General features: G+C 42.5%; 2 protein-coding genes across 7 annotated transcripts; one reads left to right on the forward strand and one right to left on the reverse strand.

The window, feature by feature from the left end:
- Positions 1-55,646: 55,646 nt before the first annotated feature.
- SETD4 (SET domain containing 4) lies at positions 55,647-119,166 on the reverse strand. Of its 6 annotated transcripts, none has more exons than XM_059392313.1 (13): positions 118,922-119,166; positions 117,144-117,312; positions 110,725-110,820; positions 106,858-106,895; positions 104,089-104,177; positions 101,900-102,329; positions 99,680-99,854; positions 97,914-97,995; positions 96,557-96,637; positions 93,904-94,027; positions 92,938-93,068; positions 58,276-58,327; positions 55,648-57,710 (listed from the first exon to the last, which is right to left on the reverse strand). In XM_059392313.1, the coding sequence occupies exons 2-12, from the start codon at positions 117,214-117,216 to the stop codon at positions 58,312-58,314; spliced, it is 1,335 nt and encodes a 444-aa protein (XP_059248296.1). In that variant the 5' UTR covers positions 117,217-117,312; positions 118,922-119,166; the 3' UTR covers positions 55,648-57,710; positions 58,276-58,311. The 6 variants fall into 6 exon arrangements, 5 of the variants coding, with proteins under 5 accessions (XP_059248298.1, XP_059248296.1, XP_059248297.1 ...); XM_059392314.1 differs by lacking the exon at positions 118,922-119,166 and adding an exon at positions 118,632-118,892; XM_059392315.1 differs by lacking the exons at positions 117,144-117,312; positions 118,922-119,166 and adding an exon at positions 110,123-110,279 and having other exon boundaries at positions 55,647-57,710; positions 110,725-110,809.
- Positions 119,167-124,820: 5,654 nt separating this feature from the next.
- Positions 124,821-129,308, forward strand: CBR1 (carbonyl reductase 1). The gene is made up of 3 exons (XM_059392318.1): positions 124,821-125,471; positions 126,051-126,158; positions 128,625-129,308. The coding sequence occupies exons 1-3, from the start codon at positions 125,183-125,185 to the stop codon at positions 129,059-129,061; spliced, it is 834 nt and encodes a 277-aa protein (XP_059248301.1). The 5' UTR covers positions 124,821-125,182; the 3' UTR covers positions 129,062-129,308.
- Positions 129,309-137,427: the final 8,119 nt, after the last annotated feature.

The following is a 137,427-nucleotide window of genomic DNA, read 5'->3' on the forward strand; positions in this document are numbered from 1 at the left end:
TAAGATGAGTGGATAAAGATGTGGTCCATATATACAATGGAATATTACTCAACCATCAGAAGGGATGAATACCTACCATTTGCATCAACATGGATGGAACTGGAGGGGATTATGCTAAGTGAAATAAGTCAAACAGAGGAAGACAATTATGATATGGTTTCGCTTACTTGTGGAACATAAGGAATAGCATGGAGGACAACAGGAGAAGGAAAGGAAAAATGAAGGGGGCGGGGAATCAAAGGGGGAGACGAACCATGAGAGATTATGGACTCCAGGAAATAAACTGAGGGCATCAGAGGGGAGCAGAGGAGGGTGGGGAGATGGGCTAGCCCTGTGATGGATATAAAGGAGGGCATGTATTGCAATGAACACTGGACGTTATATGCACACAATGAATCATGGAACACCACATCAAAAATTAACGAAGTACTATATGGTGACTAACATAATTTTAAAAAGCATTTAAAAAAAAAAAGTTAGACCATGAGAAATATAGCCCATAGGACACTGCCTTTCCCATCATTATCCCTCCCTTTCTCTCCTACTCCATTCAGCCTTGTGAGGTCTGTTTTTCTGGTCTGTTCAGCATAATAGAATGTCATTCTTAATGAACTTTCTAATAATGTATACTGTTTTTGCACATACCTTGCTGCTTTTTATCTCATTTGTGCTTTATGACACCTTTGAAAGATGGATGGAGGGGCGCCTGGGTGGCCCTGCCTTTGGCTTGGGTCATGATCCCACCTGGGATTGAGCCCCACATCAGGCTCTCTGCTCTTCGGGGAGCCTGCTTCCTCCTCTCTCTCTCTCTCTCTCTCTCTCTCTCTCTCTCTCCCTCTCTCTCTCTCTGTCTGCCTCTCTGCCTACTTGTGATCTCTGTCTGTCAAATTAAAAAAAAAGAAAATTGAAAGATGGATGGAGAAGAAATGTGATATGAGTTGAGACGTAGAATGTTCTAAAACCATGCAACTCAAGACCAAATCCCACTTTGACACTTTACTGCTTACTTCCATTGTCTGCTGGATGCTCTTCCCTCCTCCGCCCTAATCCCATTCCTGCTCATTCTCCAGCAGGGCACCAAAGGGCTCTTTCAAACATTCAAATCAGATCATGATACTCCCCTGCCTAATCCTCCCCAATGGGTCCATGTCACTGACACTGCTCAGTTAGTACGACAGGCCAGAGTTTCAGCCCCTCCAAAGCCTCCACATGTGCATTCCCCTCCCCATTGCTTTCACCCCACCTGGTCCCCAGAGGAGCAACTCCTACTCACCCTACAAGACTCACTGCGAGCATTCCACCTTCCACGAAATATGTATCTTTTTAAAAAGCTTGGTTTTTAATTAGGAAAGACGTTTAAATCAGTGCCTTCTTTGGAGGGGGAAGGGTAGACTTGACCCTGGAAAGAAAGTTATACCAAACCTCAGATAATTTGTGTCTCTGCTTGTTCTTCTATCCAGTACCCACAACTCCTTCAGAAGAGGAGTCGGTAAACCAAGATGGAAGCGATGTTGACTTTGCCATCATGGCCTCAGAAAAATGGACATGGAACCAATCAGAGCTGGCGAGGTCTCACAGGAAAATGCACACAGAATCAAGAACAATATACTTTAACATTCTCTGCCTTTGCAGAGGATAATTTCTGTGTAAGTGGATCTTCCCCTTTCATCACCATCTCCAAGAACTTTTGGGGAATAAGGCGGCCACACTACGATTTAATCTGTAAAACCATCAGATAATGAGCACAAAAGAGATTCAAGAGAAAGAATAGCTCCCAGACCAGTAAGGCCCTCCCAACCAGATGAACATCTGAAGACAACATGTGTCCTTTATAGAGGAGACGTGAACCACAGAAGCTGCCCAGCCCTGTGGCATTGGCCTTCCTTGACCTGAAATTTTGTAACTCTAATCTCTGTCTCATCTTTACAGAGCCATTTTTCTCTGTCTTCTCCTCTCCTTTTTTCTTATAAGGACACTTAAAATCTGTAATTTGTCTTTGGATTTAGGGTCCACCCTAATCTGATTTTGTCTTGAGAATGTTAAATTAATTGCGTCTGCAAAGACCGAGCAAGGTCACAGTCACAGGTTCCAGGTGAACCTCTGTTTTGAGGGGAGGTGAGGGCACCATTCAACCTAAAATAGGGAGCATGCATCCCTTTACCTGAAACCTTATCACAAACAACCCATTCTGAATCCTAGCTGACCACACTTCTCTCTGATTGTGAGTTCATGCTCCAAGTAGTATGACCTCTGTGAAGTTCTTGAGACTCCAGTCTCTCTGCTGTTATATTTTTTTGTGAGAAATCAATGGATCAGAATTCTAGTTTTACACTTGAGTGTCATGAGTCAAGTAATTGTGTATTTGTGCTGGAGAGCGAAGGTCCCAACTTTTAACATGTTGACCCAACGCTCTTCCTGAGGCTGTTACCTGAAGCCAAACACAAGTGTGGTAAATTCCCTTTGGTTAGCCATTCAGGGAGGCTTCAAGAGAGAATGCCTATTGGCCATTCTGCAGATGACCATCTCCTGTGCTTAGTTATGCAAGGAGAGACCAGAAAAGACCAGAGCTACTCAGTTAGCCAGGAGACATTCCAGATCCTTCCACACTATTTCCATACTGACCATGGTGGACCTTTGAGTCAGTATCCCAAAGACAAGTGTGCAGCTAGTCAGGGTAGCAGAGGAAGTGGTAGAGAAGACCATGCTGATCCCTAACAAACTGTCTCAGAGTGAGCAACGCCCACTGCAAACATAAGTGTAATTTTTGGCTGGATAGCCACTGCTTGGGAAGCACAGACCTTCTACACTGGTCCTTGACGGGCACCCTCTCCTCCTTTAATATGCTAGGCCATACGCCCCCTGAACTGAGATCACACTGCCAAAGCTCTCTCCTGGCTATTGTCCAAAGAAGCCAACAGAGATAGATCTTCACAGAATTTCTAACCTATTTTATGTTGCTGGTTTTGTTATTGCGCTTGATGTTTTTGCATGATTTCCAAAGGATCTGGCTTCTTGGAGGAACGGGTAAGTTAAGGATTTGAACTATTCTCTGTGATAGGAGAAGAATTTGAAATTAAGATTGTAAGTGTCACAATGACACTATGTGTGTGTTCTCAGGAAGATATTTCAGCTGAGAGATGAAAAGCTTCCAAACGCTTTTCTCTGTGAGCTGCTGGCAACTATCGGTATTCTCAGACAGGGGCTGTGCTCTTTACCAGCCCATGGACTCCAAAACAGGGAAGGATCAATGTGAAAGGATGAGCATGAGGGCAGGTTTGTGGAACCGGACCTGAAGACAAGGAACTCAACTGTACTCTAATGGAAATCATCCTGGTTTATGTTTCGGAAGTTAATTTAATCTAAAAGTATTTTCTTCTTTAAATATGAAGCATATGGCTCTAAAATGAGTGTCCTGCCTGCCTGGCTTTCCTTCATCTTCTACACCAAACTCAGCCTAAATGCTCACTGCCCAATCTCTAATGACTTCTGGCTAAGCAAGCAGGAATGCAATGCAAAGAGCTCCAGTACATTCCTGCCCGGGGCCCCTCCCCATCCCCTGTATCACCAGACATCCATGAGACATTGTCCAAAAGTGGCAGCAGTTTCTCGAGGGGGGGTGGGGGGGGATGACCTACTTGCAGAAAGGGCCCAAGGAGGGAGTGGTCATGTTTTGTGTTGCTTTTCAGGCCTAACCTCCCTGAATCTTTGCCTAACAGAAAAGAAAGAATGAAATATTCTGGGAAACATCAGCAGGGGAATCATTAACTCTTAGGCACAGTGTCCTAGGGACTCACCCTTAAAGCTCTTCAGACAGGAAATAACAATACCATTTCAGTAAATAGCAATGAACTTAATAACTTAACATTTCCTGTAAAGAGGGTAGAGAAAGAGAGAAATGACACGTTAAGTTTGCAAAACCTGTGGTGTCCCACATGTGCCAATTCTTACTTATCTGCAAACTTCAAAAGTCAACCCCAATGGGAATACAGAAATGTCACTGGTTGAGATGAATGTATTTATGAAATATACTTCTGTCACATTGACCCTGCCAGATATCATCCAAGTTTCCTACAAGGATTTTGGAATATACTGTATAAACCAAGAGTATCTTGACAGTAGATATTTTTGTTATGTTGAAGGGTTTCTCATTCAGGTAAGGATCAGACAAAAGCCTTAAACAACTACTTTTTTTAAACCTGTCTGCCTTTTTTAATGGAAATCTTCATTTACAAAGTTGAAGTATGCTGTTTTTCATGATGGCTTTGTTGCCACCAACAGAAATTCAAAGTAGAGCTCTGAAGGTGAGTCAGGTAGGATTACCTACATGCTGTTCTTGGAATTCAGCTCAGTTTATGGAAGAATTGCCAACTATTTTCATATTCTGGTTCCCAGGAAAACATAGTCTATGTTCAACAGAAGACCATGAAATTCCAAAGCAGCCATTCAACACAAGCAGACCCAGGACGCAGTTACATTTGAGTCAACATCTTAAAGAAATACATTATCATCGTGTAAACAGGAATAATTCCAGAAAGCAGTCCTTTGTATTCCTACCTTGCATTTCACTGAAACCAGGACATGGAGCTCATACTTCCAGACAAAATTCAAATCAGTTTTGACCCTCGCTTCTACTAAGTTCAATGATACTCCAGGAAGGCAGAGAGTTGCCTGGACAAAACCAAAGAACCTTCTAGCAACCCCCAAATCCTGCTCCTGATAGTGACCTATGCAAAGTGAGCCTGAGAAATGTAATTCATCTGAGGAATGCACCTGGAAAATAGCAATACTATATCTATCAGGGGAGAAGTATTCCTGGGGATTAGTGTGGGCTCTGAAACTTGATGCCCCTCGTGCTTTCATAATTGCTCTCCCAATTAATGTAACTGCAGATACCATTCTTCTGTTCCCAGGTACAATTGTGCCCTTTTTGTGTTCACAAATTGTGCCCAATTTGTGCTCCAAAGCTCACAAAGTCATTTGCTTCAACGCTTGCCTCTGAGTGGCAGTCTCAAGGCTGACAGTCCTTCATATAGACCTATCATATACCTACTGTACAAGTGCGTTTTCTTTACATTTTAGTCATATCCCTGACCTTGGAGGGGACAGTGTAAAGGGGAATGCCTAATTAACTTTCCATTTATAAACCAATTATTTTAGTATTGGCACCTTCGTTCTGAAGTCACTGACAGAAAATCTTTTACAAAACAAAATGTAATAAATGAGAAATCGATTGGATTTTTTAAAGTTTGCTTTGAACTCAGCCATTAATAAGAGATGTCCTTTAATAAGAAAGATCTCTGTGTAGAAGTTAGTCCACATCAGAGCCCAGCTGTGCCGCCTCTTCTGAGTGAGATGTGGCCACATACAGTCAAGGCATAGAACCTCTTTTTCATTCATTTGTAACTGAATTGACAAAGAAGCTATTTCCCTACCTGAAAAGGAGGAAAGGATACTTTCATGTGGATCTGCACAAGCTAAAATTGCACCAAAAGTTCATGCAAAGTCAATGAAGGACATTTTCTGCTCGCATCACAGACTTCTGGCCCTATGACCCTCCCAGGTACTCTTCCCTGAGGGCAGCTCAGCTGCCTCCTTTGTCTCCTGCAGGTCTTCATTCAAATGCCATCTCCTGCGTGAGGACTTCCCTAACCACCTTGTTGATAACTGTAAGGACCCTGCTCCACCACACCCAACCACTTTCTCTATTCAACTTTCCTTCACAACGCTTCCATACTTGACAATCTTTACCTTGTGTCTGGCCTTTTATTTTGCTTATTGCCTGTTTCCCTCTATGGGAATGGAAGTTCCAGGAGGACAGGGAGATAGTAATGACACCTAACCAGAAACCAGCACAGAGCAGTCACTCAGTAAATACAATGATGTAAAATGTTTAAAATGGAAAGTCAAAATAAAATCATCCACCATGAACAAGTAATCATCACCCTTCTCTCCACTAAGGAAGACAGTATGATGAAGCCACTGTGCAGGTGAACCAAGGACAAAAATAGGAGAAGAAAATTTGCTCATGCCCTTGCACACCAGACACAGAGCCTTGTGCCTTCCACTCCACTTTGGAGCCCTGACTCCAGCAACAACCATCATCTCTGTGCACACCTCCACCTGATAGACTCTAGAGAGAAGAGGGGAAATGTTCCCTCTGGTTTCCAGCTTGCTTATTGAGTCACTGGTCAGTTGTTGCCAGGGACAGATTCATAAGAGTGCCTTCAGAAGGGCTCCCATGTTTGGTTTAATTTTCTGCTGTCAAGATCTTATGATTCTGAATAATTCCATCTTTGAACTTGTGTTTTGTAAGTGAAGTCCAATGGGACAGTGGAGAGTACAGTGAACAGAGAAGATTCATGAAATGAAGGGAAAGGTTTCCTACTTTAGTGCCTTTAAAAGTTCTTTTAAGCCTGGTGGTGGGTATTAAGGAGGGCACGTATTGCATGGAGCACTGGGAGTGGTACATAAACAATGAATTTTGGAACACTGACAAAAAAAATTAAATTAAATTAGGGGAGCCTAGGTGGCTCAGTGGGTTAAAGCCTCTGCGTTTGGCTCAGGTCATGATTCCAGGGTCCTAGGCTCGAGCCCCATATCAGGCTCTCTGCTCAGCAGGGAGCCTGCTTCCCCCTCTTTCTCTGCCTGCCTCTCTGCCTACTTGTGATCTCTCTCTCTCTCTGTCAAATAAATAAATAAAATCTTTCCCCAAAAAATAAAGAACAGTGTGGAGATTCCTCAAGAAATTAAAAATAGAGCTCCCCTATGACCCTGCCATTGCAGTACTGGGTATTTACCCCAAAGATACAGATGTAGTGAAAAGAAGGGCCATCTATACCCCAATGTTTATAGCAGCAATGGCCACGGTCGCCAAACTGTGGAAAGAACCAAGATGCCCTTCAATGGACGAATGGATAAGGAAGATGTGGTCCTTATACACTATGGAGTATTATGCCTCCATCAGAAAGGATGAATACCCAACTTTTGTAGCAACATGGACGGGACTGGAAGAGATTGTGCCGAGTGAAATCAGTCAAGCAGAGAGAGTCAAGTATCATATGGTTTCACTTATTTGTGGAGCATAACAAATAGCATGGAGGACAAGGGGAGATGGAGAAGAGCAGGGGGTTGAGGTAAATTGGAAAGGGAGGTGAACCATGAGAGACTATGGACTCTGAAAAACAATCTGAGGGTTTTGAAGGGGCGGGAGGTGGGAGGTTGGGGGAACCAGATGGTGGGTATTGGAGAGGGCACAGATTGCATGGAGCACTGGGTGTGGTGCAAAAACAATGAATACTGTTACGCTGAAAATAAATTTAAAAAATAATAACAATAATAATTTTAAAAAGCTCTTTTTGTCTACCTTTTTCAATAAGCAGTGCACAGGACTCCAACAATTATGTAGTTGGCTCTGACTATATCCACGTTATTTCTGGAAGACAACAAAATATTTCTATTGTGGCAAAATACATTCTATCTTATCATGGGTTCTCCCAACTTGAAGGAAATATGGTCATCTTTTTGGCTAACAATCACCACCACCACAAAGCTCAGAGTCAAACCAGAAATTAAGGAGAGCAACGGAGGTAATGGGGTACTTTTAAAAGGAAAGGAAAAGTAGAGAAATTTATTTAATAAAAATAACTATTGGAAATGTTAATAATAGCAGCTTGGAAACTATTTGATTGTTTGGAAACTCTTCAAAAAGTTATTTACTTCAGAACCTCTCCAACATTTGCTGTTTCTTGCCTTGGCAATTTTTGCCATTCTAACTGGTATAAGGTGGTATCCCAATGAGGTTTTAATTTGAATTTCCCTGATGGCTAATGATGATAAACATTTTTCCATGTGTCTGTTAGCCATTTATATGTCTTCTTTGGAAAAGTGGCTGTTCATGTCTTCTGCCCATTTTTTGACTTATTTGTTTTTTGGGTGTTGAATTTTGAGAAGTTCTTTATTTTTTAAAGATTTTATTTATTTCTTTGATGGAGAGTACAAGTAGGCAGAGAGGCAGGCAGAGAGAGAGAGGAGGAAGTAGGCTCCCCGCCGAGTAGAGGGCTCGATGTGGAGCTCAATCCCAGGACCTTGGGATCATGACCTGAGCCAAAAGCAGAGGCTTTAACCCACTGAGCCACCCAGGCACCCCAAGAAGTTCTTTATAAATCTTGGATATCAGGCTTTATCTGTAGTATCATTTCCAAAAATCTTCCCCATTCTGTGGGTTGCCTTTTTGTTTTGTTGACTGTTTCCTTTACTGTGTGGGAACCCTCTTACACTGCTGGTAGGAGTGTAAGTTGGTTCAGCCACTTTGGAAAACAGTGTGGAAGTTCCTCAAAAGGTTAAAAACAGAGCTACTGTGACCCAGCAATTGTGCTACTGGGCATTTACTCCAAAGATACACATGTAGTAAAAAAGAAGGGGCACATGTACCCCAATGTTCACAGCAGCAATGCCCACAATAGCCAAACTGTAGAAGGAGCCAAGATGTCCTTCAAGAGATGAATAGATAAAGAAGATGTGGTTTATATATACAGTGGAATATTACTCAGTCACCAGAAAGGATGAATACCCAACTATTGCATCAGATGGATGGGACTAGAGGAGATTATGCTGAGTGAAATAAGTCAAGCAGAGAAAGTCAATTATCATATGGTTTCATTTATTTGTGGAGCATAAGGAATAGCATGGAGGACATAAGGAGAAGGAAGGGAAAAATGAAGGGAGCGGATATCAGAGGGGTAGACAAACCATGAGACACTACGGACTCTGGGAAACAAATTGAGGGTTTTAGAGGAGAGGGGATGGGAGGATGGGTTAGCCTGGTAATGAATATTTAAGGGGGCACATGTTGCACAGAGCACTGGGTGCTATACACAAACAATGAATCATGGAGCACTCTGTCAAAAACTAATATGTACTGTATGGTGACTAACATAACATTAAGATGGGATTGGGAAGGAGACAAACCATAAGTGACTCTTAATCTCACAAAACAAACTGAGGGTTGCTGGGTGGAGGGGGGTTGGGAGAAGGGGGGTGGGGTTATGGACATTGGGGAGGGAATGTGCTTTGGTGAGTGCTGTGAAGTGTGTAAACCTGGTGATTCACAGACCTGTACCCCTGGGGATAAAAATCTATGTTTATAAGAAATAAAAAATTTTTTTAAAAAAATTATTTACTGGGGCACCTGGGTGGCTCAGTGGGTTAATCCTCTGTCTTCAGCTCAGGTCATGATCTCGGGGTCCCAGGATTGAGCCCCACATCGGGCTCTCTGCTCAACGGGGAACCTGCTTCCCCCCCACCTCTTTGTCTACTTGTGATCTCTCTCTCTCTCTCTCTGTCAAATAAATAAATAAAACTTCTTTTAAAAGGTTATTTACTGAAATCATAGGACAATATCTACTGCAAGTGCACCAGGTACTAAAAAAAAACCAAAAAACTGTTTAATCCATCTCTTCCCCAGGGGAAGAGTGGGAACTAGTAAACATAACCCAAGACTTCTCAAATACTGAGAGAATTTGGCCATTCAACAATTATGCAAATTAATGAAAGGCAAAGTATATCTCTAATTCCACAACTTTCTAATTTTGAGAAAACTCTATGAACCCACAGGTTAAGTTAAAATAGAAAAAATTTAAATGAGCTGCTGAAAAAAAGTTAGATGGGTCATTCATAAATTAAGTTATCATGACATCCAGGTTTGGTAACTTCCAAGAAATCAAATAGTTTAACCCCATACTCTGAACAGTATAATATTTTCCTAATTTTCCAGATATCCCCTATTTCTTTAACTCCGCTATTCTATATAAGAGGATGTAAGATGTGGTATTTAATCCAAAGACATAGATGTAGTGAATAGAAGGGACACATGCACCCCAATGTCCATAGCAGCAAGGTCCACAACAGCCAAACTGTCGAAGGAGCTGAGATGCCTTCAATAGATGAATAAATAAAGAAGATGCGGTTCATATATACAATGGAATATTATTCAGCCATCAGAAAGGATGAATACCTACCATTTGCATCGACATGGATGGAACTGAAGGGGATTATGCTAAGTGAAATGAGTCAAGCAGACAAACACAATTATCATATGGTTTCACTCATATGTAGAATATAAGGAATAATGCAGAGGACAATGGGGGAAGGGAGGGAAAATGGAATGGGAAGAATTCAGAGAGGGAGACAAACCATGAGAGACTCTGGACTCTGGGAAACAAACTGAGGGTTGCAGAAGGGAGAGGAGTGAGGGGATGGGGCAACCAGGTGATGGGTATTAAGGGGGGCATGTGACAAGATGAGCACTAAGTGTTACATGTAAGTAGTAAATCATTAATATCAAAAACTAATGATGTACCATATGTTGGCTAAATGAACATAAAATAAGTAAATAAATAAACAAACAAATAAGATATAAGAACTGGGAAGTAAAACCAAACACCTCTAGGGGCCAGACACGTAACACCTATGTGTGAATTGGGCTGGAATCAAGATAGAAGGAAAGGTGGGCAAGTGGAGTTGCATGTCTCTCTTCTAAGGAGGATTTTTTTTTTTTTTTTTTAAAGCAGGGGCTTATGTTAGTCTGGGTCTTCTGAAAAGCAAAAACCAAGAGAGGATGACATGTACAGGCCATTTGTTAATAGAACTGCCTTAGGAGAGGCTATGGGAATGAGCCACAGGAGGCTAGAGATGCTGGATTATGATGCAGATCTGACCTGAAGGGAGGAAGGAAGTTTGAGGGGATATCGTCTGAACTGTAGAGAAATTCTACAGAAGGTTTGGCAATGCTACTGGGGAGGGCTGGAGCCACAGTCAGAGGCATCCCATCTCTCCCAGAAATAGAGTTGCCTCTCTATCCCATCTTGCTCAGTCATGGGAAGGATGGCCTCAGTCCCATCCAGTGATAGATTTCAAAGCACAACAGCTGGGATTGTATGTTAATTTCCAAACTTACCATTGGAGGTTTGAAGCCATAATCATGGCTGCCATAGTGCCTGCAAGATATACCTGAAGGCCAACAGTTAAAGACACTGCCTGAGCCTCACTAAAGTTCATTCTTCGTCTTCTTGACATTGTTCCCTTGATGAACCTCTGTCATCTTTCTATATGTCTCTACCAATAACACGAGAGTTTGGTCATCCACTACCCCATGCAGAGACACTGAAAAGATTTGTTAGCTGAAAAATGGGGCTTGCATTGCTAGAGCAAACACATTTTCAAAGCAAGCTGTCATAATAGATCTGTCAGATGTCAGTTATTGGAGTTGCCTTCAGGCCACAAAATTTGGCAGTTGTTCAGTTTGCTCCATTTCCCCAAAGTGGTCACTGTGCATTTTGCTGAATGGGATTCTATGGTCAGATAAGTTATGCAGAAATAAACGGCATTTTTTAACTAATCAGTTGTATACCCATTTCTGGGACATAAATGAATTTCTCACCTTCTCCTTTTTATACAGAAAAGTGTTCCCCTTGGGAAAGTCCCAGGGATCTCACTGGTCCTTCCATGAACATCAGAACCAGCATCAGTGTTACATTTTAAAAACTGGGAAGACCAAACTCCCAGCACCACCACACTCAAGGCCTGTGAAAACACCAGTGGCAATGTTGCCACACAGCAAGACCAAATATGCAATAGCTGTACTCCCCAAGGTAGTCTCAAGTTACCAAAATCATTCTGCTGAAGGCTGAAAGAAAAAAAGAAAAAGGTTACCTGTAAATACAGAAACAGTGATGAGAACAACAATGACAGGGTATCCTTTTAAAAACACAAATGGAAAATGAAACACAAGGGAAGGTTAACAGCTAAGCCCTCACAGGGGGAACCAAAAGAAAAAAGACAAGTTATTGTCGACTGTCCAAAATACCACCTGAGAAAGCAGACTACAATGGGCTCATCAGGGGGAAGGAAGTCTTCTTCAAGAGGTGGCAGAGATAGGATTTAATAAAACCATGCCCCCAAAAATACATGTATGTGTTTTTTGGAAGGAGATGTGTGGAGAAATACTTTGTCAAGAACTAATGTCATATGTAGAAAAATAAAGAACATCAGACTCAGGAATGAGCAACGCTTTACTGGTATTGTTAACCAAGTCTGTGGTCCTCTAAAAATGCAATTGTGACATAATGTGTGTACTGCCTCTCCAGATCATTAGTCACTTACCAGGAAGTCCAAGAACCCCCATGTTCAGTGTGTTCCCCAATGAACACCCTGCCCTAATGTTTTCTCTCAGGAAATGGCAGCCCATCTATTCAGTTGCAATGACCAGAAACCTATCTATTTGAACAACTTTTCTCCTTCCCCCTTATACAACCCATCATCAAGACACTTGGCCTCATTTTCTCCTGAATCTATTTACTTAACCCTAACTTCCACAATGGTCCAAAAGAAGGTCACTCTTTGCCTATTCTCCAGCAATAGCACTCCAACTGCCCAAGTTGACTCTTGCTGCACACCCCTATCATTCTCCAAAGAGCAGCCGCTGATCTTCTCAAGACAGAAATGGGATCATGTTGCTCCACTGTAGTCTAAACCTCTTCAGTGTCTTCCAGTTCTGCTTCAATTACAAAGACCCTCATCCTCAATATGCCCTTCAAGATCCTGCCTGTCTGCAACCCCTCCCTCTTTAACTTGTCCTCCCATGTCCTCAGCCCCTGACGTAGCAGCAGCACGCCTCTTCTCTGAGAGGTCACAGCGTAATCTCCTAGGCTGCAGAGATCAGCCTCTGCCAACCAGGAAGCTTCAGGCCATTAGAATCTAATATTCTCAGTCTCAAAAGGCAAATGTCACCATCCACATTCTCAGGGTCTCCTCTTTCTCCATCAAGGAATTTTCTCTGACACTGAAGAGACTTTAAGACTATACAGTCTTTTGTATTTCCTCCATCCTTCTTATCAGATCCTGACTTTTAGAACCTTCTGTCCTGCCCCTGTAGGAGATGAGAACCCCCCTTAAAGCTACCACAAGAATACCCTGGCTTTCAGAGAGAGCTGCAAGATAGCAATTAGCTGCCTTCCATCCATTCCTTTCTTTTTGCAAGGCTTCCAGTGCCTTCCAAAGTGATTATCCTACATCATGATTCTTAAAATCTTCATTGCCCCAAAGTGGATCGAGTGTCACAGTGAACTCATATCTCAACACTTCACCTCCACCTCCTCCTTGTCCCCATTAACTACAGATAAAAGCTTTGGTAGCTGTGATGTTCCACCAGATGCCAGGTGTAGTTGCCATGTGCTTACCACAGCCAAAGCCCACCATAAGGTCTGCTTCCTGGGGTCAATGTAAGTTCCAAATCTTTTGGCTGGCCCCAGTTCTCTAGACAAGAGACCCTGGAGCATACACTTATGGGCTAACACTTCACTGCAAAGTATGTTCCTAGAGAAGCAGGGTGGGGGGAGCAATGAGGCAGGGAAGAGGGAGCCTAAATGCAGAGGGGCAGGGTACCAAGCTGGCCAAAGCTCCCTAACAGCCTGGCTGGTTGTGTGACCTCATGTGATGTCTTTGGAAAGGTTGTAGGGACTAAGACAACTCAGAACAGTTGCTAGGAATAGCCTCTTCCTATCACCGTCCTCCCACTGGGTAAAGTCGGCCCATGGGGTTTTCATTTCTCCACACTTTCAAGTCATAGCCCCCAGCCCCTTCAAGTGCATCAACCTCTTCTTGCCAGTCAGGGCTGCATGGAGAGTGGCTTGCCCTGAAGCAGTGGTGGTGGCAGCAGCAGTGATCTGACTTTGTGACTTGACCAGCAGTCCAAGCCAGGCTGGACAGATGTGCAGAGTGCAGTGGGCAGATCTGGGTGGGTCCATAAGCTGAGTCTGGTATAATACCTAAAAATACTAACCTCACATTTGGGTATAAATAAAGTCAATGAGTTTGATGTAAGGAAGAAAATGAGCACAGGCATAAGATACATGATTTGCAAAATCATGTGAAATCTTTTCACATCCTTAGTTTTGTTTTTTTGTTTGTTTCCTAAAGAAAGAAAAATGTTCATCATCATTAGTCATCAGGGAAATTCAAATCAAAACCACATTGAGATACCACCTTACACCAGTTAGAATGGCAACGATTAACAAGGCAGGAAACAACATGTGTTGGAGAGGATGTGGAGAAAGGCGAACCCTCTTACACTGTTGTTGGGAATGCAAGTTGGTGCAGCCACTTTGGAAAACAGTGTGGAGATTCCTCAAAAAAATTAAAAATAGAACTTTCCTATGACCTGGCAATTGCCCTACTGGGTATTTACCCCAAGATACAGATTTAGTGAAAAGAAGGGCCATAGGCACCCCAACATTCATAGCAGCAAATGTCCACAGTCACCAAACTGTGGAAAGAACCAAGATGCCCTCCAAAAGACGAATGGATAAAGAAGATGTGTTTACAATGGAATATTACTCAGCCATCAGAAGGGATGAATACCCAACTTTTGTATCAACCTGGACAGGACTGGAGATTATGCTGAGTGAAATAAGTCAAGCAGAGAAAGTCAATTACCATGTGCTTTCACTTACTTGTGGAACATAAGGAATAACATGGAGGACATTAGGAGAAGGAAAGGAAGAGTGAATTGGGGGAAATCAGAGGGGGAGAAGAAACGATGAGAGACTGTGGACTCTGAGAAACAAACTGAGGGTTTTAGAGAGTTTTACAGGGTTTGGGTGAGCCTGGTGGTGGGTATTAAGGAGGTCACGTATTGTATGGAGCACTGGGTATGGTACATCAACAATAAATCTTGGAACACAGAAAAAATAAAATAAAAAAAAACAAAGTAAGGAAACTCTACTAAGCTTTAATTTAAAATTAAAAATAAAATAAAAAAGAAAGAAAACTATATAGCAAGTAAGATATTGATATTGTGTTTGTGCAGACATTGAACCTAAGAAAATAACCAGTTTTCAGGGAATTATTCCTGTTTAATGAATAAGGTGAATTCAGAAAACCAGAGTTGTTTTAAATTATTAATTCTATCCCATTGGGTACCTTCTTATAGCTCACTGCTACTATTCTATCCTCCCGAGTTTGCTTGAATTAGCTGGACAAATTGCATAAATTCTGCACTTCATTTGTACTTTAAAGCCAATTAAATTCCTTTAGCTTCTTACAGTCTCATTCACCTTGCAGCTGAGGGACACCTCTGACTGCAAAGTAGCTCTGCATATGCACTAGGAGCCAGAATTGACTTGTCTGAGACTACAACTGAGTAAAATGCAAGACAAAAGGATAGAGAGGAAAGAGTAAGAGTGCTTCCCATTTGCACTTAGTAGGATCCAAATTGAATTTGAGGGACTTGGGATATTTCGGTTGTAAAATATACTATGTGTGACTTCATTATAGATTCTCTTCTTAAAGTGGCATAAAATTTGACTACACCATATTTTTTTGGACTTTTTTTTTTATTTCTTTTCAGCGTAACAGTATTCATTGTTTTTGCACCACACCCAGTGTTCCATGCAATACATGCCCTCCCTAATACCCACCACCTTGTTCTCCCAACCCCCCCCCCCCCCCGCCCCTTCAAGACCCTCAGGGTTCTTTTCAGAGTCCATAGTCTCTCATGGTTCACCTCCCCTTCCAATTTCCCTCAACTCCCTTCTCCTCTCCATCTCCCCATGTCCTCCATGTTATTTGGAATGTGAAGTGAATAAATAAGTGAAACCACATGATAATTGACTCTCTCTGCTTGACTTATTTCACGCAGGATAATCTCTTCCAGCCCCATCCATGTTGCTACAAAAGTTGGGTATTCATCCTTTCTGATAGAGGCATAGTTCTCCATAGTGTATATGGACCACATCTTCCTTATCCATTCATCCGTTGAAGGGCATCTTGGTTCTTTCCTATGCCATATTTTATCTGAATTATGAAAATTAGTCTTTAAAGATACTGCATTGAATATTTCATTGCTGTATCATCTTGTGATATGAATAATCGCAATTTATTTTATCTGCTTTATATGTTTAAGTCTATCCAAAACACTTTTAGAAAATCTTTGTATTTCATACATCTGAATTTAGGACTTAATAGCCAAAACATGCTTCACCTTGGTATTAAGCAAATAACAGAAGGCAGTATAATTCAGTACAGGCCAAAAATAAGAGCAACATGTATTCAATGGCACATTTGCCATGCCTACAAAGTCTCCTATTACAACCCAAGATAATGTGCACTTATCATATCATTCTGGGTTTGCATTCAGTAAACCAACATTCCCGTGACATTTGAATGCCACAACTGGACAAAGTTCAAAAAGGAACCCTTCATTTTAGTTGTATCCAGCTATCTTTGGAGTACGTGACTTGAGTGCTGCCAAGAGCTTGAGGAGCAACAAGATTGACAGCTCAGAAGTAGAGACAGCCAATACAGTATCAACCCATAATATGAATATAGAAGGAACTTTTTTCCCCAATAAAAATATCCTCTCTTCCAACATGAATCTTTCAGACTGGATTAGAAAGGGGCTTCCTTAGGCATCCAAGCAAACAACTGATTGATGCTTCATTGTCAGCCTTGGCGGCGCCCACTGCCAGACGTACAAAAATGGCCCCTCACACGCATACTTCACTCTAGGTTCTTCACTGTTTTCCAAACTATTCACTTTTTGGAGTAAAATGAGAAATGATATTACACAGATGAGAGAGAGCCAGGTACCAAAAAAGAACCTCACATAGCAAAGGTATCCACCAGATACGTGATGAATGAATGAAGGAATGAAGGAATGACATGACACCCTATGCATTTGTCTGCATTTAAGATCCCATCTAAATAGTCAGAGCTTCGGTAAGACCAACCAAGCAGAGTCTTCTTCATCACTGTTTTAAAGTAACATAAACAATGAATCTTGGAACACTGAAAAAATAAAATAAAATCTAAAAATAAAGAAATAAAATCTTTTTAAAAATTGAAAAAAAAGTAACATAAACAAGTATCATCCTTATTTTGAAAATTATATTAAAGTGTGGGAAATAAGAAATGAAATTCTCCAAATCCTATTCTTTAGCTATTGCCTCCACTAACAGCTTCCTGTGCATTTTTCCAGGCTGCTTTCCCATGCATACATGGAACATACATGCATGTTTTTAACAAAATGAGATCCTATATTGCAAACTATCCTGTAAGTCACTTTTTTTTTTTTTTTTTTTTTTTTTTTTTTTAGGCAGGGAGGAAACGAGGGAGAAGGAGAGAGAGAATCTTAAGCAAGCTCCGCACCCAGCATGGAGCCTGATGTGGGGCTCGACCTTATGATCCCGAGATCATGACCTGAGCCGGTATCTAGAGTCGGATGCTTAGCCGACTAAGCTATCTAGATATCCCTATAAGTCACTGTTTATACCTAAATTTCTATTACAGACTTTCTTTATGTCAGAATACACAGTAAATATCTCACTCCTTTAAACACTGAATAACATTCTCGAAGTCACTTAACCAATCCCCGGTAGATGAAGCAGTAGAATTATAAGGTCACAATATAGGCACTTCTTTCTTCTTAATAGATATTGCCAAATTTGCTTCTAAAATATTAAACCTCCATCAATACTGACTACTATTAATTCTCTAAATGCTTGTTATCTGGAGGAAGTGCTTTTTAGTCTTTCCAATTTGTATTAATTTGGTTATATGTGAGATTAAGTACCTCTTCTATTTATAAACTATTTATACTTTTTCTCCTGTGAATTGCTTTTTCATATTCTTTGCTATTTTAAACTGGATTGATCATTGCTTCTTACTGATTTTTTAGGCACTTAGGCACTTCTTATGTCAATTTTTTATAGCTATATATAGTGAATATTTTCCCCACCTTCATGATGTTTTTTTTTTCTAATTGGGATTTTATTACTTTTTGCTATATAGGAGAGTTTTCTTTCAATACTATCAAATGTGTCATTCTAAAACAGTATGACTTCCAGGTCACATGTCATTATTTAAAAGGCCTTGCCCACTCCAACATAATGAAAATATTTCCTATATTTTTACTAGTAGTTTAAAGACTCTTCTTATGTTCAGATCTATAATCATTTCAAGTTTATTTTTGTACATGGTACAAGTAAGGGATATAACTTTTTTAAAAAATTTAACTTCTTAAATCTTCACTTTATTGTTTTTCAATTTTACCCAATAACAGCCAGTTGTAAAACATAACTTATTCACTAATTCATCCTCTTTTCCCTGATGTAAAATGACCCCTTAAGCATATACCAGTGTTCCACATACAGCTGAAGGCTTTGAGAGCCAAGACTGAGGTTTTCAAAAGAAGAAGCAATTCTGCTTCTTCGAGACGGCAAATAGAAACCCTAGCTGAGTTTCCAGCTGGCCTGGCCTGCCTGCGGGATTTGGACTCAAGTGTGCAACATCAACTCTTTATTTTATTCTGCTAATCTCTTGGCTGAATGCTGGCGGGCGCCTCGCTCCTTTTTTTTTTTTTTTTTTTTTTTTAAGATTTATGTATTTAGACAGAGAGCACGGTGGGGAGAGGAGCAAAGGGAAACAGAAAGAATCTCAAGCAGAATCCCCGCTGAGCACGGAGCCCGACGTGGGGCTGGATCTTACGAACCATGAGATCATGACCTGAGCGGAAACCAAGAGTCGGACGCTTAACCAACTGCACTACTCGGGTGCCCCGCATCTCACTCTCTTAATTACTATGAATTTAAATTCATTTCCACATCAAGGAAAGCACAGATCTCCCCTATTACTCTTTTTAAAAATGTCTCTTGGCTCTTCTAGTGCATTTGCTTTTCCAGATTAACTTTAGAATCAAATTTGCCACAGTATCATCATATATTTTCTGCCTTTTTACAGATCTACAGATTACTTCACTGATAAACACTTTGCTCCACGGAGCAGATGTGAGGTTCTTCCTGCACAGGGAACTTGACTCTGTGATTTTCCTCTCCTTCTTCATACTCCCAACTTCTTATTTATTTGCTTCTTTGTCCTTACAGCCCTGGCCTTTCTCCTGTCTTTCTTCAGTAGTGAGATGGTTCTGGTTGATAACTCAAAGGTGGCCACCTGGCAGCTCACGGCCGCACACAGCGTCTTTGCTTCCAAGCACTCTGGGCCTTCACAGAGAGCAGACAGGCTCCATAGCCCCGCTGCTCCTTCAGACAGGGAAACCTGAGTTCAAATCCTACCTGATATCTTCTTCCTATGAACTTTTATAGGTTTCTTAACTTCTCTAAGATGTACTTTTCTGTTCTGCAAAATGAGGATACTAATACTTACTTGAAAGTCTTATGGAGATTGTGGAAAATGACAAATATAAAGTTCCCAGCACGGAGCATGAATTTCCTAAAACTCTGCTTCTTTTCTTCTCTTGCCCTTTCTTCTGAGCAAGAAGCCAGCTCCTCTCAGATCTTCACAGTTGAATTCCACATTTATTTATTTAGGCCTTTTCATTGGCAAACAACATACTGAAGTTTGCGGGAGATATCAATAATCAGACAAACTAGGCAGGGAGGCAAGATGTACTCATGGGGGAAAGTTAACAGGCTATAAATAAAATTTGTAAACGTCCAGTATTTAATATTAGGCATAAGCCACAAGGAAATCCACAGAAGGAGCAAGTTGCCTACGCTCCTGGGATTTAGGCTAACAAACGACTCGGCACAGGAGGCGAAAACAGAAACTGCTCCTGCTTTTTCAGTGGCCAGGACTCGCTTGGCTCTGTCAGGCACCTTCTCTGGTCCATGTTCATCACCAGATTGCCAACTGTCCCAATGATGACAGATGAAGAGAGATTTTTGGACAGGCTCTGTCTACTCAAAGTAGATATCTCTTAGGTACTATCTGTCTACTGGTTCAGGAAATAAGACAAATATACTTTTGAATGAATGTGCCCACCCAACAGTTTTGGAAGGTCAGCTCTGGATAAGACACAACAGTAGTTACCCCAAAGGCTGTCCTAGACACTGAAGGTGGGACTGTGTCTGGTGCCGCTTTTCTCACCCCAAATCTAACCCCAGCACCGGACACGCAAAGGCTTTTGACAGAAGGTGAGAAGATTATCCCGTGGCCCTGTAAACATTGCCCATGAATGTTCTTAAACTTCTAACTGGGACAGGCCCGGCTCCTCACTGAGATTAACACCTTCAGCCTGTTCAACTGCTCACGTGGCTGTGGCCTGCACACACAGTCTAACAAAGCTCCAGCCACCATTCCCAAAGGAGAACATGAACTTGATGTGATCCTATCACATTAAGTACAAAAAAATATGCAAAGTTGCCTATCAACATAATACATCCACTTGCCTAAGACTCTAGTATCAAATGTCACATTCAAAGTCCCTGATAAAAGCAAAACAAGTGAGTAGTGACTAGGTCAACATTGCTTCTGGTTCTTTCCAAACACTCTGGTACGAGGAAATTTAAATGAATAGGAGGTGGATTGCTCTTCGGACTTGGAGGTAAACATGAGCCAATAGTGTGACATAGATGCCAAAAAAAAAAAAAAAAAAACAAGGTCTTAGAATGGGTGAATTAATAGAAGTATAGTGTCATGAACAAAGGAGGCCACAGATATCCAAATATGAATATCCAAATATGAATATACCCCCCCTCCTCTACCTGAACTGGGGGATGCCTGCAGAGTGGTATTCCTCCTTTGGGTCAGTGAGGACATTCAGACAGAAGACAATCAGAAGCACAAACACTGTGTCATCTTAAAATGCTGCAAGAACCAGTATGAAGACAGCTAGATTTTACCATTTAGTCCCCAAAGCAGGACCCAGACTGAGACAGAAAAGCAACAGACACACCATTTTCAACCAAATGTGAGGGAGACCTTTCAAACGATTAAAGCCATTCAAAAACTGGAACGCTCTCATGAGGTAGTGAGTATCCTGTCACCGATAACATTCAAATAAAGGTGTCTTTCCACTTTCTGGGCTGGGTAGAGATTTAGGGGAACAGAGATTCTTCAAGCTTCAAGCCAGGTTTTGTAGAAAGCGTCCCACAGGACAGGGAGGTTAGACTGGGTGGCCTCAAATGACCGCATCGATGTAACCAGAAATTCTTGCTCCCTCAGTCTTTTTCTCTTATTACAATGGATAAGAATTTCCTGGGTCAGATTTTGATTGGGCACCTAATCACATCATTAACGCTTCCAGTCCTTCTCCCCAGCGGCAGGTCCCCTGCTCGGTGGCATCAGTGGCTCTTCCCTGCTCCTCCCTGACCCCAAAGTCACACCCACATTCTCGCTAGAAGTGGTGGACGGCAAACATCATCATGTATCATGCAGAAAGGGAATCATTGATTTTGTTCGGATTAGTCATCATAATGCCTTTCTCTTATATGTACTTAATCACAGTGGTTTCTCCAGAACGGAAAGCTTTCCTCTCCATAGAAGGATCTAAATAGCTCTCTGAACAGACACCAGCTGGGCAAACAGTGCAGAGAATTTCAGCGCAGTGTGATGAGAGCGACCACACCCACGGCCAAGGCCAAGCAGCCTCTCAACACAGCTGCCAAGTAATGAAGAGCTGCAGCGGGGAGAGGCTCCTTTTGATCTAACTGTAGGGCGCTTCTATGTCTTAAGAGAATGTTCCATCCAGCTCCGTGGCTAGTCACAAAGCCTGAAAATGATTAATGGACTGGAGCACCGGCCAGTGTTTCCCTTCCTGGACGAGAACCGGACGGAGCCTAGCAGCACGGGCGCAAGCAGGAAATAAAAGGACAGCTGGAGGCCGGGCTGCAGGCCACACTGAAGGGCTTCCTGGTAGACCTCATGGCTCTGCAGCCTCCCCTTCCCGCCCTGCCCCTTCTCGCTGTGCCTGTCTCTACACGGGGATGGTAAGGCCTTCTGTGTCTGACTGAGGGATGGATGCTGCCAAAGTGGGCAATCTTAAACACAGGAAACACAGAAGCCAGCATCAAGAAAGCGTGCTCTCTGCTCCAAAGGAGAGTACCTCGCAGCTTACATGGTGCGTGTCCCCCCCACCTCCAGGGTTGGCATAGTGAACCCAGAAGCTTCTCCCTGGGCACAGGACCACCCAGCTTCTTGCTCTGTTGGAAGAAGTATGAAGCCACATCTTCAATTGGCGTTCCCTCATTTAAGTGGAGTCAAGCCCTTTTTATCCTCAGACTCTGTGGTTGCCTTGACTGGGTAGGTAGTGTCTTTACATTGTGAATTTCCAAGTTATTAGGCACAAACTCACTCATTTCTTTGCAATCTGTACACGACATAGAACACACTCGGTTGGAAGCTGAGCCACATTCTGAAAGACTGCGCTGTCCCCATGTTGTGCCCAGCTCAGGCTACCGGACTGGGCCACATGAGTCGAATGGGCTCTGCCTGGTCTGAGTCTCCCCGTTGAATACTGACCAGGCTTTCAAATGCAGGACATGGTGAAAACAGCAGAACTATGAGACCCTGTGAACTAAAAACTAAATTAGATGTGTGTTCATTCGCCTCGGAGTCGACTTGGGCATTAGCTATGTCCACATTGAAGAAGTATAATCCGCAAGATGCTGACGTCAGTGGGTAAGGCCAGGGCACTCTTGGTGCAACAATGTGCGCCTCCTCTCTCTCCTCTGAAGCCTAAGCAAGGACAGTGCTCTGGAGAGACATGGGGAGGAAGAGAAGGAGGCAGGGGGAGGCTACATTATGGGCACAGAAAACCACATCTGAGCAGAAAGGGTGTCTGCCTAGAGCATGGCTGACTACTGTCCTATGCACACAGATGACGAGGACAGATTCAGGAACGAGTTTCTGCTACCGCAGCTTGGACGATGGGCCGGGCCTCACGAGCACCCTTCCCTAGCTGTTCTCCCCTCCCTCTTTCCTGACTTTCTTCTCTAAGAGCTTCCATTGAGAAGCAGCTGTGTGGTGGGGAGGTGGCGTAGCTCCTGGGGCCTGAGTCCCCATTCCATACACGGGCAGGAGGGTCTTCTCCGCTGTGGGGTCAGAGCAAAGCCCTGAGCACCAGTTTCCACTTGCTCCACCCCGAGAGCAGTACCAGCACTCCAGGTGGCATCTCTCCTCTTGGACTCTGCCCATCCTCTCCTATGCTATTTCTGTAGGGCCTACCCTGGGAGGTCACTTTCTTCGTTTCAAGCATCTTTCAGTCTCTTCTTATGAACTGCTCCAAGTTCTCTCTACATTGATTACATACATCCATCAATTAGGTTTTTTTGCAGAGCTTGGCTTCCCCTACATTGGTAAATGCCCACAGCCATTTTGCTGAAGAACCCAGGTGAAACAGAGAGCTCTCTGGCTCCCTGTCTGTCCTCCATGATCTCTGGCAAACACATTCTCCTCCACAGGCTGCTCCCTACATGTCAGAGGCGAGAAGCCAGTGACAGGAGGTGTTTCTCACTGGGTACCAAGCACATGGATTCGTGAACACCATGACAATGCAGGAGGATGAGCCAACAACAGTTGGTGAGGAGATGTGAATTGGGGGGAGGATTCCTCAATGAATCCTCAGCATTGAACTTGGATGACTGGGTAGATGCCAAATGAGGGGAGAAAGACCAAGCCGAAGAGGCCTGTTTAGATCTTCCCCCCAAAGTAACAGTTACCTGGAATGTTGCTCATCATCCCCTTGCTATACATATGTGCAGAGGTGTAACGATAAATGTTTAATAACCACCTCTCCAAAAATCAAAAGTGTGTGTGCATGTGTGTGTATCCCTATATAAGTTTGTTATACATTTTTGATACAAAGGACACATAGAACACAATTTGCAAATAATGATCAAATACATAAAATCCCATACATCCTGTTTGTAAATCACAGTTAGTTGACTCACGCAGTATTTTTTTGTTCAGTTTTGCCACACCTTCATAATTGCAGCCAACCTATGGCTGCAATGGAGAAACCAATGTAGTTCCAAGATAAATGTTGGTTGATATTTTGGTTTGCATTAACAAGTAAAAAGAAAGCAAACTGAACAAAGTATATGGTAGCAAGTCACCTTCTCATCAGTCATGTGAGCAATTTCTTTGTTGAATCAGACAAAAGTTCTCAAATATTGGGAGGCTATTTCCTCAATTCCTGTGCCAGTCACGATGTAACAGCCACAGACATAACCAACTTTTAAATTCAATCTGTTCATCATTATTAACATTTTGTCCACCATTTTGTTATGTCCACATGTGTATATTGATACAGAACAATCAAGCCTGGTTTGTAGCATTAGCTGGTCTCTTTCATGTCAGTATAAGCTCTTCCCTGGTGGCCTATTTCAAGCTACCAAGGTGATGCCACCGAACACAGAGTTTGAAAGAGATTGTAGTAGCATGCCAGTATGTAGGATTTTCACCATACAGATAGAATAGACATAAATAACCTCAAAAGCATAGATAAGAGTAAAATTCAGTAAGATAACTAGGTGATGAGGTTAGCATATCTGTTACCATTGTCTTTAGTATAACATAAATATTCATAATTTTATTTTTAATGTTTGCTCTGCTTAACAACTGGCTTGCAAAGTTCCTGAAAGTTTAATTATTGGCTCTCATAAGCCAGTTCATGCCAGCTCTAACACGCCATTGTATAAAAATGGGTGGGATCATGCCATAGGTAATCTTCAGGGAGTGGTTTCATCACGTATCATGTTAGTCTTGTCTTTGGAGCCCCAGCACCATCCCACCCCCTTATTTTTTTTTTAAAGATTTTATTTATTTATTTGACAGACAGAGATCACAAGTAGGCAGAGAGGCAGGCAGAGAGAGAGAGAGGAGGAAGCAGGCTCCCCGCAGAGCAGAGAGCCAGATGTGGGGCTCGATCCCAGGACCCTCGGATCATGACCTGAGCCGAAGGCAGAGGCTTTAACCCACTGAGACACCCAGGTGCCCCCATCCCACCCCCTTCTTTGCTCTCAGCTCTGTCACAGGATGTAGAGGCCTAAGAACAACTCCCAGAATCCCTTCTGAACAGGGTTTCTATTCTCTTACCAATGAGAGGTGAATTGGAGGACAAAGGTGGATTTCCTCAACCTCAGGCAGCGATAATTACATGGGCTCTGCAGTAGCAATAGTGGCTGCCTGTGCCTTCTTGATACTCAGGGAGTACCCCCACCCCTGGGTTTTGCCCCTTCCCCAACCCTTCCAATAATTTTGTAGGACCTGACTTCCTGTATTCAACCCTTCGTGCTGAAAGTATGTAGAATGGTTTCTGGTTATCTGGTTTAAGACCGGGGTTTATCCATGTCCATACGTGGAGCCCAGTCCCACCATTTTCCTTGTGGTATAATATTCTACTCTGGGATAGTATCACATAGGATTCCCCCCAGTTGGGCTCCATTTCACACCCTTGCTGCCCAGCCTTTGATGCTTTGAATATAGCCAGTGTACCCAGATTATACTACCATGAACAACAAGGTTCTGTTCTGGTGCCTACCCAAATGGCTCTCATGTTTACCCATTAGAGTCATCATTCCTTGCTCTTATCACCTCCACAGTGTCTTCTGTGGGTGAGCCAGCAGGCCTTGCTTTCTAGTCCATCAGCCTTGGCCTAACACTGTGTTGAAATGTGTTGAAGGAGGGTCTACTGGTAGTAGAGAAACTTGCTCCTATGGGTTAGTTTAAGACCACAGATGCAGCATGAAAAAAAAAATCATATAATAAAAATGTATTTCACCTTCTCACAGTAAATTAATGTTATATGTAAGATGTAACATAATTAGCAACATTCCACATATGTTCACTAGTTGATCAAACTCAGTCAGAACTTTTCTAGAAGTGTCCCCTGTCCTCACATAACCTGTGATAAGATATACAGGAGAGAAGTTAATCTATTATCAGGAAGAAAAGAGAAGACTTTTCTTCCCTTGTCTGTGGGCCCAAGTCTTATTCACCCTTCAAAACCCAGTTCGGATATCTTCTCCATGAAGCCTTCTCAAACATTACCAATCTGAGATATCTTGCTCCATATCCTCTATGCCTTGTATATAATTCTTTATACCCTTGAGGGATAAGATACTGTCTTCCCCCCAAAGAAGAAATTTGCTTACCACTTATTATTAAGAGCATTGGAATGCCCAAGTTCTGTGTTCCTTAGCTGTGCTGTAAACCCACTTCATGCTTAATATCTACCTAGGCACCCTCATGTCGCCCCATAGGACTTATGGGATAAAAGGAATCCATGTCAACATCATGCTCATTCCACTTGCTATGCCATGAATAACAAGTCCTTTGTCTTTGGCCCAGGAGCCTTGTGTCTTCTGCTGGCATCCATGAAACAGTAACAGGCTAATGTACTAGCTTGTAGGTAGAGCACAACCCCAGACCATTCACATATACTTGACTGAGCTTGTGTCTTTTCATCCTCAGGAGCTCCAGAATCAAGCAGAGGTCCTAATTAGTATATACTTGGAGTTTAATCAAGTTAAATTGACTAGACCAAAGACAAGGAAAGTTTCTTCTTCTCAGTACCTTATAGCCCAATGTTTCTCAACGATAGTACTATTGACATTTGGGGCTACACCATTCTCTCTTGTGGAGGATTGTCCTCTGCAATGTAGGATCTTTAGCAACACTTGCCCCTACCCAGTTGATGCCACTTAACACCCACTCCCCTATTGTGGCAAACATCAGTATTTCCAGATATTGCCAAGTGTTCCCTGGGGAGGCAATATCACTCTCCCCCAAGAAGCGCTGGAGTAGCCTATCCCAAGGATGCAGGAGACAATTAGAAGAGCAAGCAAAGGGGTCTTAACTAAATGATAATTTAGCATAGTCTGAAACTTTAATGCATTGGAGAGAGATATAAAATACTGTATAGTCTATTATATCTCAGCAAAACTGAGGGGGAAATATTGTTCTTAACTGCTTTTTCACAGCCTAACAGTAAACACAACTACTGTAAGCACCATGGCATAGGTGCTATACAGGGGCCATCAGCTAGATCACCACAATTGTACTCTCCTGTAATTCTGTGAAATAAGCATTTCGCATTATAGGAAACTGAGAGTTGAGTGGCTCATGCAAGTGGAATAGTTTAGACTTGAATACAGAGCTGTGAATCTCCAACACTCTTGCCCGTAATTATTAACCTTGTGTTATAATCCCGCAAAGAAAGGGGATGTCAGCCTGGTGGCTGGAAGTCATGAAATGGAAAGTCAAAGTCTATCTTACGGAAAAAAAAAATCAAACTCATGTGTCAATACCAGTCTCTTCAGGGTTAAAAAATACATAACACTTTAGATATTTTAAGTGGGCACATTAAGTGCCAAAATCTTTAAAAACATACACATTAATTCCTACATAAAGTGTTCAAATATAAGACCTCATGGGCTGCTCTCTTTTCTGTATCCAAAAAAATGCCAACCATCCACTCCAGAAAGGAGAAAAGTGCCAAAACCTGTTTGAACGCGGCAAACATGAATCAGAACTTAAGTGGAGTAACTTCTCCATCTGGTGGCAGGTTAAAGAACTGTCCCTAAAACACATCGCAAAGAATGCTCTGAATGAGTGTCCAACTCATTCCCAACTGAGTCAGACACTGGTCAATATCAGATTTTGGCAATTTGGAGAACAAAAAAATTACTAATTACCTATGGAATTACTAAGCTGAGTAACTTCTAAAGAAAAACACTGTTTCAACTTTATTTAAAACTTTTCCTGAGAAGCTAACATACTCAAACACCCTCCTTCCTTAAGTAGATTTGGTCCATCCAATGGATGTGGTCCAGAAGGATCGATTCCCTACATCCTAATGCTCAGAAATACTTTTAATGCACTATAGTGTTTCTTCTTGGAGGCAGAGATAGACAGCAAGAAAGGAAGTGGGAAAGAGAAGGAATGGAAGAGAGGGGAAGTCTTTGCCATATTCTATGGGGAGCCAAAAACCATAATTCTATTAAACATATATATAAGGAGGCTGCCTGGGTGGCACAGTTAGTTAAGCATCCAACTCTTGGTTTCTGCTCTGATCATAATCCCAGGGTTGTGGGATCAAGCCCCTCATCAGGCTCCACACCCAGTACAGAGTCTGCTTGAGATTCTCTCTCTCTCCCTCTCCCTCTGCCCCCCTGTTCTTGCTCTCTCTCTGTCTCTAAAATATATAAATAAATATTCAAATACACACACACACACACATACATACATACATACACACACAAACACACATACACACACATACATACATATGGGGGTGCCTGCATGGCTCAGTCATTTAAGCATCCAAATCTTGATTTCCACTCAGGTCATGATCTCAGTATTATGAGATCAAGCCCCAGGGCAGACTCCATACTCAGTGGGGAGTCTGCTTGAGATTCTCTCTCAATTTCTGCCCCTCCCCACTACATTTTCTCTAAAATAAATAAATCTGTAAAATATATATGTATATTTGCCAAAGATATAAAACTATGTAAGTCAGTTTCAGGAATCCTGAAAAATACCATCTAGAAAAATGATGACTTCTCAACTAAAATAATAAATTTATTTAAAAGTGAAATTAATGGGGGTACCTGGTGGCTCAATTGGTTAAGGGTCTGACTCTTGGTTTTGGCTCAGGTCATGATCTCATGGGTTGTCAGATTGAGCCCCAACTTGGACTGCCGGCTCAGCAGGGGGACTGCTTGGGGGATTCTCTCCCTCTGCCCCTCCCCCACTCTCTCTCTCTCTCTCTCTCTAAAAAAAAAAAAAACATATCATTTTTTAAAGTGAAACTAATAAAAAGAAGTTATTGTTTAAAAGTTAAAAGGTGAGGATAAATAAATAAATAAATAAATAAAAGTGAAATTAGTTCCCAATACTAAGATACACATGGATAACTCATGCTGATAAAAAAATATAAAATCTTTCTCCAATTAGTTTGTTTCCAATATAAATGTCTCATATCACCACTCCTCAAATCTTTAAATTTCACTTTCTCTTCAAAGTAATATCACAGGGAAATCTAAAACACATTTTCATTAATCTAACAAATGTTTTATTGAGCACCTACTATGGGCCAGGCATGAGGATATAGAAGGGAACAGATATGTCCGTGCTATGATGGGGCCTACATTCTAACGGGGGAACAGACAATCCACAGGCTCTGTAGCAAGTGTGAGGCACCATCTCATTTCATTTTCACAGCTCTGTGTGGTGGGTCTTATTATCCCCATTTTACACATGAGGTTGAGTGGCTTACCCAAAGACTCAGAGAATAAGTGGCAGGAGTAGGATTCAAAATCATGTATCTTCTCCAACGCCCAGCTCTTAAGCCCTATACCATCCAGCTACTACCTTTCAACAGTAAAGCAGGCAGGACACAATAAGTGCTAAGAAGAAGGAGGAAGAAGTTGAAGGAGAAGAAGAAGAATTGTGTGGGGCACAATGCCAGGCCCTAGGGGATGCAGGGTGATTCGGCCCTGCCCCAGGACCTGGAGCAGCATCTGCCTGCAGGGACAGGTACATGAGACCTCCAGGCCCAAGATCATACCCATCTGCTCACCAGCATTCACTAACCATAACAAATTCTCCCAAACTTGACTCTAGCACTCTGGGGGGAGAAATCTGTCTTAGAAATTATAACTAAAATGAACTTGAACAAAAAGACTAACATCAGGAGGGTCATCAACAGATCCTGCGATTTCCCCACGGATGAGGTGCAGGGTAGGAGGGTAGTTAGGCTGGGGCAATGGATTTCATGGGGCCTTCCCCTCCCCCACTTATTCACTGACGGAAGCCAATTACTGGAATTTTTAGGTGGCCAAATACAGAGATTGAAGTGGAGGTCTTGCTTCTGTATTAAGGGTGCATGTTGAAAGGCTCAGCGATGCAGAACACAGAATGAGGAATGAAAACTTACAAAAGACAGATGTAAAGTCACCACTTCTGTCTATCACATGCCTCCAATGGTATCCTAAATTTAGGACTTCATCTAACAAAAACCAGAGTTGACATCAGAGGAGAAACCCCACTGCCAACACCACTATTAAGGCCCATTACTCCCGACCATTTCTGGCAAACCTTTGTTTCCCACTTCTTGTCTAAAGCACACTGTTTGCTTGGCAAGAGCTAGGAGACATGAGAACCTCCTACAGCAAATGTTGATATAGAGAAAATGCCCTAAGTGACCAATGGTGTTTATCCAGGTATTATTTCTGCCACCTGTACCAAGTTTGCCAAGTAGGTGGGGTGGGTCACTCTCTTGTGTGCATTCAGTCTGAGTTTCCCAGATACCACTTCTTAGATTTAACAGGGAACACAAATCTAATTGTCCCTCTCTTCACTTAAACCATAAGGATTCCCAAGTAGGTCCTAGCTGTGAACCATAGGAATGATTCCTGTGCATTTAAACCGTCTGTGTGCCTGGCCAAAGTGGCCCCCTGAAGCCAGAGGCAGCAGGCTTTACGATCAGGATGTTCTGGGGTCTTGCAAACACAACCAACATTCCAGAATTCTCCCTGTTGGCAGACGTCCGTTTGGGTGCTCTCACTCCTACTTGCTCGATACCAACGAGCAGGCCTCTGAGTTCTGACTCCTGTTCTGCAGCCAAATTGCTGACTTCCGTTAAAAAAAAACCCTCATAAAGTGCCCTTTGTGGGCACAATTGTCGGTGTCCATTTACTCTGAGACATACTTGGCTTCCACAGACATGGGGGAGAAAATGTGACAAAAATAAGCCCAGGAAAGGACACAATTATAAATGTACACAGGAGCGAGCTACTCCAGAATCATAGATAAATCTTAAAATAAGATTTCTAAATGGGATGCCTGGGTGGTTCAGTGGGTTAAGCCTCTGCCTTCAGCTCAGGTCATGATCTCAGGGTCCTGGGATGGAGCCCTGCATCAGGCTCCTACTCAACGGGGAGCCTGCTTCCCCCTCTTTCTCTCTGCCTGCCTCTCTGCCTACTTGTGATCTCTCTGTGTCAAATAAATAAATAAAATCTTAAAAAAAAAAAAAGATTTCTAAACATCATGGAAAATGTTAAGGTTTCTTTCATGAACTTGACTTTTTTTGCTTTAGGCTATATTATCATGAACTCGACTTTTTTTTCTTTTGGCTATATTTTCATTTCATAGCACTTATCACAATTGTGATTAGTGAATTAGCTGGCAGTTCCTGGGTAGCTCAATCAGTTAAGCCTCTGCCTTTGGCTCAGGTCATGATCTTGGGGCCCTGGGATCGAGCCCCATATCTGGCTCCCTGCTCAGTGGGGAGCCTGATTCTCCCTCTCCCCATACCTCATCCCTCTGCTCTCTCTCTCTCTCCCAAATAAATAAATCTTTTTAAAAAATGAATTATCTGCATAATTTCTAATTTAATGTCAGTCTCCCTGGTTATTCTATAACTCCTCAGGGGAGGACCCAAGACTGATTTGTTTACACTCCAGCTGCCCTGTCCCCTGACTGGCATGTTGCAAGGGCTCACTATCTTTGAATAGTGCTATGATTTATTTCAATGTGTCACCTATTTCAGAATCACTATGCTTTTCATTTCCTAGCTTGGTCACCATGCTACAGTTACGCAAGATGGTGCAAGAGTGACAGGTATATGGGACTTGCCTGTATTTTTTTTTTTTAACTTGCTGTGAATCTATGACTATTCAGAATCTTTTATTTCACCTAAACAGTGGGACTTCCATTTTCTCTCACATGCACACACCACAAAATGCTCTTGGCTTGCTGGATTTCCCCAGTGTCTTCTCTTCCACCAGCTCTTCTTCTAACATCTGACATCCTGTAGAAGAGCTAGAAGCTCCTCCTTTTTTCCCTTCCACCCTTGACAGAGCAGATCACTTTGTACAACAGTGACCTCCCTAACAGCCAGCCAAAATGCCAAGTATGAAGGCAATTTTCGTACAATGTATCCCTCTGTCATCTTTACAGGGACACCACCAAGAGCTGTCACATGGTAATTTTCAGTAAGAACAAGATGGAATACCAAGGGTCAGGGAGAGATGTTACATTGATGAGCCAATCATTTCCTCAAGATGGTTGGTTGGCAATACAGTCCAGAACATGCATGTCAAGGTTCACAGTCGATGAACCACACTCCTGAGTACTATGTGGCCACATCTGTGACAGCCTCATAATACACAAAGAATCAGGTCAGCACCCAGCTGCCAAGAGCCTCAGAAAACTGTACAAAGTTCATTAAAATCAAAATAAAAGCTGCCCATGTCACAATATTTGGATAACTCTCACCTTTCCTCCCCAAAAGCCACCTCTGGCTAAAGTTTGACACTACTGGTTTGAATCGCCCAATCAGATTCAAACCTTTAAACAAACCACTGAACAGATATTAACTTCTCTGTAGGCCTGGGAACACAATCCAGCCCTGCTGGACGTAAAGGTTGGTTCAGTAAGTAGGGGCAGAGCTGAATCAGGATTGCAGAGAGTTCTCAGGAAGTGAGTTTACCAGCTGCCCATACTGACCCTGACCTCCGTCCACTCTCTGTGGTTCTTCGTCCTCCTGCTTGATGACCTCCTCCACAGGGGGGGAAAAATCCTGCCTTAACATTAACGTCAGTCTCTGTGGGTTGGAAGACAAGAGCTGTTTGGCTTTCTAATACTGTCACAGGCTCCAAGCATTACCCACAGTTGACTCTTGTTGTAAACACAATGGTAAAGCAGAAATTCAAGGGGGAAAACAACTCTGAGAGGCTCTCTAAACAGTAAGGCTGGGTTCCCAGGAAAAAGAAAAAGAACTGAAAACTAATCTTCATTACCTCCTGGATGAAAGTGGCAGGGAGGGAAAGAGCCAAGAGGAGGAGAGAGAAATGGTCTTCATTTAAAATATTTCAAAATGGCAGCATGATCAAGACTTATGTCCCCACTTCCAGGCAGTGACTCCAGAGAGGGCCAAATGGCTCATTCGCTCGTAGACTTCTCAGCAGAAAAGTAATGTCCTTTCATATAGCATTTATAAATCAGTAAAGTATTTTCACATATGGACACTCAAAGTGTCAGCAGCCCTGAGATATTATTATACCCACTTTATAGATGATGAAACTAAGACTCACAGAGACATAGTCAGCAGGAAGTAGCAGAACCAGGAATACAGTGGGACCATTTGGCTGCTCAGTAGGGACATGAAAGAAGCAGGGGACAACCATTGTGGTATTCTTTGAGGAAAAGGAAATAAAGCATAGTCCTAACAGTTTATTTTTGCTCATTTCCCTCGCTATAGGAGACATATCTAGAAAAATGTTGCCATAGTCAATGTTAGAGAAAATACTGCCTGTGTGATCTTCTAGGATTTTTGTGGTTTCAGGTCTCACCTGTAGGTCTTTATTCCGTTCTGTTATACTTTTGTGTATAGTGTAAGAAAGTGGTCCAGTTTCACTCTTTGCATATCGCAGTCCAGTTTTTCCAGGATCATTTATTGAAGAGACTATCTTTTCCTCCTTGTATATTCTTCCCTCCTTTGCTAAAGATTGGATGACCATATAAACATTATTTCTGGGCTGTCTGGTTGATTCCATTGGTCTATGGTATCCAGTACCATACTGTTTTGATTAAGACAGCTTTGTAGTATATATTGAAATCTGAAACCATGACACCTCCAGCTTTGTTGTTTATTCTCAAGATCATTTTGGCTACTTGGGGGTTTTGTGATACTTATAAATTTTAGTATTATTTCTCCTAAGTTCTGTGAAAAATGGTGTTGGCATTTTGATAGGGATTGTATTGAATCTGTAGATTGCATTCAATAGTGTGAACATTTTAACAATACTGATTTACCTAATCCACGAGCATGAAATATTTTTCCATTTGTTTGTGTCATCTTCAATTTCTTTCATTGGTATTTTATAGTTTTCAGAGTACAGGTCTTTCACCTCCTTGGTTAGATTGATTCCTAGGCATTTTTTGGATGCAATTTTAAGTGGATTTGTTGTTTTGTTGTTTGTTTGTTTTTTTTTTTAATTTCTCTTTCTGCTACTTGATTGTTGGCAACCAATTTCTGGGTATTAACCTTGCTGTACACCAAAGGAAACCATGAAGAAAACAAAAAGGCAACCTACTGAATGGGAGAAGATATTTGCAAATGATATATCCAGTAAGGGGTTAGTATCTAAAATATATAAGGAGCTCATATAACTCAACACCAAAAACACAGTCTAATCAAAAAATGCACAGAGAAACTGAATAGACATTTTTCCAACAAAGACATACAGATAGCTGAGAGACACTTAGATGTTCAACAACATGAGTCATTACGGAAATGCAAATCAAAACCACAGTGAAATGCCACTTCACACCTGTCAGAATGACTAAAATCCAAAAGACAAGAAATAACAAGTTTTGGTGAGGATATGGAAAAAACATAACCCTGGTGCATGGTACAAATGTAAATTGGTGTAACCGCTGTGAGAAACAGTGTGGAGGTTCCTCAAAATATTAAACATGGAAAATCATAAGATCCAATAATCCACTCCTAGGTATTTACCCAAAGAGAACAAAAACACAAATCCAAAATGATCTATGCACTCCTGTGTTCATTGCAGCATTATTTACAAGAGCCATAATATGGATGCAACCTATGTATCCATCAAATGGATAGGGAAAATGTGGTGTATATATATACACACAAATACACACATAATGGAACATTACGCAGCCATGACAAATGATGCGCTCTTGTCATTTGTGACCATATGGATGGTCCTACAGGGTACTACGCTAAATGAAATAAGTCAGACTGAAAAAGAGAAGTACCATATGATTTCACTCATATGTGGAATCTAAAAAAAAAAAAATGAAGAAACAGAAAGCAGAGTCAAACCTATAAATACTGAAAACAAACTGACGGTTGTCAGAGGGAAGGGGAACGGAGGGATGAATGGGGGGAATGGACGGTGAAATGGGTGAAGGGGGGTGGGAGATGCAGGCTTCCAGTTATAGAATGACTGTCACAGGGATGAAAGATACAGCACAGGGAACATAGGCGATGGCATTTTAACTACATTGCCTGGTGACAGACGGTAACTACACTTGGAGAGAGCACAGCATATCCATAGACTTCTCAAATCACTATGTTGTACCTTTGAAACTAATGCAACACTGTGTGTCAATAGTCAAATAAAAAATTTTTTCAGTAAAAAATAAAAAACAAAAAGAAAGCATTGTCCCGAGGATATGGGGGTTCATGCCCACCTTTGAGGTGGGCCTAGGAAACTACACTGCAGGGCACTACTTTTATTCTTCTTCTGACAATTCAAAGAGAACAGTCCATCAGCTGATAAATTCTCATTTCAAAGGTGATTCATAGAACATTATCTCCAACAAGAAATCCACCCAGAAATGTGAGAAGAGAGCGCTATAAACAAGCGCTCTCAAGGGCTCCAGCTGTTACTTCAATCTGTCGGCACCTCAAAAGGGACAGCAGCTTAAGCCAAAATACCAAAAGACTTTGAAGGCGAGCAGCTCACCTTGAAGTGACTCTGGAACATGAACCCAGCCGCAGATGGAGACACTGGATCTCCAAGGCCAGGCCCACGGTGGCAACAAGAGGTCAGGTCCACGACTCTAACCCAAGACTGCTTCTGACTTGGCCACCAGGAAGGGCAGGCAGAGCCCCACCGTCCGGAGCTGCCTGAGCAGCGGCTCTCCCACAGGCTTCACACAGTCCCCAGGTTTTGAAGACCTGACTTCCGCAGGTGGCCTTGGGGACAGAGTAGCGAGGAGGGGAGGGAATCGTGCAGCAGAAGGCCCCACACTCAGTGCTGCCCAGTGCTCTGCCCTCCGAGTGCATCCTTTCCTGTTGCCGCTGGGAATAAAAGGGCTTGGCCAGACTAGTGTGCCAAACCCACTCTAGCCAGCGCCCTGGAATATAAAAAGGGAAAAGCTTAGTGCCATGACCCTGAGGAACTAAGTTTGTGGTGAAGCTCAACCTACGGCTGCACTTGGGGCTCTTTCAGGAGGAAGCCCTATGCTTCATCTGGCTGCCCTGCCTGGAGCTATGCACTGTCTCTACAGGCCATTCGGGAGCAGGGCACTGGGCTCTGTGCAGTTGTGTTGAACCGGGTTGACGTTCATTCCCTGCCACCCCATGCTGTGCCCATGGACTGGGTTCTCCTCCCGTTAGAGGATTTGGAGGCATCTCACCCTGGGGGAATGCTAAGCAGAGCAGAGAGTGTGCTCTGCAAGGGTTAGCATCTGAAATAAATCATGAGGCTGGAGAGAAGGGACTGGAGCAAGTTCTAATCCCACCAGCCGGGTCCCCAGGAGACCTCACCAAGCTTCCAGCATTTCACTGCTCCCAAAGGCTCTGGGAGAGAGAAAAGAAAGTCCACCTTGTTCAAGGAACATGAAACACATACACAATCCTGGGCCCAGGAACTCATCCCACTTAGATGAGATTTGAGTTGGTATTTCTTCCATTTCAATACACCAGAAATTTGCTCTGCGAGATAACTTAGCCTCCCTCTCTTCTGCCCCTGCTTACTCTTCAGGAGGTTAATTCCAGGTTTCTCTTTCCACTGAAAAAGTTGTACCAGGTTAGACCCATTTTGTTGTCCTTCCAATTTTTTTTAATTGTGGCAAAACAATAACAAAACACTTACCATCTTAACTGTTTCCTGTTTGTTTGGGGATTTTTGCTTTTTTTTTTTTTTTTGAGGGTGTAATGAGAATTAATTTTTTTTAATTTTTTATTTCTTTTCAGCGTAACAGTATTCATTGTTTTTGCACCACACCCAGTGCTCCATGCAATCCGTGCCCTCTCTAATACCTACCACTTGGTTAACTGTTTTAAGCGTACAACTCAGTGGCATTCTGTATATTCCCATTGTTGTGCAAATATCACCACTATTCATCTTCAGACTTTTTCACCTTCCCAAATTTAAAGTTGTCCCTGTGAAACACTAAGTCCCCATGCGTCTCCGCAGGCCACGGCACCCACCACTCTAGTTTCTCTCTGTGGGCTTGACTACTGTAAGGACAGCATATCAGTACAGTCTTACAGTGTTTGCTCTTGGGGTCTGGCTGGTTTGACCGAGCACGATGTCTTTAGTGTTCATCCATGTCATAGCACACCTCAGGATTTCCTTCCTTTTAAGGCTCAATAATGTTCCATTGCATAGATATATCACACTGTGCTTACCTAGTCAGCCATCAGAGGACACACTGGGCTGCTTCCACTGCTCAGCTGTGAATGCCTCTGCACTTGACAAAGAAGGTTCTACTTATAGTATTGTGATGCCATATCAGAAGCTTGGGTTAAGGGTCAGTCTAAGGATTCTAAAGTCTCCCTTCAAGTTCAGTGACCTCCACCCACAATACCTAGCCCCCACCAAATAGCCCAAGAGATCACAAGACCCTCCCTCACATACCCGAGCCCTCTACCCCAACCACATCATAACCCTCACACACACTAGTTCTCATACCACAACCCTCACACACCCCAACACTCATACACCCAAATCTTACATGCCCCAACGCTCGCACACCTCAACCCCCACATGCCCCAACATTCATACACCCAACCCTTACACGAACTAACCCTCACAAGCCTCAACCCCCATGTGCCCCAACCCCCATGCCCTCAAATACCCGAGACCCATGAGAGGCCCCCTTTTTCTCTAGGGACTTCATGGAATGGCCTCCAGCCTAAACACAGGAACTGCAGCTGCTTCCCAGCCTTAGGGCATCATTCAGGGAGCCCCAGCATTTCCACTTCTGTCTTCCATCCTCTATTAATGGAACCACAAAATGCCTCCACCTCTGCTGCCTCTGCCACGTGAGCAAGGACAGTTCCAGGTCTCCTGGACGCAAAGCCCTGCTCTCACCTTGGACACTGGAAGCAGAAAAAAAAAAATCCTATAAATCATCCTGTGTTATGAAGGTTTTTGTGGTGGGGGGGTAGTGACTCAGTCAGTTAAGCATCCGACTCCTGATTTAGGCTCAGATCATGATCTCAGGGTCATGGGAGAGAGCTGAGCATGGAGCTTGCTTAGGATTCTCTCTCTCTGCCCCTTCTCCCTCCCTGTCTCTAAATAAATAAATAAATAAATAAATAAAGGTTTATATGTACTAACTCTAGCCTCTTTGGTTCTATTTTTTATCACATTATGTTCACTTTACCTCCAAATGGAGGACTTATATAGAAAAACACATTTGAAATATCATAATTTTCCTGATGTCCCTGGGGCATAGATGGTACAGAAAACCCAGAGAGCTTTTAAGGGAGGAAGTATGTCTGTAAGATGTTCTATGGGTTAGGAGGAAACAGGCTGTGCAAATCTTATTCACACTTATATCTCCAGTGAACACTGCAGGTATATAGTTGGTGCCTGATCAGTAACTACTGAATGAGTAAGTGAAGGAGTATTTAAGGACATGAACAGATAATTCTCTAAAGAAGGCATACAAATGGCTAACAGGCGCATGAAAAAATGCTCAACATCACTAGCCATCAGATAAATACAAATCAAAACCATATTGAGATACCACCTTACACCATTTAGAATGACAAAAAATTAACAAAACAGGAAACAACAAATGTTGGCGAGGATGCGGAGAAAGAGGAACCCTCTTACACTGTTGGTGAGAATGCAAGCTGGTACAGCTACTCTGGAAAACTGTATGGATGTTCCTCAAGAAGTTAAGAATAGAGCTATCCTACAACCCAGCAATTGCACTACTAAGTATTTACCCCAAAGATACAGATGTAGTGAAAAGAAGGCCCACATGCATCCCTGTGTTCACAGCAGCAATGTCCACAATAGCCAAACTGTGGAAGGAGACAAGATGCCCTTCAACAGATGAGTGGGTAAAAAAGATGTGGTCCATATATACAATGAAATATTATTCAGTCATCAGAAAGGATGAATAGCCAACTTTTGTATCAACATGGGGATTATGCTAAGTGAAGTAAGTCAAGCAGACAAAGACAATTATCATATGGTTTCATTCATATGTAGAGGACCACATATAACATACCAAGGAGGACCACAGGGGAAGAGAGAAAAATCCAAAGGGGGAGAAATCAGAGACAAGACAAACTATGAGAGACTACGGACCCCAGGAAACAAACTAAGGGTTTCAGAGGGAGAGGGTTTGGGGGAAGGGGTAACAGGGTGATGGTTATTAAGGAGGGCACGTGCCGTGATGAGGATAGGGTGTTATAATTAACGAATGAATCACTGAACACAACATAAAAAACCAATGATGTACTATACAGTGGCTAACTGAACATAATAAAAAATAATTAATAAAAATAAAATCAGTGGGAGGTAAAGGGAGAGAATGGGTGCCCCACTGAGTGCTTATCTTCACCTTGAATCAGCCACAGTAAAAATGCTCCTTAGCAGAGGGAACTTCAGGGAAAACCTGGAGTCGAGTCCAGGGGCTGTTTGCTATGGGCTCACCGTAAGAGGTTGGGGTGAGGTGAAATTCACAGGCAGAGGACTCTGGGCGTGCCTGCCTCATTTACAGACCTTTCCCAGCATTCTTTGAATCTGTGGCCACAGGAAATGCAAGGACAAGAGTAAAGAGAATCACACAGATGCTCAATAGTCAGGAAGGGCAGTCCAGTCTTTCTGGATTGTCTTGACAGTGGGATAACTGCTGGGACAATAGCAGGTGGTTCCCACAAATGCCAACCTGCTTACTTTCCTGCTTCTGAGTTCCAGCCCTATAAGGGAAGTGGATGCACCACTCACTGCACTGGTAGGTAACCCACCCTACACCTACACCCTACACCTCCAACCTCAGGGAGTTCAAGCATCAGATGGTCAATGTGGGGAAAGGAATATACCTTTTCAGGAAGATTGCGGGGGGGAAGTTTTTCTGCTGAGAGCAGATGCATACTGACTGACTTTACAGAGACTGTGGAGAGTTACAGCCAAAGATTTGGACAAGAATTGGACATAATACAAAATAACCCACCTCCTGAGATCAAGGCTGCTTCTGAGCAGAGCTCTGAGGAAGGAAATCAGGTAGCAATCCAGTTGCTGACAAAGAAACCTGATCAGACACAGAAGAAAAGACACTCTTATCTGTCTGTCCGATGGGCCCTTTTCTGCAACCAGTATGCAGTTTTTGTCATTTGAGCCAGTATATTCAATTTTATCCCAAAAGACCCCCGACTCTGGATGCTTAAACTTGATGCAGAAAGACTGAAGACCATCCTACCCAAAACCAAGAGGTAACCTACAAGGAGCACAAAGCTGCTGACCCACCTCTTGTAGAAGGGGTCATTCTCAGTTTATTTAAAACACTAGATCAACTGCAGAAATAATTACATGTAATAAATACACAACTCCTCTGTTCAAGCAACCCCTTCACAGCAACTGAGATCCAGGAAAGTCTATCATTAATGTTCATAAAGAATAGAAAGTTGTATCAACATTGAGGTTTTGTGGTGAGTGAGATGAAGTCTCCGTAGAGTGTGCTGGTTCTATCTCGCCAAGCTACTTTCTCCCAACATGGCTGTGGTTTGGTCTTCAAACAAGCCGAAAGATAAGCAAAAACATTTCCTCCCAGCTTATATTTGACTGCCCTCAGCATCCAGCCTGTTTCACGAATGCCAACAATATAGTAGAAAGCCACAATTCACCCACACCCCACCACAGAACTCCCATCTAGAATAAACCAGAATTTGGGCAGAGGAACCCATCCAAAGAACAAAATCAAATTTGATTGAAAGGTGATATAGTCAGCCTCTTTTAGCCACTGATCTTTTTGAAGTGGGAAATGTGAGAGTTAGGGAAATCAGATGGGTAATTCAAACCACTATAAAATCACAAATGATATCTTAGAACCAGAGGCAAAAACTTTAGAATGGATTGACAGACAAAATCTGCACTGTCCAATTCAGTATCACTAGGGACATATAGCTATTTACATTTAATTTTCAACTAATTAAAATAAAATAAAATTTAAAATTCAGCTTTTCAGTCAAGCTAACCACACATTTCAAGGGCTCAGTGGCCACATGTGGTTAGTGGCTACCATATTCAACAGCACAGATATGGAATACTTCCATCATAGCAAAATGTTCTATTAGAACAGGAGTAAAATGCAAAATGTTCTATTAGACAGAACAGGAGTAAACGCTAAGAAAGGAAGAAGGAAAGGGAGTTTAAAAAGAAATAAGAGTTCTTTTCACAAGAAAAAAATTTTTTTCAGAAACCTAAGTATTCACCATATTCCTATCTTGATGCTTGCTTCCCAAAGGCATACTCAAACACAATGAACACATCAATGACTTGATACGAGATTCTAGGACTACATAGATCAATGTTGTTCCATTAAAAGTAGTAATTGTATATGCACCATGGCTAATTATTTTTGTAACTGTTATAAGCAAGCTGAGAGCAAACCTTTCAACAAAAGGCTGATTGGTGGTCTCATGTGCATTTTGATCATCTATTCTTCTGATTTCTAGTGGAACAAGTTTCAATCTTTCTGAAATGGAACAGGAAAACATCCTACTTCCCACTTTTAGAACATGTATATTTACTGGCCCTCTTCTTTCCATAAATGCTCATCATAAATTAGGTTGTGTTTTTTCTTTCTGGAATTTTCTTAGCAGAAGCCTTTGCTCCAGGACCATACCAACCTTGAATAGTTGCTCTGGAGCAGTAGAGATTGTTTCAGTCAAGGCTCTTTGCTTAACAGTAACAGAAACAGAAACAGTAACAGTAACAGAAACAGAAACAGTGTTACCTTAATGAGAAAAGGAAATTTGTCAGATGGATTCAAGAATACTTCATGGGATCTGAGGGTAATGAGGCCTCATGAAGGACTTCTACCATTTCTCTCTGCCTCACTTTTCTGCTTCCCTTTGTCCAAATACATAATTGCTCACTCTCTTTAGAACTTTATTCTCTGCTTCTCTTATCACAGGGTGGAAAGGGCCATCCCTCAGCTCTAAAGAACATATGTGGACACTTCATGAACCTTGGATTTCACATGTCCCTTGGTGCTCAGAATTTTAGAGACTCAGTTCCATGTACCCAAAACTGATTGGCCCAGCTTATCTCTCAATGGTCCAAACAATCATGGAGGGAGAGTGGAACCATCTATGTAAACACATCAGCAACAGCTACTGAGGTGTGGGAGGCTAAGAAGCAGACAGTTCTCAGAAAGAGAAAGTCTCATAGAGAAGGTGCTCCGGGCAGTAATACCAAGGATGCAAAGGGGAAAAAAACTGTGAGTTTAAGAAACTAACCCATCTAATAGATATATCCCAATACTCAAAAATATTATAATGCAGGATGTCCATAAAATCTGAATATATCTAATATTATTTTTATTTTTAACAGATTAAAGATGTCTTTGACAACAAGTATATTCATTCACTTGTGCTTCCAGACATTATGGACAGAGTTTGCATGACACACTGCTTCATCACTACATTACTCAAAGAAAGCAAATATTTTACAAGGAGATTAAAGTACTAATAGATAAATTGTTTCCAATATACATTAAAAGCTAAGATGATTTTTATGTTTAAATTTATGAACATATATGCTTTCTTTGGAAAGGAAGTATAGACATTTTTTACAGTTTATGTACTGTTTCTATAATAGTCTTTATTTTAGAGATATTCTGTTAAGTTGATTTTGTTGCCAATTATCTCCTTAACTATTTTCTCAGAGATACTAAATACTGGTTTTCTTTGAAAGGTACTGAACAAAAACAATATAAAAGCCAAATTATCATCTTTCTATTTTTGCTATGGAAAAACTTTAAAAAAAAGAAAGCAAGTTTATAGGTCAGCTCAGTTTTTTGGCAAACATTGACACTGTACTTTAATTTTTAATAGTATTTGTCCAAATTTTTCATACTAAAAATTCATTTCTGAAGGAATACCTTTCCCTTGTATTGAAAAAAAAAAGACATTTATTTCCATTTGCATCTTTTTTTATCAGATGAGTTTTTTTCTCCCTGGAGTTCCCACAATAAAATAAATATCAGGTCATTTAAAATGGAACTCATCTGGGACACCTGGGTGGCTCAGTTGGTTAAGCAGCTGCCTTCAGCTCAGGTCATCATCCCAGCGTCATGGGATCGAGTCCCACATCCGGTTCCTTGCTTCGCAGGGAGCCTGCTTCTCCCTCTGACTCTGCCTGCCACTCTGTCTGCCTGTGCTTGCTCTCACTTGCTCTCTCTCTGACAAATAAATATATAAAATCTTTTAAAAATAAATAAATAAATAAAAATAAAATAACATGGAACCCATCAAAACTAATAATGTATTTGATGGTGACTAACATAACACAATAATAAATAAATTAGTAAACAAACAAATAATAAAATAAAATGGAACTCATCATGTAGGCCAGAATGGCCAAGGAAGTAGGTGACAAGGTGAACCTTTGTTTATCCCTTTTGGCTTTTCATGACTTTCAAGATCTCCAGAAACCCACCCAGTTTTCCCTCTGTTCATAGCTAATGGGGTAATAGGAAAAACATTTGAAGTCAAATACCATCAATAAATTATATGATTTTGAGATATTACTTATTCACACAGAGCCTATTTTCCATCTAAAAATGAACAATGGAAATCTTACAGGTTTTATATGAAGATTAAATGAGTTAACGTGTGTAAAATACCTAACCTAGTCCTCAGCACACAATAGTTCTACCTATATTAGTATTAAAATTATGACTGTTGTTGTCTTTCTCTCAATGGCATAGCTTTTAATATGTACTATCTTCCTGAAAGAGAACTCCTTTAGCTTGGTCTTGAAAGTCTCTCCTCTTCCACCCTCAGTTCCAGCCCTGGGATACAGCTCCATCCAGACACTGAAACAAAGGAACAGTAAGACGAAAGTAGAAAATTACTCTGAAATAAATTTTGGTAAATCTTTGTAAGTCTGATTGAAGAAAAGAGAGAAGGCACAAATCAAAAGGATTCGGAATGAAAGACAGAAATAGAAATATAGATTCACAAATTAAAAAAGAGAAAATTATGAACAACTTTTTCCAATAATCTAAGAACTTAATTGAAATAGGTAATGACCTAGAAAAAATATTAGTTGTCAAAAATGACTCTAGAAGGGGTGCCTGGGTGGCTCAGTGGGTTAAAGCTTCTGCCTTCAGCTCAGGTCATGATCCCAGGGTCCTGGGATCAAGCCCCGCATTGGGCTCTCTGCTCAGCGGGAAGCCTGCTTCCCCCTCTCTCTCTGACTGCCTTTCTGCCTACTTGTGATCTCTGTCTGTCAAATAAATTAATTAAAAATCTAAAAAAAAAAAAATGAAATGACTATAGAAAATACAGAAAACCTGAATAGTCCTATACTATTTATAAATTTTAACCTCTAATTTAAAATTTTTTCAGCTGAGTTTGTGTGGTTTATTATTTTATTCTCTCCACTTTTTATTATGGAAATTTTTAAGTATATGCAAAAGCAAAAATAATAATAAAAATTTCTCATATAGCAATGTTTTTGCAGATAAGCTTTATCAAACATTCAAGGAAAAGAGATTCTAATATCTCATAATTTTTTTTAGATACTAGGAAAAGAGAAAACAATACAACTTACTTTTCATGCTAATATAATCTTGCTGCCAAAAACAGCATGAGATGAGAAAAGAAACTTTAGGCCAGAGAAGCTATACTGGGAAGTGGGGCATGTTGAACTTCATGGTAACTTTGCCTTTCAACTTATTAAAAAAAGCCATTATTTTAACATAGAAAGTTTTTACATCCTTCCCCTTTTATGTTGTGATTTATCTTAATTAAACCCCAATCCTTCCATTAATTCTGGATAAATCCACACACTTGCTGGGTGGTGTTGTAGATGAACGTAAAGAATAAAGCCTGTCCTGTATCCACTGATCCCAGTCCCCAGAGACCAGAGAGTAGATGTCAAGCCTCTAGCCCATGTGTTCCAAGAGAGAATCCTAAGCAGAGTGAACAGTGAGCATGTCAGTGACTCCTAATGATTTTGTTGCCCCACTTCTCCAAATGACCATTCAAAGAAGTGATTTCATCTGATTTTATGAATCAGCCAGGTGCACCCCACAACTGCCCTATGGCCGCAGCTCAGGACAAGCTGATGCCTTTCCCCTGCTTATCTCATTAGAAATGAAGCTCATGACTTGCTGCCCCTCTCCCCAGAGGTGTTCCATCAGAAACACTGAAGATTCAAAGCTATCAACTACTTTACTCCTATGGCCCTCCAGCCAACAACGTGGCCTCACTTGAGTCACTAGCCCAACTATACACTATCTTGCTAAATGAAACTAATTTTAGTAACTTCAGAAACCAAGATATTCTTGCACTTGGCAATTACATTTTCCAAGGATAGATCATTGTTAACAGAACCCATGTAGAAAGGAATGGGCATGAAATATTCAACATCTGATTGATGTTGAGTGTCCATTTGGGGAGTACTGAAAGGTAAGTTTGGTTAGACCTAGCTAAACCAAGGTAAAAATGGTGTCACTTGCTTGAATAAATGAGGCAGGAGGGGGTTCCAGCATTTTTTAAGCAGCAGTGCAATTTTTTTTAATTTTTTTTATAAACATATATTTTTATCCCCAGGGGTACAGGTCTGTGAATCACCAGGTTTACACACTTCACAGCACTCACCAAAGCACATACCCTCCCCAATGTCCATAATCCCACCCCCTTCTTCCGAACCCCCTCCCCCCAGCAACCCTCAGTTTGTTTTGTGAGATTAAGAGTCACTTATGGTTTGTCTCCCTCCCAATCCCATCTTGTTTCATTGATTCTTCTCCTACCCACTTAAGCCCCCATGTTGCATCACCACTTCCTCATATCAGGGAGATCATATGATAGTTGTCTTTCTCTGCTTGACTTATTTTGCTAAGCATGATACGCTCTAGTTCCATCCATGTTGTCGCAAATGGCAAGATTTCATTTCTTTTGATGGCAGTGCAATTTTAATGAATAAAATTATATATAGGTCTTCAATATATAAAACTGATGAGATCCAAGCTAGTCTTCATATAGCAGGAGGATGGAGATTCAGAGATTCATCCACTTGACTTTCTCTTATCCTCTGATTCAACCCCTTTAGACCCTAGACCCCTGCCCTTCAACACTTTGGGCCCTGGGCACACAGCTCAAAGTCCACTGCCATGTGACACTAAATTTCCACTTAAAACCATTGCCACAGGGGCACCTGAATGGCTCAGTCAGTTAAGCGTCTACCTTCAGCACAGGTCATGATCCCAGGGTCCCAGGATGGAGCCCTGCATGGGGCTCTCTGCTCAGCAGGGAACCTGCTTCTCCCTCTGCCCCTCCCCCAAGACTGCTCACTTTCTTCCACTGTCTCTCTAATAACTAAAAATCTTAAAGAAAAAAAAAAACAAAAAAAAACAAAACCTTGTCATCCATTATTTAGAGTTGGGAGGTTTATGTAAACCAAATCTTTTGTTTTGTCAGAGAGAAAATTGAGAAAATTGTGTGAAGAAGGGTCTTCCTGACTAGTCCAAACTTAACATCTACCCAATGGCAGATGCAAAAATATTATATATATATATACCCTGACTCCCACCTCCTCCTATTTCCACCTCACCCCACTGAAGTTTTCACCAATTAAATGGAATTGTGTTACTGAACTTGCATCCATTACTGACTCACATATTATTAACCATTCCCATATTTCAATAATATATCTACACACTTCTGCATGGTTCTAAGGATATGTGTAACAAAAGTCCTGGCTAGGGTATGGATAAGGCCTGCAGAGATCGATGGCCCAGACATACACACATGTCATCCACTAAGTATCACGGGGGCCAGAAGCTTCCCAGAAATTACTTGAATGTCTGTTGAGCCTGGGGGCAAATAGAACAGGGCCAAGTAAGGGGAATCAACATAAGGTAGGAATAGGGAGATTGTGGGGGTCCCTGGGAAAGAGTCTCCCATACTAGATAAAAGGGTTGATCTGATGGGTCAATCTCACCATCTGAACCTAGGGGATGAGGGGAATAGTGATTCCAGGTATGACAAATGCCTCTATCTAGATGCTTCCCCAAACTTGACCACATTGACATTGTGTACATGACTTGGGAAAGAGAAGAGGTATGGAATACAGACAATTTAAAAAGCTGTTAAGTCCTAGAGGAGCTAGAACCCAGCATCTCCACATCGGGTTCCCCTCCAAAAGAGATTAGAAAGGTGTTTCTCTAAAATCAAGGGTGGGAAAAAGCCTCAGTAGGTAACAGATACTGCCTTCTTCCCCCACTCCTACTCCCCACCCTCAAGCAAGTGTTAGCAGCCTAAAGGAATCACAAAGCTCCCAGAGACATGAGGCTCCAAAAGCAAAGCAAGCCTTCCCTGTAAGTCCCACCCAGAAAACTATACAAAATCACACTGACTGACCCTGCTATGTCACATGACCACTCATGAGACCACTCATCATGGTGGGAAGGACATGGTGCCTTGAATGGCATGCCCAAGTCAGTGCCTATCCTCCAGCCAGCCTCCCTGAACCACCCATGATAGGGGAGGAATGGCAAAACCCTAAAGGTGAAAAGAAGTGCTGATATTGGAGGGAGGGATGCCGAACAGACCAAACAGGAGATATCTACCACAGACTCTCAGCCTGAGAAATTTCTAGACCGTTACCTCAAAACAATCAAAAGTAAAAGGGTTAGGGGTGCCTGGGTAGTTCAGTCAGTTAAGTGTCTGACTCTTGTTTTCAGCTCAGGCCTTGATTTCAGAGTCGTGAGTTCAAGTCCCGTGTTGGGCTCCATGCTGGGCATGGAGCCTACTTAAAAGGGAAAAAAAAAAGTTTAAAAAGAAAAAAAAAATTAAAGGTTTGAATAAACTGAAATCAATTTAGAGAGGAATATCTAAAAAAGAAGACTCAAAAGAGAATTTAAGAAGGTAACCATCATATTCAAGAGCATAATAAAGACAATGTAAGAAGCTAAGACAACCAAAGACAGAAGAACAAGAACACAGAAAATAAAAGGAATAAATTAAAGATCAACAAAAGCTACCATACAGTCATACCTCCCAGCGCTACATCTGTGGTTTCATTTTGTCCTTCTCAATAGCCCTGCCTGACAAATTACCATCCCTGAGTTTCACAAGGTCAAATCAACTCAGGTCATTTAGCTCGTTCTATAGCAGAATGGAAATCAAACCCAGGTCTGAAGGACCTCCAAACCTCTCTGACCCCCTCCATGTCTCTCTGCTCTCCCGCCCGCCCCCTCAGCCCCCTCCCACACCATACTGCCTCCCATGTTCTGCAGAGTTTTAAAGCCAAATCATGAGGATTTTAGAGATGGTGTACTTTTGAAACTATAGTAACAGCCATAATTAGAAGTTAGTGTATAAGTATTCAGTAACTAATGGGAGTCTGACCGGAATGGAGAGAAGACAGTTGGAAAACCAGCAAGGGTATTAATGCTGAAAGCATCTCTGGGTGCTTGTTAAAACTACACTTTCTAGGGGTGCCTGGCTGGCTCAGTCTGTGGAGTGTGAGACTCTCGATCTCGGGGTCATGAGTTCAAGCCCCACATTGGGTGTGGGGGTCTACAAAAAAATTTTTTTTTAATTTTTAAAGAAGAAAACTGTACCTTCTAGGTCCTCATCCCCAGCGATTTGGGGTTTTTAGGTATGAGGTGAAGCCCAACAATAGCAGCTTCAATAAGCACCAGTGATTCTGAGGTAGGCCACTGGCAGAAGCATTCAGAAACACTGGTGAGAAATCAGGGCAATTAATACTAGCGGAATGTGAGAAGAATAGAAGGGTCAGCTGGGTGGCTCAGTAGGTTTAAGTATCCAGCTCTCAGTTTCATCTCAGGTCATGATCTCAGGTTGTGAGATCAAGCCCCATGTCAGGCTCTGCACTCATCGGGGAGTCTGGGATTCTCTCTCTCCCTCTTCTTCTGCCCCTTCCCCTCCTTGTGCTCTCTCTCTCTCTAAAATAAATCTTTTTTAAAAAAGTAGAATAGGAGAGAGATGTACGTGTTCCAATACTGTGTGTATTAGAAAGGAAGAAAAAGAAACACATCAAAGGCAACCACTTATCTGCTTTGGAAGGTGTTGTCTTTGTCTCAGAAAGAGAATATTCTGGAAAAACCAGGCAACTGGAAAAGGGGGAGGAGGAGGAAGTACCTTCTGCATCACTAAGTGGCAAAGTACCAAACCTAAGCAAGGCTTAAAATAATTATTAATACTTGATCTAAGGTTATAAAAAAGTAAGGAAAGAAAGTAAGAAGAAAGAATGCACTAAGTCAATGTTATTGATTTACACTCTGAAAGAAATGCCAGAACTATTATTTAGATGTCAAAATAACTCCAAGAAGAGTACAAGGCTGTTTTGATCATTTGAAACCAAATACCTGCTTTCTCTGAGATGAGGCTTTCAGACATAGAGCCTCCTTAAATACCACTGCGATGCTCTGAACAGATCACATTTCCCCTTCAAAGGTTATACTATGTTAAATTATGTGCAATTTCAAAAAGAACAAGTCGTTGTCCTACTTTGAGTCCCCTTCTCTTAAAAGCATGTTTTGACTAAGATTAATTTATAGCCCAAGGAGATCTGGGGAAAGGGAAAAAAAAAAAAAAAAACTTGAAATTGCAAGTAAAAATAACTAAGAATTCTGGTTGCTTCTTAAATATCAAATGACGTTGTTGTTTTGGAAATAGGACCAGATCTGCCCAGAGCCACAGGTAAATGGACAAATGTTGGGATTTGCAGTATCCAATAGACACTTCAGGGTGAAGAAAGCTAGCTGGAAGCCAGAGCTGTGGAAGAGCCATAAACACTGGGCAGTTTGCTCGGCTCTGTCCAGTGGAAAATGGTACAGTCAGGAAAACGGGGGTAGAGACGCTCACTGCCTCACAGCAGCGTCATGAGGCTCATTGGTGAGGGCTCCTGAAGCACCGAAGAGTGGACCCGCAAGGGGGATAAGCACATTCAACTTCCACTTTCTGTAAAATGTGTCGCATGGGTAACTGCGTCCTGACTCTTCTTATCACAATAACTGCAGACATGCTCATCTCTTTCTGTACTAATAGGACCCTTTACTTACTTAACAAGGTATCTCCACAATGATTTATCATTTGTGTTCCTCTTTTTATTTGTATTTTTTTTAAAGCGGGGAAGGGGCAATGGGAGAGGGAAAGAGAGAATCTAAAGCAGGTGATGTACCCTGTACGGAGCCTGATGCCAGGCTCCATCTCACAACCACGAGATCATGACCTGAGCTGAAATCAAGGGTAGGACTACTCAACCAACCGAGCCACCCAGGTGCCCCATCCTCTTTTTAAAACAAATAAGAAAAAAAACATTCCTTGGGCTTTTTCATATTTTCCTCACATATGTTAGGAATCTCTTTGTCAGTCACTTATGTAACACTTGCTCTACGAAATCAGGGCAACTCATTAACTGGAGTGGCCCAAGGAGAGCTTATGTGGCAGAAGGTACTAGGGTTCACTCACTCACCTAAGAAAGAAAAACTTCCTTCTATTTCTCAGCTTTTTCCAGCATTTTTTCAGATGGTTCAGACGCAAATCACCAGAGGGGAGGGATAGGGATTAAATACTTGCATTGTGTGGCTTTGATCTGTTGGAGCATTTCCTGAGTCCTTAGATTGTAAACTGCCCAATACTTAACTTCCTTAGAGGATTTAGTAGTGACAGAATACCACAAGACTGGGGGGCATCAACAACAGACATTTATTTCTCACCATTCTAGATGCTGGAAGTCCAAGATCAAGGTGTCGACAGGTTTGATCTCTCCTGAGACCTTGCTCCCTGGCTTGTACATGGATCTTCTCGCTGTGTCCTCACATGGCCTTTCGTTTGCGTGCACACATCCCTATGTCTCCACCTCTTCTTGTAAGGAAACCAGTACTCTTGAAGTAGGACCCCAGCCTCAGGACTCCATTGTATTAGCTAGAATTCTCCAAGAAGGAGACTTATTATAGGAATTGGTTCACATGGTTGTGGAGGCCAGGAACTCCCAGAGTTTGCTGTCTGCAAGCTGGAGAATCAGGAATGCCAGTAGTATAATAAACAGTTCATGTTCAAAGGCCTGAAAACAAAGGCTGATCATCTAAGTCCCAAAGTGAGTCCAAAAGCCCGAGAACCAAGACTGTCAATGTTGGAGGCTCAGCTCTAGCAGAGGGTAAATTCACCCTCCTCTGCCCATTTGTTCTATTTGGGCCCTCAATGACTAGATGATGACCACCCACACTGGAGAGGGCCATCTGCTTTAGATAGTTCACCAATTCAAATGCTAATGTCTTCCGGAAACACTCTCAAACACAGAAATAATGTTTTACCAACTATCTGGGCATCTATTAGCCCAGTAAAGTTGACATAAATTTAACCATCACTCTCATTCAGCCCTAATTATCTCCTCAAAGGGACTGTCTCCAAATAGAGTCACAATGAAAATTCGAGCTTCAAAATATGAATTTGGAGGAACACAATGCAGGCCTTAACAGAGCATACACTAATACACATTTACAGAAAAGCTTGTTTCGACTAAGACAAATATAAAAACTCTATAGTATGGTGGAGAAGTTGAAGCTATTACTCTATTTTAACTTGACCCGTAACATCAGTGTCTTTGTGGCCTAACCAATACTGGTAGCTTAAATTTTCTGTTTTTCTTTGCTTTCTCCATCATTTTCTCCTTGTTTCCAACACTGGGTTCTTTTAAGCCCCAAATCCATGCTACTTTAGATGCCTATATCTGTATCCAGTGTGTCTGACCTCCCATGAACGTTTTCTATTTAACTTCGCTAATGCTGGAGAATTATAGCAATGAAGACCTACTAATAATTATTACCGAAGCGGGATGATGGGGGGTAAACAGAATTGTGAGGGATACACAAGAACAAATAGCCCGTAGAAAAGACTTGTCTTTGTAGTAAAAAAAAACTGTATGTATATGACATATTTTATCTTCGAGTATTTGATTCAATACTTATATGGCTGGTAGTAGCATCAGAACATGGAGGACATTAGGCCCAATGTGCCCTATGTATCACATCAGATCAACCTCCTGCTAAGCTCCTCCACTAGCCCTTTCCAGCCGTTAGTGCCTGCCCTTTGTTTCCGTAGCACTGAGTTCAGACTTCATTCTAGTCTCGCCACCATTGTGACAGTCTTGAATAAAGTCATCCCTGGCTGTTCAACATTGTCCAGGGCAGTTTTTGCTTTGACAAGAGTTTATCGTTCCTTTAATTCTGCTGTTCATGGAGAAAAGGGAAAAACTCCCCTTCCCTTCACTTCAAAGAGTTACTCTCTTCACAAGTAGCAAGGGACCCATTATTTCTTCATGGTAAAATATCTAGGAGACATCTGCTAGTAACTGCTGACAAGCTGTTTGAGAAGTCCATCCACATTTGTTCATAGGAAACTCTAAAGATACTCCCCGTTCTCATCATTCATTCAACAATTATTTACTGCATTGTGACCAAAAACTGTGTTTGGTCCTGGGTAGGGCCCTGGCAAGTGTGCGGCCCAGTCTCAGCCTGCAAGAAACTTCAGTCCCGCATCAGTGCTATAAGGGTAACAGTTTAGAAAGTATTAATGTGCTTTCCCGCCCCCACTTTTTTTCTTTCTCTTTGCTTTCTCTTTCTCTTTCTCTCTCTGAGACATCCATCCCGTCTAGGGGGAGAATGGGGATAGAAGACATGCAAAGAGATAGACTGACATAATGTTCACTTTTGTCCACTGAAAGTGATGATTTTGCAGTGAGAAATGGCCCTTCGGGCTGGGGTATTGTCCTAACAAAGGGCATCCAGTTTTCCTTATCCCCCCAGTAGCAAATCAACAGCCAGGCTTAGAAGACTGAGCCATGGGGTCTTTATCCTGGAGGCCTAGACAGAATCTGCTCCATTTTGGCCCTGAGTGAACTGTGGTGAGGAGAAGTGGGCCCAGAGGCAGGACAGCAAGATAAGTGCCTTCCTCCACCCTGGCTGTTATAAAAAATACCATAGATTGAGTGGCTTAGACAAAAAACATTTCTCTTTTATAGTTCCGGAGGTTGGGAGATCTGAGATCAGGGTGCCGGCATGGTCAGGTTCTGGTCAGAGCTCTCTTCCCGCTGTGTCTCTTTGAGACATCCCTCTTCTTGGTGTGTGTCCTCACATGGCAGAGGGAGACCAGGAGCTCTGGGCTCTTCCTCATCTTATAGGAGCACTAATCCCAATATGGGGACTATACTCTCATGACCTCATCTAAACCTAACAACTTCTCAAAGGCCCCAAAACCATCCCACCAGGAGTTAAGGTTTCAACATATGAATGGGGGGTGGGGAAGACAGAAACATGAAGTCCATAACTATAAGCCAACAGGTAGACTATTTTTTAAGTGAGGATATCCAGGACAGAGTTCTAGCTATATAAAGGTATAGGAACCAGCTTACAGGCTGTCCCACATTCCAATTCAGGGACTGGATACATCCTGCAAAATTTGGCAGCACTGATAAGCGTGGTCATTCTAGAAGATGCCTTGAAGATCAGCCAGCCTGGGCCACATGGATTCCCGGCCTGCAGCCAGGTAGAGAATCGGGCTCAGAAGCCTGCAGGTAGCAAAAGCCAATAAGACAGAGTCAGTAGATGTGTCCCAGAGACAGTGCATGCGACAGGCTGCAAATTCACCAGTTACAGACAGAAGAACCAGCATGGGGAGGGTAGAACTGTAAACAAAAAACCCCTCCTCCCACCCAATACCATTTTAGGGAAAGAAACAAGAGAGGCTACTGGACCATGTTTCTCCTCAGGCAATTGCCTAAAGAAGCCATTTAAATTCAATTGAGGTTTTTAAAATTAAATTGGATGAGATAAAATTTAAACTGGCCCGGACTAAAAGCCAGATTTTACCCAGTAACCTGTGGGGCGGGCTGAGGGGGAAATTGGATCATGCAGCCACAATGAAGGCATCACATTTTCTCAGTAGTAGGAGTTAAATTGATGCCCCTACACAACTGCCAGCCTTGGTTGCCTGCTGAGGTACATTTCATCCTCAAAACAGCCCCTGGACATCAGTACTCTGCCTGTCCCCATTTACAGATGAAGAGGAAGAAGCACAGGAGGGTGACTGAGAACTTCCCGTGGTTCCAGAACTAGTTAGTGGTACATCAGGAGCCAAACCCAAGTGAGGCTCCATCTAGAACCCAGGCTGGCAACCTATACCCCACACGGTCCCTGGTTAGAAGACAGTTAAGCAGAAGGCCTCAGAAATCAGGATGCCCATTCAAGCAAAGGATGATACCATACAAAGCTTTTATATCAAAGCAACAAGCAAAAATACCCGACCGGCAAGCAAAGTCATATAACTTCTTAGTATCTTGTGCCTGGTGGCACAAACTGCCCTCCAAACAGCAGCAGCAGTAATTACAGATGAGATGAGAACAGTTAAGAGAAAGGGAAGTTGGAAGAGGTTCCCTGCAAAAACTGTATTTTTAGGGAAAGAAAGAGAGGAGAAGAGTGATTTTTCTTCCCACGACTCTGAATCAAACTGAGGTTTGATTAAAGAATGACCTTGACCCACAGCAGAGAATAATAAAAGACAATTTCCAGTAAGTATGCTTGCTCGAATTAATGATTTACTTTTTATTTTTAAACCGAATTCAGTAGAGATTTACATGCATTAGGTTACAATGATTAACATTTGAAATTTGACCTTGAAATAATCTTTACATTGTAAATTCTTAATGATCAAAACAATGTTCTTGGTGATTAAAACATATTAGTGATTAATTATTAAAGGAGAATAATTGCAAATACACATTCCTAAAATCTCAAGGCTTTTAAACCATTTGTACAAATGACTGGACATTTTTTTACATTTACTAAAAAAAAAAAAAAACCTCCATCTAATTCACATTTTCACTGTCAACCCCAAAACAAGAGAAAAGGTACTCTAGCAAGCTAGAAATGCACATGACTACTTGTGATCCCATCAAAGCCAAAAAGAGAAAAGAAAATTATTCTTTATCAACCTGCAACAATAAGAAATAATCCCAAGAACTTCTTAGGTAAGGTTAATAAAAGGTCAGTAGTTCTGATCATTTTTCTTAAAGAAATCACTTTGTTACCAGTTTAATAACATGGAATCAGGCACGATCTTAATGCTATACCTAAGAACCATGATTGATGCCCAAGCTGCGTAAGGACAAGCAGAGCAAACCTGAACAATTTTTACTGAGTAAGGTTTCAGGGAAACCTGGGCAGCTCAGTCGGTTAAGCTGCTGCCTTCGGCTTCAGTTATGATCCCAGAGTTCTGGGATCGAGCCCTGTGTCGGGCTCCCTGCTCAGTGGAGAGCCTGCCTCTCCCTCTTCCTTTCCCCTCTGCCTCCACCTGCTTGTGCTCATACTCTCTCTCTCTCTAATAAATACATAAAATCTTTAAGGAAAAAAAAAGACGGTTTCAAGAAATGACTGTATCTCATGCCAAAGAGAAACAATACTTAACCAGATACCGGCCCTGTGTATTTGAAGCCATCTTTCCCAATTCCATGGTTCTTCTTAACCTGGACACACTTGCCTGGAGCAGATTTCCTCTGACACAAGGAGCCCCACCCAGAGTGTGTACAAGCCAGGGCTGACTATGGCATCTCTGGGCTAAGGCCATCTCAGGGCCAGGAGGACGGCCTCTCGGGGGCAACAGCCTCCCAACAGCTGAACACACCTGGCCAACTCTTTGGGGCAAGATAGAAAAGCATTCTCTACACCCTCCCCAAAACTGCCCCTTGTCTGTGGGGTCCCCTCAGAAGTGACATTTAATAGAAAAATAAATTTTTTAAAAAAATTAATTTTTAAATTTTAAAATTAAAAAAAAATTTTTTTAATAGAAACATTTAATAGAAAAAAATAATAATAAAAGGCAATTTGCTGGGGAATTGATCTATATGTAATTTTCTGAGTTGTCAAACATTATTACTTTTCACAATTTATTCTACATTGATCATAAACCTAGTTTTTCAAATATAAAGGAATGATACTTGAAATGTTACCTATATTAATTTTCTATTGATGCATAACATATTATCACAAACTTAGTGCTTCAAGGAGTACCAGTTTATTAATTTCATAGTTTCTGTAGGCTAGGACTCCACACATTTTAACTGGGTTCTTTGCTCTCAGTTTGCACTAAATGTTTGTATCACTCCAGATTCATATGTTGAAACCCTAATCATCATGGAAACTCTGGGAACTAATTAGCCTTGAATGAGGTCATATCAGAAAATGAAGAGACTGGAGCTTGCTTGACAGAGCTCACTCTGTCAAGCATGTGAAGACACAGCAAGAATGCAGTCATCTGCAGACCAGGAAGAGGGCTCTCACCAGACACACAATCCACCAGGACGCTGCTCTTGGACTTCCAAGGTCTCCGACAGTGAGAAATAAACACCTGTTGGTTAAGCCGCTCAGTCTATGGTATTTTTGTTATAGCAGCCCAAGCAGACTAAGACAGTCTCACAAGGCTGAAAGCATTATTAGCCCAGTACATCGCCATTTGGATGCTCAGTGAGGGAAAGATCCACTTCCTAGCAGCTTCAAGTTGTTGACAGAATTGACTTCCTTGGAGCTTGATGACTGAGGTCCCCATTTTCTTGCTAGTTGTCACCTGGGGACAACTCTAGCTACTAGAGGATGCTCTCAAGCCCTTGCCAGGTAGCCCTCACCAGAGGTCCCCTCATACTTCAAATCTATCTCTTCAGAAGGTGCTCAGTCGCTTTTAAGGGCCCACCTGATTAGGTCAGACCCACTTACAATAACCTGTCTTTTGATTAACTCAAAGTCAACTGATTTGGAACCTTAATTATATCTGAAAAGCACCCACACTTATGTCACATAACATACCCTAATCATTGTGTTTGCAGTCCCATCCACACTTAACGAAGGGGAATTACATTGGGCATGTGTCCCAGGGGGCAAAAATGTGGGACCATTTCTATTGGCCTGGTGTTCTGCGGAACCCTGACGAACATACACGGTCATTCTGTGAGTGACAATTCAAGCTCACTCTGCCTCTCCAAATCCAATCTGTCCTTTTTTTATCCACTTTCATGCAAGTGGCAAAAATGATAAACCCCTTAGGGATTTAAGGATTTTTTAATGTTCAGGGCAGCCTAAAGGGTCTCAGCAAAGTTACATTCCATGTAAGCTTGAGGCTGTACTTGGTCCGCTTTACACAGAAGCCAGTGACTGTCTGGTCCCTTTGATGCTACTTTTCTGCAGGCACAATCTGTGTTCTCTTAGTCTGATGACATAGAAAGTGGGAGACACTAAAGAAAGAAAACAGGGAATATTCCTATTGCACAGGATGCAATAATCACTCTCGGATATTTTCAGCTGCACATAACTGAAAACCTAACAAAACTCTGAGTCCACTCATGGAATGGGTGTTTATATTAGATATACATATGTCTATACAGCTTGGAAGTAAATGTCATCCATTATACGTCATACTGTGTTGAATGGAGTTGAAATGAATCGGAACATGTACCCCAGAATATGTCACTATAGCATAGGGCTTTTTGGGTTACAGGCAATTGAGCAACAGTAGATGCAGGAAGAACTCTCTGCCCTTTTCCTTTCTGCCTAAAATCAGTAATAAAGACATGAGTTACTTCACATGACAAGAGACCTAGGATGGGGGGTGGGGTGAGAGGGAGAGTGAAAAAGGGTGGAAGGCTCCAGGGTTGATTATTCAGTTGCTCATAAAGAACTTTCTCTCTCTTCTTTTTTTTCTTTCTACGCCGCCATCCTTATGGTATTGACTTGGGATGACTCCCCTCATAGTCCCAAAGAGGCTGCCATAGATCCAGACATGATGCAGAGATGACAACACCTAGAAGCGCAAGGTTACTATTCCTTCTCACTTACCTCTTTTTACATTACAGAATAGAGATGAAAAAACCTACATTATGCTACAAAATACAGTAAAAAAAAAAAAAAAAAAAACAAAAACAATATTTTACAAATCCTTCCAAGGAAAACAAGAGGAAATACTTCCAAACTTATTTCATGAGGTGAGATTATCTAATTACCCTGATATCAAAACCAGACAAAAATATTACAAGAAAACTATAGACCAACATCCTTTATGAATATAGATACAAAAATCAAAAACGTATTAAGAAACTCAATCCAGCAACATATAAAAAGGATTATGCTCCATGACTGAATGAATGAGATTTGTTCCAGGAATGTAAGGTTGGTTGATATGAAAATCAATCAGTTTAATACACTTTATAAAAAAAAAAATAAGGACAAAAATCACATGATCAGATACAGAAAAAGCATTTAGCAAATTTTGAGACCCTTTTATGATTAAAAAAAAAAAAATCAATAAAGTAGAAATAGTAGGGAACCTTCTCAACCTGATAAAGGATGTCTGCACAACCCATGGCTAACATTATACTGAAAGTGAAAGACCAAAGTTTTCCCATCACTAGCAGGAGCAAGACAAGAAAAAAGGGTGACTGCACTTACTGAGGTGAGCACTGAGCAAAGGACAGAATTTCCAAATCACTGTGTCATGCACCTGAAACAAATACAACATTGCATGTAGTACGTGCTTGCTTAATTATCTATGGATTATAGAAGGGAACAAAATCATTACTCCTCTAAGAAATAATTTATTCCTTAAAATATACTTTTAAAATTTTTTCAGTAATTATATCCTCAATATTCATTTTTACCAATAAAATGACTAGTTTTTTTTTTTGAGATCTTTACATGCTGCTTCACTTAATATCTGGATAAATATGGTTGTAAAGGTCACCAAGAAGAGCAGTGTCATTTGTCTTATTTCTCTACAGGATTGCTTATATTTTCTAGAACTCTGAGTCCACTCATGGGATGGGTGTTTATATTAGATATACATATGTCTATACAGCTTGGACCTAAATATCATTCATTATATGTCATACTGTGTTGTATGGAGTTGAAATGAATCAGAACATGTACCCCAGAATATGTCACTGTAGCATAGGGCTTTTTGGGTTACAGGCAATTGAGAAACAGTAGATGCAGGAAGAACTCTCTGCTCTCTTCCTTTCTGCCTAAAATCAGGGCATAAATTTCTATTTGTCCCTGTACAAGGAAGAGCAGAACAACTCTTAATCACCGGGGACTCTGTGTCATTGCCAACTTCAGTCCGCGTCACAGCCCTTACTGATAGCTCTTATTTTCCATTAGTTTCCCCGTATATTTACCTTCCCAAAACTGGGCTGCCCCGAAGCCCAAACCCCTTTTCCTTTGCCTAGTCACTTCTCTACATTTATTACCTTTTTAAAAATAGTAAATAAGGTCTCAGGCCTAACTATTTCTTTGGGTTTTGTTTTCTATGCAGCCCCTGTGTGCATGTAAAATAAATGTTTCCTCCTATTGATCTGTCTTTTGGCAGTTTAAGACACAGGCCCCTGTCACTGAACTTAAAAGAGTAGAGAAAACTGTTTTCCCTCCCCTACAGTGTCACCTGTCCACAACCAAAAGAAATGTCTAAGTCATAAACCCAAGTACCTGTGAATGTAACCTTATTTGGAAATTAGTATTTCTATGGATGTAATTGAGTGAAGGATCTCAAGATGAGCTCATCCTAGAGCAACCCTAAATCCAATGACAAGTTCTCTTTTTTTTTCTTAAGAGTTTATTTATTTGAGAGAGAGAGAGAGAGAGAGAGAGAGACCTTGAGCAGGGGGAGGGGAGGAGCAGAAGAAGAGAACCTCAGGCAGATTCCATGCAGAGTGCAGAGCCTGAAGCAGGGCCCAGTTCCATGACCCCAAGATCACAACTTAAGCTGAAACCAAGAGCCAGACGCTTCTTAAGCATCTGAGCCACACAGGTGCCCTCTCAATGAGAGGTCCTTTTAAAAGAAAAGGAGAAACAGCTAAAGAGAGAGACAGAAAACAGGTCATATGACCATGGAGGCAAAGACTGGGATGATGTAGCTATAAGCCAAGGAAGCCCAAGGATTGTTAGCAACCACCAGAACCTAGGAGGAAGGTGTGGAACAGATTCCTCCTTAGAGCCTCCAGAAGAAAACAACTCTACTGACACCGGATTTCAGACTTCTGGCCTCCAAGATTGTGACAGGATAAAATGCTTTTCTTTTTGTCATTTTTGCTTTTTTAAGTTATTTATCCATCTATCTATTTATATGAGAGAGCAGCGAGGGGGACTAAGGGGGAGGGAGAGGTTCTGAAGCAGACTCTGCACTGAGCATAAGCCTGACATGGGACTCATCTCACGACCCTGAGATCCTGACCTGAGCTGAAACCAAGAGTCAGATGCTCAATCAACTGAGCCACCCAGGCATCCCTAAAATGTTATTGTTTTAAGCCACAAGGTTTGTGGTTATTTGTTATAGCAGCCCTAAGAGACTAATACATATGTATTATGGCAGGGAAAAAAAATATCGCCGCAGTAGAGATCTCATACTTCATCATTGTCAGTCAAGCCCCTGGGAGGTAAGCTGATGCATTGGGGCCAAAAGAGTCATTCTATGACTAGAACTGGCTGTGACTGCTTTGTGTCTACCAAACACCAGGTAAATAATTAGGCCTGACTCAAAACCAGTGACCAAGAGAAGTAAACTCTCCAACAGAGCCACTAAATGTAAAACATACGTGTTCTTTAGATCCAGAGCAGCAGCCAGCAAAGTCTTTCTGGGAAGGGCCAGAGAGTAAATATTTTCAAGTTTGTGGGCCATATGGTCTCTGTCACAACTGCTCAACTCTCCTGTTGTAAGGGGAAACAGCCACAGACAATTGATAAACAAACAGACATGGCTGTGTTACAATAAAACTTTATTTATACACTTCTGGGTAACACCCAAAGAAACTGAAAGCTAAGACTCAAACAGATATTTGTACGTCCACGTTCATAGCAGCATTATTCACAACAGCCAAGAGGTAGAAACATCCCAAGTGTCCACCAACTGATGAACAGATAACAAAATATGTCATAAATACATGGAGGTATTATTCAGGAAATTCTGTTACATGCTACAAAAGTCAGTCAGTCACAAAAGGACAAATACTGTATGATTCCACCCCTGGGAGGTATCCAAGGAGAAAAACTCTTAGAAATAAAAAGTAGAATGACAGTCCCCAGGGGCAGAGGGGAGAGGGAAAAGGGGAGGTATTATTCAATAGGTATAGAGCTTCAGTTCTGCAAGATGAAAAAGTCCTAGAGATCTGTCATACAACAATATGAATATAGTTGACACTACTAAAGTGTACATTTAAAAATGGTGAAGATGACAAATTTTATATTACGTTTATGTTATGGTTATTTTATGTTTTTATCACAAAGGAAAAAAGCAGCAACGCAAGATGAGTAAGTTCTGGAGATCTGATGTACAATGCTGTGACTATAGTTAATAGTACTGTTTTGTATACCTGAAATTTGCTAAGAGAGTAGATTTTAAGTGCCTTTACCACAAAGGAAAAAAAAATTATATGGTAACTACGTGAGGTGATGGATATATTCATTAGCTTAATTGTGGTAATTATTTCATAATGTAAAAATATGTAAAATAAGACATACACCTAAATACTTACGATGCTTAACTCTCAATGAAACCTCACCAAAGCCAGAAGGAGCAATGAATCCCTAATACATGCCACATCATGCATGAACCTCAAAAACAGGAGGCTAAGTTAAACAAACCAGACGGAAAGGACTCAGAGTATACGATTCCACCTCTATGAAATATCTGGAACAGGCAAATCATAGGGACAGAAAGTAGATGAGAGGCTACCAGGTGCTGGGGCGGGGCCGGGAGTGGAAGGGGGAGTTACTGATTAATGGACACTGAGTTTCCCTCTGGGGTGATGAAGCTTTGGAAACAGACCTCGGTGATGCTTATGCAACATCGTACTCAATGCCACCAAACTGTAGCCTTAACGATGGTCATGATGGCAAATTTTAAGTTATGCATATTTCATCACAACTTTATAAAGTTTGCATTTAGGAAAAAAACAAACTATATTTACAAAAATGGAGAGGAGCTGTAGTTTGGGGACCGGTGATCCAGAGTTTCTGTGACACTGAGAGGACTCTTAGTGTATGTTCCTGTTCCAGAACGACCCCAGCGTAGTAGGTACAAGGTGGTAAGGACTCGCCACAAGCTCTGAGATCCTATGCCGCTTCCTTCTTAGGACATGACCATATTCCATACACATCTGGAATGCGGAGGAAGACGGACTTCGATTAGGTTGTCCACGCTCTGTCATCTATACCTATACAGTGCTGTGTGCCCAGGAGAGAAAACACAGAGGTTCCGTCTGGCTGAGGGAGCAGCCCAGCAATTCAGGGCACCCAGCCCCGGTTCACCACACTGCTGTCAGTCACATCACCTCCGCTCGGGACCTCCACTTGATCCGAGAATCCTAATTTGCTGTATCCGAAAGCACGCCGCTTACAAACAAGACCCAGCGAGCGGGCATTACACACTCGCGGACGGCTGCCAGCATCCTTAGGCATGTTTTCATCCAGAACAGTAAACAGCCTCATAGAAACAGACATGAAACACTAGGCTCAAAGTCATCATTCAACGTATAACAACCTGCAAACCAGTACAGGTTTATTAGATGGCTAATAAAAATAAATCATGGAGGTGTTTTTAAAATGACTTCCCATGTGTTGTGGTTACTTTTCGGGCATACTGTAAATTAAATGTGAAGTGCTACTTCCTGCAGGGATTTTTTTTTTTCTTCCAAATACAAAGGGGTTATAAGGCTAAAGAATGCAGACACGCATCATGTCTGCAGAAATCATAAAAAAAGATCAAATGTAATATTTTCTTTCAACATGGGCGACTGCTTTGAGATTTTCCATTCAAGCAGCCTTGAACACAGCCTCCAGCGTTTGCCAATTACTCCTGACAAATACCATTTGGGCCTGAGTGATGTTGTAAGTGAAATAAAACAGTGGGAGGGAAAAACCAGAACATGATAAAAGGCATTTTTGGGGTCTGCTGAGAACTTACTGTAAGTTATACGTTGACGAGGAAAGGCCTTGCTTCCTGCCAGTGACGGACCCCATGTGATTTTGAATTCTAAGGTGACTTTTGTTTAACATTAATAGGAAGGGAAGACAAAACTCAGTTTTCATGTCCCTTAAAAGGGAGTCAGCTCTTTTTACCCACCTCACTAAAGGAAAAAAAAAAAAAGTATATAAACAAAAGAAGGGACACCGGGCACTGTTCCCCATCATTCCACATAAATATGAGCTAATGCGCGGGAACAATGCCGTGAAATCGGCCTGGCCAGGATGCCTGTGGCTGCCAGCAGCTCCGCCTGGCTCAGTCTGTGAGCTAGAGGCATGTCAGAACCCGCTGCGTGGAACCAAAGCCACAAGAAAGGGAAGGCACAGCCAGGATTCAGACTGCAGTCTGCCCCCTTCCTCGCCCGCAGAAACCCATGGACAGCCTAAGGGAAGCGAATAAGAAGGCTGCCCCCATCCCCACTGCCCCATTCTTTAAGATTCCAACCAAACCCATTCCTGCTCTTAATGGAAGTGTTACAGGAAGTTGGAGGGTGGCCCACAGAAATGACCTGAAAGACGCTGGATGGGTATAAAGCCCATGTGGCCTCAAGCAGACCAGGGCTGTGTCCAGCAAGGAAGGGACTTTACCTGGTGACCCACTGAGCTGGGCCTTCTTCATCTAGCAGACAGAGAACAGTGCCTGGCGAGGATGGAGCCCACTCATGGCTGGCACCCGTCTTGTACCGTGCTGGCCCCTCGTAGCTAGGCAGTCCCTGGAAACACTATGGAAACGCTGGCCGGTCTGAAAGTCCCTGCACCCCTCCAGTCAAGGCCCACCAGCGTTAATGTACCCACAGCGGCTCGCGGACGTCCGAACAACACTGCCGCATTAGGGTCTAACCCCCACCCCGTGAAGGTGAACCTCGGAAATGTGTTTTAGGGAGACTGGGCTCCAACTTCCCGGCAGCTCCCCAGCATGGAGTGCAGGTGAGGAGCGGGCAGCTTCTGTGGGGCCACCTCACCTGGTACTGTGAGGGGCTTGGGAACAGTCATGGCCCAGAGTACAAGGGGCAAAACCTCGATAATTGCTCTGATAATCTGGGCTCGCGGCGGAACCCGCAGCCCCCCGCCCCACTCCCTGCAGCTGGGCTGGCTTCAATGGAGCCTCTTATCGTGGACCAGCTGCCCCACCCTGGCTCTCCAGTTTGCTGATGGTCAGACTGATGGGCGCGGGAGACCGGCACAACTCGGCAAAACACAGTGCCTAGAGCTAGACACACCCAGACGCAGCTTTTCTACCCTTCCCAGGAACACACATCTTGTGACAGCGCAGACTCTGGTTCAGTAGGGCTGGCTGAGGCTGAGGGACAGTCTGTGGTGGCAGTGGCCTCCCCTATAGACACTTGCCACTAATAAGCCACAAAAGAAAGAGGGTGGGTTCTAACGGTTGCCCACCCACTGCTGGTGTTTGGTCCTACTGGTATCAGAGACACTGTCTTCTGAATAAAGAAGCAGAATATTTCGTCCTACACACAATTTCCACAGACATCTGTATCCACATGAGCAGTGGCCCCCAACCTAGACTCTCCTGTGGCTGCCTGCTCTGAATACTGACCCACAACAATCAGAACGAGCTCGTTATCCCAACCTGAAGATGCTTAAGCCAGATTTGTTTCCCGAACAGGCAGCCACCACCAGTAAGGCTACCCCAATCAGACAAACAGTCATTTGCAGTTTCCTCATGCAGGTCTTGCCAACACATTCTAGATGAAATGCCAAAGAGAAGGCAGCGTCCACTCAAGGCAAAGCCAGAATGCGTATCAATAGCAAGAGTGTAGACGGAGCAGAGAAATCAAAAGGAAAGACATGGGACAGGAGCTCCCCCATCTGCAAGGCGAGTTAGTCTTGATCTAAGGACAGAGCATGAAGGCACAGAGAGTCCAGCCGACCAAAGAGTCATTTCAAATAGGACCGCCAGCCTCAGCAGTGTGTGACCCTGTGCTAGGCCACTTCACATGGCCAGCAGTCTTGGGCCGGAGGCTGTCAGCCACCTGTGGGCCAGGAAATCCAAGGACACCCTGGTGTTTTCACTCTACCTAGAAGCTCTGCCTTCAGATCACACACACACACCTCTAACAACAGACGCACCAGCCCTCCCATCAGTCAGAAGGAACAGCTCCTGGCCAGCTCTCTCCACAAAATGCACCATTTTCTAATTCCAGAAACATCTTGCAGAAGAGAAGTCACAGGACTAGACCCCTTTCTCTGTAGGGGTGGTCAATTCAAACTCCTTTCAAAGCTACCCTTTCTCTGTTTGCCTGCCTGTCAGGACCTGAGTCGACATGCTACCAGTGATGTTAGAAATGAAAACCTGCTATCTGGTGTGAGACATTGTTTCTTTCTCAAAAGAAAGTGCTAAATATCGACATTTTTTTATGGCTTGTGTGTAGGCAGAACCAGGGCAGTTTCTGCATCTTTTCAAGCCCCCTCCCCCACCCCAGCCCCTTCCTCTGAGCTCCACACCTGGCCCCTTGTCTGGCAGCTGTCACCTTGAACTAATGTTTATCTGCCTGTGTTTCTCACCCAAGGAGATCCAACACCCCCCAGAGAAAATGAATCTCTGCATTTTGTCCCAGTAGCAACACACAGAGTTGTTTTGCCTTGTCTGAATCCTACTAACACCTGAAAAAAACGATACTCTGCAGCCTCATTTTGACGGAGCCTCAGTGACCGGAGGCAGCAGCCTCAGCCCGATGGTCTTCTTGTGCCATCTAGTGTACGAAACTAGAAGTTTCGCAACTCGTGGCAAAGTCCCACAAAGATTGAGAGATCCTCCTTGTATATTTCAGGCATCCAGCCAAACATTTGGGACACTTACAGGTATGACTTGTTTTTAAAAGAGTTGCATGAAAAGAACTAAAATACAGTGAGCATCTGTTGTGGTTGCACCCAGATTTACATCCCCTCACTAGACCAAATGTTAGAGCATTTGAGCTTTGGATTAATCTGTACTCAATATGGACTGGCACCATTTAAAAGACTGACTAATTTAAGCAGCATAAACTTTTGTGGTCGTATAGCAATAGGCACTGTGTATCCTGCCTCCCGAGCTATCGTCCTTGTAGGCACTGGAAAACCAGAGGGTTCCAGCTGGGCTAGCTAAAGCAGCTTTTCCTACAGAGCAGAGCCTCAGAAAGGGAACTGTGACGTACATCAGAGGCACCTGGGAGCTTTAGGGCCCCCAGTATCTTGGCACACCCCAGACCAATTAAATCTGAGCCTCTAGGAGGGACCTGGGCTCAATAGTTTATAAAACTCTGCCTTGTGCAAGGGAAGTACTGTCAGTCAGCAAGACGGAGGACTAGGGGATCCCAGTGCACATCATCCCCATTAAAAAACAAAGAAAAGAGTTCATAAATAACTGCCAATCAATGAAAATAACTCAGGGAAAGCTCTGGGCTACAGTTTTTAAAAAGCAAAAGCCCTGAAGAGCATAAAACCTAAGCATAGTCACACAGTAAAGGACAGGAAGGATTTTACCCACATCTCCCTTTTCTCAAGTCAAGAGTGGCTTGGTGGGACGCCTGGGTGGCTCAGTTGGTTGGGCAGCTGCCTTCGGCTCGGGTCATGATCCCAGCGTCCTGGGATCGAGTCCCACATCGGGCTCCTTGCTCTGCCGGGAGCCTGCTTCTCCCTCTGCCTCTGCCTGCCATTCTGTCTGCCTGTGCTCGCTCTCTCCCCCTCTCTCTCTCTGATAAATAAATAAAATCTTTAAAAAAAAAAAAAAGAGTGGCTTGGTGCACCAGGGACCCATTCAGGGGCAGCTGCTCTCATGGGGTAAAGGAGAGGCAGGAGAACCCCAGCAAGCCACACCACTGCGGATGTTTGCAGCCGTTGCTACCGTGGCCTCCCACAGTCTACACCAGTGCTGTTCCCAGCTGATGGAGCTGCCCTTTCCCACCACTGAGTCCCCTCCTCATGCCTTGAGCTGTTACTGCAATAAGATCTGTCCTCAGGAGCCCTGTCACTGCTGTACCCAATTCTTTGGGATCAAGACTTCACAGTGCCTCACCAAATACCAGACGGGAGCTGCCACTGTCCTGAGCCCTGCCCTTGACTCAGGTTGCAGCTTTGCCCCCTTGCAGGGGCTATCCTGAGCCCCACCCCCACGTCCCAGGTCATATCTGTGAACCTTCATTGATGGGGCTGTGCTGACACTGCTCAGAGCCCCAGCCTCCAGGTCCCAGGTTACTGTTCTGAACCATCATCACCAGGCCAAACTATGACCGCTCTGATCCTGGCCCTAGGTTCCAGGTAAAAGCTCTGAACTGTCATTGCCAGGGGCACTCGCTCCCCAGATCCTAACTGGGCTCTAATAGACCATCACTAGGGATGTGCTTCTGCTATCCTGAAACTGCCCCTGAGGCCAAAGTTGTGAGTGACCCACCACCATCCACAGGCCCTATTGCTACGGACCCCTGTCCCCTAGGCCTAAGCCACTGCTATTCCTTGCTATCCCAGGGCCTGTGCCTCTGCCGCATTATCTACCTGGCCAGAATCACTGCAAGACCCAGAGACCCTGGTTTCACAAGGTTCTACATAACCACACCTTAGACATCAGTGCTACCGCCACAGCAAGGGAACTGGTGCCCCAGGACCCAGGCACTGTGGTAGTCCCTCAGGCATCTGATCCCAGGACTCCTGCTCTCCTATTGCTCTGAGTGCCAACATTCCAGGCTACAGGCTAAGAGGGATCCCCTTGTGCTAGAACTTCCTCCCACAGGCAAAAATAGAACAGAAGATCCAAGCAACCTTCACCTCTGAATATCCCAACAGCCTTGGTCACCATGCCACCCACAGTCTTGGCCACAGAAAATACCCACAAGTCTATGCCCACATGGACCTCAGCTGGCACAACTGCATGGAAACCACACTGCTGTGCCTTCCCAGAACAAAAGATGCTGCATTCTACAGACCTGCCACCCTTGCAGCCAACTTTAGGTCAAAGTCTTTCCCCACCAAAGCCAGTTCAAATGGCTGGAAGAGGTGAATGCACCCTCAAATGTGCAAAGATTAATAATGCAAATAATTAATAACACAAAGTCATTAGAAACATGACAAAGCAAACATGGCACCACCAAAGGAACATGATTTTCCAGTAACCAATCCCAAAGAAATGCAGATCTGTGAGTTACCTGAAAAAGAATTTAAAATAATCATTTTTAAGGAATTTTAAGGAAGCTCAGTGAGATTCAAGAAAACACAATTTCATGAATGAAGGAAAACCATACATGAGCAAAATGAGAAGTTCAACAGAGACATAAATCATACGAAAAGAATCTAACCAAGACTCTGAGCTGAAAAAACACAATGAATGAAATTAAAAATACAGAAGAAGCTCCAACATTAGGTTCACTCAGACAGGAAAAAGAATCTGGAAACTTAAAAACAGGTCAGGTTGAAATCATCCAGTCAGAGAAGAAAAAAGAAATTGGAATAGAAAAGAGTGAAGAAACCCTATGTGAATTATGGGACATAATCAGTGAAATCCTATCTGCACTATGGGTGTCCCAGAAGAAGAGACAGAGGAAGGGACAGAAAAGTTACTTAAATAATGGCTGAACACTTCCCAAATCTGGGAAAAGTACAGCTATCAGGTGCATGAAGCTCAAAGGTCCCCAGATACAACCCAAAGAGATCTTCACAAGAGTCAAAACCAAGGCAAAAAGAGAATTTTGAAAACACAAGAGAAAAAAAATTAATCACATACAAGGGAATCCCAAGAAAACTATCAGCAGCTTTCTCAGCAGAAGCCTTGCAGACCAAAAGAGGAGGTAACATATATAAAGTGCTTAAGGAAAAATTTTTAAAAACTGTCAACCAAGAACATTGAGGTACATGTGCCCCTTCTTTTCACTACATCTGTATCTTTGGGGTAAATGCCCAGTAGTGCAATTCCTGGGTCATAGGGTAGCTCTATTTTTAACTTTTTGAGGAACCTCCACACTGTTTTCCAAAGTGGCTGCACCAACTTGCATTCGCACCAACAGTGTAAGAGGGTTCCCCTTTCTCCACATCCTCTCCAACATTTGTTGTTTCTTGCCAATTTCTGCCATTCTAACTGGATAAGGTGGTATCTCAGTGTGGTTTTTATTTCAATTTCCCTAATGGTTAATGATGAGGAACATTTTTTCATATGTCTGTTAGCCATTTGTACGTCTTCTTTAAAGAAGTATCTGTTCATGCCTTCTGTCCATTTTTTACCTTGATTGTTTGTTTTTTTCAGCCAAGAATAGTTTACCCAGTAAAGTTGTCCTTAAGAAGTAAAGGAGAAATATAATCTTTTGCAAACAACCAAATTTGAAGGAATTTATCACCATCATATCTGCCTTACAAGAAATACTAAAATGAGTTACTGAGGCTGAAACAAACAAACAAAAAAACACTGATTAGTAACATGAAAACAGGTAGAAGCATAAACTCACTAGTAGAGGAAAACATAGCACCAAATTCAAAATACTCTAATACTACAAAGTGGTATTACTACAAAGTGGTATAAATCACTTTGAATTCCAACATACAGGTTAAGAGACCAAAAAAGGTAAAAATAACTATAGCAACAATATTTTGTTAATGGATAGATAATATAAAAAGATGTAAATTGGGATAACAACAACATAAACTATGTGAACAAGTAAATGGGTGGAAGATTTTTACGCAACTGAAGTTATCAGGTCAAAACAGTCATAATTAGGCGGAAGGAGACAAGATGGTGGAGAAGTAGGAGGCGCTGTTTCAACCTGTTCCCTAAAGTGAGCGGATTACCTACCAAAGAACTCTGATCACCCATGAAATCAGCCTGAGATTAGAATTATACACTTCTGGGCACCTGAGTGGCTCAGTGGGTTAAAACCTCTGCCTTCGGCTCAGGTCATGATCTCAGGGTCCTGGGATCGAGCCTCACATTGGGCTCTCTGCTCAGCAGGGAGCCTGCTTCCTCCTCTCTCTCTGCCTGCCTCTCTGCCTACTTGTGATCTCTGTCTGTCAAATAAATAAATAAAATATTTTTAAAAAATTATACACTTCTCGATCTCTACGGGGGCAGAAGACGCCAGTGGACAGATAAAGAGGAGTAAGAACATCAGACTGATATCAGAAAATGAACAAGGAGGAGGGAGCCACCAGAAGTGACCCATTGAAAAGTAATACCCCTATACTAGAGTGCCCTGTAATTGGGGACCAGCATTAACTTGGAGTCTGGTTGAAAGCACTCAAAAAGATCAAAAGATCTTTTGGAGGGAAAGCAAAAGATCTTAAGGGGAAATTGGAGGAATTGGTGGAATTGGGTGGTTAGGGACAGGGACTTAAGCCCACAGATCCAGGATGGCCACTGCTGGCAGGGAACAAGAGAGTGCAGTGAAGAAGCCAGGTCTTGGTCCCTGAGTCACAGGTGCACCTGAGAGCGTCTGGGTGGCAGCGCCCATGAGGGTGAGGGAGACTGCTGTGGACAGCAGCCAACAGAACCACAGCCTTTTGCACTCTGCACACGCACTGTGAGACCGGGGTCTGAGTCATGCCCCACACCCTCCTCTGAGAGAGGTGCATGCAGGTGCCAACCAGTGCTCTCTTGGACCCGGAGAGTCTGAGCACTCCCAGCCTGGACCAGCAGGAAAATCTCAATGCGCTCTCTCTGCTTGGGACCTCTCTGGTGGTCAGGACCTGCCCAGACAGCCCAGCTAGTATATCTCCTGGTTTGGGGTACAAGTGGGAGTTCCTATGACCCCAGAGACCATGACTGGGGACATGCTCTGCCAGTGGCCGAGGGGGAATTTATGTGCTCTGGAGCACCCAGAGGGGAACACACTGAGGCTTCTCTCTGAGAGGGAGGTCTGGGTGCAATTTGTTTTCCTCTAAACCCCCAAAGAACCACCAAAAGCCAACAAAAGGAGAGAAAACAAATGAACAAACAAATAAAAAAATTTCCAGAGAACAAAAGCCTGAAAAACCGGTTTCCTCAGAGCCCAGCCCCTTGATGGGAGCAGGAGGACTCAACTCTAGCGAGATTCCCTGAAAACCCACGTGGCAGGACCCTCCCCCAGAAAGCCAACCAAAAACAAAAAACAAAAAAACAAGAGGACAACCACCACTACTTCATAGATATAACATTTATTTTTAATTTGTTCCCACAATTCTGGTTTTTTCCTTTTATATATATATATATATATATATATAACTTTTTAACCTATTTATCATTACAATGAGATGTTCAGTACATCAAAATTCCATAATAACCTTTTAACCTGAACTTTTTTGATACATACACCTGTGTATTTCTTTTGCTTTTCTATCTTTAAATTTATTTTATTTTATTAATATTCATATAGAGATAAGATTCAAGGTAATCCCTTTTCCCCAATCAATGCTACCCCTATACGTAAACCAGTTTTAATCCCCCTTTATCTCAGGAAAGTTGAGTCCTTTAAAAAGATATCAAGATATATCCAGGAAGAATCAAATTAACCTTCCTTGCCTACGCCGAGAATTTATAACCACCCTCCCGTCTTGTCCATCTTGTCCTTCCGTCAGTGTTTCTGTGTATTTGTTTCTGTTCTGGGAGTATATAAATCTTATACTTGGGGTTCATTTTGATGGGGATCTTTTTTTTTTTAATTAATTTTTCTCTTGTCATCTTATTTTGTTGGTCTTCTTGTTTCTCTGTTTTTGTTTGCATACATCATAAATCTTACCTTTGGGGCCCATTTGGACAGGGCCTTCTCTTTTATTTTATCTTTCTTATTTCTTTTCCTGTCTTTCTCTCTCCTTTTCTTTTCTTTTTTCTTTCCTTTTGGTGGGGACTCCTGATTGCTCAGAAGCGTTCCAGGATGTACCTTGCCTGAACCACGATTGATACATTCTGCTAAACATCCATTCAGCCATCTCTCACCAAAATGACTAGGAGGAGGAATGCCCAATGGAAGAAAAATTCAGAGACTGGGCCCTCATCATCAGGGTTTTTGGATATGGACATAAACAGTATGTCAGAAAGGGAATTCAGTCTAATCAGGCAATAGCTAGCTTGGAGAAAGCCTTTGATGACAAAATAGAATTGATTAAGGCAGAAGTGAAAGTCACCAGGGATAATGTTAACAATGCTCTCAAAGAGCTCCAATCTAATCTAAATTCTCTAAAAGCTAGGGTAACTGAGGCAGAAGATAGAATTAGTGATCTGGAGGACAAACAGAGAAAAAAGATCAGGAGGAAGCCTGGAACAAACAGCTTAGAAGCCATGAAAACAGAATTAGGGAAATAAATGATGCATGAAACGTTCCAGCGTCAGAATTATTGGAATCCCTGATGGGGAGGAGAAAGAAAAAAGACTAGAAGATATAGTTGAACAAATTCTCCATGAAAATTTTCCCAATCTGGCGAATGGAACCAGCGTTCGTGTACTAGAGGCAGAAAGGTCTGCCCCCAAGATCATAGAATCTAGAAAGACCTCAAGACACCTGATTGTGAAAATGCTGAATCATAATTTTAGACAGGAGCTCTTGAAAGCATTTAAGGGGAAGAAATTCCTTACATACAGAGGAAAGCCCATCATAATAAGTTCCATGTGCACTCTTTCTGGCCAAAGAAACCTGGCAAGCCAGAAAGGGCTGGCAAGGTGTATTCAGGGCACTAAATGAGAAGAAAATGCAGCTAAGAATGCTTTATCCAGAAAGACTGACATTCAAAATGACATTCAAAAGAGCTTCCAAGACCGGCAAGGTTTACAAGAGTATGTGACCACCAAGCCGGCACTGCAAGAAATATTAAAGGGGGGTTCTAAGAAACAGGGAAAAAGCCAAGAATATCATTGAACAGAAATATATGAAGACAATCTATAGAAACAAAGACCTCACAGGTAACATGATATCAATAAAAACGTAACTCTCAATAATCACTCTCAATGTGAATGGCCTAAATGCACCCATAAAATGGCACAGGGCTGCAGATTAGATAAAAAGACAAGGCCCATCCATATGATGTTTACAAGAGATCCATTTTGAACCTAAGGATACATCCAGACTGAAAGTGAAGGGATGGAGAAGCATCTCTCATGCCAATGGGCTTCAAAAGGTGGCCGGGGTAGTGATTCTCATATCAGATTAATTCGATTTTAAACTAAAGACTATAGTCAGAGAAGAAGGACAATACATAATTCTTAAAGGGACTATACACCAAGAAGATCTAACAACTGTAAATATTTATGCCCCCAATATGGGAGCAGCCAATTACACAAGAAAACTAGTAATCAAGATAGAGTCATATTGATATGAATACATTATTAGTAGGAGATCTTACCACACCACTCTCAGTAATAGACAGATCATCCAAGCAGAAATACAATAAAGAAACAAGAGCATTGAATGACATATTGGACCAGATGGATCTCACAGATATATACAGAACATTCTACCCTAAAACAACAGAATACTCATTCTTCTTGAGTGCACATGGAACTTTCTCCAGAATAGACCACCTACTGGGTCACAAATCAGGGCTCAACCAATACCAAAAGATTGAGATTATTCCCTGCATGTTCTCAGATCACAATGCTTCGAAAGTGGAGCTCAACCACAAGTAAAAGTTTGGAAGGAATTCAAACACCCAGAAACTAAAGACCACCTTCCTCAAGAAAGCTTGCATCAGCCAGGAAATCAAAGAAGAACTTAACAATTCATGGAAACCAATGAGAATGAAGACACTTCAGTCCAAAACCTATGGGATACAGCAAAAGCGGTCCTAAGGGGGAAATACATAGCCATCCAAGCCTTCCTCAAAAAAACTGAAAAATCCAGAATACACCAGCTGTCTCTACACCTTAAAGAACTGGATAATCAACAACAAACTAAGCCAACTCCACACACAAGAAGGGAAATAATTAAGATTAGAGCAGAGATCAATGAGATAGAAACTAGAGATACAGTAGAATGTATCAATGAAATTAGAAGCTGGTTTTTTGAAAGAATCAATAAAATCCATAAACCATTGGCCAAACTAATCCAAAAGAAAAGAAAGAAGGCCCAAGTTAATAAAATTATGAATGAAAAGGGAGAGATCATAACTAACACCAAGGAAACCGAAACAATTATCAGAAATTATTATCAACAGTTATATGCCAAAAAGTTAAGCAATCTAGATGAAATGGATGCATTCCTGGAAAACTATAAACTTCCAAAATTGAACCAGGAAGAAATTGACAACCTGAATAGACTGATATCTAGTAATGAGATTGAAGCAGTGATCCAAATACTCCCAAAAACAAGAGCCCAGGACCAACAGATTCCCTGGAGAATTCTACCAAATTTTCAAACAAAAAATAACACCTATTCTCCTGAAACTATTTCAAAATATTGAAGCAGAAGGAAAATTTCCAGACCCTTTTTATGAAGCCAACATTACCCTGATCCCCAAGCCAGGCAAAGACCCCACCAAAAAGGAGAATTTCAGACCAATATCCCTGATGAATATGGATGCTTAGATTCTTAACAAGATCCTAGCTAATAAGATCCAATAGCACATTAAAAAGTTTATCCACCATGACCAAGTGGGATTCATCCCTGGGTTTCAAGGATGGCTCAACATTCACAAATCAATCAATGTGATAGAACACAGCAGTAAGAGAAGACAGAAGAACCACATGGTCCTCTCAATTGATACAGAAAGAGCATTTGAAAAATCAAGCATCCATTCCTGATTAAAACGCTTCAAAGTATAGGGATAGAGGGAACATTCCTGAACTTCATAAAATCTATCTATGAAAGACCCACAGCAAATACCATCTTCAATGGGAAAAAGCTTGCAGCCTTCCCGTTGAGATCAGGAACATGACAAGGATGCCCACTCTCACCACTCTTGTTCAGCATAGTATTAGAAGTCCTAACAATAGCAATCAGACAACAAAGAGAAATAAAAGGTATTCAAATTGGCAATGAAAAAGTCAAACTCTCTCTCTTCGCAGATGACATGATACTTTATACAGAAAATCCAAAGACTCCACCCTCAAACTACTAGAATTCATACAGCAATTCAGTAACGTGGCAGGATACAAAGTCAATGTACAGGAATCGGTTGCTTTCTTATACACTAACAATGAAAGTACCATAAGGGAAATTAGAGAATCGATTCCATTTACTATAGCACCAAGAACCATAAGATACCTGAGAATAAGCCTAACCAAAGAGGTAAAGGATCTGTACTCAAGGAACTAAAGAACACAAACTGAAGAAGACACAAAAAGATGGAAGACCATTCTATGTTCATGGATCAAAAAAATAAACATTGTTAAAATGTCTATACTGCCTAGAGCAATCTATACTTTTAATGCCATTCTGATCAAAATTCCACGGGCATCTTTCAAAGAGCAAACAATCCTAAAATTTGTATGGAATCAGAACAGACCCCAAATCGCAAAGAAAATGTTGAAAAAGAAAAGCAAAACTGGGGGCATCATGTTGCCTGATTTCAAGCTTTATTACAAAGCTGTGATCACCAAGACAGCATGGTACTGGCATAAAAGCAGACACATAGACCAGTGGAACAGAGTAGAGAGCCCAGACATGGACCCTCAACTCTATGGTCAAATAATCTTCAACAAAGCAGGAAAAAATATACAGTGGAAAAAAGACAGTCTCTTCAATAAATGGTGCTGGGAAAACTGGACAGCTATATGTAGAGGAATGAAACTCGACCATTCTCTTACACAGTACACAATGGAAAAAAAGACCTCAATGTGAGGCAGGAATCCATCAGAATCCTAGAGGAGAACATAGGCAGTAATCTCTTCGACATCAGCCACAGCGACTTCTTTCAAAAATATGTCTCCAAAGGTAAAGGAAACAAAAGCAAAAATGAACTTTTGGGACTTCATCAAAATCAAAAGCTTCTGCACAGCAAAGGAAACCATTAACAAAACAAAGAGGCAACCCACGGAATGGGAGAAGATATTTGCAAATGACAGTACAGACAAAAGGTTGATATCCAGGATCTATAAAGAACTCCTCAAACTCAACACACAAAAAACAGATAATCATATAAAAAAAAAAAAAAATGGGCAGAAGACATGAACACTTCTCCAATGAAGACATACAAATGGCTATCAGACACATGAAAAAATGTTCATCATCACTAGCCATCAGGGAGATTCAAATTAAAACCACATTGAGAGGGGCGCCTGGGTGGCTCAGTGGGTTAAGCCGCTGCCTTCGGCTCGGGTCATGATCTCAGGGTCCTGGGATCGAGTCCCGCATCGGGCTCTCTGCTCAGCAGGGAGCCTGCTTCCCTTCCTCTCTCTCTGCCTGCCTCTCCGCCTACTTGTGATTTCTGTCAAATAAATAAATAAAATCTTTAAAAAAAAAAAAAAAAAAAACCACATTGAGATAACACCTTACACCAGTTAGAATGGCCAAAATTAGCAAGACAGGAAACAACATGTGTTGGAGGGGATGTGGAGAAAGGGGAACCCTCATACACTGTTGGTGGGAATGCAAGTTGGTGCAGCCACTTTGGAGAACAGTGTGGAGATTCCTCAAGAAATTAAAAATATAGCTTCCCTATGATTCTTCAATTGCACTACTGGGTATTTACCACAAAGATACAGATGTGAAAAGAAGGGCCATCTGTACCCCAATGTTCATAGAAGCAATGGCCATGGTCGCCATACTGTAGAAAGAACCAAGATGCCCTTCAATGGATGAATGGATAAGGAAGATGTGGTCCATATACACTATGGAGCATTCTGCCTCCATCAGAAAGGATGAATACCCAATGTTTGTACCAACATGGATGGGACTGGAAGAGATTCTGCTGAGTGAAATAAGTCAAGCAGAGAGAGTCAATTATCATATGGTTTCACTTATTTGTGGAGCATAAGAAATAATACAGAGGACATGGGAAGATGGAAAGGAGAAGGGAATTGGGGGTAACTGGAGGGGGAGACGAACCACGAGAGACTATGGACTCTGAAAAACAATCTGAGGGTTTTGAAAGGGCGGAGGGTAGGAGGTTGGGTGAGCCTGGTGGTGGGTATTATGGAGGGCACGTAATGGACCCTTATCTTATACCATTCACAAAAATTAACTCAAAATAGAACAAAGATTCAAATGTAAGACCTGAAACCATAAAACTACTAGAAGAAAACATAGGAGAAAAGACCCTTGACATGGGTCTTACCAATGATTTCTTGGATAAGACATCAAAAGTACAGGTAACAAAAGCTAAAATAAACAAGTGGGACTGCTTCAAACTAAAGAGATTCTTCACAACAATGAAACAGTCAATGAATTGAAAAAAAAGCCTGTAGGATGGGTGATAAAATTTGCAAACTGTATTATGTATGATATACAAAGAACTCATACAATTCAATAGCAAGAAAAGCAAATAATATGATTTTAAAATGGGCATAGGACCTGAATAGACATTTTTCAGAAAGAAAAAAAAAGACACAAAAGATATATGAAAAGATGCTTAACATCATTAATCATCAGGAAAATACAAATCAAAACCACAATGAGATAACATCTAGTAGGAAGCCTATTACCAAAAAGAACTGAGATCTTGAGGTTGGTGAGGATGTGGGGAAAAAGGACACCTGGACACTGTTGGTGGTAGTATAGTGGTATGACCATTATGGAAAGCGGTATTAACAGTTCCACAAAAAATTTAAAATTGAATTACCATATGATCCAGCAATCCCACTTCTGGGCATATATCCAAAGGAATTGAAGTCAGTATCTCAAAGAGATATCTGCACACCCACATTCATTACAGCATTATTCAAAATAGTCAAGATACTGGAACAATATAAAGTGTGCTTCAACAGATGAATGGGTAAAGAAAATGTGGTACATATATACAATGGAATATTATTCAGCCATTACAAAGGAAATTCTGCCACGTGCAACTACATGGATCAGCCTGGAAGGCATTTTGCTAAGAGAAATAAGCCAGACTGAGAAAGACAAATACTGTATGATATTACCCACGTGGAATATTAAGTCGGGGGGGGTGCCAGTTTCATACAAATGCAGAATAGAATAGTGGTTGCCAGGGGCTGGAAGGATGGGGAAATAGAGCAGCATTGATCAAAGGGTACAATTTTTCAGCTCTAAGAAGAGTAAGTTCAGAGGAACTAATGCACAGCATAGTGACTAGTTAATGCCACGGTACTATTTACTTGCAAGTCACTGAGAGCAAACCATAAGCATTCCCACCACAGAAAGAAAATAAAAGTTAACTATGTTAACTATGTGAGCTGATGAATATGTTCATGATCTCCATCTCAGTAATCACTCTATAATGTGTATGTGTATCAAATCATCATGTGTACACTTTAAGTTTTTACAAATATATTTGTTAATTATTCCTCAATGAAGTTTTTTAAAAATGCATCACATGTGGTTCCCATGAACAGCTAAGGCTTGGCATGGCTGCTGCCACCCTTACTATCTGAGGCTTGGGAGGACCCCGGAAGCAAAGATCTACACTGCCTGCAACAAACACACCCTTACACTTGAACCCCATCGTGAGCGACATCCTGAATTCCCTTTTATTGCAAACATTTTGAAGTTTCCCTGTATGACAAGGGCAAACTTAAAACTGGAATTTGTTACTGTCCTAATAACTACTGGGCAGACCCTGCACAGTCCTGTGCAGACTCTAAGCACCAACAGAAGGCTTTTAAATGCCCATCACCAGAGCTGCGTCACCAGACAAGGGCCCCTAAGATCAAAAGGAGAGTCTGCCACTGTCAGGACAAATTCCTCTGAAATGCGAGAAGGCTGCCTTTTGGGATCACTCACCCCTTCTCACTCCTCTGCCCCTATGGGATGTAGGTGTCACAGTGACAGGGAGAGGGGTTGTAAAATGGAAAACCACGAGGAGAGGGCTTGGCCCCCAGGGATGCCAGGGCAGGACCTCCTCGTGGCACCTGGCTGCTGCTTGTCCCCTTTTGCCAGTCTGCCCGATGAGGTCGGGGAAGTTTCCTATTAGAACATGAAAATGAGACAAAACAAACTGATGTCAGACGGTCTATCCCCACTCTACACTGTAGGCTGCCCATTTTGGAAACAGAAATCGGTATAACTGGCAAGTGATAGACTTGAATTCAGGGACTCCTGGGCTTGAATCCCAATTGTATAATGTGGATGGGTCCCATGACCCCTCTGTCCCTCAGTTTCTTCATCTCTGGTAAAACATGGAATACTTGCCCCACAGAGCTACTGTGAAACAAGATGGGAAAATCAGATGAGAACGTGCAGGCCAGTGTAGGGAGGGGCTCAGCTCCTGTTCGTGTCTCTCCGCCCCTTCCTGGGCTGGGGCTGCCCCTCTCCTTTCTCCTCCAACTGCCTCACTTCCACTGATTCTTCTATAGAAGAATACAGTTTGGGGAGTCCATTGGGGAGACCATCTAGGTCTCACACTACTGAAGGAGAATGCAGGGCAGTGTAATGTCTGCTAGAATCACAAAGAAAACATGGATTCTGATAGGCCAAATTCGGGGTCCAGAGAAAGCTCCTCAGCCTTTCAAGGCTTCCACAACAAAATGAGGGGGTCTGAGAGGATTATCTCAAGGCCCTCTGTCACCCCAACCCTCTGGCAAGACCTGAATTCAGAGACCTGGCCTCGGAGTCACAGAATCTGGGGCGTGCCTAATATTTCACATGTTAAGAGTCATGAGATGACCAACTAAAATCCGGGGGACCAGCACCTCAGAGGGCACTTCTCCTCCAGAATCTCTAGATCAGTGGCTCCCAAAGGGCACGACATCACCTGGGGCCTCCATGAAAATACATATTCCTGGCCCTACCCTCAGAGATTCTGTGGGTTTGGGATGGGCTTGTAGAACCTGGCAGTGTCCGATGCCACGGTCAGGGGCGCACATCCTAACAAGCAATAAGAAAAGTTTAAACTTCCTGTGACTCAGGTAGCTCCACTCCCACCCCATATGGCTCTGGGCTCACGCTGAATACCCATGGCCCCAATACTTCCCTTCTCTGAGCCGGTTTGCTCCTCTGGAAAATGTGGCTAGTAACACCCTCTCTCAGGGACTGGGCTATCGTTTTTGAAGATGGGTTCCCTGGGCCATGAGTCTGCTCTTCAACGTATTAAGGGGTCTCTTTGCTTATCAAAAGTGCCAGGAGAAGGGCGCCTGGGTGGCTCAGTTGTTATTAAGTGGAAGGCATCGGTCTTCCACTCAGGTCACGATCCCAGGGTCTTGGAATCGAGCCCCGCATTGGGCTCCCTGCTCCCTCTCTCACTCCTCCTGCTTGTGTGTTCCCTCTCTCGCTGTGTGTCTCTCTCTCTGCCAAATACATAAATAAGATCTTAAAAAACAAAAAGTGCCAAAAGTACAGACTTAAACAGTCAAGACTGTAGCATTTCAACCCTCCAAATGTTCTTCCAAGAATGACCAATCCAGCTACACAGAGCCCTGATCAGGTGAGATCAGGAGCCTCCGTACACCTGTGTGTGCCTTCCACAAACACAATCTTTGCTGTATGAACATCACAAGCACGGCGTCTGGAGGCTGACTGAGGCTTGAATCCCAGCTCTGCCCCTCAGCAGCTACGTGACCTCAGCAATAACATTTACGTTTACAAAAAGCAGGAAAATACTTCCTCATCAGATCATGGTAAGGATGGACAAGATAACAAATGTGATGCGTGGGCATTTACAGACACTGTCAGACTGACAGCCCCTGGCCTTCCTGTGTTAGCTGCAGGTGGGAAGAGGGGTAGAATCCTAATTAGGCACTAACCTTATTTGGTTAAAAAAATAGGTTTACTGACATCTAGCTCATAGGCCATACCACTGACCCATTTAAAGTGTACAATCCAATGGGCCCCAGAATTCCTGCTGAACCACGCGGCCATCACAACTCGAGAGCACTTCTGTCACCCCAGAGAGAAACCCTGCATATAGCCCTTGCCACCCAATCCCGGCAGTGCCCCAGCCGGCCCCAGGGAACCACTAATCTACTTCCCGTTGCTCTAGATTTGCCAATTCGGTGTATTTCATAAAAATACTATTATATGTGACCTTTTGTGACAAGGTTCTTTCATTTAGCATGTCTTTAAGGCTCATCCGTGTTGTGCCATATATGAGTATTTTGCTCCTTTCTGTGACTGAACAATATTCCATTTTATGGAAAAACCTCATTTTATGTATCCATTCATCCACAGATGAACCTTTGGATTAGGGCTGTTATGAACAAGTGCTATACAAACTACTATGAACATTCATGTTCAAGTTTTTGTGTGGATGTTTTCAAGTCTTGGGTAGGTATATCTGAGAGGGGAATTGCTGGGTCATAAACTCTGGGCTACACCTTTGGAGGAACCGCCAGACTGTTGTTCAAAGCCGCTGCACCGCTGGACTTCTCCCTCAGCAGTGTAAGAGGGTTCCAATTTCTCTACATCCTCGACAATTTATCTTTTTTACAGCTGTCCTTGTGAAGTGTGAACCTTGCATTTTTATTAAGTTCTACTATACTTCCAGTGGAACAGAGTAGAGAGCCCAGATATGGACCCTCAACTCTATGGTCAAATAATCTTCAACAAAACAGGAAAAAATATACAGTGGAAAAAAGTCTCTTCAATAATGGTGCTGGGAAAACTGGGCAGCTATATGTAGAAGAAATAAACTCGACCATTCTCTTACACCATACACAAAGATAAACCCAAAATGGATAAAAGACTTCAATGTGAGGCAGGAATCCATCAGAATCCTAGAGGAGAACATAGGCAGTAATCTCTTCGATATCAGCCACAGCGACTTCTTTCAAGATCTGTCTCCAAAGGCAAAGGAAACAAAAGCGAAGATGAACTTTTGGGACTTCATCAAAATCAAAAGCTTCTGCACAGTAAAGGAAACCGTCAACAAAACAAAGAGGCAACTCACGGAATGGGAGAAGATATTTGTAAATGACAGTACAGACAAAAGGTTGATATCCAGGATCTATAAAGAACTCCTCAAACTCAACACACACAAAACAGACAATCATATCAAAAAATGGGCAGAAGATATGAACAGACACTTCTCCAATGAAGACATACAAATGGCTATCAGACACATGAAAAAATGTTCATCATCACTAGCCATCAGGGAGATTCAAACTAAAACCACATTGAGATACCACCTTACACCAGTTAGAATGGCCAAAATTAGCAAGACAGGAAACAACATGTGTTGGAGAGGATGTGGAGAAAGGGGAACCCTCATACACTGTTGGTGGGAATGCAAGTTGGTGCAGCCACTTTGGAGAAGTGTGGAGATTCCTCAAGAAATTAAAAATAGAGCTTCCCTGTGACCCTGCCATTGCACTACTGGGTATTTACCCCCAAAATACAGATGGAGTGAAAAGAAGGGCCATCTGTACCCCAATGTTTACAGCAGCAATGGCCACGGTCGCCAAACTGTGGAAAGAACCAAGATGCCCTTCAACAGACGAATGGATAAGGAAGATGTGGTCCATATACACTATGGAGTATTATGCCTCCATCAGAAAGGATGAATACCCAACTTTTGTAGCAACATGGACGGGACTGGAAGAGATTATGCTGAGTGAAATCAGTCAAGCAGAGAGAGTCAATTATCATAGGATTTCACTTATTTGTGGAGCATAACAAATAGCATGGAGGACAAGGGGAGTTAGAGAGGGGAAGGGAGTTGAGGGATATTGGAAGGGGAGGTGAACCATGAGAGACTATGGACTATGAAAAACAATCTGAAGGTTTTGAAGGGGCGGGGGGTGGGAGGTTGGGGAACCAGGTGGTGGGTATTGGAGAGGGCACAGTTTGCATGGAGCACTGGGTGTGGTGCAAAAACAATGAATACTGTTACACTGAAAATAAATTTAAAAATTAAAAAAAGCTGATGAATAATTCATTCAAGTCAGCCTGTGAATGTTAAACAATATTGCATTACAAAATAAATCAATTATATCTTTAAAATTAAAAAAAAAAAGACAATATCCCCTCAGGGAAAGGTTACAACAGAATGATAAAAACAGAAAGACGCCCTCTGAAAGGTGAGAAAGAACAGCACCAGAGAGGGTACACGGCATACTGGCTTTGTTGTCTGTGGGACACTGGCAGGGTTAAAGAAAAATGCTTCAGGCCTATTTCTTCCCTCTTACTGTTCCATTCCTTGAATTCACAAATGACTTTCTGGATCTGTTAAAAAAAAAATAATAATGTCTTTTTCCAAGTGAACCAACATGGTTACATGCCCAACAAAGCTCTCAATTCAAATGTCAGCCAACAAGCTGATTTGGGTTTTGTAACACTTTGCTCCTCTGGAAAAAACCTACTGCTCAACATGAACCTATCACACAGACCGCAGCTGCTGTCTGCCAACTGAGGATCTAAAATAAATTCCTGTTTCTGAACCCTAATGGCTCCTCTCAGGGTGGTGTCTAGGTACTTCGGTGAAAGCCACTTTCCTAGAATGAACAGCTCTGATTTCCTAGGTCATTACCAATCTCTACCCTCAGGATGCCCCAATCTAAGGAGTGCTTCTTCTGTTTTTAGCTTGAAGGATTTGAGGTATGCCTCAAATAGCCCTTAACCCTCAGGCCAAATCAGCCCTTATGGGAGGCTTAGCACCCACAAACTCTGTAATCAGATGGCAACAAGGGGAGGGGGAGTTGCTGTTAGGAACCTCGGCCATGCCCAAAGCACTAGCAAGGAGAAAACAGAAAAGGAGGAAGATGGAAAGGGTGCTGGCGGAGGCAGGGCGTGGGACACTAACGGAGGAAGAAAACAGTGCTGCTGGGAAAAGATCAGCAGCACAGACTGCCTCTCCTGTTTTGAGAGATGGGTTTGCTGGCCCTCGTGATGATTCTGCAAGGACAAGCCAAAGGAGGCTGTGCTGTCACTGTCAACAATGGGTTACCCTGCGGGCCAGACTGCCTTCCAAGACCCACAGGTTTCTCGCAAGCATTGTCTACCAATGGAAAGGTTTTATTCTTATGTTTTTCAAATATGCATTGATCCAGTATGAACGATGAAACACTTCTCGTTTGTAAACATGTAATGACTTTAGTCATTGTACTTTTTTCTAAGCACTGGACAACTAAAGCAAAACTATTACCACAAGTCTGTGAAGTTTTTCATGTTAACGGGGAGCTTTATTTTCAGGAGGTATAAGGCACCTTCAAGAAGGAGCTCATGAAAAAAAAAAAAGAAGGAGCTCATGTACTATAAATTTTATACATATATATATGTACATATATACATATATATATATATATATATATGTATATATGAAGACAGTTAGGTCTAAATGTCCACAAATAAGAGACAGAAAAAATAAGCATGGTATAGCACAAGGGTCAGCAAACCATGGCCCATAACCTGTCTCTGTAAATAGTTTGACTGGAATGCAGCGATGCAACCTGTTTGTGTATTGTCTCTATGTTGTACAATATAGTTGGGACAAAGACCGTATGGCTCAGAAAGCTTAAAGCAATGACTATCTACCCCTTGAAAGTTTGAAAACCCCTGGTATAGCATATCCAGAAACACACTGCAGCTAATTAAAAATAAAGTCAACACCAACTATACATATGAACAGGGAAAGATGTCCAGATCCTCTGACTGCCTTCTGAAGGGAGTGGGCCCCGTTGGCTTGTTTGGGTTGTATTCCACAAAGGCAGAAATTCCAACGCTGAGGAAGAATGCAAAATTGGGAGAGAAAACCAGACTCTGACTGGGGTAGACCCTGCACTGTATGGCCCAAGTCTGGCCCCAACTTTGGAGAGGCCCAGTGGTCCCTGAAGACACCACCCCCCAACCTTGACTCACGCAGGGATCCCCTCCGGCTAAGGACTGGTGAGGGCTGAGGAGGAAACATCCCTTCTTCCCACCTGGTTCTGAAAACGATAAAGAAGAGTAAGGGGTGGAGCAAGAAGGCAGAGGAATAGGAGACTGAGATATCATCAGGTCCCAGGAGTTCAGCTAGGTAGTTATCAAACCATTCTGAACACCTACAAACTCAACGGGAGACAGAAGAGAAGAAGAGCAGCAATTCTAGGAACAGTAAATCAACCACTTTCCGGAAGGTAGGACGTTTGGAGAAATGAATCCGAAGCAATGGGAAGATAGACCACTGGGGGAGGGGTCTGTTCCTGGCAAGCTGTGGAACAGCGGAGCACAAAATCAGAACTTTTAGAAGTCTGCTCCACTGAGGGACGTCGCTCCAGAGGCTAAGCAGGGGTGGAGCCCTCTTGGAGACAGTGTGATCTCAGGACCCGTGGAGTCACAGAAAGACCGGGGGTGTCTGAGTATGGCAAAGCTCCCAGGTATTGGAGCAGGGAACTCGGCTGCAGAAACATAGCCAAGGATGGGGGGGCGGGGGGGTCTCAGCTCAGGGTTACCTTAAACTGTGATCCAAGGCACAGTCGGGCCACTGCTCTTCAAGCAGGGACCCCACAAGTGGAAGATCCAGAGAGACCTTCTCTTTCCTCCTCTAAGCAGAGTGGCATGGGAGTGAGTGGCAGGAATCTGATGAGTTTGGAGACTCCAAACAGGGCTTTGTGCCAAAGATAGAAATGCTCAGTCACAGGCCAGGTAGGCTCTAAGTGCAGCTGGAGGCCACGGAGGCGGGAGAGATTGACTGTTTTTCTCTGACAGCGCACTGAGGAGTGGGGCCCTGAGCTCTCAGTTCCTCCAGGCCAGAGTCTGGGAGGCCACCATTTTCATTCCCGTCCTCCAAAGCTGTACGGAAAGCATTTAGGAAACAAAAGCTACCAAGAGCAAACCTAAGCAGATTGCTTAGCCTGGCCCCTGGCAAGGGTGGTACAATTCCACCTCGGGCAAAGACAACTGAGAATCACTGCAATGGCCCCTCCCCAAGGAGATCAGCAAGAACATCCAGCCAGTACCAAGCTCACCAATCAAGGAGAACAGCGGAAATCCAGAGCTGGGGAGAAGTAACACATAGAATTCATCCCATGAATTTTATCCCATGATCCTTTAATCTTTCAAAGTTAAATTTTTCAAATTTTATTTTTTTCTTATTCTATTTTAGTTTTTCCTCTCTCCTATTTTAATGTTTTTTTACTATTTTATCTTATCAGTATCTTTTTAAAAATCCTTTTTAACTTTCATTTAGTCACATTTTATCCCTTCATTGTAAATACCCTTATTATTTATAAACATATAGGATTTTTTTTTCCTTTAAAATTGTGGCATACAATTTCTTCCAATAGATCAAAATACACCCTGAATCTAGTGCCTAGCTTTATTCTAGTCTCCAGCTTCAATCACAGTCTTTCTCTTTTTTTCTTTTTTCAACCAACTTCTTATCAATTCCTTTCTTAGAATCCTTTTTAATTTTTATCTTTAGAGTCATATTTCATACCTTCATTGTGTTCACCCTTATTTTTGTGTATATATAGAAGTTTTTCTACCTTTAAAATTTTGGTAGGTAGTTTCTTCTAACAGAACAAAATACAACCAAAATCACGTGAGTGTCTCTGTTCTACTCCCCAGTCTTAGATATAGATATAGATATAGATATAGATAGGTAGATATTATATCTATATACTATATAACATATAATATAATACACACACACATACACACACACTTTTTTTTTCTTATTTTCCCCCTTTCTTCTCCCTCCTCCCCAAGTTTCAGGTCTCTTCTGATTTGATTAGTGGTTATTTTTCTAGGGTTGCTGCTACCCTTTTAGCATTTTGTTCTCATTCATATATTTTATCTGGATAAAATGACAAGGCGGAAAAACTCACCACAAAAAAAAAAGAACAAGAGGCAGTACCAACAACTAGGGACCTAATCAATATGGACATTAATAATATGTCGGAACTGAGTTCAGAATGACGAATACCAAGGTGCTAGCACGGCTTGGTAAAAGCATGGAAGATATTAGAGAATCCCTTTCTGGAGAAATACAAGAACTAAAATCTAACTAAACAAATCAAAAAAGCTATTAATGAGATGAGATAAAAAATGGAGGCTCTTACTGCTAAGTACATGAGGCAGAAGAGAGAATTAGTGATATAGAAGACCAAATGATAGAGGATAAAGAAGCTGAGCAAAAGAGACACAACTACTGGACCAGGAGGGGAGAATTCAAAAGATAAGTGACACTATAACATGAAACAATATTAGAATAATTGGGATCTCAGAAGAAGAAAGAGAGAGGGAGCAGAAGGTATAATGGAAAAAGTTATAGCAGAGAATTTCCCTAATATGGCAAAGGGAACAAGCATCAAAATCCAGAAGGCACAGAGAATTTCCTTCAAACTCAGTAAAAATAGGTCCACACCCCGTCATCTAATAGTAAAACTTACAAGTCTCAGTGACAAAGAGAAAATCGTGAAAGCAGCTTGGGACAAGAGGTCTGTAACAACGGTAGAAATACTAGACGGGCAGCAGACCTATCCACAGAGACCTGGCAGGCCAGAAAGGACTGGCATGATATATTCAGAGCACTAAACGAAAAAATATGCAGCCAATACTATATATATCCAGCTAGGCTGTCACTGAAAATAAAAGGAAAGATAAAGGGCTTCCAGGACAAACAAAAATTAAAAGGATTTACAACCACCAAGGCAGCCCTACAGGAAATATTGAAAGGGGTCCTCTAAGCAAAGAGAGAGCATGAAAGTAGTAGACCAGAAAGGAACAGAGACAATATACAGTAACAGTCACTTTACAAGCAATACTATGGCACTAAATTTGTATCTCTCAATAGTTACCCTGAATATAAATGGGCTAAGTGCCCCAATCAAAAGACATAGGGTATCAGAATGGGATTAAAAAAAAACAAGACCCATCGATATGCTGTCTACAAAAAACTCAATTAAGACCCAAAGACACCTCCAGATTGAAAGTGAGGGAGTGGAAAACAATTTACCATGCTAATAGACATCAAAAGAAAGTTGGGGTGGCGATCTTTATAAAAGATAAATGAGATTTTACTCCAAAGACTATAAGAGATAAGGAAGGATGCTATACCCTACTTATAGGGTCTGTCCAACAAGATCTAAAAATTTTAAATATCTATGCCCCTAACATAGGAGCAGCCAATTACATAAACCAATTAATAACAAAATTAAAGAAACACGTCAACAATAATACAATAATAGTAGGGGACTTTAACACACCCCCTCACTGAAATGGACAAATCATCAAATGATCAACAAGGAAATAAAAGCATTAAATGACACACCGGTCCAGATGGACATCAGGTAGATATATTAAGAACATTTCATCCAAAAACAATAGAATACACATTCTTCTCTAGTGCACATGGAACATTCTCCAGAACAGATCACATTCTGGGTCACAAATCAGGTCTCAACTGGTACCAAAAGATTGGGATCATTCCCTGCATATTTTCAGACCACAATGCTCTGAAGCTAGAACTCAAACACAAGAGAAACATTGGAAAGAACTCAAATACATGGAAGCTACAGAGCACCCTACTAAAGAATGAATGGGTCAACCAGGAAATTAAAGAAGAATTGAAAAAATTCATGGAAACAAGTGAAAATGAAAACACAACTGTTCAAAATCTGTGGGGCACATCAAAGGCAGTCCTGAGAGGAAAGTATATAGCAATATAAGCCTTTCTCAAGAAACAAGAAAGGTCTCAAGTACATAACCTACACCTACACACCTATACAACCCTATACCTAAAGAAGCTGGAGAAGGAACAGCAGAGAAAACCTAAACCCAGCAGGAGAAGAGAAATAATAAAGATCAAAACAGAAATCAATGAAATAGAAACCAAAAGAACAGTAGAACAAATCAATGAAACTAGGAGCTGGTTCTTTGAAAGAATTAATAAGATTGATAAACCCCTGGCCAGACTTATCAAAAAGAAAAGAGAAAGGACTCAAATTAATTAAAATCATGAATGAAGAGGAGAGATCACAACCAACACCAAAGAAATATAAACAATTATAAGAACATATTATGGGCAACTATATGCCAGCAAATTTGACAATATGGAAGAAATGGATACATTCCTAGAGACATAGAAACTACCAAAACTGAACCAGGAAGAAACAGAAAACCTGAACAGACCCATAACCAGTAAGGAGATTGAAGAAGCCATCAAAAATTTCCCAACAAACAAGAGCCCAGGGCCAGACAGCTTCCCAGGGAAGAACATTTAAAGAAGAATTAATACCTAGTCTTCTGAAACTGTTCCAAAAAGTAGAAATGGAAGGAAAACTTGCAAACTCATTTGATGAGGCCAGCATTACCTTGATCCCAAAACCAGAGAAAGACCCCATCAAAAAGGAGAATTACAGACTAATATCCTTCACGAACACGTACGCAAAAATTCTCACTAAAATACTAGCCAATAGGATCCAACAGTACATTAAAAAGATTATTCACCATGACCATAAGATACCTAGGTATAAACCTAACCAAAGAGGCAAAAAATCTATACTCATAAAACTATAAAGTACTCATGAAAGAAATTGAGGAAGACACAAAGAAACGGAAAAACGTTCCATGCCCATGGGCTGGAAGAACAAATATTGTGAAAATGTCTATGCTACCTAAAGCAATCTACACATTTAATGCAATCTGTATCAAAATACCATCAATTTAAAAACAAAAAAAATTTTAGGGTCTAATATAATATTTCAAGGGTGAAAAACAAAACAAAACAAAATACCATCAATTTTTTTTTCAAAGAAATGGAACAAATAATCTTAAAATTCATATGAAACCAGAAAAGACCCCGAATGGCCAGAGGAATGTTGAAAAAGAAAACCAAAGTTGGCGGCATTAAAATCCCACACTTCAGGCTCTATTACAAAGCTGTCATCATCAAGACAGCAGGGTACTGGCACTAAAACAGACACGTAGATCAATGGAACAGACTAGAGAGCCTAGAAATAGACCCTCAACTCTATGGTCAACTAATCTTCAAAAAAGCAGGAAGAATGTCCAATGGAAAAAAGATAGTCTCTTCAACAAATGGTGTTGGGAAAATTGGACAGCCACATGCAGAAGAATGAAACTGGACCATTTCCTTATACCACACAAAAATAGGCTCAAAATGGATGAAAGACCTCAATGTGAGACAGGAATTCATCAAAATCCTTGAGGAGAACACAGGCAGCAACTTCTCCGACCTCAGCCACAGCAACTTCTTCCTAGAAATATCACCAAAAGCAGGGAAACAAGGGCAAAAATGAACTACTGGGATTTCATCAAGATCAAAAGCTTTTGCACAGCAAAGGAAACAGTCAACAAAGCCAAAAGACAACTGACAGAATGGGAGAAAATATTTGCAAATAACATATTGGGTAAAGAGCTAGTATCCAAAACCTATAAAAAACTTATCAAACTCAACACCCAAAGAACAAATAATCCAATCAAGAAATGGGCAGAAGACATCCAAATGGCCAACAAACATATGAAAAAGTCCTCTACATCACTTGGCATCAGAGAAATACAAATCAAAACCACAGTGAGATACCACCTCACACCAGTCAGAATGGCTAAAATTAACAAGTTGGGAAACAACAGATATTGGCAAGGATGCAGAGAAAGGGGAACCCTCCTACACTGTTCGTGGGAATGCAAGCTGGTGCAGTCACTCTGGAAAACAGTATGGAGCTCTGCAAAAAGTTGAAAATAGAGCTACCCTATGACCCAGCAAACGCACTACTGAGTATTAACCCTAAAGATACAAATGTAGTGATCTGAAGGGGCACGTAGACACAGATGTTTATAGCAGCAATGTCCACAATAGCCAAACTATGGAAAGAACCTAGATTCCATCAACAGATGAATGGATAAAGAAGATGTGGTATATATATACAATGGAATACCATGCAGCCATCAAAAGAAATGAAATCTTGTCATTTGCAACAACGTGGATAGAACTAGAGGATATCATGCTGAGCAAAATAAGTCAATCAGAGAAAGACAATCATCATATGATCTCTCTGATATGAGGAATTTGAAAGGCAGGGTGAGGAGGGGTTGGATGGTAGGGAAGGAAAAAATAAAGATGGGATCAGGAGGGAGACAAACCATAAGAGACTCTTAATCTCATGAAACAAACTGAGGGCTGCTGGGGGTGGGGGCGTAGGGATAGTAGTGGGGTTATGGACACTGGGGAGGGTATGTACTATGATGAGTGCTGCAAAATGTGTACGCATGATGATTCACAGACCTGTACCCAAATAACACATGTTAATTTAAAAAAAAAAAAAAAAAGACAAGATTAAGGATGTAAGTTCACATATAACCACGGCTTTAAGGCAGTTTACCTACACGGAACCCCAGAATCAAGCATCCACTGAGGTGGAGCTGTGCCAGGCTCCCCGACTGGTACACTGATGCCCACTAAAATGGAGGTGACAGGCCCATCCCATCGATGTGAACCAGATCCCCATGTCAGGACACCACGGTACACCCTGGACAAAAACACACCCAACCTATGGACCCTGGTCCCTCTGAGGGCAGGGTGTGAGGGCATTTTCACTGTAGCACACACTAACTAGACATAGCATCTTAGGCAGTTTGTTCAGGATAATTATGAGGCTTAAATAAAACACTGCACACCAAGGCCTGAGCATATCGCCTCACATCCAGCAATGCTAGTATTTAATAAATGTTATTGTCTTATGTTTCAATCGTAGTCCAGCTTTATGACAGGTACATATTTGCTTCTGTGATATATAATACCAGTGGACTTCCTCACAGTGGTCCTGAATGTTCACTGACAGACATGAGAGCACTATGAAAAGTGTAAATACCGAGCCAAGATCTAAAAAGTACTAATTAGGGGGGCCTGGGTGGCTCAGTGGGTTAAGCCTCTGCCTTCAGCATCGGGCTCTCTGCTCAGCAGGGAGCCTGCCTCCACCTCTCTCTCTGCCTGCCTCTCTGCCTACTTGTGATTTCTACTTGTGATTTGTTTTATTAAATAAAAATAAATAAAATAAATAAATAAAATAATAAAATAAAAAGTACTAATTAGTACATGTTTTTATATAAAAACCATTCCTGGAGGGAAGTTGATAACCTCAAATATTTTTAAAGGAAAAAGAGGCGGGGCATAAAGACTCTTAATTAAAAATGTCCAACTGAGCCCAAAAATTCATCTCCTATTCCTCCCAAACTCCCACTAAAATGACAGAAAAGCAGCAGAATAAGAGTTAAACACCCACGGGAAAAAGAATGGATAAGGGACATATCTAATAAGAGATTCAAACACATACTGGAAAACTGCCAACAAAGGGAGGTCTGCTAAGGCAGGCCCCGCTCTCTCCTGTATTTAATGACTGAACTTTCATTCTGTAACGAATCAGAGACAGACAGTGCCCCGACTGTCCCTCCCACTACCGATTCCCTGGTCCCTAGTCAGTGAGGCCAAAAAGGGGAGAGGCAGCATCTCCTGGGGCCTCTGGGGACATGTCCCAGACGCTTGGCCTTTCCACTGGGTCGGGGGTCAGAGCTGATACACAGGGCGTCCACCCCCATTCCTGCCCAACAATCTCCTTTCCAGACTGGAAATCAGAACCGAAAAACATGGTGTGGTTTGCTCCAGCTCAGTGCAGCTGTGGGTAAAGCCCCGCTGAGACCCCGGCCAGCCCCGCACTCCCCATACTCCCCAATCAAAGCACCCACCGCCAGCTCATCCCTAAACCTGATGGTATCAGAACATAATAAACATACAACTCCTCGCCCTTTTACAGGCGCTGAGGCAGGGGGGAGGTAGGACACCGAGTGGGAGGCCCCACACAGAGCCCTCACAGCCCCCTCTCTCCTTACAGTGCGGAGCCTTCCTCCTCCTTCCCGCAGGACTGCATATCAGAGGCACTGCGAGGACGGCACATCCATCTCCACGCACTGCTCCAGAATCCGCAGAGCCTGCCCTGCCCCCCCACCCCCTCCACCTCCCCAACAGCCCCCCTCTGCAGATACCCTTCAAAGCCTGAGAAGCAGCCACCGCTCCACCCCACAAACAAAGAAAGCAAAAGAAGTAGGATTCAGTAAACAATTGTTTAATAGAAACCATTCACTGACTATAAATGATTCTATACAAAATAAATCTTTGTTTGTCACACCCACCACAGGAAGTGACCCAACACAACGCATTAGGTGAAGTTACCTAAAAGGCATTTGCAAACTGTTTAGAATCTCAGCAGAGGCCTGCAGAATCTTTAGCTCTTCTGTCCACAGTGTTTCTACCAAAGTTAGTTGGTTTAGCAAAGCCACTTCTTCATCTTTCATATGAGAAACCTGGAAAGTATTTTAAAATTAATTTTTTACTGTAGTAAAATATAAACAAACATAAAATTTACCATTATGACCACTTTTCCATGTACAGTTCAATGGCATTAAATACACTCTAAGTGTTATGTAACTGTCACCATTACGTGTCTCCAGGAGTCCTTCAATGTCTCTAACAGAAACTTTGCACCCATTACACACAAACCCCATTCCCCTCACCCTCAGCCCCTGGGAACCTCTACTCTACTTTCTGTCCCTATGAGTTTGCCTATGCTGGACAGTGGAATCATACAACATTCGTCTTCTTGTATTCTGGTTTATTTTACTGAGCATTATGTCTTGAAGGTTCATTAAAATTATTTTTCAATCTCAGTAATGTTTTCATTAAAATGAGCTGGTTTCTCAGGGCACCTGGGTGGCTCAGTGGGTAAAACTGCCTGCCTTCAGCTTAGATCAGGATCCCAGGGTCCTGGGATCAAGCCCCACTGGGGCTCCCTGCTCAGCAGGGAGTCTGCTTATCCCTCCGCCCCTCCCCCTGCTCATTCTCTCTCTCCCTATCTCAAATAAATAAAATCTTTTTAAAAAGAGATTTTTTAAAATCTTTTAAAATTAAAATAAATTTAAAATTATATTTAAAATTAAAATGCAATCTTTTTGAAAAAATATTTCCCATTTAATGAAAACAACTACTAAATAGAAATATTTTTAAAAGTACTTGAAAATTCATGCAATAATTTTACCTACTGAATCTATAAGCACAATGTTAACAGTCAAAAACCCCAGAAATTACATCAACATTCATCTATTTAAGGCATCAAAAGAATGCAGTATTCTAGAAACATACCTTTTGCAGCACAGCATTGGTTTCCTCTATGAAATAATGGCATATTTTCTGGGCTATAACCAAACTTCTCTTCTCATTTGTATCTGAAATGATTTCCCCAAGAAGTATTTTTTTCCAGCATGTACTAAAACCAAATTGTTCAATAAGGTAATGTCAGCAGGCCCTCAAAAGATAAAGAAGGCTTTTTACACTTCAACATAACTCTTCTCCAATTTTTCCAGAAGCATAATAAACGCATTCCATTAGCACATTCCCTGAAAGCATCTAGCACATGCAGCTCCTGTTGCAGCAGACAAGGTACAGAAGGAGGAGAAACAATGGATAGTAAGAATCAAGGGGACTGACGCTTTGTAGGGAGGGACTGAATCTGATTATCGCTGCAACTGTGTCAGGCACGCGAGTGAGTGCGACATGTCCACCAGGCACGGACACAGAACAGAAGACGGAGGTGACTTCCGTCCTTAGACACAAGGACTAAGGCTGAGGAGCAAAGACAGTAGAACTTTGCTTTTCTTCAAGTGACAGTCGTTTCTAAACTACGGCAAACTGAAGAGAACACATTTCACAAGGTAAAAGGCTCTGGAGATGGAATGGAGAGTGAAGGCCTTCTGTGCAGGGAGGTCATTCCCGTTTTACACTGTGAAAATACGCAGGAAATGCGGTTCCAGGGGCACCTGGGGCCAATTCCCTTCAGGCAGAGGAGTAGAAGTGTTGCAGGGTAAGCGAGAGGGAGCCACAGCAAGATGCCGAGCCAGACAAGGGCAGAGCCAAAACCACGTGCTGGCAAGAAGCACTAAGCAGAGCGGAAGAGGGTGAAGGAATAAATTCTGGATGCTGAGAGTCCAAAGCGGAATGGCTTAGGAGGGGAAAGATAAGGTGAAAATTGCCCCATCAGAGTGGAAGTATACAGATGTCACTTAGAAATTCAGGACAGCTCATAAGCCATGGAGAAATCTGACAAGTCTTCAGCCTCAGAAACAATGGAAACCTCAGGAATAGCTAAGTTCTCAGGGAAGAAAAGAAGGAAGGAAATCACTATCTGCCCGGCACGGGGTTTCCTATAAAACAACTATCTAATTAACTCTTCACAATTACCTAGTAGAGAAGGCATTTAGTATCCCCAAGTTTGACACAAACTAAGACTTGGGAATGGGAAGGAACTCACTCTAGGTGACAAAGCTGAGGAGAGGCAGAAACCGCATGCGAACAACATTCGGCCAAACCGCCACCTGTTCTGCCGCATCACTCCAGACTGTTAGGAGGAACTCAAAGAGGGAGGAAAAGGGGCCTCGGGGTGTCCTCTCAGACCCTCTGCCATGAAGGATTTACAGAACCTTACAAGGGCACACCGGAGAGGAAATACAAGGTTAAGATGAACGGACAGTGAACACAAGACCAAAGGACAGGTGAACGAGGAAGGGTCCAATAAGCCAGGATAAAGTGCGCGCCTGAAAACCCTGCATGTCTGGACAGGCCACAAATCTGCCACTGAGTTCTCTAGCAAACCACAGAGGAAACTATCAGATACAGAATCCACAGCGGCTGTAAGATAAAAACACACCATCTGCTGAGAATAAACACAACTATTTCTGGGGTTGAGATGAGGAAGTCATTTTTTCTCTGAGTCCTTACAGCAGAAGAGGTAAGCATTATCCTGACAAGAGTTACTCAATGAGCGCCAAATACTTCGAGGCCCTGTTCCAAGGGCTAACTCTATGCATTAGCTCCTTTAGTCCCTCCCAACTGCTGGAGGAAGGGGTCAGTATCCTCAGCAACTCCTCCTTTCCTATGGTTCCTCTCATGTGAGCCTTTGCAAAGCAATGCACCCAGGCTGAAGAAGTCCCTGCACTGTGCAGTGGACAGTCCTTTCCACGCTGGGGGAGGAACCAGCAGCCTCAAGGTAACATTAAGGAGCCTAACCAAGACGTGTGTCTCCACCCAGGCTTCCCCTCTACCTGCCTTCCCCATGGAAATTTCCAGGCCTCTCCTTTAGCAGGGGGCTGGATCTGCGCACTGTGGCAGAACCAGAGCGGAGGAGCTGTTTGCCCAAAGACAAAACTTGCTACTCTGGACTTCCCCTTTGAACAGTGCCAAGGCTCACATTTTTTAAAAATATTTACTCTATGAAAAGAAATATATATATTTATTCTAGGGTTTCCTGAGGGGTTTGGTCAGTTGGGCATCTGACTGTTGATTTCAGCTCAGGTCGTGCATGATCTCAGCATCCTGAGCTGAAGCTTGTGTCAGGCTCCACAGAGCTTGCTTGAGATTCTCTCTCCCCCTCTCCTTCTGCTCCTCCCCCACTCACATGTCACATGAGCATTCACCCTCTCAAATAAATAAATAAACAAAATCTTTTTTAAAAAATCAACTCTCAACAACTGCAGGTCACCAGGGAAAAAAATACCTGAAAATAAAAAGTTCTCAGGGTCATGTATTCTGATTTTGACTCTAAAGCCAGATTCCAGAAATGGTAAAAACTTAAAAGTGAAATGCTCAGGACATGGGCAAGTTCCCTAAAGAATCAGCCTCCCGTTATACAATGGCATTCCTTTCCCCTCCCAGGCTGGGTATTTGAGTGTACGCCAAGAGAAGCCCCAAGGTTATATACAGGTTGTAACTACAGCTCACAACCAACACAGACAACACTTACAATTCTTCAGCCTCCAGACATAACAACTTAAGAGCTGTGAGTAACCTCCAAGATGGTCCATCCCATCCAAATGTTAAATTTCTAAAGCATAAAAACAAATAAGAACACATCAGTCACTTCAGTACCCCATGACACCGTGGCAAATGGCTGAAGAGCCAAACACTTTCTGAAGGGCTAAACATTATGTAACTTGTGTCTTGGTCACAAAGGCAAAAGAGAAAATTAAGTCTGCAAATACTTAAGAACAAAGCCAGAGCAGGAAGAAAAAAAAATAATTTCTGTTTAAAAAGAAAATGTAGGGGCACCTGGGTGGCTCAGTGGGTTAAGCCTCTGCCTTAGGCTCGGGTCATGGTCTCAGGGTCCTGGGATCAAGCCCCACATCGGGCTCTCTGCTCAGCATGGAGCCTATTTTCCCCAATCTCTCTGCCTGCTGCTCTGCCTACCTGTGCTCTGTCAAATAAATAAAATCTTAAAAAAAAAAAAAATGTAAAAGGGGAGCTGGGGTGGCTCAGGTGATTAAAGGTCTGCCTTCAGTCCAGGTCATGATCCCGGGGAGTCCTGGGATCAAGCCTTACATCGGCATGCCCCCTGCTTAGTGGAGAGCCTGCCCCTCCTTCTGCTCCCTCTCCCTCTCTCTCTCAAATAAAAGTCTTTAAGTAAAAAAAAAAAAAAAAAAAAAAAAAAAGGCGGGGGGGAGGGATAAAAAAACAACTTTCCCACTGATTTCAGTAAGGAGCTACAATCTGGTTGAGGAAGCCAGAGGAAGAGGGTCAGTGCCACAGGTCCCAGGGAGATGAAAGATGAAGAATCAGAGCTCCCTGGGCACCAAACAAATGGTAACCACCACAGTCAGAGTGCCCTCACACTGCTACTGGAACCATGTAAAACTTCATTTTATTTAGAGAAGAAAATCTGAGAGAGTCTCCACTTGGCATGGAATCACCCAGCCAACACCGGCAGTCCTGCACCCTAAGTGCCTACACCATGTTACTGAGTGACTGACCAAGAGCCAGCCTGGCAATGCAGGAGCCCAATGCCATCCCACTGACCACGTATTGGAGACAAACACCTGGCTACCAATCCATACAAACAGGGCTTATACAAATAGGGCTTTCTTTTAGTACAATAATACTTCAACTTTGTATCTTATGTCCCCAAGTAAGTTTCTTGAAAAGTATCTTTACACTTTTTGTGTGCCCCACATGAAGCACAATTTACTACACATAGTAAATGCTCAATAAATACCTACCTGTCAACTGATACAGTCTGGATGTATCTCGTATCTCTAGAAATGCTACCTCAATTTTCTTACCAGTTTCCTGAAGAAATAATTTTAAGAGACAGAGAAAATACTTACTCTATAAAGTCATGATCCTTCAAAATGGAAATCTTCTTGTTCATTTGTTTATCTGTTGATGGCAGATATTTAACAAGTAGATCTACAAAAAGAAAAAAAAAGGAAACAGAAAAAGGAAATTTAGGGTGTCATCAGACAAAAGTGTGGGCCTTCTACAATTACTTTCCCTTCCACCAACAATCAAGACATGCAATGTGTGTTGTGCATTAACTGATGAACCACTGAACACTACATCAAAAACTAATGATGTATTACGCAGTGGCTAACTGAACATAATTTTAAAAAGAGTAAAATAAAAATTTCAAAAAAAAAGACATGTAAACAGTTTTTCCTAATTCACACCAAAAAGCTCCAATCAAGTCCAAATCAAGATCTTTATTAACCCCTGGAAAGCTACAGAATTTCAGGGCAGGGAGGAAAACATCCATAACCTCAACACACATTCCCACTAAGCAAATTAACCCACAAAACCTGGTAATTAAGACAGTGGCAGATGCAGGAAGTTAAACCCACTACCCACTACAAACATGAATAATTGTTTATAATGATGTTTCCAAAAGTCAGAATTCGAAATTGGGTATTAGTGATTATAATCATAAGCAATTAAAAGTGAACATGTAAAAATTAACAAAACTTGTTGAGATAGCAGGGTAATGACTGATTTTTCTGTTTTTAAAAATCTCTTTTATATTTCTATGTCTTGGTTTTAAAAATGTAAAAATAACTAAAATGTAAATTGTGTCCAAACTTTGCAAATCAGTATTTCATGGTCAACAATATTAAAATTATTCTGGTACCAGGAGGCTAATCTCAAAGCTAGTTGTCCAAGAGACCCAGCAAGGCCCAGTTTTTGCTTTTAATTTCTATTTTGAGAAATAACACTATTATTCTGCCTATAGGACCGAGTAGTTTCACCCTGAACAAGTTTCTACTTCATACAACTTATATTAAAACTACCCCAAATTATACAGTCAGTAAATCTCTGGCCATATTTCTACAAACTACTCCTCTGCTGCTTCAGGAGAAGGGGGAAAGAAACATTTTTCTATATACTGTTATTAATAGTATATTTGGAATTTCCACAGCATTAATTTAACAGCTAAATTCTTATTTTCAAAAATAGTAATACTGATGATGGCTAATTAGTAGGTCACAGAAAAACATAAATGAAATCAATATATCATCATGGCATTAACCTCCAAGACAATAACTATGTAATATATTTATCCCTGTCATAGCACCTCATACAAACTGGTAAGATACTAGACATGATCTTAGCCAAAAGGCTGAGAAGCAATCACACAGTAAATGCTTAAATTTAATTTTTTAAGTTTTTTGTTTCTCTAATCTATCCTGTATTTAGTGACAGTGAACAAAAGTTACCATTTCTTCCCATCTTTTTAATTATTAAAATATTACTATATTAATTGATTAGTAATATTAATATATTATATATTAAATGTTATATTATATTCATTTCCTCAGTGGTCTTTCTTTTCTCCCATTCTACTGTCTGACCTAATGCAACAACTTTTCTCAGCTCTTCCTTTCCTTGGTAGTGACCAGAGCCTTGTTTTTCACTTCAACATTCAAATTACATGGTCAGTGAGTGCCTTCCCCTACCTAGGGGAAAATAAATGATACACATTTTAAGGTTTTTGCCATTTTTACTAAAACTTTAAAAAATCCACATCCTCAGATGGCGTTAAAAAAAAAAAAAAAAAAAAGGACTGTATCTTCGTAGTAAGAACAAAGCTGCTTCCAACCTGCTGAGACATAAACACAAGCATGAGGATTCTGGATGGACACGAATCCGTATTCCAGGAGCAGCCGCTGGTTATCATGGGGGCCATAGCAGATGAACACCTGTTCATGCTTCCTGCAGCCTGAAGCCGTTCTGACTTCATAACAGCGAGTTTCCTCATTAAATGCTGCTTTTACCTAGGCAAAAAAAATCATTAACGATTTTTTTAAAGCCAAGCATAAAACTGAAAATATTAAGTTTGCTGTATTAAAGTCAGATGCAGCTTTCAAACTCTCATCACAGTGTGAATTCAACCACATATGGGAACATGCCGGCCCTGCACTTGGGGCTCCTGGGTGCCTCCACGTCCCCGCTCAGTGAGGGGGAGGTGGCCTGCCCAAGGGCTCTCAGGATGGCCAGATGCAGGACACGTGAAAGCAGACAGGTACGCCAGAGAGTGGTTCACCAGTCACATATACAGCCTAGGTAAGGACACCCCAGCCACACAGGGGCTACGCTTGGGAACTGTGGGACCTGCAGGAGCCACAGGAAGCAGGCTCGGGAGTAAAAGGAAGTGACCCCGTCTCCTGCGGGGAGATGTGAGCGCTCGCGTGAAGAGGCAGACAGGAAGAAGAAACCATTAGGCTGAGGGCCGGGTGATGGGGCCTTTCCCTCTGGGTTGGGGGCATATCCAGGGAGAGCAGAGGAACTCACAGTCAGACCCCTGGGGCCCTGTGATGCCCAAAGATGTCAAGGCAACACATGAATTTCAGGCCTCAGGATACACAGCGTTCGGGCAGCAGGATACTGATTGACACAATGATAGGGATTTTTTGACAGTTCTGTTAGTTAACAGACTGCAGAGGAAAGAACCAAGATGATCCACCTGCCCTCCACACTGAGGAGGGGTACAAGAGCTGAGGCCGCCACACTCCACAGTAAAGCCCAGTGAGGACGAGGAGGAGGAACCGGGCTGAAATTCTCAGCTTGCAACATCAACAGACTAGGGCCACGGTTTCAAGTTACTTGCCAAAAGCAGGAGGTAATGCGCTTTAGACCAAGGGTCAACAATCTTTTTTCCATAAAGGGCCAACGAGCAAGTAATTTAGGCTCTGCCGGGGCCACTGGGCCACATACCCACAGGCTGTAGTTTGTGGGGCCCCTATGAAGGCTGTCGAATCACTGGCTTAGAGCACAAACGCACTAACGGCCCGATACAAATAAAGTCACCCCAGTGAGGACTGACTCAGCCCTGTGTCCAGCACCCGTTTACAGGCACGGCGCTGACATTAATTCATCAACATCAGCCACAGAAACAGCCATCAAACCTCCATCTCCTTTGCTGAATATTGTCAGAAATGCATCTTTCTCAACAGTAGCAAGCAGACAGGCAAGGAGACTGCCTCTGCCTCAGAAAGCACAGTACAGGCCTCCCTGTGCTCGCCTCGCACCAGTACGTGGGCTAGCCGGGGGCCATCCATCTTCTCCAGGCGGGGTGCAGTACGAAGAGAAAAGCGTCAGCAAGGGCCCAGCCACTGTACCTCTAACAGACCCTGACAGATTACAGGTGAGCTGACATAGGGACACCTTTGCCCTCAAAGCCAGGCACCAACCTCAGCATGCCTACCCTAAGTCGTCACCTTTATGTGCGATTCGGGAAAGAGCTGCAGACGAGCTCTCTGACTATCTCCCAAAGAGGGATTCTGTAATGTTTCCCAGACTCCTTTTCCCCACAAATATTCATCCATTCAGCAAAGGTTTACCAAGTCTTTACTAGGTGCCTGACCCGCAACTGGGTTACAGGGAGAAAAAGGCACAGTCTCTTCAAATCCTTACACAGCTCAGAGACGGAGACAACAAGTCAATCACTGATCACAGCAAAGATAGATACTGACAGCGATATCACCAGGTGTAACAAGGAATGGGACAGGAGAGCAGTCAGGACTTTAGTCCCCATACTAGCCAAGAGGAAAGAGGACTTTGCACCAAAGCTGGGGGGTGAGGGGTGCTGCTGGTTAAGGCTGTATCAAGGGATGTAGCTCTGCTGGCCTGGAAAGCAGAGTGGGAAAACAAAAGAACAGGATGCCAGAAAGGAAAAGGGGGCTGGGAGAAAAGTCAGAAAAATACCTGGTGGGGGTAGATTTCCCTAAAGCCAGCAACACCTCCCTCCGTGGTTTCAAAGTCAGGTTCTACACGTCAGAGTCCTTCCTATCAAACAGAACATGTTTGTCTTGTGTCTCACCTGGACATCTGGGCTGTGATTCAGCAGATCCAAGTACGGGGCGAGCGCGTAGGTGTCCGGCTCTGGAGAAAAGCATTTCCTCTGCCCATGCTTCATGTACACAGCTCTGGTGTTGACCGTGCACCAAGCCCACAGGAGGGCACTGTAGCTAAAAATGTTCTCAACAGCCTCAGAAAACAGAGGCTGCAGGGAAGAGAAAAAGTCTCTGGAGGAAGAAAAGAACCCCTGCACACGGGCTCTCTGCTCTTCAGCCTTTGCCTTCAAAGGTTCAGGAAACAGATTCACCACTTTTGGCTCCAAACATACGGGGCAGGTGTAGGCCTTTGGTAAAATGTCCAGGTAAGGCTTCCAGAGAGACTGGTCCCCAGCATGCTTTTCTGAAACTAAAAAGGTGCACAGAGCCAGAAGAGGAGATGGAGGAGGCTGGCACCTTTTAAAAAATACAAGCCAGATTAAAAGAATTACTTTGATTCAAAATATGGAATCAGCTAGAGACACAGGTATCCTAGTGGTTTGTTCTGCTCCCAGAGGGACTGTGGCCAAACTGCCAGCGCACGCCGAGCTTACTCCGTGCACCAGGAGAGGGTTTTGCTTCCTCAAGACTTTCCTCTCCAGAGCGCATCCCACCGTAAATGCCCTAAGCAAGTCACACTGATGAGTGACAAGAGCTGTCTCACTACCCCAAGTTCCAGCTTTGTTTGCAAGAGAATCCTTTTTGCAAGCAACCTCTTTGTTTCTGACTTGGTTCTCCAATTTTAAAGCTTCTGCTCCAAGTTCACTTATTTTGCTTGGATAAAGGTATCAAACTTCGTGGGGGCAAAAACTGGTGGAAAAGAACCTATACCTGCCCCACCCAATACAGTAACCACTGGGTACACGTAGTTATTTCAGTTTTAGTTATTCAAAATTAAGTAAAATTTAAAATTCAATTCCTCAGTCATGTAGGTCACTTTTCAAGTGTTCAACAGGCGTATGTGGTTAACGGCCACCACAGTGGACAGCACAGAGTGAAACATTTCTACTGCGAAAGTTCTACTGTGTGACACTAACCTAACAGAAAACTGAATCACCTCATTATATATTTGCTACAGTTCTAAAGTTTTAATTCCTAAATTTACCCACTCTATTAAAAATTACACACTGTGGTATTTTTATTTGTTATCAATAAAAAGATTTCATGTTGCAGTAATCTTTTAGAAAAGTTTTCATTAAACCTTCAAAGTCCAGGGACGCCTGGGTGGCTCAGTTGGTTAAGCAGCTGCCTTCGGCTCAGGTCATGATCCCAGCATCCTGGGATCGAGTCCAACATCGGGCCCCTTGCTCCACAGGGAGCCTGCTTCTCCCTCTGACTCTTCCTTCCACTCTGTCTGCCTGCGCTCGCTCTCACTTACTCTCTCTCTGACAAATAAATAAATAAAAATCTTTAAAAAAAAAAAAAAAAAACCTTCAAAGTCCAGATTCCTATACTGTGAAAATAGCCTGCTCAAAATTTCAGAATGACATAGAAAATGTTAATACTAAGAGCATCGCTGCTTTTACTCAGGCCAATAAAGATACATTTGCCCTCATAAAAACGTGTCAAGGAGATTAAAAGTCCAGAACTTAGACTCTGAGAAGAAACAATACAATCTTACAACCCTCATAATTTAGAAACCCCTTCTGCTACGGACCCCATTCAAGCTGTCCTCAGCAAGTTCCTCAGAACAAAGACCCACTATAACAAAAGCCAGAAAATAGTTCTTCTATTCTGGCTTCCTTTCTTCTACACTAAACAAAACTACACTTTCGTAACCTCAACAGCTCTTCGTGGTGGAGGGAGAGTTCGAGCAGATACAGTAAGGGTGAAAAGAAGAGTATCGTGTGGAGCACAGGCTAGGAGGACTCGGGGCACTCAGAAGGACGGCCATCTATTCTCTCACTTTATCTTCATTTCCTAGTAAGTGATAGATGAGGATTCGAGCCCACATCCCAGGCAGCCTATTAAAACCCTTAAAAATGCAGCTTAAAATGAATTAAGAACACAACTTCGAGAACAGAGTAAACCTTCTGAATCACTTCAAACATGTATGAGGTATACAAAGGGGCTCATCCTAACACACTATGCCTTACTTAAAGGACTTTATCTGCCAATGCTGCAGACTTTACAAGACAAGCATGTGCACCAGACGAGCGTGTGTATGTTCACTTACTTAGCAATGTACGTCCCTAAGTAGCTTCTAATCACTGTGTCCGTGGTGAGCAGGCAACTCTCGGGCAACGAAATAATCATCTGTCCCTCCTTACCAAAAAGAAAGTAAAGTTTAGAACACCTGCACTTTGAGAAGGACCTGTGTCCTGCAGTCCACGATTATCTACTAAGAACCCAGGATAACCCGACCATAGACACCAAAGAGCCCACCAACCATCTGGCTCCCAAGCCCGAGTCGGCGGATGCAGGCAAGTCTGCTCCAACAGCGGGTACTACAACCCCAACAAGAATGAAGGGTTCATTATACGACTGACATCCACTAGCAGTCAGCCCTTCACCAGAAAGGAATGTGGAAACTCTCTTGACAGATCCTATCACTACTTCACTTTCTTATACCAGGAAACAGTGTTATAGGAAATAGGCAGAAACCACTCAAAGTAACTCCATCTGGTGAAATCCATGTGTCCAGTGACTGCTCCCAGCAAACGCCTACTCTTCATATGACCTGTGCCAAAACAGACTAAGAAAAGGGCAGCCCAGCCAGCACAAGGGTCTCATTTTACCACATGCAAAAGTAGAGTTTTCAGTTCCTCCCACTGAGATAGAAACACAAAGAAAAATTAAGATGTCAAGTCAAAGACACCAGAAACAAATAAAGCATTAAGAAGCCTAACGTTAATTAAGATCCCAGCTTCCATTGTAATTGGCATCTAAGTTGGTTAAATAATCTCAGCCAATAATCTTCTGGGTTCCATTTCTGGTTTCCTCATGTGTGAATCAAGATCAAGATGGACAATCACTACAGTCCCTTCCTGCTCCAACACTGCACAATTTTCTGATTTTAATAACCCACTTAATAAAATGTTCTATATCCTGACTACAGTAAACCTCTTGATTAACACTTACCAAACTGGATGCTTAAAATCTGTGCATTTCACCAGGCGTAAAATATGTACCAGTTTTCAAAAAGTTTAACCAAAGATCATATTGGAAAGATGTGAAGCAACTGCCAATTATCATTTCATTATCTAAACAAAGACTACCTACGTTTACTGCCATATACATGAGAAGTATATCTCCCCTCCCAAACAGAACACAATTATGTTTCCTCAAAAAATAAAAATACTGTACAATGTGACTGTACTTAATATTATTGAACTGTACACTCGAAAATGGCTAAGATAGTAAATTTCGTCATGTATGTTTTAAAATTATAAAGTTTTAGGGGTACGTGGCTGGCTCTGTCAGTTAAGTGGCGGCCCTCATGATTCCAGGGTCCCTGCTTAGCAGAGAGCCTGCTTTCCTCTCTCCCCCGGCTTGCCGCTCTGCTTAGTTGTGCTCTCTATATCCCTATCAAATTAATAAATAAAATCTTAAAAATAAATAAATAAATAAAGTTTTAGATTTAAAAAGTAGCCCAAGAGAAATGGAACATTTAAAAGTACCATTCTTTAGGCTAAATGTGTAAGTGATAGCTGGATTTCAAAGTTAAGGAACTTTTAAAGGGGCACCCGGGTGGCTCAGTGGGTTAAGCCTCTGCCTTCGGCTCAGGTCATGGTCCCAGGGTCCTGGGATCGAGCCCCGAATCGGGCTCTCTGCCCAGTAGGGAGCCTGCTTCCCCCTCTCTCTCTGCCTGCCTCTCTGCCTGCTTGTGATCTGCCTGTCAAATAAATAAATAAAATCTTTAAAAAAAAAAAAAGTTAAGGAACTAAAAATAAATTAAGGAATTCTAGCTTCACAGAAAATTTGCATTAGATATCCTTTAAATAGCATAGAAAGAACTAAAGTGGACCTTGGAGATCATCTATGTCATTTACCTCCTCATTTTCCAGGTTAGGAAACAAGCCAAGGGGGTCCCACCACCAGCTGAAGATAATCCTGGGATAGGCTCTGAGGCTCTGCCCACTGCTTACTCAGGCTTATGCTTATTCAGGCTTGTACTTGGCATACTAAGCACACCCTCTCAGATGAGAGCCGCTCCCTCCCTGGCTCTTTAAAATCTAGTCTGCTTTAGGGGCACCCGGGTGACTCAGTGGGTTAAAGCCTCTGCCTTCGGCTCAGGTCATGATCTCAGGGTCCTGGGATTGAGCCCCACAGCAGGCTCTCTGCTCAGCAGGGAGCCTGCTTCCCGCCCCCCTCTGCCTGCCTCTCTGCCTACTTGTGATCTCTGCCAAATAAATAAATAAATAAAATCTTTAAAAATATATATATAAAGTCTGCTTTACACAGTTTGCTGTGCAGAGGCAGCTAGTTGCCAATCCAACATGCCTTCTCTCCTGCCGTTAGTGCAATCCTATCGGGAGGTCACTGCACAAGGGACCTCTCTCACAGCCAGGGGACTGTACCCAGTCACTGGCAGATGTGACAGGACTGGAACTTTCTCAAAAGAAGGAAACCTGCCCTTCTTCACCCCTTGTTCCATCTTGCCGTTCAAGCTCCAGGAGCTACTCCCTGGACCTGAGTGAAAGGGACTCCCTTTAGAATGCGGACAGAGAGCTTGAAGGACTCTGGGCCTCCCACAGCCATGGGATCGCCACACCAGCCCAGGTCTGCCCATCCAGGCTTGTTTACTTGAGAACAAAATTAAGTTCCACTCTGTTACTTTGGGTTTGTCTCCTATGCAGCAAACTTAAAGCTAAATTATATTCAAACGTATCCTTGGGTAAAAAATGGCTGTGTATCTTAAATATTTTTAATTTACTTGATTTGAATTCACAAAAACAAAGTAGCAAAATCTACATTAGATTTCAAGGATTAGAGAAATTCTCACCTGTAGGGATGTTTTGCTCATCAGCCCTCTTCCTGTACCTAAGACACAAAGAAAAAAAAAAGGTAAAAATCCTACAATGTCCAAAAAAACAAAAAACTTATAATACCTTCAAGATCTTAAGGATATCATTTTAAATAAAACATGCAATTGAACAGGGGTGCCTCAGTGGCTCATTCAGTTAAGCATCTGACTCTTGGTTTCAGCTCAGGTCATGATTTCATGGGATTGAGCCCCGCATCAGGCTCTGAGCTCAGTGGGGAGTCTGCTTAAAGATCCTCTCCCTCTACTCCCCCATCCTGCTCTGGCTCTCTCTCTCTCTCTCTCTTTTTCAAATAAGTAAATAAATCGTTTTTAAGATGCTACTGAACCTCAAAATTACACCAAGCTGAAGCTGGATCTCTCTCTCATCCTTTGACTCCCAGGGGAAAGAGATCAAGAAGCTGTTCCAGAAAATGTCCTGACCTCCTTTGGGGCTTATAACCCCTGAAGAGCAAAGAGTAAAGACCTAGAGATCATCAACTTTATACAGACCTGCTACCGGGAGTGTTACCCAGTAGGACTGGGTGTCCTTCAAGCTGGACCCTTTCCCCTGCGGCCAGCCCGCTGGGCTGGGGGCCTACTTCCAATGCCCACCCAACCTGAAAAGCTAAACCCTCAAACCACTTTTACCCACTACCGAACCCAGCTTTCCCAATGATGATCTTGAGGCCTCTTTGACTGGCTGACCAGTAAATCCACCCAGCTCCCGCAAAGCTGAGTGGACTACACCCTCCCCTCCCTGACCATGAAAACCATTGGACTCTCCTTGACTGGGTGAGCTCAACAGGGGAGATCCAAGACCACCTCCTCCCTGTGAGCCAAGGCCTCGGCCAGAGCAGTCACAGCACATAACTTCACCAGCTACACTGTCAACACCACTACTGCCCAGAAATTTACCCTTCTAAGCCCAAGGCTCCTTTCCTGTAACAGTCAGCAGCTCTTCTGGCAGGCCTAGGTACACTATGACCTATAATTATCATACGGGGTACAGAATATCCACTTTTTCAAATTCATAGTCCTTGATCTTTTTCTTTCTCTCTCAACTAGGAAGGAATGTAATTCAGCAAAGGTCAAGCCCTGCAGGTCTACTGGGAGCTCCCAGTTCATGGAGGGAACTCCTGCCTTGATCCTGGCTCAGATGTCTGGCAAGTCTGATTTGATGAATCCTAACTCATCTACCCACCCAGACGCACACTATCTACTCGGACACCTGGTTTTGGTTTCAAAAACTTATTTAATTTCTTCCATGTGTGCCATAGCAGAGTTAATCATTCCTGTGGGCCAGAACCCTTCCTGGAACCGAGTTACTAATGGGAGGATTTTATTTCTATGGGGTCATTCTTTAAAAGACTCGTGTGCTAAATTAAGTGGAAATTTCTCTTCAAATACATGTATGAACAGAATGTGGCATATGGAATAAATCTGGAAGATACTTCACCTGTATTTCTACAATACAGCATCCAGTATCGGAAAACAAATCACAGTAACCTGCACTTACCAAGGCAAGGTAGGAAGTGGCCATTAGGATCCTATAAAAGGAATACTTATTATAGACTTTCCTGCACCCGAAAATTTCTACTATCATAAGTCCACCTCAGAGACCCAGATTTGGCCAGTTCTTTTGGTGGCAAAAACGAATACTGGGGTCAATTCCCAAAGCATAAATCCTGCTTGCAACTTAGAAATCCTTCCTTGGCCCTCCACAAACTAAGATTAATTCCCCAGAATTTTGTACATTTTGAGAGACTCCCATAAACGTTCCCTCTTAATAGATTAAAGATAAAGGTATATAAAGCATTTTGGGAAAATATGTTGAAATCCCAACCCACAATGTGATGACATTAGGAGGTAGGGACGTTTGATAAATGTTTAGGTCATAAAGACAGAGCCTCATGAATGGGATTTAGTGCCTACTACAGCAGTAAGAGACCAGAAAGCTTGTCCAGCTCCCAGCTCTGTGTCACGTGAGGACCCAACTTGAAGATGGTAATTTGCAAATCTGTAATCAGTCCTCACTAGACCCTGAACTTGCCCATAACTTGATCTTAGCCTTCCCAGCCCCCAACTGTGAGGAAGGAATTGGTCATCACCCAGTCTATGGTAATTTGTTATAGCAGCCAAAACTGAGTAGGACAGAAGGTTCCCTGACCCCAGAACTGGAACTAGTGGGCTAGGATCATTACCAAACCATTGTACTTTAGCTGCTCTGTGACCATGAATCTGGAGGTGGGCCTGGAAAGAGTTGCACCATTAAAAATGGTTAAGTCTTCATTGCTCCAAATTATAGATAGATTATTTCTTTTTAGGCATTCCACTTAGACATATGCCAGTCCCTGCTTGATAAGTTTAATCCTATCCTTCTTAAGTCAAAGTGACTCCTGAGGCATAGATCAGCCAAAGGCATAAGTCCACTCCTGACACTATTTTCTCTAGACCACCTTGTGAAGAACACCATCCAGTAAAATCTAACAGTGTGGCTTTTCCTGTTTTTGTGCTTCTTGACACATAAAAACAGAAAGTTAAACATTCTGTTAGAGGCTGACAAAAATAGTTTACCATTTTAAATAGGAGCAGCCCTAACACGTAATGGCTCGAAGCAAGCGTTTTAGGCCAAAGTCATCATAATGCATACGGAACAACTTTAGACACATCACCTCATTCAACCACAGCCACACAGTGATAAATCGTTTATCCTGACAATGTATAAGGAAGTTAACCTGCTCAAAGCTAAATTACCTAATGGGTATTTAATCATATCAGTCTTGAAAAGGAGCAGAGAGGTGTACAATTTAATCTTCTGTAAAAGATCCGCACCTGCCCTGTGCTGTAAAACTTCAAGGCCCTGACTGCACAACTGTGTCTATGGTACAGCAGACCCGGAATCCCTTTGAAGGCCCTCCCCATGGTAACATCCTCAAGCCCACATATGGACAGAACTGGGTGGTACTGAATGCAGGCACACACCCAGAGAATGTTCCCGAAGAAAATACTAACCTACACTCCAATGATAAGCTCCTCAATTCCAGAAAATTATTTTAATCTACCTCTGCTTAGGTGACTGTTGAACTAAGGCCACACAAAAGGCTCCTCTTCTAACACCTGGGGAGCACACCCACAAACCGGCAAAGGGAGTAGTATCTGCTCAGGCCTCCCTAAGGACATCTGTCCTCCAGCTACACCAGCAGAGAAAAGCACCTCCTTATTTTGGAAAACAACTGTGACTCACCTGAGTTATGGGATAATCCCATCAGCCTGCCCGGCTTGAAAATCCCAAGAAATCACTATGAGTTTGATGATAAGGGTGTCACATTACAGAAGTGTCTTCCCTATGAAGACTCAATGAAGACATTTCCCCCAGGTCTAAGCTCCAGAAGTTCCCAATTCTGTTAAGTAAACAACTTAGTTTTGTTTACAGAATACAAAGACTCAGGTAACTGATCATATAAATGGACTCGCTATTAGAAAGATTAAGTTATAATTTGTGGCTGATCTCTGACAAGTATGCAGGATCTTAGAATCACGGCTTTTATGTATTATTCTTATCCCTGCCTTCCTCTTATTTTCCTATTCTCATTTCCCTTTTTTTTAATTTTTAATATTATTTTGCCATTTTGGAATTTCTCCCCAAAAGCCATTCAATTTATTTTTTGAACAAAGTAATGTGTAAATCAATATTATAGCTACAAAGGAGGAAGTCTGACACACAATAGGAGATGTGCTCCCAGAGAGAATACCGCCCATCTTCAAGAACTAACCCTGCTTTCCCATCACCTGAGCCCACATGTCTCTCACGTGAGCAAAGTCCTGAGAATTGATGCCAGACCTTACCTGGAAAACAAGCAGGTATTAAGTTTGTATCTTCAAACTTCCTGCCTTTCAGCCACTTCTTAAACTCTATGAATTCAGGCTTCCAGCTCTCATTCACTAATCAAGAGAAGAAAGAAAAAAATGGTATTAAAATCACTACATAATCAGAGCACCATTTATAAAAAGTACTGTCTCAGGGGCACATGGGTGGCTCAGTCAGTTAAGCATCTGACTCTTGATTTCAGCTCAGGTCAAGATCTCAGGGTCGTGAGATCAAGACCCACATCATGCTCCATGCTCGGCATGAAGCCTGCTGAAGATTCTCTCCCCACTCCCTCTGCTCCTCCCTATACCCCACTTATGCTACTTCAAAAAAATAAATAATGAATAAATAAAAAGTAACTGTCTCAGACAGATGGTCATATCTTAAAAGAGAATAAGTAACACCTAAATAATGTAAACTAAAAGTGAAAAACCATGCAATCATCTCAAAGAAGCAGAAAAAGCATCTGATAAAATCTAATATTCATGTCTGATCAATAATGCCAACAAGCAAGGAAAGAAAAGAATTTCCTCAACCTGATAATGACCATCTAACAAAAAATCTACAGCTGACATAAGGATGAAAAATTGAGTGCATTCCCCCTAAGATCAGAAACAAGCAAAGGAACAAGACGCTTCCAGTCACCATTGTACTAGTGGTTCTAGCCAGTATAAATGAAAGAAAAATAAATAAAAGGCATCAATTACGGATTGAATTTTGTATCCTCAAAATTCTATGCTGAAGTCCTTCAGTACTTCAAAATATGACTTTAGAGATATAGTGTCTTTATAAGAGAAATCAAGTTAAAATGTAGTCATTAGGGTTGCCCCTATTCCAATATGACTAGTGTCATTATAAAAAGGAAAAGTTTGGACACAGGCACGCAAAGAGGGAAGATGATAGAAGAAACCCGGGGAAGACATTGTCTACAAGCCAAGGAGAGAAGCCTGGAACAGATGCTTCCCTCACAGCCCTGCAAAGAAACCAATCCTGCTGACACCTTAATTTTGGACTTCTAGCCTTCAGAACTGTGAGATAGGGAAATATACAGCTATAAAGGCTAATATGAAAAAAGAAGACCCAATTTAAAAAACAGGCAAAGAAAAAAAATTAAATTAAATTAAAAATAAAAATAATAAAAAACAGGCAAAGGACTTGAAGAAACATTTCTCCAATGATGGTATACAAATGGTGAATAAGTATATTAAAAAAGTTCAACATCATTAATCACTTGGGAAACGCAAATCAAACCTACAATGTGTGTCACCCCATCTCCATTAGGATGGCTACCACCACAAAAAAACAGAAAAAGTGCCAGCAAAGATGTGGAAAACCTGGAACTCTTGAGCACTGCTGGTGAGAATGTAAAATGGTCTAACTGCTATGGTGACTGCTCAAAAAATTAACAGAAGTTTAAAAAAAAAAAAAAAAAAAATTAACAGAAGTGACCCAGCACCCAATTCTGGATATAGATCCAAAATAGAAAGCAGGATCTCGAAGAGAAATCTGCCCATGTTCATAGCAGCATTATTCAAAAATAGCCAAGAGGTGGGAAAAAACAACAAATATCTATCAACAGATAGATGGATAAAGAAAATGTGGCATATATACAATGGAATATTATTCAGCCTTAAAAAGGAAGGAAATTCTGACACATGCTACAACATAGATGAATCTTGAGGGCACTACATTACATGAAATAAGCCGGTCACAAAAAGACAAATACTGTATGATTCCACATACATAAGCTATCTAGAAGAAGTTCACTGAAACAAAAGGTAGAGTGGTAGCTGCTAGGGGCCAGGGAAAAGAAGGGAATGAGGAGTTACTATTATATGGACATACAATCCCAGTTCTGCAAGATGAAAAGAGTTCTGGAGAAAGCTAGACAACAATGTGGATGTACTTTACACTACTGGACTACACTTAAAAATAATTAAAACAGTAAATTTTACAGTATGTGTATTTTACCACAATTAAAATAAAAAATTTTTTAAAAGATCTCAAGTCAGGGCAGGCGCCTGGGTGGCTCAGTGGGTTAAAGCCTCAGCCTTCGGCTTAGGTCATGATCCCAGGGTCATGGGATGGAGCCCTACATCGGGCTCCCTGCTCAGCGGGAAGCCTGCTTGTCACTTTCGCACTCCCCCTGCTATGTTCCCTCTCTCGCTGTGTCCCTCTGTCAAAAAAATTTTAAAAATCTTAAAAAAAAAAAAAAAAAGAACAGACATTTTTCCAAAGAAGGCACACAGATGGCCAACAGACATATGAAAAGATCCTCAACATCAGTCATCATCAAGGAAATGCAAATCAAAACCACAATGAGCGGGGCGCCTGGGTGGCTCAGTGGATTAAAGCTGTTGCCTTGGGCTCAGGTCATGATCTCAGGGTCCTGGGATGGAGCCCCGCATCGGGCTCTCTGCTCAGCAGGGAGCCTGCTTCCCTCTCTGTCTCTGCCTGCCTCTCTGCCTACTTGGGATCTCTCTCTCTGTCAAATAAAATAAATATAATCTTTAAAAAAAAAAAAAAAAACCACAATGAGCTATTACCACACCTATGAGAATGGCTAATATCAAAAACACAAGAAACAACAAGTGTTGGAGAGGATGTGGAGAAAAAGGAACGCCTGCACACTGTTGGCAGGAATGCAAACTGGTACAGCCACTGCGGAAAACAGTTACGGAGCTTCCTCAAAACATTAAAAATAGAATTATCATATCATCCAGTAATTCCACTACTGGGTATTTATCCAAAGAATACAAATACACAGGGCGCCTGGCTGAATCACTCTTTGGGTGTCTGCCTTCAGCTCAAGTCATGATCCCAGGGTCTTGGGATTGAGCCCTGCATTGGGCTCCCTGCTTGGCGGGGAGCCTGCTTCTCCATCTCCCACTCCCCCTGCCTGTGTTCCCACTCTCACTGTCTCTGTCAAATAAATAAATAATAAATAAAGATATGTACACCCCTGTGTTTACTGCAGCATCATTTACAATAGCCAAGATATGAACGCTCCCCAAGTGTTCGAGAGATGAATGGAAGATTACTCAGCCAAAAAAAGAATGAAATCCTGCCATTTACAACATAGGGATGGATCCAGAGGGCATAATACTAAGTGAAATAAGTCAGTAAGAGAAAGACAAACACCCTATGGATATAGATCCAAAATAGAAAGCAGGATCTCACTCCTATGTGGAATTTAAGAAACAAATGAACAAAGTAAAAAAATAAAACACAAACCCTCAGGGGCGCCTGGGTGGCTCAGCGGGTTAAAGCCTCCTCCCTCTCTCTGCCTGCCTCTCTGCCTACTTGTGATCTCTGTCTGTCAAATAAATAAATAAAATATCAAAAAAAAAACCAAAAACCTCAAATTCAGAGAGCAAACCATGGTTGCCAGAGATGAACTGGGTGAGGGGATGGGTGAAAGAGGGGACGGGGAAGACCAGCACGCTTATCCTGATGAGCACTGAGTAAGGTACAGAATGTTCAATCGCTCTATTGTACACTTGAAACTAGTATAATACTGTACATTAATTATACTGGAATTTTAAAAATTAAATGTCATAAAATAAATAAATAAGTAAAAATTAGCATTTTCAGCTCAAAAAATAAAAGAAAGAATGCAAAAAATATATAGACAAGAATTTATACTAAGATAGTATAAATCGAAAACCAATGCGCAAAAATCAATAGCCACGACAAGTACAAACAAGAGCCAGTAAGAAGATGTAATGGAAAGTAATGCCTTACTTACCATAACCACAAAACAAAATTTTAAAAAGGAAAAAAATAAAAAATAAATAAAAAGAAAAAGGAAAAGGAAAAAAAAAGGAAGAAAAAACCAGCTAATAAAAAACATGGGCAAAAGATGGAACTCTCGGGCGCCTGGGTGGCTCAGTGGGTTAAGCCGCTGCCTTCGGCTCAGGTCATGATCTCAGGGTCCTGGGATCGAGTTCCGCATCGGGCTCTCTGCTCAGCAGGGAGCCTGCTTCCTCCTCTCTCTCTGCCTGCCTCTCTGCCTACTTGTGATCTTTCTCTGTCAAATAAATAAATAAAATCTTTAAAAAAAAAAAAAAAAAAAAGATGGAACTCTCATGAACTGTTGAAAGAAATGTGAAGTTATACAACCACTCTGAAAAACAGTTGCGTAGTTTCTTTAAAAGATACACCTACACCCACCATACAATCCAGTCTTTCTAGTCCTAGGGATTTACCCAAGAGAAAAGAAGTCATGCATCCATGCAAGGACTTGTATGCAAATATTCATAACAGCTAAAAATAAAAACAAGCCAAATGTCCATCAACAGAATAAACAACTCATGGAATATATTCAGCAATTAAAAAACAAGGAGCTATTGATACACATAATTATCTTAAAGTAACTATGCTAAGTAAAAGAAGCCAAATACTGTGTTATTAAATCATTTGATATACTATATGATCATATAAACTATTTATCATATAAAGTATAAAATGCAAATAAATTGATAGTGACAGAAAGCAGATCAGTTGTGGCCTGGAAGGGTGGGGTAAGAGCTAAAGAGGGGCAAAAGGAAAGGATTACAAGGGGAAACAAGGAAACTTCTGGAGATGGAGGGATATGTTCATTATCTTGATTGTGGTGATAGTTTCCTATGTGAACATACATGTCAAAATCTATCAAATTATACACCTTAATATTGACATTCATTGTATGTCAAATTATACCTCAATAAAACATTTTTAAAAACAAGATTTAAGGGGTGCCTGGGTGGCTCAGTGGATTAAGCCGCTGCCTTCGGCTCAGGTCATGATCTCTGGGTCCCAAGATGGAGCCCCGCATCGGGCTCTCTGCTCAACAGGGAGCCTGCTTCCTTCTCTCTCTCTGCCTGACTCTCTGCCTACTTATGACCTCTCCTTCTCTGTCAAATAAACAAAATCTTTAAAAAAAAAATTATTTAAAAAAATCCAAGATATGGGGCGCCTGGGTGGCTCAGTGGGTTAAGCCTCTGCCTTCGGTTCAGGTCATGATCCCAGGGGCCTGGGATCGAGTCCCGCATTGGGCTCTCTGCTCAGCAGGGAGCCTGCTTCTCCTCATCTCTCTCTCAGTCTGTCTCTCTGCCTATTTGTGATCTCTCTCTCTGTCAAATAAATAAATAAAATCTTTAAAAAAATAAAAATAAAAAATAAAAAAAATTTAAAAATCCAAGATAAAAGCTTTCCAAAATACCCTACCATAAACTAGAGAACAGATCTTACAGTAACAGCATTTAATCAGTGACTGTGCAATTAGCAACTACGATAGACACAGCACTATGTTAACCACAGTAGGGAATGTTCAACATGTTCTTCAAATACAAAAGCTGACAACTTAGTTGGGAAATAAGACTTCGATAGAAAACAACTAAAAAACCATAGGTCCTTAAGCATCATAAGAAAGGGTGATGTCAGTGAAAACTGAAAATGACATTACCAAAAATGTAAGATCTCACCTCAGTCTTAAAACTTGGAGAAAAACTGAGTAAGCAGGGAGAAGGAAAACAGGTGCTCTAGACTAAAGGATTCTGAGAAACGGCACGGCAGAGGTCGACATGTGTGCGTCATACCCGGGAGAGGTATGGAGAGAACATACTTCTGGTACAAGAGGGCCAGGAGGGAGCCCACAGAGACCAGGCAAAAGGGAATGAATATCCCTGGAGGCTTTAACCCAAAAAAGGCACCATATGAGTAGTTCCTTAGAAAGTGAGATTCAAGCAATAAATGGATACCAGCAAGGAAGAAAAACAAGGGTGTAAGTAAACCAGCAAAGAGCCACCTCAATTCATCTTCCAGTAGTGAAAGAGAGAGGGAGAAGTTAACCTAAGAAAAACTAGATGATATTTAGTAGGATCTTGGTCACAGAAAGCAAAGAAGGAAATAGTAAAAAGACTCCTTCAGATAGTGCTGACAGGCTTGGGGTCAACTAGGAGTTTTACTAATTTTTCTGATAGGCCTGGAGTCAGGAGGATTTTTATTAATTTTTATTAAAAATAACTGCATTTATATAGTACTTTCCAGCTTGCCAAGCACTTCCACATGCAATGTCTTGTTCACACTCCGTTACACTGAATCTGAAATGATGAATTTATACCCAAACACTGATATTCTACAGACAGCTGGAGGTCAGAAGAAAGGTCAGGACTAGAAATAGAAACCTGAGAGTCATCCGTAGAGAAGACACAGTTGAAAGCAATGAGAAACATATTCACAGTCCCACTAGGGACTGTACATAATTAAAAGTACATAATGGCACTATTAAAAAGACTATTCTCTAAGAAATATTCTCTTTGAACATTGCCCATGTGCCTTTGAGAAAAGCTATGTGTATCTGTCAACACCACTCAACCTTCTTTGCACCACTGGCACCAAAAGATCAAAACGGTACCTCCTCTTGATACAGAACTTCTGAAGAGTTTCTGTCTTCTGATCCGGCTTGTTCTTCCTCTTCCCCTCTTCATCCTAAAATTGCAATTTCTGTTCAGTTGTCCAATCTAAAGCAAAAGCATCTTCTTTGCCTTCCTTTCCAATTGTATGACAAACACTCTTCTTTGTACCTACAAGGATTTAAATACACAAACTTACATTATTTGGTAAACCATTTCTCTAAAAAGTGTTTTAGTACAAAAACATTTATACTGTCAGCTAAATCATGATTCTTTGTGCAGTAAGGGAATGCCTATTATATCAGTCCTTCCAAAACGGTTTTATCTTGAGGTCCTACTAAATGCTGATTAATCATAGTAATCCTGGAAACTGATTTCACAACTGCATGCTTTGGTGACGTACACACCTCCATTCTAACCAATATCTACTGAGCACCAACCCAACACACTTTTAAAAAAAAACAGTAGCCATGAAGCCCTCATCAGCCAGTAAGTCTTGGGGGGGGGGAAATCTTCTTTAAAAAAAAAAAAATTCCTAGGGCGCCTGGGTGGCTCAGTGGGTTAAGCCGCTGCCTTCGGCTCAGGTCATGATCTCCGGGTCCTGGGATCAAGTCCCGCATCGGGCTCTCTGCTCAGCAGGAGCCTGCTTCCTCCTCTCTCTCTCTCTGCCTGCCTCTCTGCCTACTCGTGATCTCTCTCTGTCAAATAAATAAATAAAATATTTTAAAAAAAAAATTCCTCTATTAATATGAAGGAAATAATGATTTGTTCTTAGAATCAGGACACTGAAATCAATATAAGTAAAGGGGGGTTGCAACAGATTGGGGAGGGAATGGGGGCCATGAAAAGCAGACAGAACAAAGGAATGATCATAAAATCTAAAATTACTATTGTAGTTTTCACATGCTACGTCTTTAGAAGCATAAAAAATTAAATACATTAACCACACCAGAATGATAGTGGCGTGGAGTATGACGCAACCATTAATAGGAAAAAGGGATGTGCTCAAGTGTCCGAATGTTCAAGATACAGTAAATGGAAAATAAAGCTGCAGAACATTTAAAGATCCCTTTCGTTTGCTTTTGACACATTCAGTATGTTCATAAAACAAGAGAAGTTAAGGAAGGATATTCAAAAACGAGCCTGAGGAGGCAGCTTTTACTATTACTTTTGTATCCTCCCATTCTGTGACTCACCCCTACATGAGCACATAAATCACACAACACGAATATTACTTGTGGGCGTATATGTGCATTTTAACCACACAACTGGTTGCAAAGTCTACTTCTACTAATACCGGACAGAAAAGAGTAACGGGCCCCATGGAAGCCGCCGTGGAAGGCTCCCTGATCTACCCAAGGGCTCGAGCTGGGTCCCGGAGCTAACACGGGCTCGTCCCCTCCGGTGTCCAGAGCCTCGCCAGTACGGGGACGCCCGGCGACAGCACGGCTAACCCCCCGGCCTCGCTCCCACCAGCCTTGGACTCGCACTTGAGACTGAGCCTCCGGCCCTGGAGGGACCAACTCCCGGCCGCAGGCTCCTGAGCATCCCCCAGCGCGTCTCAACCGCGGCTTCTGGGGCGACATCCGCTGAAGGCCGTGCAGAAGACGGGGGCTGGGCGGGAGGAGGCGGGGACTACTGCAGCGCGCTGAACGCCAGGCCCGGGGGGCGTCTGCGAGCTGAGCTGCTCTTTGCACAACAAACAATGAAAACAGAAGGAAAGCGCCAGCACCACCCGCGTCCCCCAGCTTCCGTCACCCCGCAAGTCCTTCCGGCTCACCTCGCGGAGAGGCGGCGGGCCCAGCGCGTGCAGAAACCCAAAGAGGACCCCAGATGAACTCGAGTTAAAGAGCGGGCGCAAGCACAGGTGGTAGACGCCAAGCGCAGGGACGCCCGCCTGCAGCCTTCACCAACCCAAGTCCTCAGTTTCCACCCGGAAGTCACGCCACGCTGTGCCGCCACCCCCGGGCGTGCGTCTGCGCCTGCGCCTGCGCCTGCGGCTGCGCCTGCGGCTGCGGCTAGTTTCCCGGAAGCGCTGCGGCCGCCCCGCCCAGCTGGAGTCTGGAGTATATAAACCCCAGGGCACACCAGCAGGGCACGCCGGCGGGGAGAGTGCGCTCTGTAACCTCCGCCTGCGCAGTCTTTTTTTTTTTTTTTTTTTTTTTAAATAAAGATTTTATTTATTTATTTGACAGAGAGAGATCACAGTAGGCAGAGAGGCAGGCAGAGAGAGAGAGGAGGAAGCAGGCTTCCCGCCGAGCAGGGAGCCCGAGGCGGGACTCGATCCCAGGACCCTGAGATCATGACCTGAGCCGAAGGCAGCGGCTTAACTCACTGAGCCACCCAGGTGCGCCTGCGCAGTCTTATTTTTAGAAGAGGAGAGGGTCCTCCTGGGCGTGCAGCCTCCCAAGGCCGGGCCGGTAAAGCAATCGGCTCCCCTCTTTGTCCCTCGGTACTTCGACCTCCGCCTCGCGCTGGGGCTTTTGCCTCCGCCCCGCCCCGCCCCATCCTCGGTCCTGGCGTCGCCCCACGTGAGTTACAGCCTCGTTACCCCAGTCCCAGCCTTAAAGAGTTCCTGGGTATGGAGCTCAGTTTCTGCCCACCGCCTCCGCACTGTGCTTAATGACTTGCTTCCCAGGAGTACAGTGTGAAGAGGGAAGAAAGTTAACTCCAGTGGAGAAACCTGGCAGATAGTGCCTTGGTCAGGTGATGAGAATTAACGGGGATAAATCATGTTGAAAGCGTGCTCCCCAAATATAGGAAGGGTACTTCACCTCTATGGCATTCCTCCCCAAAACCCATATCCCCAGTTCTTCTTGAGAAAAATATCAGACAAACCCAAAAACGCCCAACCACGTACTTTGACACAATCATGAAAAACAAGCAAACACAGAAGCTCATAAACAAAAAATACAAAAACAAAAAACTAAGGAGACAAGACAGTTACACGTAATGGTGACAGTTACACGTAATGGTGGTATTCTGGAGAGCGTCCTGGAATAGAAGAAAGATTTTAGAGGGAAAGCTAGTAAAATCCAAATATAGCACGCAACTTTGTTAATACTACTATTGAATGTTGCTTTTTTACTTGTGACAAATAATGGATGTTAATTATAAGGCGAATTTGATGAGGAATTCTCTACTACATATGCAACTTTTCAACAAATATATTCTAAAATTAAGTTTATTGAAAAATGGGATAGGGACCAGCTGAATGGCTCAGTTAACCATCTGACGCTTGATTTCAGCTCCCGTCATGACATCAGGGTTGTGAGATGGAACCCTACATTGGGCTCTTGCTGAGCAGGGAGCCTGCTTAAGATTCTCTCTCTCCTCCCTCTGCCCACCCCGCACCGCTAAAGCACATGCTCTCTCTTTAAAAAAAAAAAAAAAAAAAAAAAAAAAAAAAAAAAAAACTAAGGAAAGAAAGAAAAATGAAGGGGGAACTGGAAATAGTTAGCTCCAGATTTGGACCTATGAGTCAATGCTGTCATCAAGGATCAAGGCTCTAAATTTCCTCAATGCCATTCTTGGGAAGTTAGCTACTCGCCTATTAGTTTGTTTCTTCATAGTGTCAAGACAAGTTGCTGCAGCTCCAAACATCACATCCTCGAACAAATGAATTCACGACAGGATTAAAAAGATCCAAAGAGACACTATTCCCTTTTATGGGGGAGGAAAATAATGCATATTCCCATTTTCTAGATAGGAATTGGCAAAAATTCTCTCCTTGAGGAAACTCTAGCCAGACTCTTCTGAGCCTTCCTCTGAACTAGACCTCGGTCATGACCTATAAAATCTACAAAGGCAGTACATTGATTTCATCCCCTCCCCCCCCACACACACATTAAAATTATATTTTTAAAAAGCAAACACTAACAGTTTCTGAGAGCTCAAAGCTGCAACCCTAAGATGACCCTAGCCCTCTTTAACTTACTCAAGGCTGCCAAAAAGAATTTACTATTTGTTTTGGCCAACAACTGATAATAAGCCCTTCACCACCATTTGTTAGAGCATTTACTTAAAAGGATTTACAATCTGACTACAACTCAGTAGTGTTTTCTCAAGGACTTAAAAGCCATTCCTTTGAAATATCATCATCAGAAAAGATAGGGCCTCTGTCTCCCAGTCTCTGCATAGCCTACACAGCTGGCTTAAGGACATTTGCACTGACCCACTATAATTTTTCATTTCTCCGACTCTACTCAAGCCCCTCCATTTCCTATCCCTACTCCCTTGTTCTCTTTTTTTTTAAAGATTTTATTTATTTATTTGACAGACAGAGATCACAAGTAGGCAGAGAGGCAAGCAGGGAGAGAGGAGGAAGCAGGCTTCCTGCTGAGCAGAGAGCCTGATGTGGGACTCGATCCCAGGACCCTGAGATCATGACCTGAGTCAAAGGCAGCGGCTTAACCCACTGAGTCACCCAGGCGCCCCTTGTTCTCTCTTTAAAACACTCAGCCACCTCTGTACAAATCCAGGTTGAGTTCAGTTCATGCTGGAACCACTTCCCTATTTCAGTAGTATATTACTGATGAACTCTGTCCTTACCACCTCAAATAGTATCCAGTGTTATTTATCTTTAACAAAATTAATTGCTGAGAATTACATATCTACTATGCATCTCAGCTACAGTTTGATTCTGCACATCAAAACAATGCTCTACCCTTTTAAGAAGGCTTGTTGAACATCCTAAACAAGCAAAATATGTAAGAAGAAAAGCCGGTGCCAAGTGGAGTTCTATGAGTGTAAATGATCACAGGCAAGAGAAGAGCCTGAGAGCTTAACTTGTCATTTAACAGTACTGTTTTCCTACATCTTTTATGTTAACAGATACCAAAGAATTGGGTACTCTTAAGCAAATAAAATGGCTGCTTTCAGGGCACCTGGGTGGCTCAGTGGGTTAAGCTGCTGCCTTCGGCTCAGGTCATGATCTCAGGGTCCTGGGATCGAGTCCCGCATTGGGTCCCTGCTCAGCAGGGAGCCTGCTTCCCTCTCTCTCTCTCTCTGCCTGCCTTTCTGTCTACTGTGATCTCTCTGTCAAATAAATAAATAAAATCTTTAAAAAAAAAAAAAAAAAGGCTGCTTTCAACCAGTGGATGGTAAAGATGTGTTTATTCCACAAGTTAAAAGATGTAATAAACATTCCTTCTCCATATAGCAGCCAGGATAATCTCAGAGTTGACTCACAACTAAGCAGTATCTTCCAAGCTAGCTCATACTACAGAGATCTGGGGCCTTCGACTTCACTCTTTTGTTTCATTTCTCAAGTTGTTCAGAAGTCAGACAAGGTGCTATGTATGGAAGTTGGTAGGGGCTTCACAAGCACACCGCAAGGGCCAAGACCCAAATTTGACAGGGAGGAAAAAAATTAAAAGTTATCTGCTTAATTCACTGGCTTTAAATTAGCATGCTTTTCCAAAAAAAAAAAGTTTCAGAATGTTCCCCATGCTTAAATCTGTCCTTTCCTTTGTGATTCTTCTCATGTTCTTATGCTTACAAAGTCCTTTTCCCACAAATTTTAGTTATATTTTCTTTTACCTGTTTTATGGTTTCATTTATGTAACTGTAAATTTTCTCATCTTAGAAATTAACTGAGGACATTATGCAAATCACTCCCTTTCCCCACTACCATTTTTGCAATAATTTTTTGTTAATCCCATAATTGTTAATACCACTTTCATCATATGCTAAATTTTTACTTCTCCATGATATTTTATGTATTGCATTTTCTTGAGTGTCCTGCCTCATTGACCTGTAAAGTCTTGTGGGATCAGTACTAAAAGGATAAACAAATCAGGTAGAAGATATAATTCACGGCCCTTTAGGAATTTGCCTTTTGAAACAGCAGGCCCTCGCCGTGCCCAGTTTCCTGCATACCATATGCTATCTGTGAATGGCTCTCTTAGTGAATTTAATTCCTTCTAACACTGGCTCAACCCAGCTATAGAAGAAAGCAGCACGTAATGTGGAGAGAGGCCAGCAAATGACCCACCAAGTACACACTTAGATAAAAGAAAATCCAAAACAAAGATCTTAGTTATCCCAAGTTAAAAAAAAAAAAAAATCCCCAAAGGTTACACTGCACAATGCCATTTATGTAACATTTTTAAAACAATTTTTAAAATGAGGAACAGGGGCACCTGACTGGCTCAGTTGATAGGGCGTGTAACTCTCGATCTCAGGGTTGTGAGTTCAAGCCCCACATTGGGCACAGAGCTTACTTTAAAATAAATAAGTAAATAAAAATTTGGGGCGCCTGGGTGGCTCAGTGGGTTAAAGCCTCTGCCTTCGGCTCAGGTCATGATCTCAGGGTCCTGGGATCAAGCCCTGAATCAGGCTCTCTGCTCAGCAGGGAGCCTGCTTTTTCCTCTCTCACTCTCTCTCTCTCTGCCTGCCTCTCTGCCTACTTGTGATCTCTGTCAAATAAATAAATAAAATCTTGAAAAAAATAAAATAAGGAACAGATTACTGGTTCCCAGGCAATGGAGTGGGAGGGTGGGCAAGAGAGAGATGTTTGGCTATAAAAAAGCAACACTGGGGGTCCTTGTGCTGATAGAAATGTTTTATATCTGGACTACAGTGCTGGACAGACAAACCTACATTGATAAAATTGTACAGATCCAAATACACACACTAGTAAGTACAAGAAACACTGAGGAAATCTGAATATGATTGGTAGGTTGTTTTGATGTCCGTATCCTCATTAGGATATTGTACTATACTGCTGCAAAACCTTACCATAAAGGAAATCTGGATAAAGTATAAGGAGTCTCTGTATTCCTTTTTGCTACTGCATGTGAATCTGCAATTATCTCAATAGAAATGTAGGTCAAAGAAAGCCGGGGTCTTGCCCAGATTGTTAGTTTTGTTTTGCCAGTTTTGTTTTTTGCAACTGCTTGAAAACCCACCTTGAAATTGCAGCATAATTGGAGTCTGTCTAAAGCATTGCTTGTAACTTTCTGTTGTGATGGAAATACTGTAGATCTGCACTGTCAAATACAGCGTCTACAACACCTGTGACTACTCAGCACTTGAAATATAGCTAAGGCAACTAAAGACTGAATTGTAAATTATATTATTTCGATTAAATTTACATTTAAATAGCCACTAGTGGCGGTGACTCCCTTACAGGGACGGTACAAAAACGAGATTTTATTTTTTTATAGTCCCCTATTCCTCTGGGTAAATAGGAAGTAAGAGGAAGAAAAATTATTTCCCACCACTGAACTAATTCTCGAAGTTTCTGGGGATCCATTTCCTCACTTTGAAACTGGGAAAATAAGATGAACCCTGACAAGTTAGAGTGTGAGAAAGGGCTTCAAATCCCCCCTCCCACCTATAACCTGCAGGACCTTTTAAGTAATTTGACAAGTAACTTGATAAGCCTGCAAACAACTAGGGAGGTAATCCTGTGACTTATCAGTGAATGTTCCCCACTATTATGTAAAAACCATACAAGGATTAGCAAGTAGATTTGCTTTCACGTACTTAAGAAAGAAAACAACACAACACACACATGATCCCTTGCCATGCTGCTCCTAGCTTATTCCATAACTACAGTTCCAAAGACTTCAGTTCGAGAGATTTTCTTTAAACATCAGGAGAAAGAAGAAAAGAAAAAAAAAAGTCTAGACAAATACGCTATTTCTTCAAGTGCACACGCAAATAGTTTAATGGGAGAATACGAGGGAAAACTCATGGAGAACCAAGAAGAAAGCTTCAGTTTAGATCTAAACAGTGAGTGACTCGGCGAAATCGAAGAATTACCCCCACTGCAGGGCGGGGCAGTCGTCAGACGAGCCGGGGCACCCACCGCCAGTTTTGCAGCTCAACCTAGCAGCCCTACCCATTCTCCACCAGCTCGGGGGCGGTCCCGGGAAGCCACGCCCTAAGGGGGCGCGTCCGGCCCCGCAGCCCCTGGCAACCTCGGGCTTCGCGCAGGCGCGCCGAAGCCTGCCGGTGAACTCCCGGGCACCGCGCGCACAAATTCCATTTGACGGCTCTCCCGGCCTGTACTTCGTGCGCCCCCCACACAGCCATGTCGTCAGTCAACCGAGTGGCGCTGGTGACCGGGGCCAACAAGGGCATCGGCTTCGCCATCGTGCGTGACCTGTGCCGGCAGTTCTCAGGGGACGTGGTGCTCACGGCGCGGGACGAGGCGCGGGGCCGCGCGGCCGTGCAGCAGCTCCAGGCCGAGGGCCTGAGTCCCCGCTTCCACCTGCTGGACATCGACGACCTGCAGAGCATCCGCGCCCTGCGCGACTTCCTGCGCAGGGAGTACGGGGGCCTGGACGTGCTGGTCAACAACGCGGGCATCGCATTCAAGAGTAAGGGGATGCAGACGAAGAGGGGAGGTGGACCTCCGGAGCTCCTCTTACCAGGGGTGGACGCCATCTGTTGGGAAATCCAGGCGATCTCGCTTTTAATGACTGTGGCATCCAAAATGGCCCCTTAGGGCAGGGGGAGGGATGGAGGGACAGCATTGGGACACAGGCAAAGTCCAACAGAAATTGCCTCGTTTATCAGCTGCCCTGCTTATCATCCTGAGTGACCTTTGTGTTCCTCTGATTACTGGGGATTTTTTCCAAGTTGTCAGAAAGTTTCTGTCCGATCGGACTTTAAGGCAGTTCTCTTATTTTTACTGCATTTTGTAATAAACTAGATAACTGCACAAATTGGTAAGGCGATCCCACACCTTCGTCCAGCCTTCCCCAATGGTGCCGTTTTATACGACTACAGCATTATCAAATGCGAAAATTGTCAGTGGCAGGATACTGTTACCTAGATGCCAGCTTTACACAAAATTCAAAACATTTCACATGTACTTTTTTAGTATATAACATTTTCTGGAATTTTCCCACAAGGCTCCTACTAACGCTGCTTCTCTCTTTTTTCCCCCCGGGAAGCTAATGATCCCACACCGTTTCATATTCAAGCAGAAGTGACCATGAAAACAAACTTCTTTGGTACCCGAGATGTGTGCACAGAACTCCTGCCTCTGATGAAACCCCAAGGTGAGCCTGATGAGGGGCCCAAGCTGTGGTGTTTCGGGAATGATCTGGCCCCTGCCTCTCTGACCTCTTCTACAGGACCCGGGCCCCTCTCCTTGCTCAGCCACACCAGCCTCCTTGCTGTGTCTCCAACTGGACCCTCTGTCTCAGGACCCTTACACACTTGGCCCGCAGTCAGCAGTGCCCTCTGTCCTGCTAGTCCCTCACAACTGCCTCTGTCTTATCCTTGAAGTCTTCCTTCAGATCTCTCCTCAGAGAGACCTTTTACTCCCGCAGTGCCACTCACAGGGGATGTTCCCTAAGGATTCCTTCCTGGACCCTTTCTCCCCCACAACCCTTTCACCCAGGATTTTACTACAACTAGTGGACGCCTCACTCTCCAAATTCTCAGGCCCCCCTAACATCGGTCGCCTGCCTAGAACATTCCCAGAGCTCCAGACACACATGTTTCTCTTCCTGCCTCTCCTTCTCCTCAGGATGCCCTCACAGAGCCTGTCCAGCCTGGGTGCAAGACCCTTCCCCATGGCCAGCAGAAGGCCTACACACTCACATGTGCAGAGCTAATGATGGCCACAGGCCAGAGGTACGTCTCCATGCAGATGGGACATCTGTGATACTGGATGTCTCTTGTTGCCTAAACCACTGTTCATGCCTTTATCCTCATTCCTCCCCCTCCCACCTCTCTTCCACCTGATAGCCCATCCCCATTCACCTTTCAAAGGGACTTCAAGGTCAGCCTCTGTACTGGTCCTGACGACCTGCAACGACACTAGTCCAAGGAGTGCCTTCCCTCCAGTCCACTCCCATTCCGATAGGAGAAGGCTGCACAAGTCTAGAATGAGTGGGTTGTTTCAGCCGCTGCACAATGCAGCTATGTTCACTGTCCCTCCAGTTTTCCCAGATGGGGAAGGCACAATCCACTCCATTATGCCCCCTAAGAATTCTGACATAGAAATTTAAAGCTATAGTCACATGGTTTCTTGATTAGAGACTATCCTTACTTTCCATTCCTATACTTGCACCCCTCGTCCTGGGAACATGGTAAGAGTAGGAAGAAAAGGAAGTTGAGATGATGTGGGGAAGAATGGTGAGGTCAAGTCGGCACCCTCCCCGATACCCTCTCCCCAGTATCCCCAGGGAAGCAGAAGAATCTCTCCAGTGGGGATTGTCCCTTGGCACCCACCGCCTCATATTGAGTGTGAGTACATGTTCATGAATGTGTCTAAGCCCCACATACCTTTATCTCGTGTTGAAGACAACCAAAGATTCAGATGCCTGTTGCAGTTCTCTGTGGAACCACTTCTCTGCATATGAAAATGTATTGCTTGGCCTGCAGAAATGTTAAGGCCTTAGGACAAATTTCTGCAGCATCTTCTGTCTTCATCTTGCTATACTGCTTAAGCATTGGCATCTTCTTCTGGGTTTCTCCAAAGCTTGGTCCAGAAACAGTGCCTTGACTTGTCCGGACCACCTGTTTGGAGCCTCCCAAGCTACTACCTTCAACCTAACTTGCCACCTATGTGGAAGGCCTTCCCCTTGGGAAATCTCTCCCATAACTATCTCCAGTCTTTGTCTCTTTTGCTGAGAAATGGAAGAGTCCTTAGATTTTGCTGGGGGGGGGGGGCGTGTTGTTCACAGGGTGCAGAGTCTATGTCAACAGTTTCCCCAGCTCTGCGTTTCTGCAACTTTCCCATTTCCACTCCTCTCAGGGACCAGATGGCCATTTCATAAAGGCATACCAGGATATCCACTTCCTAGTTCCACTCCCATTCCAGTCTTCGAAGGGGTTCTTCTGAGGGGCATTGACTTGTCCAACTTTATTCTGCCCCCTAAATTGCCATAGGGACTTCCACAGGCCATGCCCTCTACGGACTTCCTTCAGTCCCCCAGTTTTCCACTGCCTCTCTCCATGACTGTATTCTCAGGCCATAACACATGCCCAAGTTCATAAAAACTCCATCATAGACAAATCACCATGCAAGGCAGGCCACTAAACCAATTTGTTTTTATCATCCTCAAACAGAGTAGCAGCCTTCCAAACCAGTTGGATCTGCCCTCCGTACACCGGTCAGCTCCTTATTTGTACAGACCTATTTGAGGCCACTCCCCATGAGATCTTCAGGTGGTCCCAAAGGTGGCCTTAGGGAGAAAGAGGTAATCCCCTCTTGAATGCAAGGAGTGTCTCCTTATATCCTCCTTAACCATGTTCTTCCTTACAGTATTTCCATTTTTCCTATGGAACATAGGCTCAGTGCCCTCCCCCTAGAATTTTTCGGACTTCATCAGAGACATCACGGGTATAACAATTTCCAAGACCATATCATAGTCTTCACACATACAGGCAGTCTTCACGGATGCGTGTAGCATATTAATAAAGTCTCAGTGGAAATTTTCTGTACAAAGTCTTGGTGAAATTGGCATTTGTCGTTCTTGAGCCTTTCGATGTAACGTTGTGTATTGTTATTTCAGGCAGGGTGGTGAACGTGTCCAGCATGGTGAGTCTGCGGGCCCTGAAAAATTGCAGCCCAGAGCTGCAGCAGAAGTTCAGAAGTGAGATCATCACAGAGGAGGAGCTGGTGGGGCTCATGAACAAGTTCGTGGAAGACACGAAGAAAGGCGTGCACAGGAAGGAGGGCTGGCCTGATACTGCCTATGGAGTGACAAAAATCGGCGTCACGGTCCTCTCCAGAATCCATGCCAGGAAACTGAGCGAGCAGAGGAAAGGGGACAAGATCCTCCTGAACGCCTGCTGCCCTGGATGGGTGAGAACAGACATGGCAGGACCTAAAGCCACTAAAAGCCCAGAAGAAGGAGCAGAGACCCCTGTCTACTTGGCCCTTCTGCCCTCAGATGCTGAGGGGCCTCATGGGGCATTTGTTATGGAGAAGAAAGTTGAACAATGGTGAGCTGAATTTATAGCTCTGTCCATGGATCCCCTTAGAATCGCCCTCCTTTGACCAAAAGGACTCTTCCAGTATCAATAATATCCCTAACCACAGCAAAAAAGGTATAAAATATCCCTGCTGAGTATTCAATTTCAGGAGGCTACTAATTCAGGGAAGGTTCTTTTGATTTCTTCTGTGATACAGGCACAGAATGAAATCAATGAGATAATGAACTGCAGACATGAATAAATGTTTCTCTGTAAATGTTGATTTGTGCAGACTCTTTATGTGCTGAACCAGCTAAGAAGTCGTCTACACTGAATAAAATGAGGAGAAGTTAGAGTTTCACTCAAGGGTAAGCAAACATTATACAAAGAGGCAGATAGCAGTATGTTTAGCTTTGCAGGTGACACACTCCTGTCAGATCTCCTCAGCTCTGCTGCTGTAACATGAAAGTAAGCACAGACAATATACAAACCAATGAGCTTGGTTGGATGTGACATGAAGCCTGTTGTGCCAGCCTCTAGTATAGCATGAAGGGAAGATATCCCCTGTAGTCTCTGAATATCAAACTCATTGGGGAAAAAACAATTTCCAAGCGTGAAATGACAGAAGGAACTTAGATACATCCATAGGGTGCTCTGAGACAATGGAGAAAATTGAGTATGGTTTGGGTATGGACAGTGAGTGAGGCCCAGGACACCAGTGTGACAAGAAGATTCTTACTGCCCTGTCCAAGCCTGGCTGCCTGTGGGCCTCACTGAACCTCCACCACATGCCTCCCTTCACAAGAACATGCTTGTTGGAAAGGGACCTCTACTCTACTAACTATTTTTCTCTCTTCACCAAGGATTTTCAGCCTCACCCAAATGAAAGGTGGGAGACCCCCTAAAAGCAAGGGTAGGGTCCTTATTTTAAGTTTTTCCCTTCAGATGGGCTGATAATGACCTCCCTATTATTTTCCACTTAAGTGTATAAGAAAACAACTGATTTCTATGTATTGATTTTGTATCCTGCCGCATTACTGAATATATGAGTTCCAATAATCTGGGGATGGGGTCTTTTGGGTTCTCCACATAAAGTATCATGTCATCTGCGAAGAGAGTGTTTGACTTCTTTGCCAATTTGAATGCATTCTGTTTTTGTTATCTCATAGCTGTTGCTAGGACTTCAAGTACTATGATGAACAGTAGTGGCCAGAGTGGCATCCTTGTCATGTTCCTTATGTTAAGGGAAAGGCTCTCAGCTTTTCCCTACTGAGAATGGTATTTGCTGTGGGCTTTTCATAGATAGACTTTATGAAATTGAGGAATGTTCCCTCTATCCCTACACTCTGAAGAGTTTTAATCAGGAAAGGATGCAGTATTTTGTCAAATGCCTTTTCTGCATCAATTGAGAGGACGATGTGGTTCTTCTCTCTTCTCTTGTTAATGTGTTCTACCACATTGGTTGTGATAGAACAAGTGTTGAACCACCCTTGCAACTCGGGTAAATCCCACCTGGTCATGATGGATCATCCTTTTAATGTACTGTTGGATCCTATTAGCTACTATCTTGTTGAGAATCTTGGCATCCATATTTATCAGGGATATTGGTCTCAAATTCTCCTTTTTGATGGGGTCTTTGCCTGGTTTGGGGACCAAGGTGATGGTAGCCTGAGAAAGAGTCTGGAAGTTTCCTTCTGCTTCTATTTTTTGAAACAGCTTCAGGAGAATAGGTATTATTTCTTTTCTGAATTGGTAGAATTCCCCAGGAATCCATCAGGTCCTGGACTCTTGTTTTTTGGAAGGTTTTTGATCACTGCTTCAATCTGATTACTGGTTACCAAATTCTTCTTGTCGACTCAGGTTACCAAATTCTTCTTGTTTCAGTCTTGGAAGTTTATAGGTTTCCAGGAAGGCATCCATTTCTTCTAGGTTGCTTAACTTATTGGCATATAGCTGTTTATAATAATTTCTGATGATTATTTCTATTTCCTTGGTGTTGGTCATGGTCTCTCCCCTTTCATTCATAATTTTATTAATTTAGGACCTTTCTCTTTTCTTTTGGATAGGTCTGCCAGTGGTTTATCAATCTTACTAATTCTTTCAAATAACCAGTTTCTAGTTTTGTTGATGTATCCTACTGTATTTCTGCTTTCTAATTCATTGATCTCTGCTCTAATTTTAATTATTCCCCTTCTCCTGCATGCCTTAGACTAATTTGTTGATGATTCTCCAGTTATTTAAGGTGTAAACATAGTTTGTGTATCCAGGATTTTTCTTTTCTTTCTTTTTAAAATTTTTTTATTATTTTTTTATTTATAATTTTTTTTAAATTTTTTATTTCTTTTCAGCATACAGTATTCATTGTTTTTGCACCACACCCAGTGCTCCATGCAATCCCTGCCCTCTCTAATACCCACCACCTGGTTCCCCCAACCTCCCACCCCCCGCCCCTTCAAAACCCTCAGTTTGTTTTTCAGAGTCCATAGTCTCATGGTTCACCTCCCCTTCCAATTTCCCCCAACTCCCTTCTCCTCTCTAACTCCCCTTGTCCTCCATGTTATTTGTTATGCTCCACAAATAAGTGAAACCATATGATAATTGACTCTCTCTGCTTGACTTATTTCACTCAGCATAATCTCTTCCAATCCTGTCCATGTTGCTACAAAAGTTGGGTATTCATCCTTTCTTTTTTTTTTTTTTCATTTATTTATTTTCAGCATAACAGTATCATTATTTTTTCACCACACCCAGTGCTCCATGCAATCCATGCCCTCTATAATACCCACCACCTGGTACCCCGACCTTCCACCCCCCCGCCACTTCAAACCCCTCAGATTGTTTTTCAGAGTCCATAGTCTCTCATGATTCACCTCCCCTTCCAATTTACCCCAGCCCCCTTCTCTCTAACTCCCATGTCCTCCATGCTTTTTGTTATGCTCCACAAATAAGTGAAACCATATGATAATTGACTCTCTCTGCTTGACTTATTTCACTCAGCATAATCTCTTCCAGTCCCGTCCATGTTGCTATAAAAGTAGGGTATTAGTCCTTTTTGATGGAGACATAATACTCCATCGTGTATATGGACCACATCTTCCTTATCCATTCATCCGTTGAATGGCATCTTGGTTCTTTCCACAGTTTGGCAACCATGGTCATTGCTGCTATAAACATTGGGGTACAGATGGCCCTTCTATTCACTACATCTGTATCTTTGGGGTAAATACTCAGGAGTGCAATGGCAGGGTCATAGGGAAGTTCTATTTTTAATTTCTTGAGGAATCTCCACACTGTTCTCCAAAGTGGCTGCACCACAGTGTATGAGGGTTCCCCTTTCTCCACATCCCCTCCAACACATGTTGTTTCCTGTCTTGCTAATTTTGGCCATTCTAACTGGTATAAGGTAGTATCTCAATGCGGTTTTAATTTGAATCTCCCTGAGGGCTAGTGATGATGAACATTTTTTCATGTGTCTGATAGCCATTTGTATGTCTTCATTGGAGAAGTGTCTGTTCATATCTTCTGCCCATCTTTTGATATGATTGCCTGTCTGTTTTGTGTGTGTTGAGTTTGAGGAGTTCTTTATAGATCCTGGATATCAACCTTTTGTTTGTACTGTCATTTGCAACTATCTTCTCCCATTCCATGGGTTGCCTCTTTGTTTTCTAGACTGTTTCCTTTGCTGTGCAGAAGCTTTTGATCTTGATGAAGTCCCAAAAGTTCATCTTTACTTTTGTTTCCTTTACCTTTGGAGACATATCTTGAAAGAAGTTGCTGTGGCTGATATCAAAGAGGTTACTGCCTTGTTCTCCCCTAGGATTCTGATGGATTCCTGTTTCACGTTGAGGTCTTTTATCCATTTTGAGTTTATCTTAGTTTGTGTATCCAGGATTTTTTTTTTTTTTTGAGTGAGGCTTGGATGGCTATGTATTTCCCCCTTAGGACTGCCTTTGCCATATCCCATAGGTTTTGGACTGACTGTTACCATTCTCATTCGTTTCCATAAATTGTTTAATTTCTTCTTTGATTTCCCAGTTGACCCAACCATTCTTGAGCAGGATGATATTTAGCTTCCAAGTGTTCTTCTAAACAAACAGTTCTTCCAAACTTTTTCTTGTGGTTGAAATTGCCAGTTTCAAAGCACTGTGGTCTGGGAATATGCAGGGAATAATCTCAATCTTTTGGTATCAGTTGAACCCTGATTTGTAACCAGTATGTATGTGGTCTATTCTGGAGAAAGTTCTATGTGTGCTCAAAAAGAATTAGTACTCTGTTGTTTTAGGGTGGAATGTTCTGTATATATCTATAGGGTCCATCGGATCCAGTGTGTCATTCAATGCTCTTGTTTCTTTGTTGATTTTCTGCTTGGGTGATCTGTCTATTGCTGAGAGTGGAGTGTTAACATCTCCTGCTATTAATGTATTATTATCAATATGCCTCTATTTTGGTTTACAGTTGGCTTATGTAGTTGGCTACTGTCATGTTGGAGGCATAGATATTTACAATTGTTAGATATTCTTATTGGATAGATCCTTTAAGAATGATATAGTGTCCTTCTGTATCTCCGACTACAGTCTTTAGCTTAAAATCTAATTTGTCTTATATGAGAATTGCTACCCCAGCTTTCTTTTGCAGTCCATTGGCATGAAAGATGGTTGTCCATACCTTAAGTTTCAGTCTGGATGTATGTTTAGGTTCAAAATGAATCTCTTGTAAACAGCATATGGATGGGTCCTGTCTTTTTATCCAGTCTGCAAACCTGTGCTCTTTTATGGGAACATTTAGGCTGTTCACATTGAGAGTGATTATTGAAAGGTACAATTTTATTGTCATCATGTTGCCTGTGAAGTCCTTGTTTCTATAGATTATCTCTGTATTTTTCTGTTCTATATCACTCTTGGGGCCTTTCTCCTTTTAAAGAACTGCCCCCCATTAATATTTCTTACAGGACCAGCCTAGTGGGCACATACTCTTTCAGTATCTGCTGGTCCTGGAAGCCCTTTATCTCTCCATCCATTCTGAATAACATCTTTGCCAGATAAAGAATTCTTGTCTGCATGTTCTTCTTATTTAGTAGGCTAAATGTGTCTTGCCAGCCCTTTCCGGCTTGCCAGGTCTCTGTGGACAGTTTTCACATTATTCTGATGTTCCTCCTTTTTCACATTATTCTGATGTTCCTCCTTTTGCATGTAATCTCTTCCCCTGACCTGTCCTTAAGATGATATCCTTGGTTCTAAGATTAGTGTTTTACTGCTACATGCCTGGGCATTCATTTATTATCCTTGATCTTGGGAAGTGTTCTCTCTGCCTCTAGGACACGAATGCTTGTTTCATTCCCCAGATTAGGGAAGTTCTCAGCTACGATTTGCTCCAATATTTCTTCTAGTCCTCTCTCTCTCTCCACCCTCCTAGGGATCCCAATAATTCTGATTTTGGAATATTTCATGGCATCATTTATTTCTCTAATTCTGCTTTCATAGATTTTAAGCTGTTTGTTCCAGGCCTTCTCCTGTTCCTTCTTTAATGTCAGTTTGTCTTCTAGATCACTAATTCATTCTTCTGTCTCGTTTACCCTTGCTGTCAAAGTATCTAGATTAGATTGGATCTCACTGATAGCCTTTTTAAGTTCTGCCAAACCAACTCTCATTTCTACCCTTAGAGAATCTATGTTGTCATTAATGGTTTTCTCCATCCTAGCTATTGTCTGCATAACTGTTACACTGAAGTCTATTTCCAACATCTTGCTTATGTCCATATCCAATAGTCTTATGGCAGAGATCACAGTCTCTGAGTGTTTCCTATGTTGGGAGTTCCTCCTCTTAGCCAGTTTGTTGAGGGGTTGTTGAGGGAATGTACAGAGTCCAAATTATTGACCACAACCCAAGCAAGATGCACCTGTTTTACAGGGTACTTAGGGTTGCAGGCTTCTTGTTCTTCCAGCCTGTCCTTTGGGGGAGGGGCATGCCATGCTCTTATTCAGGCAACACTGTTTGGGCATAGTTGCCCTGTGCCCTGTGGGAGGGATAGGATCAGTGAAAATCAGGTTTTGGGGACTTTTGTTCTCTGGTGACTTTCGCTGGAGGCTTTCCACATCTCTTCTGAGAGAGCAGAAATGACCATATCCAAATCTCTGTCTCAAAAGTCTGTTCTAGGGGCATGTGGGTGGCTCAGTGGATTAAGCCTCTGCTTTTGGCTCGAGTAATGATCTGAGGGCCCTGGTCTCGAGCCCCACATCAGGCTATCTACTCAGTGGGGAGCCTGCTTCCCCCTTCTCTCTCTCTGCCTGCCTCTCTGCCTACTTGTGATCTCTGTCAAATAAATAAATAAAATTTTAAAAAAAAAGTATGTTCTACAGAGAGCTCTCCAGGCCACACTGTCTCCATTTCTGTCTTCACTGCCAAAAACCACAGGGACCTGGGTTGTGCACCCCCACAGCAGCAATTCCAGTCCTTGCTTCCAGGTCCAGGCACATCACCCCCCTTTGTGCTTCTAAAACCACCAGCTATCCTCAGTTCACAGTTTCCTGGAAACTCCAGGTTTCAGTTTGGGGGATGGGGGGGTGTGTCCTAAAGTACTTTCCCTGCCGCTACCAGTCTGCAAGTCTGTCCCCAGCATGGGAGACCTTTGAGCTCCAGCAGCACAGAATCCCAGGAGCTCCCACCCCCTTCTGTTTATCTTCCCATATCTGCCAGCAGAATCACTGCTCCCTGCATCATACCTCTAGACCAACTGCCTGAGATATTCTGTTTGTAGAGATCCAGATATACCTTCTTACATCACGGGCTGATTTCATAGGTGTTCAGAATGGTCTGGCACGTATCCTGTTCAATTCAGGGTACCGCATGAAATGGAGTTCCTACTCCTCTGCCTTCTTTGCATCCCCTTATTTGCATTTCTAACCTGACAAAGGAAGAATATGAACGTCTACAAGAAGACATAGGATCTCCACTGCAAATTTGCAAAAATACTCTAAGGTCACATAGGTCTTTTTTTCCTTGATATTTTAAAACACCTAATTATATAAAATAATTTTAACTGTGACTTAAGCTCAACCAAAAAGTAGGCACTTAAGCCAGAAGGGATTATGTAACCATTAAATTCATCATTCCAATCATACTTTGGTCCATGGTGGCTTCATAAACATCCCCTGCCCACAACCAAGTCTCAGAACAGTATCAAATTCTCTATTTCTCCCTCTTGAGTCTCTCCTAAGACAGGAAGGAGAACTGTAGCTTCAGAAGCACTTTCCCTATGCCAGATATTTCACTGCATTTTGGAAGAACCCAACCATTCCAATTCTGCAGAGGATGGACTCATTCCCAAGAAAATCTATCTACTCCTTTTATTCCTTTTCAGGTTTTCCCAAAATTATTTTTGGTCAGCCACTGTGAATCTCCAGTCCCTTATGACCATCACCAACCACTTTTCTTTGGTGGGAATTTATTTCTCTAATTCTGTTTACCTCAAAGGAGGGAACCTAAGAGGGTGGACTCTGGGTTGGGCTGAGAGTGCAGCTGCTGAAGGGACAAACCTAGTATAGTGTTATTAGGAAAACTTCTAAAATATTTGGCCCCTTCTTCAATGGGGGGACAGAGGCGGGGCCTTGGACCTGCAGTGCTACAACCTAGAATACACTTCTACTGGCATCTCTGACAGTGATAGACCCACAGCAAATTGGCTCACCACACAGGGCACTGCTTGCTCTCCATGCAGCCACATCATTGTCCCTGTGAGTGGCACTAGTGACAGGGGCCAACAAGGGCATTGGTTTTACCATTGTGCAGGACTTGTGCCAGCAGTTCTGTGGTGCTCATGGCATGGGATGAGGGACAGGGCCAGGCAGCAGTGAACAGCTCCAGACGAAGGGCCTGAATCCCCGCTTCCACCTTCTGGACATCAATGACCTGCAGAGTATCAATGCCCTGCATCACATCATGATGCAATGGTTAGAGTTGGACTAAAATTCAAGAAGTACAGGGGCCTAGATGTGCTGGTCAACAATGCAGGCATCACATTCAAGGGTAAGAACACAGGAGCACTTAGGGCTGAAAACCTCTCTTACGGGACTGGATATGATCTCTGAATGCTACTGGAGGGCTTAAAGCTCCAGTAGGATCCAGAAGGACCTCCCTGGGGGAAAAATCGAGACTGGAGGCACAGGGAGAGAAGAAGCCTCTGGGGATTGCAAGTCTTTACAGCCAAAGAACCATGGCATTGCCATGGATTAATCTCAGGGACCTGACAGAGATTTTTGCAAGCTTCATTCGGTTTGGACCACAGCCATTCAGTGCATGTTCAACCTATTTTGTAATAAACACAAATTACAAAGAGACATACACAGAAATCCCACTGGGCACACTTCCCTTAGCCTCCTGGAATGATGCCAACTTACCAAGCTAC

This window comes from Mustela nigripes, chromosome 2 (assembly GCF_022355385.1).
Source record: "Mustela nigripes isolate SB6536 chromosome 2, MUSNIG.SB6536, whole genome shotgun sequence".
NCBI lineage: Eukaryota > Metazoa > Chordata > Mammalia > Carnivora > Mustelidae > Mustela > Mustela nigripes.

Bases quoted from the DNA above. Each gene is read 5' to 3' on its own strand.
- SETD4 (XM_059392313.1), bottom strand. From the start codon at position 117,216: ATGAAGAGGGGAAGAGGAAGAACAAGCCGGATCAGAAGACAGAAACTC. The intron at 110,821-117,143 runs GTACCGTTTTGA...TCTCTTGATTAG, and splicing joins AAGTTCTGTATCAAGAGGAG to TGAATGAGAGCTGGAAGCCT. The intron at 99,855-101,899 runs GTGAGACACAAG...TTTTTTGCCTAG, and splicing joins ATCACAGCCCAGATGTCCAG to GTAAAAGCAGCATTTAATGA.
- CBR1 (XM_059392318.1), top strand. From the start codon at position 125,183: ATGTCGTCAGTCAACCGAGTGGCGCTGGTGACCGGGGCCAACAAGGGC. The intron at 125,472-126,050 runs GTAAGGGGATGC...CCCCCCGGGAAG, and splicing joins CGCGGGCATCGCATTCAAGA to CTAATGATCCCACACCGTTT. The intron at 126,159-128,624 runs GTGAGCCTGATG...TTGTTATTTCAG, and splicing joins GCCTCTGATGAAACCCCAAG to GCAGGGTGGTGAACGTGTCC.